The 144,179-nt window shown below is 46.0% G+C and overlaps 3 protein-coding genes and 2 pseudogenes across 3 annotated transcripts; 2 read left to right on the top strand and 3 right to left on the bottom strand.

The window, feature by feature from the left end:
- The first annotated feature begins 6,026 nt into the window (after positions 1 to 6,026).
- Positions 6,027 to 35,557, top strand: LOC148431036 (G2/M phase-specific E3 ubiquitin-protein ligase-like). The gene is made up of 7 exons (XM_088466386.1): positions 6,027 to 6,149; positions 20,853 to 20,977; positions 21,211 to 21,370; positions 21,640 to 21,746; positions 22,614 to 22,730; positions 23,777 to 23,913; positions 35,499 to 35,557. Exons 1-7 carry the CDS (start codon positions 6,027 to 6,029, stop codon positions 35,555 to 35,557), a joined length of 828 nt encoding a protein of 275 aa, XP_088322512.1.
- A 14,257-nt stretch (positions 35,558 to 49,814) lies between these two features.
- Positions 49,815 to 60,365, bottom strand: LOC148431035 (EF-hand calcium-binding domain-containing protein 12-like; annotated as a pseudogene).
- A 7,288-nt stretch (positions 60,366 to 67,653) lies between these two features.
- On the top strand, positions 67,654 to 85,163 carry LOC148431033 (E3 ubiquitin-protein ligase PHF7-like). The gene is made up of 11 exons (XM_088466385.1): positions 67,654 to 67,838; positions 78,718 to 78,779; positions 79,001 to 79,098; positions 80,272 to 80,373; positions 81,252 to 81,376; positions 81,611 to 81,770; positions 82,040 to 82,146; positions 83,228 to 83,344; positions 84,525 to 84,661; positions 84,931 to 85,005; positions 85,093 to 85,163. Exons 1-11 carry the CDS (start codon positions 67,654 to 67,656, stop codon positions 85,161 to 85,163), a joined length of 1,239 nt encoding a protein of 412 aa, XP_088322511.1.
- LOC148431034 (U2 spliceosomal RNA) lies at positions 74,401 to 74,473 on the bottom strand (annotated as a pseudogene).
- Positions 85,164 to 90,805: 5,642 nt separating the features above from the next.
- On the bottom strand, positions 90,806 to 103,009 carry LOC148431032 (EF-hand calcium-binding domain-containing protein 12-like). The gene is made up of 6 exons (XM_088466384.1): positions 102,945 to 103,009; positions 95,542 to 95,953; positions 92,679 to 92,894; positions 92,258 to 92,414; positions 91,546 to 91,799; positions 90,806 to 91,051 (listed from the first exon to the last, which is right to left on the bottom strand). The coding sequence occupies exons 1-6, from the start codon at positions 103,007 to 103,009 to the stop codon at positions 90,806 to 90,808; spliced, it is 1,350 nt and encodes a 449-aa protein (XP_088322510.1).
- Between the last annotated feature and the right edge of the window lie 41,170 nt (positions 103,010 to 144,179).

The following is a 144,179-nucleotide window of genomic DNA, read 5'->3' as shown; positions in this document are numbered from 1 at the left end:
ATAATGCGTTGTGTCCTTGACTTTGGAGGTCCAAACATCCTGCAGGCCACCTTGAAGAAACGAGTCTGGGACAGATCTCTCTGCTTGTACCCCGTCAAGTGATTATCCATTGGTGGATGAAAGTCCTGGAACGAGACTTCTGTAGCCATTGTCACATTCAGCATAGTTTTATCCCGGATAATGTCATTGGAGCAGCTCTCGTGCATTACATGCAATGCAGCATAAAGGCAGCGGTGCCACAAATTCTCCTATTTATTCTGCTATTTCCATGGGCGACAGATCTCTGGAGCTTACACTAGGACTGGTCCTGGAATGGAGAAATATGTAAGTGGCTGAACATGTCCAGGATCATTGTTTTAGCAGTTCTGCTTCACAAAACAATATTAGACTCTAATTTGATCACAAACGCAAATTAGGTTCACTAAAAAAAATCACAAATTGCGACACACATACAAAGCAACGCCGATGACTATTTTAAGTGTGGGTATTGGACAGGAGCCTATGCACCTGATTTATGCCAGACACATATCACAGACACGTCTCACCTGCACCCATGTTGGAATCCATTTTTATAAATGTATCAACCACATTCACTATTACGCATCAAATACATTTTAAATCCTGGCGGTGACCGTTGCTACGGCATAGCCGCACGTGCAAAATCGCCTACTGCGTCCAACATCGACATTGCGTGCAATTTTGGATTAAGCCCAAGGAACAGAGGAATTGTGTAGCTGGAAGGTTATGCTGGAACTTGCAGTGCCACTACCGGCTGAACCTGGACTAGATGGCAGACATAGGCCCTGATTCAGAGCCGGACGCTCTTACCAGAGCGCTCGCTCTGAATCAGGGCCCTCCTCCATTAAAATGGAGCGTCCTCCTGGACGCTCGTATGGCTGTGGGTCACCACCCACAGCATATACGAGTGTCCAAAAAGATGGTCGCGATGGTCTTGACCATCGTGACCATCGGACTTGCGACGGAAACCCTGCGGTAGGGTTTCCCAGCCACAAGCCCTGGAGTGATTTTGGCTCTATCAGAGCCAAAATCACTCCCACTGACATCACTAGTGATGTCAGTGGGGCCGGCTTCAGACGGTAGGCATTCCCATGGGAACGCCTCCATCTGGCAGGCACGCCCCCGGCACGCCCACCAAAGGGGGCGTGCTGTCAGTCACCATCAACAGCACGCCCCCTTTGGTGCGAGACCCCGAGCGACGGATTCCCCATCGCTCGCCGGGTCTCGCGCATGCGCACGACGGAGCTCACTCCGTCGTGCGCATGCGCAGTGGGGAACATCGACCCACTTGCGAGCCTACTGCCGCTTGCGAGTGGGTCTGAATGACCCCCATAGACCACTCCTGAAAATGACCAAATAATAATAGATAATGAGAATAGCCTCTGGCTGAACAGCATGGTACCTTGCAGTAAAAAAACAGGGACAAATATATAACATTGTACCCACTGTAAAAAATTCTGATATCAGGGTTGTCACACCCCATGCATTAGTGATTATATCAATCAAGCTTCTAGGCTATAATAAGTTAACACAGGGCTAGGCAACGTCATGCACTCCAGCTCATCTGGTAGTACAAGTCCCAGCGTGCCCTGCCACAGGGTTATAATGCTCTAACAGCAAAGCTGTGGCAGGGCATGCTTGGAGGTATAGTTCCACAGCAGCTGGAGTGTCACACTTTGCCTAACCCTGCTAAAAAAAAATCTAGTGTATAAAATAAAGTACCCCTGACATGAAGGAGCAGCTCCCCAGCTATGCTCTGTAGGTGCAGGAGCCTTCCAGTCCCTCTCACATCCAAGGCTTGTTGCTTTCAAGGTACCATGGCGATGGCCTGACCCCACTCTCTGATTGGCCTGGTTAAAACATGTCCCCAAATGTCTGACAGTGGGTCTGGCGTCATCTCCATTTTCTTGAAGACCGAAGCTGTTTGATGATAAGGATGTGGGCTCAAGGAAAATGTCTCCTGTACTGGAGACAAGTTGTTTAATTAATAAAAAATAAAATAATAATAAAACAAATGTCAGAAATCAGAATTCTGTTTTGCTGCCAGTGAGTGTTTGGCTCTCTGCTGCCGGTAATATGCCTCACAAGCTAACATCTGACTTCCTGTGGAAGCAGCAGAGCAAGTTTGTGTCAAAACCGTGGTGTGTACCCCAAATGGATGAGTACTGTAAGTTGTGTTTTGTCCACTTTCTGAGGCAAAAGATCTTCTAATTGACATGATGTTAGTCCTGGTGGGATGATACTACGTGAGTTTGCATGGAATGATTTTTTTGTTATTATTGTACTGTAGGTGTAGAGGGGTGTGTATAAAAAAAGTAGGATATAAGGAGATTTTGGGGTGCTTTGAGGGTACTTAAAATAAAAATTACAAATGTATTATTTTTCAATGAAAAAACTTCTGTTATTACATTTGGGGTGAATAAACTAACAAGTTGATTTTGGGGTAATTTGAGGCACATGGGGTTCTGCAGGTTGTTCCAACATTGTATCCTTAAAACAAAGATTTTCCCTACCATGGTCAGTATTCAATTAGTTTAACGTCCACGATAAAGTTTCGCCTGCCCGACTTTCCGTCTACATCACATGTTTTGGACACGGAAACTTATTGTGTGCGCCCCCGATATTCACCCTATTCAATTCCAAACCACGCAAAAATGGCAAGCCGCGAAGTCGGAACAGGCGGCAAGTGCTGTTAGAAATGGGAAAATCAGCCTGAACCCCCCAAAAAGATGCACTAACATTGGGGATCAGTGTAGATGTGCCTGAATAGCCCTTATAAATCTATTTGGGGTACTTAAGTTGTGTTAATTGCTTCTTATTAGCGTCTTTGCACAAGTGGTGAAGAATGGCATAAAGCAGTATTTTTGGGGAAAATAAATAGTCCTGTATAAATTTGGGGTACATGAAAATGGGTGCTAGCAGGGTTTAAAGTCTCTAAAGTGAAGTTTTAAATATCGTGAAAAGCGCACCTGCTGCATGCACCTGCAATCCTAAAAAGACCTGACCCATCCTTACAGACCCCCAAAAAGTCTATTTCGCTAGTTTTTATGCTTGTCCCCCTACTTTTTACTTCGCCCCCAAAATGAAAGTACTTTTTTAGGGTGTTCTTTTTTTTCTGAATTTTTTGACACAGTTGTCCTTTGGGGGCTGTCCCAAGGGTTCTGAGTGGTTTCCCCACCTTTGCACCCCAAAATAAAAAAATTGCACTTCTTTTCTCCTGCTATACAGAGGCGCATCTTTTTCGCCTATTACATTGCATTGACTTTCCATGTACGCGAAAAGCGGCTGGAATTGAATATGGAGATAAGTTTCCGCCACGCAATAAGCCGAGATCGGCGATACTTTTCCGGAGATCTCGGCTTTTTGCGTCTAATTGAATATGGCCCCATGTCTCACCCCCAGGGAGGTGCGGATGGAAAAATTTTGAGTTTACTCTGGTGGGTTCAGTGCGATTTGCTAATTGGATTGCAACATGAATTTGCTATGTGAATTTGCAGAGAAAACATCAACTCGCACCTCACAATTCACACCGAATTGAATTCGTTCCTGTCAGTAAGTAGTGTGTATTGCAGTGTCTGTGTCAGTAAGCAGTGTGAGGCATTGTCCTTGTCAGTAAGAGGTGTGTGGCTGTGTCAGTAAGCAGTGTGTATTGCAGTGTCTGTGTCAGTAAGCAGTGTGTATTGCAGTGTCTGTGTCAGTAAGCAGTGTGAGGCATTGTCCTTGTCAGTAAGAGGTGTGTGGCTGTGTCAGTAAGCAGTGTGTATTGCAGTGTCTGTGTCAGTAAGCAGTGTGAGGCATTGTCCTATTGCAGGCGGCACCTCCCCCAATGCTCACAGCGACGCTTTTTCCTCAGTGATTCAGCGGGCTGTTCCAGCGTTCCTCACCCGGGCCCGCCCACACTGTGCGGTCATCTTTTTTGAGCTACAATGCTGGTCTCACACTGCGGTGCCTGGTTCCCCCCTGCATACCTCTCCTCCAGTAGTAAGGTCAGAGTATGCAGCACTATTCCTATTAGACATTAGGTCTTGTAGTCGATTATAGTGCTATTAGGCAGGTTATTTTTTCTGCATAGTTGGTGACTTATGCTAGCGCTGTGTCTGATTTCTTCTGTCAGCCTTTTTTTGCTATCCCTTTATCTTTCCTCCCTTCAGTCCTCTCGTTACTGTACTGTCAGGGTGGGAATTGACTCACAATCAGAAGTTCTCACTGTGTGGTGGGTCACATTATTTATCCTGTCTGGGAGCGAAGATTCAATGCTAAATAGTGCTCATCACCAAGTTGCCTGCTCCAGATGTAAAGTAGGTAGAGGAGAAGGGGATGTATGTCTGGAGGGTTTATGTACAGCTATATTATGCCCTTTCCTGTACCCCTACTGTGCCTGAAATGTCACAGGAGCCTCCATGGGCTTGCCTACACATGCTCTAAATGTCTTAGTGGATCAGTTGACTGCCCCTCCTGCGTTTCCCCCACTGGCATAATGGTGGCATAATGTCCCCCTCCACAGGTGCTTCCCCCCCCGCAAAACCTGTCTGGGTTAACACTTTGTCCACTACGGTTCAGAACCTAACGGATGGGTTGCAGGAACCTCCGTTTAGGCCTGCTAAGAGACCGTTGTTACCCCGCCATCACTCAAGTATAATGATGACATGTAGTCTGATGAGGGTGAACTCCTGCATTTATCTGATTCTGAGCCCCCTCCCAAGGGAGTTGAGTCTGAATGGTAATGCTCATCATGGACAATGGCCTTCCCATGGCTATGCCTACGTACGCTTATTTTAAGGAAATGATTTAACCACTAAGGCGCCTGGCTTATGCATACCCCTTTGCAAACAACTATTTCACTAAATGGGAGTCTCCCTCTTAGGTGGATTCTCATGTGACACGCTTGAATTCAGCTGTGTACATTATTGAGGAAGCTTTGGATTCTTACTTCAAGGATTTCTGCGGCGGCAGTGTCAGCTCGCCGCTCCTTGTTCTATGTTCTTGGAGAGCAGATGCGGAATCCAAGAAGGGATTGGAATGCTTACCTTATAATGCTCAGGTTCTGTTTGGCCCTGATTTAGTCAAAATTGTGGATACACTGGTGACAGCTAATTTTGCATGCCTGCCTTGAGCTCCTACTCCATCCTGATCTGGGAGCTCGTCTTCTTGATTCTATCGTCCCCAGGGTAAGCCTAAGGTGCAGTGCTTTCCGAGACCCTCTGGGGCCAAGAAACAGACTTGGAGCGGTAGATGTCCGGCCGCCATACCGGATGACAAACCCTCAGCCTGGCGGGTCAGGCCTCCCCTTGGGGAGCCCCAAGGTGGGGACCGACTTCTACTATTTGCCCAGGGCTGGTGTCAAACCACCGTAGACGGACTGGGTCCTTCTCACTTGGGTAAAGGAAGTGGTCTCCCACGGATATGCCCTGTCCTCCCGAGAAGACCTCCCCATCAATTTTTCACCGCAGGCCTTCCTTCAGTTTAAGAAAGGGCCCTGAAAATCCAGTAGGTGGTGCATTCTATGCTCCTGGCAGGGGTCATAGTGCCTGTCCCGTCACCCCAAAGAGGGATGGGTTATTATTCCCACCTCTTTCTGGTACAGAAAAACGTGCGGTGCATACCATCCTAGCCTCAACCTCAAGTTCCTAAACAGATTACAAAAGGGTACCTCAGTTCAGGATGGAAACTCTGCATTCCATTGTATTAGCTATGGAAGTTGGAGACATTGTGGTGTCTCTGGGCAACTAGGATGCCTACCTGCATGTACCTATTGCAAAATCTCATCAATGTTTCCTCAGATTTGCTGCACTGGATTACCATTGCAAGTTTCAGGTCTACCCTTTGGTCTCTCTATGGCACCACGGGTATTTACTAAGGTAAGGGTGGTCATGGCGGCCCTCCTGAAGTTTCAAGGTGTTCGCCTGCTTCCCTATCTGGACGACCTCCTACTGTTAGCAGGATCTCCAGAATTACTTTGCAGCCATCTGCAACTGACAATATCGGTGTTGCAGACCCTCAGCTGGCGGATGGATTGGAAGGAGTCTTCACTTATTCCATCCCAGAGGAAGTTCCATCTTGGTGCACTGTTGGACTCTCAAGAGCAGATAATCTTCTTAACAGAGGTGAAGCTCTCGGCGTTGCAGACAAGGGTACGCATTTGTCTTCAAGGTCGCCGAGTATCCATTACTGGGGTCCATGGTGTCAACATTTGACATGGTAGATTATTCCCAGTTTCACTCCAGACCTCTGCAGAGGTTGACTCTCTCCAGGTGGGATGGATTGTCCCGTCGGATAAAGTCACAAATGATGCTGCTTTCTCCGGTGGGGCTTCTGTCTCTAACTTGGTGATTACAGACGTCTCATCTCATCAAGGGATCCCGGACTGGGTCCTTCTCACGACGGGTGCCAGTCTTCGAGGCTGGGGGGCTGTGACGGGTCCACATGTTTTTTTAGGGATGGTGGGCGTCAGCGGAATTGGCCCTTCTGATGAATATCTTGGAACTTTGGGCAGTGTTCAAAGCACTACAACATGCAAGACTTATTCTGCACAGACAACCAGTGCAAATTCAGTCAAATAACGCCATTATAGTGGCTTACTTAAACTGTCAAGGGAGGAACAGGAAGTCAGACAGCCCTTAAAGAGGTATCCTACATTCTGACTTGGACGGAAGGCAATCTCCGGGCAATCTCGGCTGTGTTCATCCCAGGAGTCCTCAACTGGGAATGGTCTCCTCCCCGGGAGGTATTTCAGCTCCTAGGGGACAAATGGGGCCTTTCAGATATAGACCACATGGCCTCCAGACACAGCCGCCAGCTGCTTGTGTACAGGTCCAGAAAAAGAGATGCAGAGTTTCTCCTGGTAGACACACCGTCGGTTCTGTGGACCTTCCAGTTTGTGTACCAGTTTCCTCCGTTATCCCTTCTTCCTTGTGTGCTTCAAAAGTTCAAGCAAGAAGGGGGTACGATCCTGCTGGTGGCTCCAGCATGGCCCAGCCATCACTGGTACTCTGCGGAGTCTCTCCATCGACACTTCGTTGCTGTTGCCTCAATGTTCGGACCTGTTGTCTCAGGGTCCTTGCTTTTACTCAGATCTGGGTCGTCTGTCTTCGATGGCGTGGCTTTTGAGACATCCCTCCTATGGGCTAAGGGGTTCTCCAACTATGTGGTTAACACCATGCGCAGAACTCGGATACTCGCTTCTGCCAGGATTTACCACAGGGTGTAGTTTACCTAGTTGATGGGTGTCACCCAAGGGGTACAATTCCCAGGTATTTTGGATATCCAGGGCTCTGGCTTTCCTACAGGTGAGTTTACAAGCTGCCTTGCATCCTTGAAGGTGCATGTTTCCGCACTGTCAGTGTGGTTTCAGCATAGGATTGCTCCACTTCCTGATATCTGCACTTTTATGCAGGGTGTCCTTCGCATTCAGCCTCCTTTTGTCCCTCCAGTGGCATCTTGGGATTTGGCTGTGGTCCTTAGGGCTCTCCAAGGACCTCCATTTGTACTCCTGGGCTCAGTAGACTTCAAATGGCTTACAGCTAAGACTGTATTTCTTCTAGCTATTACTTCAGCTAGAAGGGTGTCAGATTTGGGGGCTCTTTCTTGTCGCCCTGCCTTTATAATTGTTCACAGGAACAGGGCGGTTCTTAGGACTCGCCCTGGTTTTCTTCCTAAGGTGGTGTCTGGTTTCCACATAAATGAGGAAATTATAGTATCGGCCTTTAACTCACCAGACCTTTCAGCAGGTGAGGCCTCATTGGATGTGGTACGTGCTCTCCGTAATTTACGTGGCTCATACCAGTTCCATTCAGAAGTCAGATTCCTTGTTTGTCCTCTATGGTTTCCATAAGAAGGGATGGCCTGCCAACAAACAGTCGTTGGCAGGGTGGATTCGCGTGGCAATCTTTGAGGCTTACACTTATGAGGGCATTCCAATGCTGCCCTCTTACTGCTCATTCTACTCAGTCTGTGGGTCCCTCATGGGCAGTTCACCTTGGCACCTTGGCTGTTCAGCTTTGTAAGGCGGCCAGGTGGTTTTCTGTCCATACCTTTGTATGGTATTATGCTTTTGATACCTTTTGCCTCTCAGGATGCTTTTTATTAAACTTACCTGTCCGTGTCCCGCATTGGGTGTCAGCGCTGCTCAGAAGACCTTGAAAATGGCCACTGCGACCATTTACCAACGCTCTGCACATGCGCAGTAAACTCTGGGCACACTCTAGTGCCCGGAGTGTATTACGGCTCTGGTGGCTGGCCAGCCGTGTCAGTCAGCTGCCAGCCACCAGAAAGAGAGGAGGGGGCCCCGCACGGTGAGTGCACATGGGCCCCCTCCTCTCTTAAGACGCCCCTGCCTATACCCCAAGGTATCCTGTGGAACCCTATGGACTTGGTAGAAATAGAGATAACAAAGGTAAGTTCTTACCATAACTCTTATTTTCCAGTTGCACCAGACCCCATGTATGCCCTAATATTTAGTTAGAATAAACCCCACAGATATCATTCTCTCTCAACTCGGGAAAATGGGGGTGCTACCACGGACATATTGTTAAATCAAGTAGGGGAATAAAAAAAGGGGGGAAATATCCATAGTGGTGCACTAAACAATACATAAAACATAAGTTTGAATAATTTGTATACATAATAGCAAGGCACTAAAAATGAAAATACAGTATATTTAAAAAGAATTTGGTGTGTGTAATGTAAATGAGTGTATTTAAAAAGGGGGCGTACGCTCCTGATCCACTAAATGTCCTATTATAGATGTTGAGTATAGGTCGACGTATGTGTGTGTCTATCAGTATAGACAATTCCATTTCCATATTGATCTCACATACAGGTGATGCACTAAGTGCTTCGGTTAATATATGTATAGTATGTTATATACCATAGCATATCAGGGATGTTATTCAATGGAAAAGAGGGGATAACAATTCTCCAAAATATGGTCCTATAATTATTCTTTTTAAATATACTGTATTTTCACTTTTTAGTGCCGCGCTATTATGTATACAAATTAATAAAACTTATGTTTTATGTATTGTTTAGTGCACCACTATGGATAATTCCCCCATTTTTTTCTTCCCCTACTTGATGTGATAGATATGCTAGCGGGCAGCGGCTGGCATGTGAGAACCTCTGGTTTGCAGGTGGTAACATGTGAAGGCCATGTGTAGGGCATAGGGCTCGCTGGAAGGGCGAGGGTTACATTTGAGTGTTGTGTGTAGGGCACAGGGCACACTGGAAAGCTGTGGGTGTGGTGTGGGGCACTCTGAAGACCATGGGGCACACTGGAGTTCTGTTCATGGAGCAGATAGAAACAAACTTCAGCTTCCCATCAGAAGCACATTTCCCTTCTAGCCCTAATGGAGCAGCAGCAGCAGCACTGAGGAGAGGTCAGGGGGCGCGGCGTATATCAGCATAGCTAACCTGCGTCACCTAACTCTACAGTGCGGATTCTGTACTACTACAGAGCAAACAACGCATCTGCTCCAGGCCAAGGGTGCAGCCTTTTAGGGCGCACAAGAGATGCAGCCACGTCATTGCTGCACCTTGCCAATTTAATTAAAAAAAAGATTGGACCGCTGACCTGGCTCCAGTTTTCCCGTGGGACCCTTCCCCCTCTTACTAATTTCCTGCGACACCCCTCTCCCTGCTGAGCCAACCTGTCTGCCACCTCGGAAGTCAGCAAATTTGGTACACAGGCTTATTGCAGAGTATGATGTGAATGTGCATTAATAGAGTACATGGGGCTACACTAAGTGGTAATAACTTCAGAAAGAAAACTAAGTTCATGGACTTGCCCTGATTTATCTTTGCTTATTATTACAAGGAGCTCACTATTGCCCCAGAATGACTCTCTTTGGTGTGAGAGAACTAGTGATCCGGGCAGCAGGTACAGTTCATGTGCGCAGAGAAATATGGGGCCCAGTACAGAGGAATTAGGCTGTGTTTCTGGCCACAGCGGGCCCCCAGGCAGTCTGGCCCCCTTAGTGTTGTACCCCCCATAACTCTCTGATGGAGCCCCTGCATGTGCATGATGGAGACCCTGTGTCAGATATCTGACCTGCCATGGTTATGCAAATCAGTGATGTCACAGTGGCCAGTGATGTCATAACACAGGACAGCTAGTGAGGCTCACCCTCAGCAGAGACTTGCATTATAGTTACAGAATCCTAGCAAGGTGTATTGTTTTTATTATAAAGCACATTTTCTCTAATTCTACTACTGGAGAAGCATCTGAGAGGCTGTAACTCTAAATGTGAGGCTTCATGGCCTCGTCTAGGTAAGTGACTGTCTGTGTTGTGTTTTTAAAAATAGGGATTTCCTTGTTACAAATGTAATATTTATGATCAGATTTACAATTATGTGGAACACCAATTATAGCTAATTTATATCACTAAGTACATCAATACTGTCACTAATTACACAAACATTGATAGCATCCAAAATTGATTAACTTATAATTGTGCTTCAAATTCTTTGAAACAGAAGCTGAGATACTTTAATGTTTCACTGTTTGTTTTTGTGGGGATTGTTATTATTATTATTATTATTATTATTATTATTATTATTATTAGCTTTTTATTAGTTTTTTTTATTGAACCACCAAAGAAAATTACAGTTACAAAATTTGTTTAAAAAAAATAGAATATCACATCAATCCATTACATAATAGCATATAATAGTATTGTTTTTATTTTTATTTTCATATGAAACCACTTGAATTCTTTTAATAGTACTAAACAAGCGTTCTCATCCTCTACACTCGGCCTAGACAACCTGTGGCTCCCCAGCTGTTGTGAAACTACAAGTCCCAGCATACCCTGCCACAGTTTCGCTATTAGGGAATTCTAAAACTGTAGCAGGGCATGCTGGGACTTGTAGTTTCACAACAGCTGGAGAGCCGCAGGTTGGCTCTACACAAACTTCTTTAATGTAGTTGTCTCTAAGATAAGTCTGGAAACACAACCAGCCCTCATCCTCCTCATTATAAACCGTCCAATCCGCTTATAAAGCTAAATTCAAAATGATCCAAGGAAACAATTGTTATGTTTTGTTATTGTCATGTTGGAATATTAGGAACAATTTTATGTTGTATCAAAATTCTGTTCTCAGGGGCCAATGTAATAGTCTTCATTCTAGCACCTTGCACCTGTCACAGCCCGTGCCGTTCCTCTTTCCTGCCTGGGGTGTCACTCTCTGCTCTGGTGCTTCTAGCACCATCAGCTGATGCAACACACTGCTGATACACAGACCAGAGTGTGCTAGAATGAAGACTAATGTAATCTGAGCTGCAGAAGTATATATGCCTTATTACTGCAAACCCATTACCAATATCACTGTAATAATGTAAATAGATAATAACAGTAACATTACTGTATATATTAGCATAAACATGCTCAAGACACATTCAGCTGATTGGACTCTGCTGCCGCCCGTTATGGGGTGTATTTTTAAAGTGAAGGCGCTCATACTGTACTTTGGTCACATTACACCGCCCCCTTACCATAAGGGGAAGTAATCCTAAAATGTGTCTCTGCCAACACAGCTGTAGATACATAAGATATTTGGTGTGCATGCAAAGCTTACAATAGTGCCTGGATTGGGGGGAAAAGGCGAGACCATCTCTACATGAGCAGACTGCAGACGGCATGGGGTGACGGTGTGCACTGACTGCAGGCGGCATTGGGGTGATGCTGTGCACTGACTGCAGATGGCATGGGATGACGCTGTGCATTGACTGCAGGCAGCATTGGGGTGACGCTGTGCGCTGACTGCAGACGGCATGGGGTGACGGTGTGCACTGACTGCAGGCGGCATTGGGGTGACGCTGTGCACTGACTGCAGACGGCATCGGGTGATGCTGTGCAAAGACTGCAGGCGGCATTGGGGTGATGCTGTGCACTGACTGCAGATGGCATGGGGTGATGCTGTGCATTGACTGCAGGCGGCATTGGGGTGACGCTGTGCGCTGACTGCAGACGGCATGGGGTGACGCTGTGCATTGACTGCAGGCGGAATTGGGGTGATGCTGTGCACTGACTGCAGACGGCATGGGGTGACACTGTGCACTGACTGCAGGCGGCATTGGGGTGATGCTGTGCTCTGACTGCAGATGGCATTGGGGTGATGCTGTACACTGACTGCAGACGGAATGGGGTGACGCTGTGCACTGACTGCAGGCGGCATTTGGGTGATGCTGTGCGCTGACTGCAGATGGCATGGGGTGATGCTGTGCCCTGTCTGCAGGCGGCATGGGGTGATGCTGTGCGCTGACTGCAGACGGCATGGGGTAACGCTGTGCGCTGACTGCAGGCAGCATGGGGTGATGCTGTGCACTGACTGCTAACGGCATGGTGTGATGCTTGTCACTTAGTGACTCCTCTCAGAGGCAGAGTCATTCGGTTGGCATTGGGCTCAGCTGCAGGGCCGCGGGGAGGGGAGGGACTTGTTTCCCCTTCATATATAACTGACAAAACTCAATACCGCCGCATTCCAGCTCACTTTAACCCCTGCTTATCTGGTCCCATAAAACTAGCCACACTGTCCACAAAGGTAATTTTATACAGCAGCAGCACCTTGAGATCCACAGAATATATTATATATCACATATACATAAAGGAGGATTATTATTTGCACTTATAATTTACAATTTTGTTTTTGCATCTCTATCTTTAGTAAGAGAAAGCGGAAGACTAATAGAGATTCGGCATCAAGCTCATTGCTAGAAGCCGATCCAGGTAAGACAGGAGCCAGAAGTCTTTATTAACCTTCAGTAATATACCTGTAATTATGAAATAGAGTAAAGCTGGGTACACACCTGCTCGAGCATCGCTCTCTCTACCCTCTGTCTCACAACTACATTCCCTCACCTATCTTGCATGTACTTGTTCTGGTTTAATGTGTGATTTGTGTTTTGTATGAAGAACACACCATACATAACGTCTTGCCTTGCTTCCACAGCATGCATTTTCTGTGGTCGTGCAGAAAATGACGTGCCCAAGTATGGAGAGCTGCTGCATAACGCCAAGGAGAAGCTGACCGTCCACCACTACTGCCTGGTAAGTATGGAAAGTAATGATGGATGAGCATCAGTTATAGCAGCTGAAAGCAGCCTGTTACACAGTAAGGTGCACATTTATCACAATCTGCAATATTTATGCAAATGTGATAATCATTTTGTCCTATGGGCCTGATTCAGCTTGGAACGCAAGTCTGCGGATGCACACGCACCCTGCCGATGTTTGTGTTCTGCGCATGCATATGCATCACAGTGTGCGAACTGGCCGCTGCGATCGCGAGGGGCAGTGGTCGAAGGAACGCAGACATGCCAGTGCGTTTGAATGCCATTACAGCGGCGTGTATAATTAAGCCCCTGCGACGGCACATGCAGCCTGAGCTCTAGGTACTGACAGGAAGTTTAGCAATTTCTGAGTCAGGTCATCTCTACCACAACTGTGCGGCTGGGTCCGATGTTACTCTATGTTACCGATGCTTTCACAGACTACCAAAGGCAGGGCTGCCATCAGAAATGGTGGGGCCCGGTACTGACAAATTAAGCAGAACCCCCCTCACCCCGGGGTATGGGGCAGAAGTGGGTGGAGCTGTGGATGTGGGTGGAGCTACTTTGGGGAGTGAGAGAGAGGGAGGGCTGGACCTATTGGGGGCACAGATTAATCATTCGTAAGTGATGTTATATTACTTGCTGTGCTGACATTTTCATTTGCATGTTTTTAATTTAATATATCTAAGCACAAGATGTTTTGTGTGTGTATATATATATATATATATATATATAAATAAATCATACATACACAAACAAAAGCCTCTGGTGCTTAACTATATTAAATTAAAAGCATGCAAATGTAAGTGTTAGCACAGCAAGTAATATAGCAGCACTTACACACATGTATGTGTATGATTATTTATTTATATATATATATATATATATATATATATATATATATACACTGTATATATAATTATATATATATATATATACACTGTATATGTACTATATATATATATATATATATATATATATATACACTAGGGGTGTGCACCGGCCACTTTTCGTGTTTTGTGTTTTGGTTTTGGATCTGGATCTTTCTTCGTGTTTTGGATCTGGATTGGTTTTGCCAAAACCACCCTTCCGTGTTTTGGGTTCTGGGTTTTGTGTTTTGGATCTGTATTTTTTTGAAAAAAAGCATAAAAACAGCTAAAATCACAGAATTTGTAGGTTTTTCTGCTCCTATGCTATTATTAACCTCAATAACCTTAATTTCCACTCATTTCCAGTCTATTCTGAATACCTCACACCTCACAATAGTGTTTTTATGTCCAAAAGGTTGCACCGAGGTAGCTGGATGACTATGCTAAGCGACACGAGTGGGCGGCACAAACACGTGACCCATCTAGGCGTGAAACTGCAGTGGCAGACAGGATGGCATTGAAAAACTAGGCCCCAAACTGTACATAATGCAAAGAAAAAAAAGAGGTGCAAGATGGAATTGTCCTTGGGCCCTCCCACCCACCCTTATGTTGTATAAACAGGACATGCACACTTTAACAAACCAATCATTTCAGCGCCAGGGTCTGCCACACAACTGTGGCTGAAATGATTGGTTCGTTTGGGCCCCCACAAAACAAGCTGGCAATTAATCTGTCCCTGCACAAACTGGCTCTACGGAGGCAAGAAGTCGTCCTCATCCTCCTCATCCACAGATTCCTCACCCTCTTCAGTGTTATGTACATCCTCATCCTCACAGAGTATTAATTCATCCCTGCTGGAACCACAGGTCCCTCTGTACGTTCTGGAGGCTGGTCTCCCTGGAAGAGTTGATCATTCATTTTATGAACATCATCTTCTCCACATTTTGTGGAAGCAACCTCCTACGCCTTTCGCTAACAAGGTTCCCGGCTGCACTAAACACTCTTTCGGAGTACACACTGGAGGGGGGGCAACTCAGGTAAAATAGAGCCAGTTTGTACAGGGACCTCCAAATTGCTTCTTTTTCCTGCCAGTACAGGTACGGACTGTCTGACATGCCTACTTGGATGCTGTCACCGATGTAATCCTTTAACAGACAGACGCACGCTTGTCGCTGCTGCTTTGAGGATTCAAGTGCGGCTACAGCCCACACAATTCACAAAGACAGAAAAAAAAAAAGAATATTTTTATTGTTTGTGGAGCACACTTTGAGGGTTACACCACCCTCTAACAGACAGACGCACGCTTGTCGCTGCTGCTTTGAGGATGCAAGTGCGGCTACAGCCCACACAATTCACAAAGACAGAAAAAATTAGAATATTTTTATTCTTTGTGTAGCACACTTTGAGGGTGTCACCACCCTTTAACAGACAGACGCACGCTTGTCGCTGCTGCTTTAAGGATGCAGGTGCGGCTACAGCCCACACATTTCACAAAGACCGAAAAAAAAAGAACAATATTTTAATTGTTTGTGTAGCACACTTTGAGGGTGTCACCACCCTTTAACAGACAGACGCACGCTTGTCGCTGCTGCTTTAAGGATGCAGGTGCGGCTACAGCCCACACAATTCACAATGACAGAAAAAAGAAGAATATTTTTATTGTTTGTGTAGCACACTTTGAGGGTGTCACCACCCTTTAACAGACAGATGCACGCTTGTCGCTGCTGCTTTGAGGATGCAAGTGCGGCTACATCGCACACAAGTCACAAACACATAAAAAAAATAGTTTTTTATTTTTTGGAGCACTTTGAGAGTTACACCACCCTTTAACAGACAGACGCACGCTTGTCGCTGCTGCTTTAAGGATGCAGGTGCGGCTACAGCCCACACATTTCACAAAGACCGAAAAGAAAAAACAATATTTTAATTGTTTGTGTAGAACACTTTGAGGGTGTCACCACCCTTTAACAGACAGACGCACGCTTGTCGCTGCTGCTTTAAGGATGCAGGTGCGGCTACAGCCCACACAATTCACATAGACAGATAAAAGAAGAAGAATATTTTTATTCTTTGTGTAGCACACTTTGAGGGTGTCACCACCCTTTAACAGACAGACGCACGCTTGTCGCTGCTGCTTTAAGGATGCAGGTGCGGCTACAGCCCACACATTTCACAAAGACCGAAAAAAAAAGAACAATATTTTAATTGTTTGTGTAGCACACTTTGAGGGTGTCACCACCCTTTAACAGACAGACGCACGCTTGTCGCAGCTGCTTTAAGGATGCAGGTGCGGCTACAGCCCACACAATTCACAAAGACAGAAAAAAGAACAATATTTTAATTGTTTGTGTAGCACACTTTGAGGGTGTCACCACCCTTTAACAGACAGACGCACGCTTGTCGCTGCTGCTTTAAGGATGCAGGTGCGGCTACAGCCCACACAATTCACAGAGACAGAAAAAAGAAGAATATTTTTATTGTTTGTGTAGCACACTTTGAGGGTGTCACCACCCTTTAACAGACAGACGCACGCTTGTCGCTGCTGCTTTAAGGATGCAGGTGCGGCTACAGCCCACACAATTCACAAAGACAGAAAAAAGAAGAAGAATATTTTTATTGTTTGTGTAGCACACTTTGAGGGTGTCACCACCCTTTAACAGACAGACGCACGCTTGTCGCTGCTGCTTTGAGGATGCAAGTGTGGCTACATCGCACACAAGTCACAAACACATTAAAAAAAAATTTTTGATTTTTTGGAGCACTTTGAGAGTTACAACACCCTTTAACAGACAGACGCACGCTTGTCGCTGCTGCTTTGAGGATGCAAGTGCGGCTACAGCCCACACAATTCACAAAGACAGAAAAAAAAAGAACAATATTTTAATTGTTTGTGTAGCACACTTTGAGGGTGTCACCACCCTTTAACAGACAGATGCACGCTTGTCGCTGCTGCTTTAAGGATGCAGGTGCGGCTACAGCCCACACATTTCACAAAGACAGAAAAAAAAAGAACAATATTTTAATTGTTTGTGTAGCACACTTTGAGGGTGTCACCACCCTTTAACAGACAGACGCACGCTTGTCGCTGCTGCTTTGAGGATGCAGGTGGAATCTAGACGGGATTTGGAACCGAGGACACACTACCTCCATCAATTGTCTAAATCCCACTGCACTAATGTCGGATACCGGATGCACGTCTAACACCAACATAGCAGTCAAGGCCTCAGTTATACGTTTTGCTTCAGGATGACTGCTGTCGTACTTCATCCTCATCGCTAGGGACTGTTGGAGGGTCAATTGTTTAGTAAAAGTAGTGATGTTCCTACTTCCTCTCTGGGATGATGAACAACTCCCAGCAGCAGCAACAGCACTAGTAGGAAGTGGTTCTTGATCTTTCCCTATTTTATTTTTATCAGAGAAAGTTTGGTCCTCCATTTATGTTATATTGATATATATATAAACGTGCGGCTAAAGCGCACACAAACACAGAAAATATTTTTTTATTTTTGCTGGAGAGTAGTGCACTTTGTGGGTTACACCACCCTTTAAGAAATGAGCCAGCCGGCTCTTTACTTATGGGACACAGGCGCACGCTTGGCGCTGCTCCTTTGTTGATGCACGTGCAGCCACAGTGCACACAAGTCACAAACACAGAAAATATATATTTTTTTGGTTTGGAGTGTACTTTGGGGGTTACAGAACCCTTTAACGGTCAAGCCAGCCGGCCCTTTACTTATGACACAGGCGCACGCTTGGCACTACTTTGTTGATGCACGTGCGGCTACTGCGCACACAATTCACAAACACAGAAAATAATTTTTTTTTTGGTTTGGACTGGAGTGTACTTTCGGGGGTTACAGCACCCTTTAATGGTCAAGCCAGCCGGCCCTTTACTTATGACACAGGCGCACGCTTGGCACTACTTTGTTGATGCACGTGCGGCTACTGCGCACACAATTCACAAACACAGAAAATAAATTTTTTTTTGGTTTGGACTGGAGTGTACTTTGGGGGTTACAGCACCCTTTAACGGTCAAGCCAGCCGGCCCTTTACTTATGACACAGGCGCACGCTTGGCACTACTTTGTTGATGCACGTGCGGCTACTGCGCACACAATTCACAAACACAGAAAATAATTTTTTTTTGGTTTGGACTGGAGTGTACTTTCGGGGGTTACAGCACCCTTTAACGGTCAAGCCAGCCGGCCCTTTACTTATGACACAGGCGCACGCTTGGCACTACTTTGTTGATGCACGTGCGGCTACTGCACACACAATTCACAAACACAGAAAATATATTATTTTTTTAGCACTTGGGGGGAGCACCCCTGATGGACAGAGCACCCCCTGGACAACACTACAGCACCTCTTTAGGACTGGGACACTGCACAGGACTTTGGAGTGGACACAGCCCCTATGGAGAACTGACTGCACAACACAGTCCAGCCAGCCCCTATGGACTTTGAAGTAGTGGACACAGCCCCTATTAACAACAGCAGCACAGCACAACACAGCCAGCCCCTATGGACTTTGAAGTAGTGGACAACAGCAGCACTACACTACACTACACTACACAGCCCTAACTCCCACCCTCCCTCTTCACTGTCCACAGCCGAGTGAGAAAATGGCGCCGACGTGGGTACCTTATATAGGATCCAAAACCCGCGAGACTCGGAAGGCGGGATGATGACGTTTTGCCTCGATTTCAGATCCGAGTCAGGTGGGAAAAGTCGAGCCTGATTCGGATCGGACTCGGATCGGGGGGGCTCGGGGGGGTTCGGATTTCAGAAATCCGAACCCGCTCACCCCTAATATACACACACTATATATACTGTATATATACTATATATATATATATATATATGCATATTCACACTGTATATATACTATTTATATATATGTAATACATAAATTAGGCACTCCCACCCTACAACAGAGCCCAAACTTACCTGGACACTCGGCCATCTCCGTGACTCTGGGAGCTCCCACAGCGCAGAGTGATGTGAGGTACCACATGTCACTGGTGGAATGCACCGGCAGCTGCCAGAGAAGAGTCTCGGTGGCATTTAATACATGGAGCCGGTTGCAAGCCAATCACAGCTCATGGAACGGCAGCCAGCCAATCAGCAGCGGCCGCTACCCGGGCCCCCTCTCTCTCTGGGAGTCTCTCTTTGGAGTCCCGGCAGTCCCCCCCTGATGGCAGCCCTAACCAAAGGTATTGCGGAAGTGGGCAGCTTACTGAAGTGGTGGGTGTGTGAGTATACTGCTGCGATCGCAATGCATTCATAGCATATTTTCGCAGCGGCCTGGTGTGTGCGATTACAGACTTGCGATCCATCGTGAATCAGGCCCTATATTCACAAGGTAATAATGTAAATGTTTACTCAAATGTCTCAATCTCCTCTTCCCCGGAGGCCAATGCCGATAAGAGCCCAGTCACGGTAAGCCTTTGAAGCAGAGAGATGGCTTGTGAGTGTTTTGGGCAGGGATGTAAAGAGATGGGCCCAGGGAGAGGGGTGTGTCCTAATTGTGGGAGGCATGGCTATGCCCCCTTAGGTTAAAAATACCCCTTTTTGTGAGCCCCTCAGCCTAGCATAAAGCCACGGGGTTGGGGGGGCGCGATAAGTGTGATAGCTCCCCCCCACATAAAGGCAACAAATTATTCTACCAAATGAAACCATACATTTTCTGTTAATTAAAATGGTGGAAAAATGCAAAAAAACATATTTTGTTTCATTTTTAACTTTAGGCATTAAATATTATTGGAGCCCTCCCCTAAGGATATGTAGTTATCTGCACAGTTTCATTAACATGCTAAGTGCATAAAACATGATAAAACTATATTGGAGCATATGTTAGAGATATAAGTCTTCCTAATTGTTATAGATAATGCAGCAGTGGTGACAGCCATAAGTACATCTCCCCTCTCTCCTATCCAGTTACTATCCAGCGGTGTGCTGCAGAGGGGCAGTGACAGGCAAGGCTTCTATGGCTTCCTGTACCCAGATGTGCGGAAGGCAGCCAGCCGGGCGGCAGAGCAGGTGAGGAGCCGATCATGCTGATACTTTCTCATGTCATGTGAAGTCACCGGAGAACTGAATGACACATATTGGGCCTAATTGGGAGTTTATTCTATTCCCTGATAATCCACAAAGAATAAAATAAACAGCTTTGTGATGCCGCAGTGAGAACGGCTCCGCCTAGAGCCGCGGTGCAGAATGACTGTGGTACTGATGTGACCAGAAAGGTCAAAAGCCACTCAGCCAATCAGAAGTGTTTTCCCAAGGTGGTCAACAGATTCTGGGGAGTTGTATTTATATAAAATGTTTTGGTGTATGGACCTAACTCTGAGGTGAATGCATTGCAGGTGTTGGCGCAGTTGGCCACTGTGCTTTTTTTACTGTTCATGAGTCCTGATGGTTTACCGACTGTGGTTGTAGTGAGTATTTGGATGCAGAGCAGACAATGGGTGCTTGTGGAAAGAAACAGAGTGATGCCGCCTGTCAGCGGTAATGCAGATCTTTTTGCTTCCTCGAGCCAGTGTGCTGCTAAATGCACATGTGTGATCCAGCTTGCCGGTTCCTGCATGCACAGAGGACTGGAAGCTCAGACATATGCACTTGCACTTCACTAAAATAAAAAAAAGAAAGAAAAAAAGATTAACGTGCCATAGGTCTCTCTGTAGGACGGCCGATCAGCCGCAGCAGCTATGATTGGAAGCCTTAGAGGAGCTATTTTCTATCTCTCCCACTAAGGTGGTTAGCAGAGGACCTGGTTATACTTGAGTGTTATATACAGTGACTGTTCTATTATTAGGAAGTAAAGGAGTCTAGAACAAAGGTTATTTATAGTGGGGGACCTATTTACACTCATTGTTCGTGTTTTTCTCAGTATTGTCATTTGTTAATCATGTTTTGCAGCCCTGCACAGTGTGCAAGAGGATGGGCGCCTCCATACGCTGCAGCGGGAAGGCCTGCACTGAGACCGTGCACTTCCCCTGTGGCCAGGAAAAGGAATTTATATTCCAGTACTTCAAGGAGTTTCCGTGAGTAATCCATTTGCTTCTAGGTATATAGAACCCGATTCAGACCCGCTTGCTAGATGCGTTCGCACGCAGCTGGCGTATGCAAATCCGGCAAGGCAGGCGATCGTACGGCAAGGCATTAGCACGCCCACTATGTCTTGGCGTGTGATCGCGCTGTGTATGTATGTTCCGTTACAGTGGGGTTTTTGTTTGAACTTCTCACTATTTATTCTGTAATATTTGTTTCCCTGCAGATCATTTTGCCCAAGGCATCGGCCAGTTCAGAAGGCTGCGGCACAGGACGGAGTAAGTGCATGTACCATCTGCCTGGAGGAGCTGACCCCTGCCCCTGCATATGATGTGATTAAGAGCCCCTGCTGCAAAAACACTTGGTTCCACAGGACTTGCCTGCAGGTGAGCTATGGCTTTACTATTTACTCCTCACTATCGGAGTCACCGGGAGGAGGCCAACCAAGAGAGAGCTGAGGAATGACGGCCAATGGAGTGGAGGGTTTGAAGCTGATCCCGGTGCCCGCTCTCTGTATATGAAGGATTATGGCGAATGCAGCCTGACGTTAGGCTGGTCGGCTTGTCCTCGCTCGTCAGCTCTTGTGCAGGATGTTTGCTTTATGACTGTACATATATATATATTTGGTATTTCATCTGAACTTCTTACATTACAGATGCATGCATTAAACGCAGGGAAGTATTTCTTGAAGTGCCCCATATGCCAGAACATGGAGAGTTTCCAGCAGGAGATGCTGCAAATGGGAATTTACATTCCCCACAGGTATATGTAACAATTGTCTTTATCTAGAACATAGAATCCAGCTCCATCACAGAGGCATTTTAAGACTGGAGGGGGCCCATGTGAGGATTCCTGTGAGCCCCCTCCCCCTGAAAAAAAAATGACACTGGCGCATGCACAGAACATCACCAACAATCTGGAATTTACCCATAATCCCCTGTGCATATGCAGTAATCTGGTGTTATATCATACATATGATGCAGCTTATGAAATGCTATAAGCAAAATGTGTCCTATTATAATTTACAGAGATTTATCAGTTCTTTAGTAAGCAAATTGCCAAATCCAGCCATAAGACTATGGGCACTTGGCTATGGGTCTATGACCCTGATTCAGAGCCGGACACGCTGACAAAGCGCTCGCTCTGAATCAGGGCCGTCCTTCTGAATTTTTAGAGCGGCCTCCCGGCCGCTCGTATAGCTGTGGGTGACCACCCACAGCTATAGCGAGCGGCCAGGAAGATGGTCGCGATGCTCAAGACCATCGCGACCATCGGCCTTGTGACGAGACCCTTGTGGTAGGGTCTCGTTGCCGCAAGCCCTGGAGTGCTTTTAGCTCTATCAGAGCTGAAAGCACTCCCACTGACATCACTTGTGATGTCAGTGGGGCCGGCCCCAGATGGTAGGCGTTCCGATGGGAATACCTCCGTCTGGCCAGTCACGCCCCTGGCACGCCCACCAAACGGGGCGTGCTGTCACTCACCATCAACAGCACGCCCCCTTTGTAGCGAGACCCATAGTGACGGCTTGCCGGACTGGACTGCTGGACTAGATGAAACAGACAGAAGAAAGCGTTGTAATGTAACATTGATTAATTACATCAGCGATATTACCTCACATTAACCTTTCAGAGATGCATCCTGGGAACTGGAGAACAACGCCTTTGGAGAACTACTGCAGGTCCACCAACAGTGCGACGCGGATCCCTGCCGCTGCGACCATGGAAGAACTCACAGCGAGAGCGGCAGGTAAAACTTTTCGCATTTTATTTCTTAAAGGCTGCCAGTGTGCTATGGCCCAGCAGCAGCCCCTGGGAAGGTTCCCCTGCTCATTCCGCATGATTAATGCGGCCTAGACTCTGATAAATAGGACCCTACGTTTATTAGCTAAGGATCTACTGGGTGTATGCGTAATATATGTGACGGTGTATTTACTAAGAGGCTGATATCTTTCACATTTACTGTGTGCTTACTAAGAGGCCGACACCAAGAACCTGGCTACTATAATCGTTTTCTGTTATAATATATGTTATGGGATGGGTACAGGATGCGCCGGGATACTGAACGTATCCCATATCTTATATGTGTTGTGAATCTAATATGTATTCAATAAATTGTAATATTGGAATCTTTATCAGAGAGTTCCCAGTACCTTAGGTTTTCTTGATAGCGCTGCCCACTTTGTTATTGGTTTCACCCCACACTTACCTGCTCCTCCGTCTCTCTCTGCCCTATAATTCTGTTCTTCTCTTTATCATGCTTCACTGTGCTGGTTGGGCGGCTCGGAGGCTTCTCTTCCCGGCTGCTCTTCTATTCGGCACCAGAGACACATTATGATAGCCAATGCCCACAATATAAAAGAATGAGGGGAGCAGGGGGGCGTATAAACCATTGTGACGGGTGGCGTATGAACCATTGTGCCGGGTGGCGTATCAACCATTGTGTGGGTGACGTATCAGCTGTTACAGTGTCGTAGCCACTGGCACTGTAACATAGCATTTCGCATACAGATACACCCGCTGTCACACACAGAATATAGGCATGCCGCATATCATTTTAATCAGCAGAAGTTGCTTGTGCGTCCTACTCCCATCACTGTTTGATTAAGATGCATTTGAAGGTAAAAAATTTGCTGAAATGTATACATTCTTATAAGCTGCCAAATTGTTTAATCCTCTCTAGAATACAATAAAACATTTAGTATCTTAGGGCCTATTTCTTCCTGTAGCGAAATGCTCCATTGCTGAGATTTATAGCTCCAGCTGTAGATTTATCCTCTGTGTCTCCTCTTTCAGTGAATGGTGTATAATTCGGTGTCACTGCTGTGGGTCAGCAGGAACCCACCTCGCCTGCTCAGCCCTGAGATCTGCTGAGAGCACATGGACCTGTGCAGAGTGTGCCTCCATTCTGGAGAAGCCGGAGGATGTTGTTGGTAAGTACTTTCCCCTGTCATTTGTCACCTATTACTAGGTAGTACAGTATCTAACATCATAACTTATATTTCACTTACGTGGTAGAATGAGACATTAGTGAAAACTATCATTAAGTTACCAATCTTGGGTTAATGCCACTGTAGTGTAATCGATGTGTGGCCCTTTTCATGTTACAGTAGCCTTAGCCAACCTGCAACTTGTAGGACACAGAGTACGTCCATCCACATAAACATATCGCTAACAATGTTGGATCTCTTTCTGATTGCAGAGGCATCTGTGGTAATACCATCAACGAGCAGAGCAAATCCTCCGCCTGCTGTAACACCAGGAGAGACCTGCGCCCGGACGAGGGGGCATCTTTCAGTAACACCAGGAGAGACCTGCGCCCGGGTGAGGGGTTACAAAATAATAACATCCAGGAGGACCAGAAAATCACCATTGTAGGGTGCTAAACCCAGAACCTGGGGGCCCAGGTGGAGACAAGATGCCTCATGATCTGCTACCTACCTGTCGTACACATCCTGCAGGAACAGAGAACTGTGTGGATCCGTGCAGTGTCTCTCACTCTCGTCCCCATATTCACATCAGTGGAATTAGAGCAATTAAATATCTTTTGCTTTCCAAACCAAGTAAAGAGAAAATTCTTCTTTTATAAAATATTTTAGCAGGGGATTACAAATCAGTAATATTGATATTAGGCATGCCTAAGGCTTCAATCCAAAGGCTCCATTCATATGGCTTCAGTGCATAACGGTGTGTTTCGTTCTGATCGAAGTGAATGGTTATACCACATAACCAACTGAGTGAGTACAAATTAACACACTTTATTTATAAGTAACAAACATACAAAGTATACAGTATACTTTTGTCTATGTGTTCAGATGACACCAGTCATTCATTATCTTCAACATAAGATGTAGTTCATGTTAATCTGGGGAGCCCTCATTTCACAATGCCCAGGTCTTTCAATTCACATTGCAGACACTCTACTGCAGTCTCAGGTCCATGCACGAGCCAAAGAGCCTTTGTCTAGGTCTTGATTTATATACCATAGTCTGGGTGTTTGGCTTTCCAGATATTAAGCCTATATTAGTTACATACTGGGTATCAAGCACTGATTGGTACAACATAACATGGACCATTCTTATCTCTTGCACATGCTCAGTAAGCACTAAGATATACTCAGGACAAAGAAATACTGTTATGGCGTGTCCTAGAATGTCTGGAGTTACACTATCTCAAAGCCCCTCTTTGTCTAAAGAATATAGGGCCTCATTCAGACCCACTCGCGAGTGGCTGTCCGCTCGCAAGTGGGTCAATGGTGTGCACTGCACATGCGCACGACGGAGGGAGCTCCGTCGTGCACATGCGTGAGACGCGACGAGCGAAGGACTTTCCTTCGCTCGTTGTGTCTGATCAAAGGGGGCGTGCTGTCGATGTTGATTGGAGGCATTCAGATGGAGGCATTCCCAATGGAACACCTACCGTCAGAAGCCGGCCCCACTGACATCACTAGTGATGTCAGTGGGAGTGATTTTGGCTCTGATAGAGCCAAAATCACTCCTGGCCTTGCAGTTGAGAAACTCAACCGCAGGCTTCTGGTCGCACTGGCGATGGTCGCGATGGTCAAAACCATCGTGACCATCATCCTGCACGCTCGTATAGGCTGTGGGTGGTGACCCACAGCTATACGAGCGTCCAGGAGGACGCTCCATATTTATGGAGGTGGGCCCTGATTCAGAGCGAGCGCTCTGGTCAGAGCGTCCAGCTCTGAATCAGGGCCATGGACATCACTTTCAGTAACCCATAATGCTTAGCATCTCTATACATCTTACAATGGTTATTCTATTGCAATGTGGCTAACTTTCTACAACTAACACCATATAAGGTCTTAAAGGCTTATTATACATTTCTGTTAATGACAGGTACAAGTATAGGCCCCCCAATATATGTCTTGTCTGACCCCAAAGGTGAATCTGACCAGTCTAGGCATAGACTAGAACTACATGAATACAAACTCTTTTCAAACCTCAATGCGGCCTAGCACAGTTGTGTATTACAACTTATATACCTATGTAGAAATTATTTAACCCACTGGTTACACTTCAGTCCTGCTATTTATCCTGTGCTTTTGTGCCTATCAATTACATATTCAAATGAGTTCTAATTAAAGACTGTTGCTTTTAATCAGATATTATAAATATAAGTGGTTGGCACGGTTCCTGGCATCCTCCCATCAGTTATGGGTTGGTTGATGGATCCCTGCAGTGTTCTGGAAATCAATTCATCAGTGAATGTTATTAAAGGGGGATGGTGTTAATCTGTGCTGCTGCCACCTTTATGTGGACTTTCTCCAAGTTATCTGAGAGCACAATCACTGGTGACAGATGGACCTTAATATCTCTAGCCTGCGATCTTCATATAGCAAGGTGGACAGTATATTTTAGCATAGTCCTCTATGATCCGCCATCTCAGGAAGCATCTGTGAGCCTATAGATTACACTCGGCCCAAAATAAGAAACAACATGTTATATAACGCGACCTCTTGGCATTCTGACATCTTCGATAAGTTAGACACATATATATTCCTATAATCGTGCATTTTCTATATGCAAGCTTATATTAATTTTACACTTGTTACTTCTTATTTCTAGTTCAGATATATTTATAATATATATAATTATTGCTGATCAATATGTTATCACTTATAAACATTCCAAGGTTAATAGCTCAATTAACTTCACACTAATATCTTTATTCTTAATATAAGGGAAGATTATAGTCCTTCTGTAACACTCTGCTATTTTCATTGGAGTTTGACAGGGAGAGACATGCGGTGAGGTATTGATAGGTTATCCTCCCCTCTGACAATCAGAAACTGCCTAAAGCATAGGGGGGGCTGTTCCGCAGACAATAATACTGCACAGAAAAAAAACAGGGTCACCCCCTTCTCAGTGAGAGATGTGATAGCTCTGATGGACAACTCTGATGATCAGGCGACCTATCCAGAGGGTTCTGACAGCACACTGCCACTGCCATAATGCTCCTGTGCCATCTATAGCCAGCATCTACTTCACCTACCACTTGCTAATGAGAGTTGAGCTGCTATTTTCATTGGAGTATGACAGGGAGTGGTGAGGCAGCAACAAGGTCAGCCTCCCCTCTGACTATCAGAAACTGCCTGGAGCACAGGGCAGGCCGTACCACAGGCAAAAATACTGCACTGAAAAAGGTGGGTGGCAGCTCAGTTCTGCAGTAAACCGTTGGTGAGTCAGCAGAATTTGTAGAATCAAATGGAGACAGAACAAGGGCCTGATAGTATAACGGAAAAGCTAATTTCACATCAGAATGAGCATAATTCCAAATGATATTATATTGGTAATAACATGTATTTTTCCCTCTTCTACAGTTGTATGTAACAATCCTTTGTATAGCGTTATTCTAGAGTCTGTGTACTCTAATCAGCATGAGGTCTGGTGTGTGGAAAGGTGACAAAACCCCTCTTGACTAGTCCCCTGTGAAGCTGGGCAAGTGAGGATGTAAGAAGGTCTGTCTTCCTAAAACAATCATTACGAGCCCTGTGTTCTGTTTGGGGACAGTGATCAAAAGAATGGATGGACCAGGGAGACATTCGGTCTCCAGAGGTGTGTATCTCCTCACCTAGTCACTGGGTATGTTTATTGACCCAGGCCTGTTCCCCAAACTTGAAATATAGCTGAGTGTGTAATTAAAGAACCCCTGCTCAGGTGGCCAGGAAAACTTGAGCTTCAGCCAGCTAAACAATCCACTCTGAGCTGAAAAGGGTAAAATCATCCCCATGGAGGGGGTGAGGGGAGTGCCTGGAAAAAGCAGGCCTAAATATGTGAGTCAACCCTGACCCATTGGTTCATCCTACATGAGGCTATCGAAGGATACAGATGATCCCGAGTTCATCACTGGGAAGGCCTCGTCCCAGAACCATTTAATCCGCCTTCACTCAAATGGTTTGTTTCCCCATTTATTATTTTATTTTCTGGAAAGTGTGAGTAACTGTGTGATTTTTTTATTATATTCTTTGTAAACTTTTGTACATAAGCTTTGAAGACATTCTTCAATTAAACATTAATTCTAGTTCTGGATCTTTGTTTTTATGACCCAAGTCCTCATATGACTCGTTACCTATTTTTCTAAGTATTGATAAATGTGTGTGCAGGTAAGAGCATAAGCTTACTTTATGCTTTAACATTATATTCTTCTGCTGGTGGCAGTTACTAGGTTTAGTTAACCACACATGCTGAGGGTTACCTGTAAAAGTCACGGGCGGCGATTCTCAGATTGGTGTATCTGGAGGGTCGGCCCGCAGGACCGTGACAGATAATGTAATATTGTGGTTGAAAATCCTTTGATAATATGCTTACCAAATGTACACTTGTTCAAAAGCGTAACTGCAGGAGTTTAAATTTGCATGTTCGGTACTCCTCCCAGAAGAGAATACTTCACTTATGAGAAGCCTCATGTATCAATAAAAGATATCTCCACAGCATATATGTACATTTCAAAAGTGAGAACAATACATACAGCATACAAGCTATATCATACAGAATAAAATAGCTTATCTGTGAATGAAGATGTGAGGGCATGGATGCCATCCAATAGGTGATGTCTTTTTGAGAAGCAAAAGTTCAGAAGATGAGGCAAACAAGGGGGTAGATCCTAAAAACAAAGATATATTCAGCTTGTCATCCCACTATTTATCACAATCTGAAGTATCAATACTCAGTAAAGGATTGATGTTTGCCCTCACACAGAAACACAATACATTTAAAATGTTTATCGATTTGAACACATATGCCGGGAAACTAACACTTACAAGGCATTTTGCAAAGAAGTAAACAGCCATAATAACTAATTATAACAACGTCTCTAAATTAGGATACTCAGACACTGGCCTCGTCACTCCGAGAAAACGGGGCTGATGCCCTAACGTGCGAACCATGGCAATCGTGCAGCAGCTTAGGGGGCACTTGATCTGCACATGCATAGTTTGTAACATGGACGTGTGAAGATCTCGCTTCATAGGAGTTGTACATAAATCCAATGAATTGGGTCCATAGTATCCTATACAAGTTTGACAGAAATATAAAATTTTTCTAGCAGTTTCTTTTTTTACATAAAAAAAGACATTTATAGGATGTTTGTCTCCAGCTGTTCAGTTCTACATCACATTGTTCAGTATGGTAATAAATGTAATTCATTAAAGTAAGATGATCTTGCTCTACTCAGTTCTTCCCAAAAAAAAATATACATCCTTGCTCTACTTATTTCTTAAAAAAGAGCACTGTAATATGTTCTGTCCTGGCCTTGCTATCGATCTCCCAGATAACAAGGTCAGTAATAGATGTATTAGCATGCTTCCTGCTGGACATTTGCACAGTGGTCTGTGTTTACCTACTAAAGCATGGCAGTAATATAAAAATGTATAGAATACATGTGTATTTGTTTTTAAATATAAGGTGCGGCTTTGTGGAATTGCATTATCCAGAAAAAGGAGATTTATGTTCTTACCTGTTAAATCCTTTTCTTTGACTCCATAGGGGGTACAGGGATCACTCTAGCTATAGCCTGGAGAGAGGAGAGCCTGGGCACCAAATAGTTAACATTTATTTCCCAGCAGCCCTGGCTCCCTTTCCTTTGTACCCCGACCCCAACCACCGGCAGCCAGTTAAGTTAGCAAGCCATGGCAAGGAGCGAGGAGAAGGAAGACAGGCAGACACTCTGAATCACACACATAGGCAAGGTGAACAGAACCGATACTCAGGCAAGAAGATCCACGTATCACTCCTGCTGTGGCCACACTGGAGCCATAAGGATCACTGTGCCTCCCTCCAGCGTTAACCTGCGAAAGACCTGCGGGATCTTTGAGATTGGAGGAAAGATGTATATTAGCAGAAACATCCATGGTACCTATAGAGTGTCCACCAGGAGAGCTGCGGGCTTTCTGGTGTGGGAACTGCATCACTGCAACTGATGATTGTGTTGAGATGCCATCATATCTATGTCTGGTAGGTCCCAATGGTGGACTAGTAGAGTCTTGATGTAGAGCCTACTCGCAAGTGATAATCCTGGAGGTTTAGGGAGTCCGCATCCCCATTCTGGACTCCAGGGAGGAAGGCTGCTGATAGTGCAGATGGATACCACTCTGCTCAGTGGAGAATGCAGTTGACTCCATCATGGCTTTGCAACTGTGAGTGCCACCCTGGTAGTTTATATAGGTGACATCAGTTGACCGGATAACCCAGGAGGAGTGACTGTGCCTGGCAAAATGCGCTGTGTACTGCGTGGAGCTCCAGGACATTGATGGACAGTCTGCTTTCCTGAGTCGTCCATAGACCCTGGAAGGTCTGAAAACACATCATCATCCACCACCCCCCCCGAAGACCTGCGTCGGAGTTGAGTAGGACCCAGTCTGGGATCTGAAGAAGATGGTCCCTGTCCATGTGTGGGGCTGGTGGAGCCACCATAACTGTCCCAAGGGAGAATGAGCGTCTGCACCCTGAGGTGCAAAAGGGACTTGTTCCACCATGCTAGAATTTCCAACTGAGGAGGACAGGAGAGGAACTAGACTTACACCACTATGTTGAAGATGGAGACCATAGAACCCAAGATCTGCATGCAGCTGTGGAGCCAAACCTGATGGTTGCTCAGGAATTCACAAATCCTGGACTGCAGAGCTAAAATGTTATCTGCAGGATGGAAGACCTGTCGAACCCTGGAATTGAGTAAAGAGCCTAAGTGTAGCATCTACTGAGAAGGTGTCAGAATGGATTTCCTCTAATTGACTATCCACCCGAGTGACTGCAGTTCTTCCACTATTTACAAAGTCTCACTGTCCCAAAAATGACAGAGAAATTACACTCCTCAATTTTGAGTGGCAGCTCCAAAAGTCTCCAGAAAAGGACTATTGGTCCATAGGTCCAAATAGGTCCAAATAGAAAGACTGTTCAGCAATTGTGACACATCAGCGCTATCTAGTGTATAGAGTCCAAAAGACCTCCTGTGTTTTCTTCCAATTTTAAGTTTCTTTCATTTAAGGCTCCAGAATTGTTTTTTCCACATCCATAAAGGAAACAAAGAATTAAAGTGCATTAGTTATGTACCAAAAAAATCTCTCTTTTTACATACATTAACTGCCACCTCTGTAGGGGTAAATTTAATATTCTTTTGTATTAGAATTTTTTCTGCCCCTCATACACAATATAGATTATACCAATGCAAAAAAACACAGCAAAGTAAACAAAGTGCCAGTGTTATGTCACACACCCTACAAATATCTGAAAAACCACTATGCATGGTACGGTCAGATCCAGGGGAGTGGGAGCGATCAGTACGATTCCTTCCCCACACACCTTGCAGGCAGAGAGAGCCTCCAAAGCCCAGCACACAGCAGCTGGGCTGGGGAGAGAGGCTACTGCCAAAAACAGTTAAGCAGTGTTATGGGGGGAACCAGACCTCCAATAAGCCCAGGCCTGGGTAATTAATAACCCCCTCTCTCTGCACCCCTGGAAACATTCTCTTCTGACTAAACAGCTGCTGTAATGTCTATACACAGATTGCAGGTCTACATAGTGTAGCAGAATATTTTAGTCGGAAAGGGAAAACAGGAAAATGTGTCTCCCTTTCTACGTCTGAGCTATTTCTGCACATTTGCTCCAATTTATTTGGTTTAAAGTAGGGGTGTGCACCGGCACACAGCACTACACAGCACTACAGCCAGCCAGCCAGCCAGCCCCTATGGACAGGACAACAGCCAGCCCCTATATAGACAACAGTAGCCAGCAAGCCCCTATGTATATGGACAACAGTAGCCAGCCAGCCAGCATCAGTAACAGCTCCCAGCTTCCTCCTCTTCACAGTAGCCAGCCAGCCCAGTATTGTAATGTATATATAAGTACTACTAAGTTTATTTTTTATTATCACAACAGTACAGTAGCCAACAGCTCCCAGCTCCCTCCCTCTGCCAGCCCCTATGGACAGGACAACAGCCAGCCCCTATATGGACAAAAGTAGCCACCCAGCCCCTATGTATGGACAACAGTAGCCAGCCAGTGTCAGCAACAGCTCCCAGCTCCCCCCCTCCACACTAGCCAACAGTTCCCAACTGCCTCCCTCTGCACGCACGCTCCACAGCCAGAATGAAACATGGCAACGATCGTGGGACCTTTATAGAATCAAAACCTGCGAGAATTCGACAGCGGGATAATGACGTTTTGCCTTGATTTCAGTTCCGAGCCAGGCAGGAAAACCAGAGCCTGACTCGGTTCCCAGCTCAGATCAGGGGGGGGCTAGAGGTGGTTCGGATTTCAGAAATCCGAACCCAGTCATCCCTTGTATACACTAGTAGCAACCCACCCAGGTTTCGTACCAGAGCAATTTTGAATTTACATTTTTTAACCGAGGTCTTATAAGATTGCCTTGTAAGATGACATTAGTAATTTTTCCTTTATGACGTCAACACAAAAAGATTTCGTTTTGATGTGATACGCAAAAGAGCCACGTAAAGTTGTCCCTTAGAAAAACAGTCTCCACTAAGGTCAGCTCCAGCCACGTTACGTGTCTGTCCCTGAGCTTTATTTATTGTCATACCAAAGCAGACTCTTACCGGGAATTGGACTCGTTTGACATTAAAGAATCGTTTTTTACATAAATTAAACAGGAACGGTAAAAAAAAAAAAGGGAGAACTTAATTTTTGTATCAGTAAATATAAATTTTTCTGGAGAAACCGGATAATATGTATCAGTCTCCACATGGTATAAAATAAAGTCCATTGTTGTGCTATACTGTATCTTTAATGGTTTAGGCAGTGTAAGCCAAGAAAACGCACGGACGTAAGTATTTTCATTGACTTTCTTCACTAAAATCGTCACTGCCCGGCTCCCTTCTGTCACACATTAATATTTCCTACACCTAAACCTTCCTCTGCAAATGCTCCATAGAATGGTGCAAATTGCATCAAATTCCATTAAGTGGTTCTCGAGATTAGCCTGAACTAACAGAAAGACTTTATTTTATATATATATATATGATAATAAATCAGACTTATGATGCTTGTTCAATAAATTAGAGTATATCGTAGATATTAAGTGACTAGAACTAGCAGACTGCAATAAGGTTTTAATGGGAAACTCCTGTAACGACAGAGGAACTTTAGAGAACTGAGCATTAACAGCATGTCTAAGCTGAAGATACCTATAGAAGAAGTGGTTGGGGACGTCAAACTCTAGCCGCAGTTGATGGAAGGTCTTTAGAGTGTCTGCCTGAATTATCTGACCAATAGACACTACACCCCACTGACCCCAGGCTTCTCTGACCTGAAGAGCTTAGAGCTCCCTAAAGCAATTAGCATGAGCAAAAGGTGGATCTGGATCAATGCCCTCCGCTTGTAATAGAAGTGAGACAAGTCTCCAAATCGTGAGGGCCTGCCTAATTACGGGCATCCTAAATATAGGTATATTATCACTCAATATTAGTCGTAATGGTGACAAGCCTGTCTTAGAATAAGCCATGACCTGGGCATGCAAGGAATTATCAGTTTGATCATTAATCCATTCCCATATATGTGTTAATTGTGCAGCAAAATAATAAAATTAAAACAGGGGTAATGCCAAGCCTCCAACATCACGAGGTCTAGTTAAAGTATACAATTTGATCCTGACCCTTTTGCTGGCCCAGATCAGTGAAGATAAGAGGCCATCAATCTGTTTAACAAATTTCTGTGGGATATAGACCGGAGAATGATAGAAAGTATACAGGAGTTTAGGTTGGAGAACCATTTTAACAAGATTTACTCTTCCCGTTACCGTTAGTGGCAGTTTACTCCAAATTGGGACACGGGACTTAAGATATTCAATTTGTGGCAACATATTCAGTGGCAGATAATGTTGAGGGATATTGGAGATCCATATTCCTAAATATTTAAATGAGTTCACCCATTTTAGAGGAAGATTAATAATAGGAATAGTGGGACAAGTCCCCCTGAAGGGTAAAATACATGATCTATCCCAGTTAATCAATAAACCGGAGTATTTCCCAAATAAATCAATAACCTCAAGAGCCTTAGGCATAGAAGTAACATATTGCATGATAAATAATAGTATGTTATCCACATACAGCACAATCTTATCTACCCTTGATCCTAGCTGAAACCAATGAATGTTAGAATGAGCTCTAATCATGCAAGCTACGGGCTCGATGGCCATAGCAAAGAGAATGGGTGACAGGGGACATCTCTGCCTCGTTTCCCTATGGTGTGAAAATTATGTGGAAATAAATCCATTCACTGACACTCTCGCCACAGGGTCCGTATATAACAGCTTTACCCACTTAATATATCCCGGGCCACTACCAAATCGTTCCATGGTCTCCCAAAGAAATATCCACTCGATTGAATTGAACGCCTTAGTGGCATCTAATGACACAATAATAAAGATTTGTGGATCCCCACGTTGTATCTGTAAGTGTGTGAATAACCGCCGTAGATTTACTGCCATGGATTTACCGGGCATAAAGCCTGTCTAATCAGGATGAATCAGTTGGGTTATGACCCGGTTAATCCTGGAGGCCAATATTTTAGCCAGGACTTTTATATCTGTAGGGGGAAGTGATATAGGTCTATATGAGTCAGTCATAGTGGTATCTTTGCCTGATTTAGGTAAGACAATTATCAGTGCCTCAGACATAGAATTTGGCAGCGTATTGTTTATGTAAATTTGATTAAAGAGCTCTAGTAATTGAGGAGCAAATATGTTTTTTGTAAACCTCAAGGGGGATCCCATCTAAGCCAGGGGCTTTACCATTTGGAAATGAGTTTAGGGCCACCTCTATTTCCTCCATTGACAGTGGAGAGTCAAGTGAGTCCCTTGCCTCCGAGGAGAGTGTCGGGAGTGATACAGTAGACAAAAATTCACACACCTCCGGTTGGGTATAAACCAACCTAGATTAGTATAGGTCATGGTAATATTTAACGAATTGGCCCACAATATCTGGGTTATGCACATATACAACGCTGCCTGACCCAACTAATTTTACCACTGTATTGGATGACTTTTGCTCGATGCGAGCCAAGTTAGCAAGATAAGAACCAGGTCTATCACCTGATGCATATTGCAATATGAGTTAAACAGAATCTTGTATTATGCCTTGTCCATCAGAAATCATTCCATAATTTTTGGGCACCCCACCATGCTTTTTTATTTAAATCTGACTCGTTAGCGAAATATAGGCTAACTCAAAAGACTTACAAGAAGCCTCCAGATCCATTTCAGCTTTTCTATATGAAGATTTCAACCCAGCCACCCTACGAATTAAAGAACCTCTTAAAAATGACTTAAAGGCATCTCATATAAGTGCAACAGAAGCAGTACCACTGTTCAATTCAAAAAATTCTTTCCACTCCACTTCCAACTCTGCTCCTGAACCCATGTGTGATAACCAGAACTGGTTGAATTTCCAAAAGTATTGACCCCTCTCCCTCTAAATCTACACTAATTGACATTGGGGAGTGGTCAGAGATTCCCCTAGTCTCATATGTTATCTTGTGTATTCTAGGTATTAAATCCGGTATAGCTAAGGCCATATCTATCCTGGAAAAAGAGGAATGTGTGTAAGAGAAAAAGGAATATTGTCTCACAGAGGGATACCTCAACCTCCAGGCATCAACCAGGCCCATTACCCTAATCATACTCGAAAATCCAGTTTCCCTACCCTGTGTTACTGATGCAGTCATTCTATGTCTATCTAGTATAGGGTCTAATATGTTATTAAAATCCCCCATGCATAGAGTGGGTATACCCGGAAAAAGGGCCAAAAATTCAGCGACCTTCTTAAGAACATTGTGGGAGTACGGTGGTGGAATATAGACTGCCAATAGTAATAAGGACATAGAATTAATTTTACATTTTAAGAATACATATCTACCCCAAGCATCACACGGCACCCTTTCCAATGAGAACTGGACAGATTTACGCACTAAAATAGATACACCCCTTGATGCTGAGATATGTGAAGAGTGATATGTCCATCCTATCCATGGCTTCCTCAGCGACAATAATTTCCCACCAGTCAAGTGAGCCTCCATTAGACAAATTATATCTGAAGTAGGGATGTGCAGGCTCGGATAGGTTCGAGTTTGCACGTTGAGTTCGAATTTTTCCCTCCAAAAAAACGGAACTCAGAAAGAGGCAAAACGTCATCTTACATGGACGAACATCATCATTCCTGGACTTTTTTCTTTAGATATGTAACATTAGCAACAACACGCCCCTATTTGTATATACTGATGCATCTACACAAGAACAATACCGATCTAGCAGAGAACGAAACGCCATAACGGAAATACATTATACAGTATTCTTGCAACTACATATGATTGATATATCTCAAGCAAAAAGAAGAAAAAAAAAAAAACAGGATATCAATCATTAACCAGTGGTTCCCTTGCTGGTCTGCGGCAGTCCAGCCACAGTGCCGCTTCCATCGGAGTCGTGAAGAATTCGGTCTCCCCATCAGCAATAACACGAAGCTTGGATGGGTGTAACATGGCGTATGAAATATTTAGATCACGCAGACGTCTTTTAATCGGGAGAAATTGAGCCCTATCTTTTTGTTTTTCCATTGCGAAATACGGAAATACGGAGACAATAGTCCCGTTCCATTGTAATGGACCGTTCGTACAGGCCAGTCTGAGGATAGAGGGCCTGATTCACAACCGGGTCGATGCCGGCTCCGTCGTGCACATGATCGAAACCCCAGATAGCGATGGGCGCTCCATCGCTCTGGGTTTCGTACCAAAGGGGGCATGCTGTCGATGATGAGTGACAGCACGCCCCATTTGGTGGGCGAGCCGGGGGCATGGCTGCCCAGATGGAGGTGTTCCCATGGGAACGCTTACCATCTGGGGCCAGCCCCACTGACATCACAAGGGTCTCGTCGCAAGCTCGATGGTCGCGATGGTCTTGACCAACACGACCATCTTCCTGGCCACACTAAAAAACAAGAAGGCCGGCCCTGATTCAGAGCGAGCGCTCTGTCAGAGCGTCCGGCTCTGGATCAGGCCCAGAGTCCCGATCACAGAAATGTAAGAACTTCACTATGAGAGTACGTGGTGGTGCCCCAGGTGGTAGGGGTCTAGAAGGCACCCGATGAGCTCTCTCAATTGTAAAATAAGATGAGAAAGAGGTAGAATCGAACGTGTTGCACAACCATTTTTCCAGGAATTTTTCAGGATTGGTTCCCTCCTCCTTCTCTGGGAACCCCACGAATTGAACATTATTGCGCCTTAGGCGTCCCTCCATGTCAGACATTTTCCTCGTATGGAGATAATCTGGGAATCCATACAGTTAACACGGACACTTAAAGGAGTAATCTTATCCTCCAAAGTGGAAGTCCGCATCTTCACCTCACCAACTATCTCACGCACACACTGTAGGTCATGGTGTATAATTGAAAGATCGGACTGTACTTTCCCAATCTTCTCTGACAACCTAGCCTCACAAGTTGTCACTGCCTCAAGGACACATTGAAGCGCAGTGTCAGAGGACTGAGCCAAGGTTAGTGACTCCACAGGGGATGTAGGAGGGGAATCGCCCCCTGTGCCGCAGAAGTGGACTGGGCCAGAGGTATTCTGCAGAACTTCTCCAGTTTAGCTGTTGCAGCTGAATTCTTCCCCATCATGAGGGTGAAATGGGAGGTTCTGTCTGGTTATCGCTGACTATAGCAGAATATATAATTATATAGGAATAAATATAAGTGAAAGTGACACCTCTTTCTTCATGGTAGTATTGCACAAATGACACATAGAGAGGCACTTTAATAGTAAAAGCTGCTGCAGGTGATTACATGCAGAGGAGGCTGTAGCTGCAAATATAGCACCATGAGAGTCACAGCCCTGTAGTGCAGAATGGAGAATGGAGCCCACTCACATGCCCAGGGTGTACACTCTCGCCGTCAGCCACTCTGGAAGGCCACAGGGTATGCCTCAGCTCCGCTTCAGCCACCAGGGAGTATCACCTCCTGTCTCTCAGGAGCCGCTGCAGGACTCTGCCCAGTTAGGAAGATGGCACCAATGGCACACGTGATCTGGTCGCGTCTCTCTCAAACAGCCTGCTGCTGGGTGTCAGCCCTCGTTTTCACACCAACGCTGTACAGTGCAGTCACCGCACATTCCGCCAGACATACACCGGTTTTGGGTCCCGGGGGAGAGGTCAGGATGGGCAAGCAGGATAGTAGGGTCCGGAGAGCGCACCAATACGTGAGCTACAGCATGCTCTCCGTGGCCACGCCCCCTTATTGTTTGCTTTTTTATTTGAGCATGGGACTGCGGGTCTCGATTTCCCTTCCCTACCAAGCAGCGGCAGCCTGTGTCTCGTGCGGAGCTGACTGCAGCGCACAGCTGAGTGTCGTCTGTTTTTTATTTTACCCCTTTGCCTGTGTTTGCTGAGGTTTCAGTTTTACAGGTTGTAAAGAAATCCACTGTCGTGTTCCAACTCACAAACCCAGGTAGTGCAGTGGAGAACCCCCCCATCACCTGTCAAGACCGCCCCAGGGGACCCTGTGGATGGATGCGTCTGGCTTGCAGCGGGGCTATGGCATACATGCCTACCCTCCCGGTTTTCGCGGGAGGCTCCCGATTTTTCGGGTAACCCCCCGCACCCCCGGAAGGGTAGGCATTTTCCCCGCATTCTGCCCACTTCCTAGTGAAGTGGGCAGAATTAGGAGAATACCCGTGGCAATTGCGGGTCTCCGTGAAGGGGGCGGGGCTTAAGCTGTGATTCTGCATGAATCACAGCATTTGGCCCCGCCCCCTATGTAAATTGTGCCCAATCGCAGCAATTTTACCACGAGGGGGTGGGGCTTAATGACGCGAATCGTCAAGCCCTGCCCCCGTCGGCCCCCTGCTGCTTCTCTTACCCGGGCTTCTCCCGGGAAGAGAATATTAAAGGTAGGCAACCCTGGGCTATGGGCCTGAGGAAACCAAGAATCCAGGTAAGAACTGGCTGTCTGCGAACCCCAATTCCCATGCCTGTCCTTTCCCAAAGTCCAGTTCCATTGTCCAGCAACGTTTCTTTGCCGCAGCTGAGCGCATTGTTAGTCAAGGCCCCATCAGAGGGAAAGGAAAGAGGGACAGTAGTGCTTACCTTTCATCTATTTCTTGTTTGCTTTTTTTTTTCTGAATCCAATAATTTTTTATTGAGTTTTTAAAATATGCAATAAATTTACATTATACAATAATATAAACATTACAATAATAAAAACAAAAAATAGTACATAAAGCAAAAAATAAATAAAAAAATCTTGTGCGTGGTTTCACTTTTTATTATCCAAATAGCATGTGTACGGTATATCATTCATCACATGCATGTCAAACAACAAATAAGGTATTTGGGTACATATATACATGGTAAAGACAGTTTGCACAGCATTATACAAATATTATTATTATTGTTATTTAAATATAGAAGCTTGGGACAAGATAGTAAACAGGCTGGGTGCCATCAACCTTGAACGACTATATGGAGAATCGAGCCATCTTTCCCAAGTATCATAATACTTCCACACCGAGCCTCTAGCGGTATGAACATACTTTTCATGTGCAGCAACCACACTATCCAAAGATAACCAGGTTTCCATATTTGGCACAGTGATTGCCATCCAATCCCTTGCTATGCAGACTTTGGCCAGCGTACAGGGCTGGCCCTAGCCAAAATTTTTTGGTAAGCAAGTATATTTTTTGATGCCCCCTTATGCAGTGCCCCTTTTACAGTGCCCCCAGTAGTAAACCCCTTATATAGTGCCCCCAGTAGTAGCCCCCCATGCAGTACCCCCAATAGTGGTACCCCATATGCAGTGCCCCTTATATAGTGCCCCCAGTTGTAATCCCCCCATGCAGTGCCCCCAAAAGTGGTACCCCTTATGCAGTGCCCTTTAAACAGTGGCCCCAGTTGTATTTCCCCCCTATGCAGTACCCCAAGTATTACCCTTTAAATAGTGCCCCTAGTAGTAGTCCCCCATCTTGTAGTGCCCCTAGTAGTAATCCTTCCTTGTAGTAGTCACCCCATTGTTGTGCCCCCAGTGGAAGTTCCCCCCTTGTGCAGTGGCCACAGTAGTAGCCCCCCCTTGTAGTGCCCCCAGTAGTAATCCCCCCTTGTAGTAGTCCCCCCTTGTAGTGCCTCTAGTAGTAGTCCCCCCTTGTAGTGCCCCCAGTAGTAGCCCCCCTTTTAGTGCCCCCAGTAGTAGTCCCCCTTACAGTGCCCCAGGAGTAGCCCCCCTTGTAGTGCCCCTAGTAGTAGCCCCCCCTTGTAGTTCCCCCAGTAGTAGACCCCCTTTGAAGTGCCCCCAGTAGTAGCCCCCCTTGTAGTGCTCCCAGTAGTAGCCCCCCTTGTAGTGCCCCCAGTAGTAGTCCCCCCTTGTAGCCCCCTTGTAGTGCCCCCAGTAGTAGTCCCGCCTTTTAGTGCCCCCAGTAGTAGCCCCCCTTTTAGTGCCCCCAGCTCCTCCATCCATCCTCCCGGGCTGGGCCGCTTTGCATCATGGGAGAGACGTCATGACGTCTCTTCCATTACCCACTGCAGAAGATAGCTCTGGCAGTGGGTGCACAGGATGCTAATCACAACAAACACACAGCTGCCGGTGCCGGCGGCTGTGTGTTTGACACTGTGTAGAGCTCCGTCCGGTCAGCGCTCCGTCCGATCAGCGCTACACACGAAGTGCAGCTGTGTCACAAAGACACAGTTGGCCTGCATGGTACGCAGCTGAGGCTCCCTCCACTATGTGGCACCCTACTCAGCTGCGTACCATGCGTAATGGTAGAACTGGCCCTGCCTCTCACATCAATGCCAATGTGTGTCCTGTGCACAGACTGATATGTAGCCTATCCTATTCACCCACCACTCACACCAATGTCACTGTGTGCCCTGTGCACAGACTGCTATGTAGCCTCTCCTATTCACCCACCACTCACACCTATGTCTCTGTGTGTCCTGTGCACAGACTGATATGTAGCCCATCCGAAAAACCCACCACTCACACCTATGTCTCTGTGTACCCTGTGCACAGACTGCTATGTAACCTCTCCTATTCACCAACCACTCACACCTATGTCACTGTGTGCCCTGTGCACAGACTGCTAATGTAGCCTATCCTATTCACCCACCACTCACACCAATGTCACGGTATGCCTTGTGCAGACTGCTATGTAGCCTATCCTATTCACCCACCACTCACACCTATGTCACTGTGTGCCCTGTGCACAGACTGCTATGTAGCCTATCCTATTCACCCACCACTCACACCAATGTCACTGTGTGCCTTGTGCACAGACTGCTATGTAGCCTATCCTATTCACCCACCACTCACACCAATGTCACTGTGTGCCCTATGCTCAGACTGCTATGTAGCCTATCATATTCACCCACCACTCACACCAATGTCACTGTGTACCGTGTGCACAGACTGCTATGTAGCCTCTCCTATTCACCCACCACTCACACCAATGTCTCTGTGGGACCTGTTCACAGACTGCTATGTAGCCTATCCTATTCACCCACCTATTCACACCAATGTCACTGTGTGCCCTGATATGTAGCCTATCCTATTCACCCACCACTCACACCAATGTCACTGTGTGCCTTGTGCACAAACTGCTATATAGCCTATCCTATTCACCCACCACTCACACCAATGTCACTGTGTGCCCTGTGCACAGACTGCTATGTAGCCTATCCTATTCACCCACCACTCACACCTATGTCACTGTGTGCCCGATGCACAGACTGCTATGTAGCCTCTCCTATTCACCCACCACTCACACCAATGTCTCTGTGAACCCTGTGCACAGACTGCTGTGTAACCTATCCTATTCACCCACCACTCACAACTATGTCACTGTGTGCCCTGTGCACAGATTGCTATGTTACCTCTCCTATTCACCCACCACTCACAACAATGTCATTGTGTGCCCTGTGCACAGACTGCTATGTAACCTCTCCTATTCACCCACCACTCACACCAATGTCACTGTGGGCCCTGTGCACAGACTGCATGTAACCTCTCCTACTCACCCACCACTCACACCAATGTCACTGTGTGCTCTGTACACAGACTGCTATGTAACCTCTCCTATTCATCCACCACTCACACCAATGTCACTCTGTGCCCTGTGCACAGACTGCTATGTAACCTCTCCTACTCACCCCCCGCTCACACCAATGTCACTGTGTGCTCTGTACACAGACTGCTATGTAACCTCTCCTATTCATCCGCCACTCACACCAATGTCACTCTGTGCCCTGTGCACAGACTGCTATGTTGCCTATCCTATTCACCCACCACTCACACCAATGTATCTGTGCCCTGTGCACAGACTGCTATGTAACCTATCCTATTTACCCACCTCTCACACCTATGTCACTGTGTGCCCTATGCACAGACTGCTATGTAACCTATCCTATTCACCCACCACTCACACCAATATCACTGTGTGCCCTGTGCACAGACTGCTATGTAGCCTATCCTATTCACCCACCACTCACACTTATGTCACTGTGTGCCCTGTGCACAGACTGCTATGTAACCTATCCTATTCACCCACCTCTCACACCTATGTCACTGTGTGTCCTGTGCACAGACTGATATGTAACCTATCCTATTCACCCACCTCTCACACCTATGTCACTGTGTGCCCTGTGCACAGACTGCTATGTAACCTATCCTATTCACCCACCACTCATACTAATGTCACTGTGTGCCCTGTGCACAGACTGATATGTAACCTATCCTATTCACCCACCACTCACACCAATGTCGCTGTGTACCCTGTGCACAGACTGCTATGTAGCCTATCCTATTCACCCACCACTCACACCAATGTCACTATGTGCCCTGTGCACAGACTGCTATGTAACCTATCCTATCACCCACCACTCACACCAATGTCACTGTGTGCCCTGTGCACAGACTGCTGTGTAACCTCTCCTATTCACCCACCACTCACAACTATGTCACTGTGCCCTGTGCACAGACTGCTATGTAACCTCTCCTATTCACCCACCACTCACACCAATGTCACTGTGGGCCCTGTGCACAGACTGCTTTGTAGCCTCTCCTATTCACCCACCACTCACACCAATGTCACTGTGCCCTGTGCACAGACTGCATGTAACCTCTCCTACTCACCCACCGCTCACATCAATGTCACTGTGTGCTCTGTACACAGACTGCTATGTAACCTATCCTATCACCCACCACTCACACCAATGTCACTGTGTGCCCTGTGCACAGACTGCTGTGTAACCTCTCCTATTCACCCACCACTCACAACTATGTCACTGTGCCCTGTGCACAGACTGCTATGTAACCTCTCCTATTCACCCACCACTCACACCAATGTCACTGTGGGCCCTGTGCACAGACTGCTTTGTAGCCTCTCCTATTCACCCACCACTCACACCAATGTCACTGTGCCCTGTGCACAGACTGCATGTAACCTCTCCTATTCACCCACCACTCACACCAATGTCACTGTGTGCCCTGTGCACAGACTGCTATGTAACCTATCCTATTCACCCACCACTCACACCAATGTCACTGTGTGCCCTGTGCACAGACTGCTATGTAGCCTATCCTATTCAAGTGACCGCAGGCATAAAGCAGCTCTCCCCCCACCCCTTACCAGCCGCACGCTTGGTAACACACTTCTTTCTTACATTGAATATGTCAAATAATTTTGTTTATGTTATTGCTCAACTTTAACTTGACGGATGAAGATGAAACAAAGTGCAGGTTATTTCTAGGAATTTCCACTAACAATTCATGCAGTTCATGAAAATCTGTTCAGTAGTTTTTGCGCCAACTTGGAACATATAGACAGACACAACATTCTTATATTAGTAAAGATACAATTTCTCCAAGTGACAGTAATCACCCAAAATGAATTGCCATCAGCTTGTGGCTGTAGATGGACCCAATCGAGAAAGTACAATTAAGTCACAGAAAAGTATCAACATAATCAATACCAGGCTGAACAGCTGTAAAGGAAACCTGACTGCTGGGAAACATATTTGCAAAGAAGATTATTAGTGCCAATTGAACTATTTTGGCCTATAAAGGGTTACTCCTTTTATCTACCTATTAATGTCAATGGGTGCCCTGTTTTGGTGGGGAAACAGATGTTTTGGTGGGAAAATGGTGTCGGGTGTCGCCATGGGTCTGAGGCATCTAAAGGTTGGAAATCACCTCCCTGGAGCATAGGGTGCAGGGCAAAAATGTATTAAGAATCCTAGTACTCTGCCCACCAAACAGGCCAGCACTAGTGCAGAGCCCTAGTGGGTAAATACTCATGGGTGCTTCACAGCCCTTCACGGGCATGTACAACATTTTGGCTTGGGACTTTTGCCCAATATGTGGATGCATTGAAGGGGGAGTTAGGCCTAGAGCAAGAGCCGTCCACTGGCCAGGACTTCAGGACTTCTTCAGCTTCACCCACAGTCTCCTGGCCTCTTCCAGTCAATGGTGTTGTCTTTGATTGTTGCTTTGGATGGCTCCTCTTTGCTTGATCTTGACAGCTCTTCTCTCTTCTTCCTGACATCTTCTCCCTTGCCGTCTGCCTCTACTCCTTTTCAGAACTTCTTCTTTTCTTCAAGAACACTCTCCAGGAGGTATTTGTATATGTGTCAAAGTCAACAATCAAGAGAAGACTTCACAAGAGTGAATATAGAGGGTTCACCACAAGATGTAAACCATTGGTGAGCTTCAAAAACAGGAAGACCAGATTAGAGTTTGCCAAACAACATCTAAAAAAGCCATTACAGTTCTGGAACAACATCCTATGGACAGATGAGACAAAGATCAACTTGTACCAGAGTGATGGGAAGAGAAGAGTATGGAGATGGAAAGGAATTGCTCATGATCCAAAACATACCACCTCATCAGTGAAGCATGGTGGTGGTAGTGTCATGGCGTGGGCATGTATGGCTGCCAATGGAACTGGTTCCCTTGTATTTATTGATGATGTGACTGTTGACAAAGGCAGCAGAATGAATTCTGAAGTGTTTCGGGCAATATTATATGCTCATATTCAGTCAAATGCTTCAGAACTCATTGGACGGCGCTTCACAGTGCAGATGGACAGTGACCCGAAGCATACTGCAAAAGCAACCAAAGAGTTTTTTAAGGCTAAAAAGTGGAATGTTATGCAATGGCCAAGTCAATCCCCTGACCTGAATCCGATTGAGCATGCATTTCACTTGATGAAGACAAAACTGAAGGAAAAATGTCCCAAGAACAAGCAGGAACTGAAGACATTTGCAGTAGAGGCCTGGCAGAGCATCACCAGGGATGAAACCCAGCATCTGGTGATGTCTATGCATTCCAGACTTCAGGCTGTAATTGCCTGCAAAGAATTTGCAACAATGTATTAAAAAGTGAAAGTTAGATTTAGGATTGTTTAGTTTGTCCCATTACTTTTGGCCCCTTAAAAAGTGGGAGGCACATATAGAAACCGTTGTAATTCCTACACCGTTCACCTGATTTGGATGTAATTACTCTCAAATTAAATCTGAAGTCTGCAGTTAAAGCACATCTTGTTTGTTTAATTTCAAAGCCATTGTGGTGGTGAATAGAGGACAAAATATGAAAACTCTGTCAATGTCCCAATATTTATGCACCTGACTCTATATTATAAATTGGGCAAATGACTGCATACTTGGTGTGAAAAATGCACACATGCAAACAAAAAAAATAAGTGAATGCTAATGTCCTTATGTAGATTTGATATTTGCACCTCCTTACGCTTGGAGAGATGGATTGTTGAAGGGAATGGAAGTGCAAAAAGTCCAATTAAACACAATCATCCGATGTATTCAAAAATATTAAATTAGAATCTGCTCCCTGAAATTGCAAATATCTAATAGATAATACAAATAGATAGCAACAGCCACAACATTAAATTAAGAGTATCAGTGTAAGGGATCATGGAAGACACACTTAGCCAATCGGAAGTGTCTGCTGATTGTCATCATTATCATCAAGGCAATATATATATATATATATATATATATATTTTATATACAGTATATTAGAGATGTGTGCATGCTCCCGCATTTTGGTTTTCGATCCGGATTCATCTTTGTGTTTTGGTTTTGATTTTGGATGTGTATTTTAAGGAAAAAATAATTAAAAACACAGCTAATTTTCCCCTATTAGCATGCACTCCAAAACCCAAGTTTGGTTTTAAAATCCGAGCTACAAAATGTGGGAAGATCCGAACCGGGACTCAGTACCCCTAAATTCGGTTGTTGTCGGTTCTCTGGGAAGTGGACCTGCACATCTCTAATACATATATATATATTGCACGCCTCCTCCCTCCTCCTTTGCACCTCTGAAAGCATAAGGACGCGTCAGTGCAAAATCCAACCGAATCGACATATGCCCAGTACAAAAAACATGCAACGTGTTCAAAAAATAAAACACACTTACGTCAGTATCGTGGTCATTTGCTTCATTTTCTAATAAAATAATTAAGTTAATTAATATATTTATGTTTATTAGATAGATAAAAGTAAACCTTAAAGGAATTGTGTATGTAACAAATAATATATATATATCTGTGTGTGTGTGTAACCTAGGACCCCACACAGGTCACGTTATGCAGGTCACCCAGCATGTACACAGGTGTAGTCATTACTTATTGTCGCATTTTAAAAGATCCACAGGTGGAGATAATTATTTCACTATTGATTTTGAGGAGACCTGGAAAACATGCACTGTTTGGGGTCCTGAGGACCGAGTTTGAGAAAGTGAGCAATAGACAATTGGTGGGTAAATATGGTCTTAAAATAACTCCAAACACTTTTGTCAGGCGCGTTTATCAGTAATTAAAACATGACTGAAGAAATCATGATCATCCTCAGAATAACAAAATACTTGATAACAATTCCATATTTGATTGCCTTTGTTATAGGAATAAACTGCCCCATTACAGTCCAGGTTTTAAGCATATACATGCTTGCGCATAGGCGACTTAATTAGTACCTCAGTCAATTTGGACTCGTCATTTGGACTTGTAGATATCCTTAAAGCCTGGACTGTAATGGCGGGGTTTGGGAAACTCTGATATATGGTTTATTAAATGTTATCTTCTTTATAGCTGTAACCCCCTCAGCTTTCCTTAGACCAGGGGTAGGCGACATGTGCTGTGGAACTACACATCCCAGCATGCCCTGCCACAGTTTTGCTGTTAGGCCAAAGGCATGCTAAAACTTTGGCAAGGCATGCTGGGATGGCTGGTTCCACTGCAGCTGGAGTGCCACACGTCGCCTACCCCTGCAAACACATTCCACCATCGTTTCATAGGTACTGAGGCTGATTGGCGCATAATCTCCAACCTTATATACATTGTGTAGGTCAGAAGTTCCCAAACTCCACCATTACATTGCAGGTTTTAGGGATATCCATGCTTGAGCCCAGATAGTTAAATCAAATTGACTGAGGTACTAATTAAGTTACCTGTGCTCAAGCATGGTTATCCTTAACACATACTTGCCTACCCTCCTGATTTGGTCGGGAGCCTCCCAAAAATTGCCTCCCGGCCTCCCAGGAAGGCAGGCAAGCCTCCCGCAAGCTGCTGACCCCTCCTGCCACCCCCCCTGCGATTACATGAAAATCCCTGGTGGGGGCCTGTGATGCGATTCATGCCGAATCACGTCATTTTGGCCCCGCCCCGCCCCCTGCTTTACAGTGTCAGGATTATCGGCATTGTGTAGCGGGGGCAAAATGACGTGAGCACATGGCCACGCCCCCGCTCCGCCCACAGCAGCCGACGACTCCCCCCGATTTTGCTGATCTGGCTGCCCCCTCCCGGAAGGGGCAGCCAGAATGTCTGCATCTCTGCCTTAAAACCTGGACTGTAATGGCGGATTTTGGGAACCTTTAGTGTAAAGGTGCGTACAGACAGGGCGATTAAAGTGGACGACTGAACGATAATGTATCGTTCAGTCATCCACTTTATCGTCCATTTTTAACACCAAAATGATGAACGATAATGATGATGCGCGTTCCTGCGGGTCGTTCGTCATTATCGTTCATCGAGTAAACATGCAGGCCAACCTGACGATGTCGTCAGGTTGCTGTATGTTGGGGAATGGGGGAGAGAGCCCGGCGCTGAATGATATTGTTAAAGATATCGTTCAGCGGGTGTGCTCAATGTCATGAACGACATAGAGCACACTCTGCCGGGGATACACTACACATCGCTCAGGGAGCATATCGTCTAGTGTGTACGCTCCATAAAAGTGTTGATCCAGAAAAAAGAAGGGATTTCCAGTGTGGCAGCTACTTATTTCCCATCAAAGGGGAAAGACTCTCCTCCCTGACCGCACACAGCAATACGATGCTTTCCCTGGGTCACACTGTGCCATGTTCTCATTAGCACTATAGATACCTTTTCCCGAATAAGCCAAGTCACTTGTGAGAACCTATTCCCATCTGTCCTGTATGTTTTCCATTTATAATAACTGGGACTGCATTTAATTCAGGCCAGGTTAGTGCATTTGTAAAAATATTGTCTAATGCTGAGATGGTCAATGTTGTCTTCCAATTTTTATACAGTTCATAGTTACCCAGGAAACCTAATTACAAATGTTTTATGGGCATTTATAAGCTAGAGACTGAGGTCCTCATTCAGAGGCGGTCGGAGGATGCAAGCGGTCGCTCAGAAAATGGGCGGCTGCTTGCATCCTGACCGCCCACCTCTGTTTCGGTCGTTAGCCTGTGGGTTTACACCCACAGCTCTAATGACCACTAGGGTGATGGTCACGATGGTCATAGACCATCGCGACCATCAGGGCTTACGACGAGACCCTAGGGTAGGATCTCACTTGTCGTAAGCCCCGGAGAGCTTCTGGCTCTGTCAGAGCTGGAAGCTCTGGGGCCTCCCCCAAATGGTAGGCGTTCCCATGGGAATGCCTCCATTTGGGCTGCCACCCCCCCGGCCCGCCTTCCAAATGTGGTGAGCTGTCAATCAACATCGACAGCTCGTCCTCTTTGGAAAGAGACCCGCTACGACCGGCGCTGTCGGTCGTAGCGGGTCTCACGCATGCGCACGAAGGAGCCGGCTCCCTCGTGTGAATGCGCACTAGACAAACATCGAGGCAGCCGTGCGGTCGTACACATAAAGCTGAGGTAGTGCCACATATAATAGCTTCATAATCATAACCGGTACATGTGATTGGATATTCCTTGCGGCAGTTGCTATTACACATACTGAGGGGCGTTTATGAAATCTGACGCATAGATAATTGGGTAGAAAATGTGCTATAACCTATAGCAACCAATCAAAGCCAGAGGGCGCCCTGGGTTATGTGCCGTCTCCGTCATTCAATTAACTCATTACATTCCTTAATTAATAACTAATACCCAACATCGCCTTAGATTTCGTAGGCCCTCCACCTCCCGCACCATAAACAGTGACGAAAATAACAAATGTAACTTCTGATTTTATTACATTTAGACAACACAGACGTTTCAGAGAGGTCTTATAGGGGGGATCCACTAAGCGATTTAAGCAAGCAATTGCACGATAATGATGTCGTTATCGTGCAATCGCTTGTAAATCGCGCATGCATCGGGGATGTTTTGGACGGAAGTGACCCGCGATGCGCGTGCCCGCGGGTCGCTTCCAACATCCGACATCGCCCGTACATGCAGGTCAACCTGACGATCACGTCAGGTTCTGCATGTGTGGGGATGAGGAATGTGCCAGGACTGAACGAGTGAACGTTCAGTCTAGGCACATCACTAGCTATACAAACGACAGCACGATTGCAATGTCGCAATCGTGCTGTCATTTGTATGTTGCTAAGTGGATACCCCCCATTAGCCTCTGTGATTGATTTGGTTCCTAGTCAGTGATGGGTTTGAGCCTCTCTCAGCAGCTTTCAGCAGATAGATGTCCTGTCAAGGTGTCCTGGCCAAAACGCATTGTCATCCGATGTAAGAACCGCCGCTTCAGGTTTCTAAACATAATAAAGAATAAAGGGGGATAATAGTATTATATATTCCACATATTGAGATGTTTTGAGAACGTTTTTTAGTAAAGATACCGCCAAGGTCATGTTGGAGATGGGCGGGGCCTCTTTCTTCCGCACATACATAGCTCGGGGTTATAGGGAAGGATTGCATTTAGTAGAACATAACTAGAAGCTGTCGGTGATGTAACCAATAGGCTCACTTCATGCTATTTATAGTCGATAAATTATTTTCAAATTTGTATTCAGTTTCTTATTCTAATCCAATCAAAACTGAACAATCTGAAAAAAATATATATATTTTTTTAATATGTTATAGAAGATGGTGAACTGCACCATCACCCCCATGCGTGGGGTCTATATGAAAAGTAAAAAAGTACTGTCACGATTTGAGGGGAAAGTCCCTATGTCAGGCTTGCCTACCCTCACGATTCGGCCAGAAGCTTCCTGAAAATCCAGTGCCGCGTCCGGCCCCCCAGAAAGGCAGGAAAGTCTCCCGGCGGCCGCCTACCCCTCCCCCCGTGGGCCCTGATGATGCGATTTGAGCTGAATCGTGTCATTGTGGCCCCACCGCCGTCAATTTCAGCACTGTGAAGAGGGGGCGGGCGCCAGGTTGACGCGATTGCGGTCACGTCCCTATGCTCCACCCCCAATAGAGTATCATCCACGCATCACGCCCTCTTTCAGATGGGATACCCCTCCCCGCTGTGGAAGCCTGACAACTCCCTCCCGGAAGGAGGGAGCTGAAAGTAGGCAAGTACGCCCTCTGCGGGCAGTTGGGAGGTATAACACCACCATGGTACCTCTGTTACCAGCAGCAACTGAAGGGACGCCGAGGGGTGTTTGGTTCCCTTTTTGAATGTGCTTGGGAATCGTGCGCTAGATTTGTCTTGGTAAAAGTGTCGCTATATATGGAGGGCAGGTGTATTCTGGCCAGTGGCCGTGCTGAATGACATGTACGGATCAGTCTTTGTACCAGGACTCTGAACCCCTTTGTCCTCCCACAACTCACCCAATCATTTCCTGAAACTGCTCATACGTCATCCAACATCTCAGAGTTTCTAACCTCACTCTTTTCTTGCCCCTCACTTTAGTCCTGACCCATTTGACGTAGGTTTTCCGAGGATACGGGCCATCGCTAGGAAATACAAAACAGAATGGAGGAAGTATTGAATAAGAAGAATACAAGTAACATAAAACCCTGAAACAAAACTTCCATTCAAGAAATGACAAACAATCTCCCCCAATCTTATTTGGGTCAAGTCAATTTGATAAAGATGATTGTGTTCTCTAACTTATAACAGCCACTCCAGGTCTCGCCAATTTTATTACATCTGGGGCTATGGGTTTGCTCACCCGGGAATTCCCATGTTTTATTTGGCAAAACTAACAGTAACGCATAGCCCTGTTGAAGCTTAAGCAAAGTATGTCTGAGAGTGGTATAACTTTCTTAAACGTAAAGCTACAACTAATATCCCTCTCACACCGAGGCAAGGACCCGGGGAAAAAAAACAGGTCATGTGTCAGTGTGAATAGTTCAACCTGGGTTATGTGACCCAGGTCCGTGGCCGTGGTCATGACCAGGGATTTTCCCGGGTCTAAGCCAGGTACGCTGTGGTCAGAAAGGGTTTTCCTGGGTTACCCTACTAAGCTCATTGGCGGATCGGAAGAGGTCAGTGATGATATTGTCTACAAGCTGCAGAAGAACAGCAATGGTGACTTGGCAGGTGAAAGAGCTTCTGTCTATTCCAGGGGAAGAAGAGATAAAAAGTTTGTTATACCCATTTCAGACATAAGCCCGGGCTCCAACATGGCTCCAACCCGTGATTTTGAACACGGCTTCAACCTGTGCCCCAGCTAGGGTTCCCTTTCCACAATAATGACTTGGATCAAGTATTGGTTCATCCCTTATGGGACAACAGAGCTATCTCCACTAACTGTAGACTTCTTAGGTGGTTTTCTGATTTCTGGAAAGTCAGGGTGGGACTCTCGCATTGGCTGGACATGTTCCCCAAATGTCATACTGTTGTTGAAACTTTAATTGAAACATTGCCATACTCCTGTGCTATGTTTAAGGCATGTACATATACAGAATGTTTCTGAATATATTTCACCGAGGGTATTTGTCTCCATATAATAGCAGGGGGTGAAGGTGCTTTGTGGCCAACATATGGATGGGGGTCACCTGGTCATGTTAAATTTTAGCATGACGTATATTTGTGGGGGGCATTTCACCCTTCCCTAGTGGGAAGAGGTATAGATTGTTTGCGCCATTTATACATTATGTCTATGTGTCCCCTTTGCCAAAGAGCATAGTGCCAGCATCCTGAGTATCACATGACCTGACACAGTACGGCAACTCACCTGCTCCCAGGAGATCTAACCGTGTGCACCTTCTCTGTCCCCTGGGGATCATTCGCTGATACTCTGCTCTTTCTCATGGACCTATCCTTGGGCCTCATTGCTGTTCCTGGCTGTCAATGTGGCACTGTCCCGCTCTCCTGGGCATCACTCCCTGATGCTCCGCTCTTTCCCTTGAATTTATCCTTGGACATGGTTACTGTTCCGGGCTGGCGAAGCGGCAGCTGGTGCCCTGGTCCGCAGGTGATCAGTTTGTCCCCGGGATATAATAATGCTGTTTATAGAGGCACAGACAATATGGAGAGATTTATAGGCTGTGTTACAGTATTACCTACATCTTACCATGCAGACACAATTGTATGTCCCACGCTAACCTCCAGTAAGGTCTGATTAGTATGATTCCACACTCACCTCCAGTGAGGTCTGATTAGTATGGTTCCACGCTCACCTCCAGTGAGGTCTGGTTAGTATGGTTCCACGCTCACCTCCAGTGAGGTCTGATTAGTATGGTTCCACTCTCACCATTAATGAGGTCTGATTAGTATGGTTCCACGCTCACCACCAGTGAGGTCTGATTAGAATGGTTCCACGCTCACCTCCAATGAGGTCTGATTAGTTTGGTTCCATGGTCACCTCCAGTGAGGTCTGATTAGTATGATTCCACACTCACCTCCAATGAGGTCTGATTAGTTTGGTTCCATGGTCACCTCCAGTAAGGACTGATTAATATGGTTCCATGCTCACCTCCAGTGAGGTCTGATTAGTATGGTTCCACGTTCACCTCCAGTGAGGTCTGATTAGAATGGTTCCACGCTCACCACCAGTGAGATCTGATTAGTAGATACAGAAGAGTTTCTAATTTTGAATTTTGAAAATTTGATCTAGAAACATTCCTATGTCCACTGAGTGGTTTGTACTTGTGTTCCAGTGACTGCAATGATGGGGTAATGAAATAACCAGCCCAGAGCCTGCGCAGCATACAGGGGCCCCTAGGGCTGCTGGGACCTATTGCAGTTTGTAAAAGTAATTTATTTGCTCATGATAGCACACGCTGTTATGTAATGGGTGGTGCCTGGATTACCGTGTTACCCTATAACACAGGGGTTCCCTACCACGGTCCTCAAGGCACACTAACAGTCCAGGTTTTAAGGATAACCATACTTGAGCACAAAGAACTTAGGGCTTGATTCAGAGCCGGATGCTATTTGCGAACGGTCATTCAGAAAAAGGGGTGGGCTATTTAAATTGAGCGCTCGCTCTTTGCGGTCTGTTGACGCCTCAATGTCTGAGCGGGTGAACGAAACATGTGCTCGTTATTTTGTAAAGACGCCCCCTGGCCGTTTGCATCATACGTCATCTCCGCTATTTATTAGATTAATCGAGTACATCGAAAGGCGTCTGAACTGCTCGCAGTGCTTGTGGTAGGTTTTACTTCCCGCAATCACTGCAAGCAGTTCAGGCTAAAAGACAACCAAGTGATGTGGTCGATGACGCTGCTTTGTTAATTATGCACACCCATTAAACGCCCATTTTGACATTTTGGCACGCCTGCGTTCGGATCTCCACTCCCCGTTTTCAAGCACCTTCCCCTTTTACCACCCACAAACGCCTCATTCTGTCACTCAAATTAGCAGGCCTTCGCTGTTTTGAGAGCGCATGATTTCCAACCGCAATGACAGGGTGGCGCATGCGCATTACGACCCATATGCATGCGCAGATGTGCGAACATTGCTCGGAGCGAACGTGCGGCCGCTTACGAGCGGCTCTGAATCAGGCCCTTAATTAGTACCTTATTTTGATTAAACCATTTGTGCTTTAGCATAGATATCACCAAAACCAGGACTGTTAGTGTGCCTTGAGGACCAAGGTTGGGAATCACTGCTATATCATACAGATGACCATGTATACTGGTGCACTTTCAAATTAATTTGCAAATATGAAAAGTCTGTCTTTAATTCATAGTTAAATGGACTGTTAAAGTTATTTTTGTCTCAATTTAATTATTTCAGTACATTGAGTGATAGATATGTTTGCATGGATACTATAATATTTTAGTATTTGATTGACTGAAATAAAAAAAGTGATTCCCCTATTTACGTAGTACATTATATAGCTTTCCCAGTTATGTTACAGAATATAGTGTCCCTACTATATACATTTCATCCTCCCCTCAGCTACAATCAGATGCTGCTTCCCCTATTTAGGCACCTCTCAGCCTTCCCTGTCTAAAGCTGAATCGGACCCTGGCACCAGGAATATCCCCAATTCAAGATGAAAGTCTCTAGAGCACACATTATAAAATTGGTTCCTCACCTCGTTCCAGCAGCTTCTCAGTGAGAGGAACCTCATAGGCCTGGCACAGTCTCAGGATCTTGTAATACTGCTGCAGCCCCTGTCTCCGGAACTGTTCCACCAGCTCTACTGTTTCCCCTTCCCGTGTAGAAGGCAGGGAATGAGCATCCACGGCAGCATTGCCAGTGCACACCAAATGGCACTGCTCTAACTGTGCTGTCGCAAGGTTCCCTAAGCCTGACACTAAGGGCCTGATCCTGAACCATGCACAGGTTCGTAGGCGGCCGCATCTAGTGATTTTTTGCAGACCGCGCAGGCGTTGCGGGTTGCACATGCATCTATGCGAATATACGCACTATTCATAGTGGTACGCCATTTTGAGTACGGATACTAAATGGATGGCAACAATATGGATGCGCATTTTGTGGATGTTTCATGGGTTTGCTGTGTTGCGTTCTATTATGAGTTGTGTGAATGCACAGTAGATGCCAATTTCAGACGCATCCCCTGCACCCAATATAGGGTAAGGGTAAGTGCCGCTGACAGTGATGACTGCTATTCCTGTACGAAGTATAACTCTCTGGCAAAGGATGCTGAGACTTGTAGTTCAGTAACAACGGGAGTGGTGGCAATGCCTTCGTCTCTCCATCTTTGGTATCCTCACCTTTACTCTGCGCTTCCTCTCTCTGTAGTTCTTCCCAATGTCCTCCATGTCCTCATAGCTGAGGAGTCTTCTTTCCTCCAAACTCACCGGGGGCACCTGCAGAAACTGTGACCCGCTCCCCCCGCTTTGCACACTGTGGACAGGCCAAGATTCTGTTCTTGTGCTTCCTAGGCCATCCAGCATCCCAGAGAGGGTCACCACAGGCTGAGAATTGCCTCCCTCAGTGTTGTGGTCGCTGGGAGGCTGGAAATACATCACTGCATCTGCAAGGACAGAGGAAACTTATGTTTAACATGATCGTGGCCAACGGAGACACAAAATACGCAGCATCGCAGCTCACGTTACACCCAAACAAAAACAGTACTTATGCTTTTTTGTAGTGAAGGAGCAATCTGTTCTCTGTACCCACAAAGGATGACGTTACCACAGGCATAATGGTCCATGCCATGGGCAGTGTAAGTATGGTCACACCATGTTTTCTACCATGTTATCACTATCCACTCATTTCATTGAAAATTTCCCATTAACACCACCTAAAAACTAACAGCCGTGATGTATAGATGTATGACGTAGCCACCACACTTATCATGCTCTCAGCTTTGTCTCTCATTCATTAGATAGAAAACCAAGCTTACAATCTATAGGGAAATAGGCATTGATACACAAGAATAGGTGCTATATATTGCATTTTGGTCCAGCCAGAAGGCACAGTTGCATGACCCATTTACACCGGAATGTCGGCCAAATGTCATGAGGATGTGAGAGAAAGACGATGTGTGAGGTTGTGTGTGGACTGTGAATGGGGATGTAATTACATATGGAGGCTATGAAGGTTATGTGGGTGGTTCTGGGTTCTGATAAGCTTGCCTGAAGAGGTGAGTTTTAAGGGATCGCTTGCAGGATTGGAGACTAGAGGAAAGTCGTATTGTGTGAGTTAAGGCATTCCATAGAGTGGGTGCAGCCCGAAGAAAGTCCTGTAACCGTGAATGGGAGCAAGTAATGCATGGGGATGAGAGATGCAGATCTTGTACTGAGCGGAGAGGTCGGGTAGGGAGATATTTAGAAATGAGTGAAGAGATGTATGTTGGTGTGGTTTGGTTAATAGCCTTATGTGTAAGTAAGAGTATTTTGTATTGAATACGGTAGAAAACCGGCAACCAGTGGAGGGACTGACAGAGTGGGGTAGCAGACGATGAACGTTTGGCAAGGAAGATAAGCCTTGCAGTTGCATTCATAATTGATTGTAATGGAGATAGCCTGTTTTTGGGAAGACCAGTAAGGAGGCTATTGCAATAGTCAATACGGGAAATAATAAGTGCATGGATTAGAGTTTTTGCAGTGTCTTGTGTGAGATATGGTCGAATTTTGGATATGTTTTTTAGATGTATGTAACATGGTTTTGAGACAGATTGAATGTGGGGAACAAAGGACAGTTCAGAGTCAAGGATGACACCCAAGGCAGCGAGCTTGTGGGGCAGGGTGGATTGTCGAGTTGTCAACAGTGATAGAGAGATCAGTTTGGTAACCATTATTGGCTGGTGGAAATATAATTAATTCTGTTTTAGAAATATTAAGTTTCAGGTGGCGAAATGACATCCAAGATGAAATTGCAGAAAGACATTCAGTGACACGGACCAGTACAGATGGTGATAAATCTGGGGAAGATACATAGATTTGAGTATCATATGCATACAGATGGTGCTGAAATCCAAAAGAGCTGATTAGTTTGCCAAGAGAGGAGGTATAGATTGAGAATAACAGAGGCCCTAATACAGAGCCTTGCGGTACTCCAACTGATAGAGTTAGTGAAGAGGAGGCAGAGTCAGAAAAACGAACAGTAAAAGAGCGATCAGATAGGTGGGAAGAGAACCAAGAAGGAGCTGTGTCCTTAAGACCTAGGGATTGTAGTGTGTATATGAGAAGAGAGTGGTCAACAGTGTCAAAAGCAGCAGAGAGATCTAGAAGAATTAGGAGTGAGTAATGGCCTTTAGCCTTGGCAGTGACCAGATCATTTACTACCTTAGTCAGTGCTGTCTCTGTGGAGTGTTGGGAACGGAAGCCGGACTGAAGTGGGTCCAATAAGTTATGTGAGTTAAGAAAGTGTGTGAGGCGGGTGTAGACAAATCTCTCAATTAGCTTGGAGGGGCATGGGAACTGGGAGATAGGACGGTAATTTGAGAGAGTGTTGGGGTCAGAGTTTTGTTTTTTCAGAATAGGAGTAATCACTGCATGCTTGAACAGTGATGGAAAGTTGCCAGTAGAGAGAGAGATTACAGATTTTAGTTAGGGTTGGGATAAGCACAGGAGACAGAGCTTTACTGATTTGTGAGGGTAAAGGATCTAGAGTAGAGGTAATACAGTAGGAGGAAGAGAAGAGGGAAGATACTTCATCTTCGTTTGTGAGATCAAATGAAGAGAATGTGCCAGAGGATTCAGGTAGGCAATCTAACTTCCATGTTCTTCTTCCTCTAGGAATAATGTCCCACTGACAGCTCCTTGTAGTTGATTTGATTTTTGCTGCTTATTGTTGAGTGAGATCACCAGGTCATCAAACTGCAAGTCACTGATGGGAAAATTAGCCTAGGAAAGAGCAGGGCTTGCGTTACAGTCCAGCGATCAGTTCAATAAACCTCTCAACTATCCAAGGTTGAATGCAGGAACTGAGGAGCCTATTACATGAGGGCCAGCACCACTGGATACACTTTTTCTATACGATAGCTATATTAGAAAGGTTTTTTAAATATAGTATGTATTTATATATACAAGTAATAAATAAGAGAAAATAAGAACTTAGGAGAGAGTTATCCTTTGACCAAACAACCCAACCACCATTCTTAAATCTTCACCTCTTTTCTCACAGTCTTCAGGTCATGGCTGGAGATTTGCTTCCTCTTGCTCTTGTCTGTCTGGTTATAGAGGTCCACCAAGCGCAGCCGGCACTGATTCAGGTAACCTTCCAGGATAGCCAGGGCTTCTGGGTTAGCCTGCTGGATGGGGGGTGTGGTCACACTGGACTGCGAGCTCCTCATCATGCGGCGACCGCCTGCCTCAGTTTTATATGGCTGGAAGCAAAATACTATAGTTATCTGGTAACAGGGATCATCTAGTTGAGGTATATCAGATATCACAAGTATCTGGGAAAAGTGAAAAGATGTTTCAAACCAGAGCAGATGCATTCTCAGTGCAGCCAATGCAAGTTCCCTGAAAACCCATAATTATTTAATCAAAGATTTAATCAGTAAACTGAAATGCTGCCTCTACTTGGGGTGTATGTTAGTATGAGGGGGTGCCAAAATAATTTCAGGAGGGAATGCTGATCCTTGTATTGTCATACTGGAGGATCCTGGGGTGCCACCAGGTGAGTTAGCGTTCAATATATGACCCAAAGTGGTGCTAATATTATGTAGTGAAGGAGCTGATTGGTCGGTACTTTATCTCCATCCATTTTCTCTCTCTCCAAGGCTTAGTACTTAGGGCTCAATTCAGACTCGCTCGCTAGATGCGTTCGCACGCACACAGCCTATGCAAATTCGGCACACAACCAGCAAGGCAGACGATTGCACGGCAAGGCATAAGCACGCCCACTATGTCTTGGCATGCAATCGTTTTGTGTATGCAGACGCCCACCAGCCTGTCTTAAGACACCCAGTAGCGCACGACATCTCCAGGAAGCGTATGCAACCATCGGTACATCGGGTACCATCGGAAGGGAAAGCAACACTTGAGGTTGACTATACCCTACTGCAAGCGCTGCGAGCACTTCAGTGTAAAAAACAACCAGGTGACGAGTACAATGACACTGCCTGTTAATTATGCACGCCTCTGATACGGCGTTAAGACACTCGGGCATGACTGCATTCGCACCTCCACTCCCTCATTTCTAGTGGCCAGCCCCTGTTACCACCCACAAACAGCTGCTCCTGTCACTCACGCTGCTGGGCTGTCTGCGAGTGTATGCTTCCCGATCGATCGGACTAGTTTGCGCACTGTGATGCATACGCATGCGCACATTGCGAACCATCGCCATCAACGAGCGAATGCTTCTTAGAGAGCGGGTCTGAATCAGCTCCTTAGACCCCAATTTAACTGCAATGATGCCAGGAGAAGATGAAGCAGTGTAGGTGGAACTCCAGTGCACAGAAATGGATATAGTGCTAAAGCGTGTGTGGTTAAATTATAGTGTATTGCTTACTGCCCTTTACCATATTTAAAGTATACCCCACATTTTTAATGACTGATTTGGGTCAATAAATAAACATTATGTTTTACCATCCTCTACCTGTTTACACCTCCTATTAATAAATAAGAATATTGTCCTTCTGTAATAATAACATGGTCTTAGCTCTCAGTATGTAAAACACGCTTAGCAAAACCAACATGGCAGCTCCCACTGAGTGGTGGAGAAGATTCATATGTCAGTTTAAAATACCCATGTAACACTATAAAGATTTGAATGGGCAGTTACATAGAGTATAAGGATAAGTGTTTCACATTTCTGGTTAAGTCCCACCTTAAGCTGCACCGGTGATGAAGGATAAGTTTGCCTTTTGGCTGTCGATTGGACTAAAGTTGCTGAAAACTGTGATTTCTAAGTGCTGAACCCACCGTTTCTTCAGTGGTTTCTAGGGACATTCGGCTTTTGAGACTTCTCTCATCCATCCTATCCTGTACCCTGGTTTCTAGGTCTGTCAGGTCCAGTTTTCCAGGCAGCCATTTGTCTATGCCCCCCATACTGTCCAACTGGGTCCTGAACTTCTGTCTTTCCAGTAACCAGTCAGAAATGTTCTGACCGATGTTACTAGTCTCTCCAATCTCAGCCATCCTTTCAGATTCTGACTTAATGATGCTGCCAGAAGCCACAAGCGATGGTTCCGTAACCTTTACTGACCCAGATTGCAGTTTTTCCATGGGGGGAGCAATGATGTGTCGTGTCCTTGACTTTGGAGGTCCAAACGTCCTGCAGGCCACCTTGAAGAAATGAGTCTGGGACAGATCTCTCTGCTTATACCCCGTCAAGTGATTATCCATTGGTGGATGAAAGTCCTGGAATGAGACTTCTGTAGCCATTGTCACATTCAGCATAGTTTCATCCCGGATAATGTCATTGGAGCAGCTAACATGCGTTACGTGCGCTGCAGCATAAAGGCAGCGGTGCCACAAATTCTCCTACTTATTCTGCTATTTCCATGGGTGACTGATCTCTGGAGCTTACACTAGGGCTGGTCCTGGAATGGAGAAATATGTAAGCGGCTGAACATGTCCAGGATCATTGTTTTAGCGGTTCTGCTTCACAAAACAACATTAGACTCTAATTTGATCACAAACGCAAATTAGGTTCACTAAAAAAAATCACAAATTGCAACACACATACAAAGCAACACCGATGACTATTTTAAGTGTGGGTATTGGACAGGAGCCTATGCGCCTGATTTATGCCAGACACATATCACAGACACGTCTCACCTGCACCCATGTTGGAAACCATTTTTATAAATGTAACAACCACATTCACTATTACGCATCAATTACATTTTGAATCCTGGCGGTGACCATCGCTACGGCATAGCCGCACGTGCAAAATCGCCTACTGCATCCAACATCGACATTGCGTGCAATTTTGGATTAAGCCCAAGGAACAGAGGAATTGTGTAGCTGGAAGGTTATGCTGGAACTTGCAGTGCCACTACCGGCTGAACCTGGACTTGATGGCAGACATAAACCACTCCTGAAAATGACCAAATAATAATAGATAATGAGAATAGCCTCCGGCTGGACAGCATGGTACCTTGCAGTAAAAAAACAGGGACAAATATATAACATTGTACCCACTGTAGAAAAATCTGATATCAGGGTTGTCACACGCATTAGTGATTATATCAATCAGGCTTCTAGGCTATAATAAGTTAACACAGGGCTAGGCAACGTCACGCACTCCAGCTCATCTGGTACTACAAGTCCCAGCGTGCCCTGCCACAGGGTTATAATGCTCTAACAGCAAAGCTGTGGCAGGGCATGCTGGGAGGTATAGTTCCACAGCAGCTGGAGTGTCACACTTTGCCTAACCCTGCTAAAAAAAAAAACTAGTGTATAAAATATAGTACCCCTGACATGAAGGAGCAGCTCCCCAGCTATGCTCTGTAGGTGCAGGAACCTTCAAGTCCCTCTTACATCCAAGGCTTATTGCTTTCAAGGTACCATGGTGATGGCCCGACCCCACTCTCTGATTGACCTGGTTAAAACATGTCCCCAAATGTCTGACAATGGGTCTGGCGTCGTCTCCATTTTCTTGAAGACCGAAGCTGGTTGATGATAAGGATGTGGGCTCAAGGAAAATGTCTCCAGTACTGGAGACAAGTTGTTTAATTAATAAAAACTAAAATAATAATAAAACAAATGTCAGAAATCAGAATTCTGTTTTGCTGCCAGTGAGTGTTTGGCTCTCTGCTGCCGGTAATATGCCTCACAAGCTAACATCTGATTTCCTGTGGAAGCAGCAGAGCAAGTTTGTGTCAGAACCGTGGTGTGTACCCCAAATGGACGAGTAAGTTGTGTTTTGTCCACTTTCTGAGGCAAAAGATCTTCTAATTGACATGATGTTAGTCCTGGTGGGATGATACTACGTGAGTTTGCATGGAATGATTTTTTTGTTATTATTGTACTGTAGGTGTAGAGGGGTGTGTATAAAAAAAAGTAGGATATAAGGAGATTTTGGGGTGCTTTGAGGGTACTTAAAAAAAATTACAAATGTATTATTTTTCAATGAGAAAACTACTGTAATTACATTTGGGGTGATTAAACTAACAAGTTGATTTTGTGGTAATTTGAGGCACATGGGGTTCTGCAGGTTGTTCCAACATTGTATCCTTAAAACAAAGATTTTCCCTACCATGGTCGGTATTCAATTAGTTTAACGTCCGAGATAAAGTTCGCCTGCCCGACTTTCCGTCTACATCACGTGTTTTGGACATGGAAACTTATTGTGTGCGCCCCCGATATTCACCCTATTCAATTCCAAACCACGCAAAAACGGCAAGCTGCGAATTTGGAACAGGCGGAAAGTGCTGTCAGAAATGGGAAAGATCAGCCTGAACCCCCCAAAAGGATGCACTAACATTGGGGATCAGTGTAGATGTGCCTGAATAGCCCTTATAAATCTATTTGGGGTACTTAAGTTGTGTTAATTGCTTCTTATTAGCGTCTTTGCACAAGTGGTGAAGAATGGCATAAAGCAGTATTTTTGGGGAATATAAATAGTCCTGTATAAATTTGGGGTACATGAAAATGGGTGCTAGCAGGGTTTAAAGTCTCTAAAGTGAAGTTTTAAATATCATGAAAAACGCACCTGCTGCATGCACCTGCAATCTTAAAAATACCTGACCCATCCTTACAGACCCCCAAAAAGTCTATTTCACTAGTTTTTATGCTTGTCCCCCTACTTTTTACTTCGCCCCCCCAAAATGAAAGTACTTTTTTGGGGTGTTCTTTTTTTCTGAATTTTTTGACACAGTTGTGTCAAAAGGGTTCTGAGTGGTTTCCCCACCTTTGCACCCCAAAATAAAAAAATTGCACTTCTTTTCTCCTGCTATACAGAGGCGCATCTTTTTTGCCTATTACATTGCATTGACTTTCCATGTACGCAAAAAGCGGCTGGAATTGAATATGGAGATAAGTTTCCGCCACGCAATAAGCCAAGATCGGCGATACTTTTCCGCGGATCTCGGCTTTTTGCGTCTAATTGAATATGGCCCCATGTCTCACCCCCAGGGAGGTGCGGATGGAAAAATTTTGTGTTTACTCTGGAGGGTTCAGTGCATACTTGCCTACTTTTGAAAAAGCATTTCAGGGAGATTGTGAAAGCAGCACCTATGAGCGCGGCAGTAAAGTGGGCGTGTACTGCTACATCTGAGAGGCGTGTCATAAAATTGATTTATAGCCACATGTAAATGAGCCCCAAAGCAGCTAGTAACATCTACTTGTTGATGAAAACACACTGATACTTCTCAGAAAATACATGTAACCATAGGGATCATTGTGCTTTATAATCAATGCAGGTAAATTATACTAACGATCCCATTATAATGTATATATCTCTTTTTTTTCTTTTATATAACAGTGTCATAATGGGGGTAAGATGAAATGAGGGAGATTGGTAGACTCTTCAGGGAGACAGGGAGATCGCTGCTATTTCAGGAAGTCTCCTGCACAATGAGGGAGGGTTGGCAAGTATGGTTCAGTGCGATTTCCTATTGGATTGCAACATGAATTTGCTATGTGAATTTGCAGAGAAAACATCAACTCGCACCTCACAATTCGCACCGAATTGGATTCGTTCCTGTCAGTAAGCAGTGTGTATTGCAGTGTCTGTGTCAGTAAGCAGTGTGTATTGCAATGTCTGTGTCAGTAAGCAGTGTGAGGCATTGTCCTTGTCAGTAAGAGGTGTGTGGCTGTGTCAGTAAGCAATGTATTGCAGTGTCTGTGTCAGTAAGCAGTGTGAGGCATTGTCCATGCCAGTAAGAGGTGTGTGGCTGTGTCAGTAAGCAGTGTGTATTGCAGTGTGAATCATTGTCCGTGTCAGTAAGCTGTGTGTGGCTGTGTCAGTAAGCAGTGTGTATTGCAGTATCTGTGTCAGTAAGCAGTGTGAGTCATTGTCCTTGTCAATAAGTGGTGTGTGGCTGTGTCAGTAAGCAGTGTGTATTGCAGTGTCTGTGTCAGTAAGCTGTGTGTGGCTGTGTCAGTAAGCAGTGTGTATTGCAGTATCTGTGTCAGTAAGCAGTGTGAGTCATTGTCCTTGTCAATAAGTGGTGTGTGGCTGTGTCAGTAAGCAGTGTGTATGGCAGTGTCTGTGTCAGTAAGCAGTGAGTCATTGTCCTTGTCAGTAAGCAGTGTGTGGCTGTGTCAGTAAGCAGTGTGTATTGCAGTGTCCGTGTCAGTAAGCAGTATGAGTCATTGTCCATGTCAGTAAGTGGTGTGTGGCTGTGTCCATGTCAATAAGAAGTGACAGCATCAGTAAGGAGGGACGCAGGAGGGGTGTGGGCATTTAATAGGTTAGACAAGAATATATATGAAGTCACTGCTTTTGCTTTAGATAACTTGTTTTGTTTTCTTACATTACAGCCTCCAGCCTCAGAGAGTCCGTCTGGACCACAGCCGTATAGCGGTGAGGTTACACAGCAGATGTAGCAGCAGCATCCTGACCACCTGCTAATCCATCTTCTTTGGACGAGTAAGTCAGAACCAGAAACTGCTCTGGTCACACAGGTGGCATGTGATAGAAATGCAATAGAATTTCAAAGCAAGTTTCTACTGCAGGGTCCATAGGGTATCCACAGGATACCTTGGGGTATAGGTGATGGCTCTGCCGTTGGGCACCACACAGTTAATCTTTTAGTCCCTGGATGCACTGGGTCCTCCTCTCCTATACCCTGCCCCCAGGCCAAGGCACCTTCAGTTTCGTAGGTGCCCGGCCGGAGTCGGGTCACTGCACAGAAGGGATGCTGATACAGCCCCTGAAGATCTTGAAGAATGGTCAGCATGGACAGTCCAGTGGACATCCATGCTGCCACTCCGACACCCCGCCGGCGCCGACCACCGGTACTGATCCGGGGAACTCGGCGGGCTCCTAGGGGTTCCAGCTAGTGGGAACCCCTGGGGGTCTTGGACTGTGGCCAGATCTTCATGGGGGACATTGAGGTAAGCAGCGGACGTCTGCAGTAGGCCCCCGCTGAAGCACAGTCCACCTTTTTGTCCCCAGGGCTAGGGGCTCCCTGGGGACGGCTGCTTGTGGAGCCAGGTAAGAGCATGTGCTACCACTGAACCGCTGAGATATGGGGCTGGAGCACCACAGAGTTGCGCTCCAGCATCCTGGGAGTTAAAGGCATGCCAGGGGAGCGCGCTTCCCTGTATAGAACAGGCGGCGCCTCCCCCGATGCACACAGCGACGCTTTTTCCTCAGTGATTCAGCGGGCTGTTCCAGCGTTCCTCACCCGGGCCCGCCCACACTGTGCTCTCCGGCGGCCATCTTTTTTGAGCTACAACGCTGGTCTCACACAGCGGTGCCTGGTTCCCCCCTGCATACCTCTCCTCCAGTAGTAAGGTCAGAGTATGCAGCACTATTCCTACTAGACATTAGGTCTTGTAGTCGATTATAGTGCTATTGTGCAGGTTATTTTTTTCTGCATAGTTGGTGACTTATGCTAGCGCTGTGTCTGATTTCTTCTGTCAGCCTTATTTTGCTATCCCTTTATCTTTCCTCCCTTCAGCCCTCTCGTTACAGTACTGTCAGGGTGGGAATTGACTCACAGTCAGAAGTTCTCACTGTGTGGTGGGTCACATTATTTATCCTGTCTGGGAGCGAAGATTCAATGCTAAATAGTGCTCCTCGCCAACTTGCCTGCTCCAGATGTAAAGTAGGTAGAGGAGAAGGGGATGTATGTCAGGAGGGTTTATGTACAGCTATATTATGCCCTTTCCTGTACCCCTACTGTGCCTAAAATGTCACAGGAGCCTCCATGGTCTTGCCTACACATGCTCTAAATGCCTTAGTGGATCAGTTGTCTGCCCCTCCTGCGTTCCCCCCACTGGCATAATGGTGGCATAATGTCCCCCTCCACAGGCGCTTCCCCCCCGCAGAACCTATCTGGGTTAACACTTTGGCCCTCATTCAGAGCCACTCGCTAGCGGCAGTACGCTCGTTCCGAGCGATGTTCGCACATCTGCGCATGCGTACGGATCGTTATACGCATGCGCGAACCAGTCAGTGCGGCCGAAATTCATGTGCTCGCAATATAGCGAATGCCTGCTATTTTGAGTGACAGAATGAGGCGTATGTGGGTGGTAACAGGGGAAGGTGCTTGAAAATGGGGAGTGGAGATCCGAACGCAGGCGTGCTTAAAGGTCAAAACGGGCGTTTTATGGGTGTGCATAATTAATACAGCAGCGTCATTGACCACGTCACTGGGTTATTTTATAGCCAGAACTGCTCGCAAGATTGTGGTAGCAAAAACCAACCACAAGAATAGCGAGCAGTTCATACGCTGGTCGATGTACTCGATTAATCTAATAAATAGCGGACATGACGTATGGTGCGAGCGGCCAGGGGGCGTTTTTAACAAATAACCGAGCGTATGTTTTGCTCGCTCGTTCAGTCTTAGAGGTGTGAACAGACTGCAATTTGCGAACGGATCATTTGAATAGCCACCCCTTGTTTTTGAACGAACGACCGCAAATAGCGAACGGCTCTGAATCAGGCCCTTTGTCCACTACAGTTCAGAACCTGACGGGTGGGTTACAGGAACCTCCGTTTAGGCCTTCTAAGAGACCTTTGTTACCCCCCCATCACTCAAGTATAATGATGACATGTAGTCTGATGAGGGTGAACTCCTGGATTTATCTGATTCTGAGCCCCCTCCCAAGGGAGTTGAGTCTGAATGGTAATGCTCATCATGGACAATGGCCTTCCCATGGCTATGCCTACGTACGCTTATTTTAAGGAAATGATTTAACCGCTAAGGTACCTGGCTTATGCATACCCCTTTGCAGACAACTATTTCACTAAATGGGAGTCTCCCTCTTAGGTGGATTCTCATGTGACACGCTTGAATTCAGCTGTGTACATTAATGAGGCAACTTTGGATTCTTACTTCAAGGATTTCTGCAGCGGCGGTGTCCGCTCGCCGCTCCTTGTGGTATGTTCTTGGAGAGCAAATGCGGAATCCAAGAAGGGATTGGAATGCTTACCTTATAATGCTCAGGTTCTGTTTGGCCCTGATTTAGTCAAAATTGTGGATACACTGGCAACAGCTAATTTTGCATGCCTGCCTTGAGCTCCTACTCCATCCAGATATGGGAGCTCGTCTTTTTGATTCTATCATCCCCAGGGCAAGCCTAAGGTGCAGTGCTTTCCGAGACCCTCTGGGGCCAAGAAACAGACTTGGAGCGGTAGATGTCCGGCCGCCATACCGGACAACAAACCCTCAGCGTGGCGGGTCAGGCCTCCCCTTGGGGAGCCCCAAGGTGGGGACTGACTTCTACTATTTGCCCAGGGCTGGTGTCAAACCACCGCAGATGGACTGGGTCCTTCTCACTTAGGTAAAGGAAGTGGTCTCCCACGGATATGCCCTATCCTCCCGAGAAGACCTCCCCATCAATTTTTCACCGCAGGCCTTCCTTCAGTTTAAGAAAGTGCCCTGGAAATCCAGTAGGTGGTGCGTTCTATGCTCCTGGCAGGGGTCATAGTGCCTGTCCCGTCACCCCACAGAGGGATGGGTTATTATTCCCACCTCTTTCTGGTACAGAAAAACGTGCGGTGCATACCATCCTAGCCTCAACCTCAAGCTCCTAAACAGATTACAAAAGGGTACCTCTGTTCAGGATGGAACCTCTGCATTCCATTGTATTAGCTATGGAACTTGGAGACATCGTGGTGTCTCTGGGCAACCAGGTTGCCTACCTGCATGTCCCTATTGCAACATCTCATCAATGTTTCCTCAGATTTGCTGCACTGGATCACCATTATCAGTTTCAGGTCTACCCTTTGGTCTCTCTACGGCACCATGGGTATTTACTAAGGAAAGGGTGGTCATGGCGGCCCTCCTGAAGTTTCAGGGGGTTCGCCTGCTTCCCTATCTGGATGACCTCCTACTGTTAGCAGGATCTCCAGAATTACTATGCAGCCATCTGCAACTGACTATATCGGTGTTGTAGACCCTCGGCTGGCGGATGGATTGGAAGGAGTCTTCACTTATTTCATCCCAGAGGAAGTTCCATCTGGGTGCACTGTTGGACTCAGCAGAGAATCGTCTTAACAGAGGTGAAGCTCTCGGCATTGCACACAAGGGTACGCATTTGTCTTCAAGGTCGCCGAGTATCCATTACTGGGGTCCATGGTGTCAACATTTGACATGGTGATTTATGCCCAGTTTCACTCCAGACCTCTGCAGAGGTTGACTCTCTCCAGGTGGGATGGATTGTCCCATCGGATAAAGTCACAAACGATGGTGCTTTCTCTGGTGGGGCGCCTGTCTCTAACTTGGTGATTACAGACGTCTCATCTCATCAAGGTATCCTGGGCTGGGTCCTTCTCACGACGGGTGCCAGTCTTCGGGGCTGGGGGACTGTGAGGGGTCCACATGTTTTTTTAGGGACGGTGGGCGTCAGCGGAATTGGCCCTTCTGATGAATATCTTGGAACTTCGGGCAGTGTTCAAAGCACTACAACATGTAAGACTTATTCTGCACAGACAACCAGTGCAAATTCAGTCATATAACGCCACTATAGTGGCTTACTTAAACTGTCAAGGGAGGAACAGGAAGTCAGACGGCCCTTAAAGAGGTATCCTACATTCTAACTTGGATGGACAGCAATCTCCCGGCCATCTCGGCTGTGTTCAGGAGTCCTCAACTGGGAATGGTCTCCTCACCGGGAGGTATTTCAGCTCCTAGGGGACAAATGGGGCCTTTCAGATATAGACCACATGGCCTCCAGACACAGCCGCCAGCTGCTTGTGTACGGGTCCAGAAAAAGAGACGCAGAGTTTCTCCTGGTAGACACACTGTCGGTTCTGTGGATCTTCCAGTTTGTTTCCAGTTTGTGTACCAGTTTCCTCCATTATCCCTTCTTCCTTGTGTGCTTCGAAAGTTCAAGCAAGAAGGGGGTACGATCCTGCTGGTGGCTCCAGCATGGCCCAGCCATCACTGGTACTCTGCAGAGTCTCTCCATCGACACTTCGTGGCTGTTGCCTCAACGTTCGGACCTGTTGTCTCAGGGTACTTGCTTTTACTCGGATCTGGGTCGTCTGTCTTCGATGGCGTGGCTTTTGAGACATCCCTCCTATGGGCTAAGGGATTCTCCAACTATGTGGTTAACACCATGCGCAGAACTCGGATACTCGCTTCTGCCAGGATTTACAACAGGGTGTAGTTTACCTAGTTGATGGGTGTTGCCCAGGGGGTACAATCCCCAGGTATTTCGGATATCCAGGGCTCTGGCTTTCCTACAGGCGGGTTTACAAGTCGCCTTGCATCCTTGAAGGTGCATGTTTCCGCACTGTCAGTGTGGTTTCAGCATAGGATTGCTCCACTTCCTGATATCTGCACTTTTATGCAAGGTGTCCTTCGCATTCAGGGCCTGATTCAGAGCCGCTCGTAAGCGGCCGCTCATTCGCTCTGAGCGATGTTCACAGAACTGTGCATGCGTATGGGTCATAATGCGCATGCGCCAACCAGTCAGTGCGATCGGAAATCAAGTGCTCGCCAAATAGCGAGTGCCTGCTAATTTGAGTGACAGGATGAGGCGTTTGTGGGTGGTAACAGGGGAAGGTGCTTGAAAACGAGGAGTGGAGATCCGAACGCAGGCGTGCCAAACGGTCAAAACGGGCATTTTAAGGGTGTGCATAATTAACAAAGCAATGTCATCGGCCATGTCACTTGGTTGTCTCTTAACCTGAACTGTTCGCATGATTGCGGTAGGATAAACCTACCACAAGCACTGCGAGCAGTTCAGATGCCTTTCGATGTACTTGATTAATCTAATAAATAGCGGAGATGACGTAGGATGTGAGCAGCCAGGGGGCGTCTTTACAAAATAGCGAGCGCATGTTTCGTTTGCTTGCTCAGACATTGAGGCGCCACCAGACCGCAAAGAGCGAGCGCTCAATTTAAATAGCCGGCCCCTTTTTCTGACCGAGCGAGCGCAAATAGCGTCCGACTCTGAATCAGGCCCTCAGCCTCCCTTTGTCCCTCCAGTGGCTTCTTGGGATTTGGCTGTGGTCCTTAGGGCTCTCCAAGGACCTCCATTGTACTCCTGGGCTCAGTAGACTTCAAATGGCTTACAGCTAAGACTGTATTTCTTCTAGCTATTACTTCAGCTAGAAGGGTGTCAGATTTGAAGGCTCTTTCTTGTTGCCCTGCCTTTATAATTGTTCACAGGAACAGGGCAGTTCTTAGGACTCGCCCTGGTTTTCTTCCTAAGGTGGTGTCTGGTTTCCACATTAATGAGGAAATTATAGTATCGGCCTTTAACTCACCAGACCTTTCAGCAGGTGAGGCCTCATTGGATGTGGTACGTGCTCTCCGTATTTACGTGGCTCATACCAGTTCCATTCGGAAGTTGGATTCCTTGTTTGTCCTCTACGGTTTCCATAAGAAGGGATGGCCTGCCAACAAACAGTCATTGGCAGGGTGGATTCACGTGGCGATCTTTGAGGCTTACACTTATGAGGGCATTTCAATGCCACCCTCTTACTGCTCATTCTACTCAGTCTGTGGGTCTCTCATGGGCAGTTCGCCTTGGCACCTTGGCTGTTCAGCTTTGTAAGGTGGCCAGGTGGTTTTCTGTCCATACCTTTGTATGGTATTATGCTTTTGATACCTTTTGCCTCTCAGGATGCTTCCATTGGGCGACAGATTCTCCTTTCTGCAAGAGCATCCCCACCCTTGAAGGTACTGCTTTGGGACATCCCAAAGGTATCCTGTGGATACCCTATGGACCCTGCAGTAGAAAATTAGAGCTATGGTAAGAACATTCCTTTGTTATCTCTATTTCTACGAAGTCCATAGGGTTCCACAGGACTACCACCCTTTCGCATCTGTGCTTCAGATGGACTTGGATCTGGTCACTAGTTTTCTGTCTCCTTCTCTGTGAGAGTGTGAATCTTGCATGTTCCAGTCTTCCTTCTCTCTGTTTTCTCCTCCTCCGGCCTATGGCTTGGTATGTAACTGAAGGTGCCTTGGCCTGGGGGCGGGGTATAGGAGAGGAGGCCCCAGTGCATCCTGGGACCAGTGGCGTAACTAGGGCAGTGCGAGCGGGGTGCATGCCCTAGGTGCCGTTGGACCGGCGGCGCGGGGGGGTGCCACCGGCCACGGCACCGGCCCGCCCGCCCTAGTTAGCCAGTGTAGCGCCGAACGCAATGAGTGTGGTCAGCGCTACGCATTTACACAGCACCGGCACTAGGCTTCCAGCGCTGGTCCCGTGCTTCACACCTGAGCCCGTTCCCTCCCACTGAGCACTTGCCCAATAGCGCTAGGAGGTGGGCTCAGGCTGTGCATAACACACGCATCGCCGTCAGCGCTGGCAGTGATGCGTGTGTTAAACAGCAGCCAATGAGAGTCAGATAGACTCTCGTTGACTGCTGCAGCACCCACTGCAAGAGCTGAACTTCTGTCCCGCTCCTGCAGTGAGTAATGGGACTGACGTCATGACATCATGACGTCTGTCCCAAAATGCTGAGCGCGCCAGCCCGGGCGGGAGCGGCATCGCGAGCAGGACCAGGAGCAGGAGCAGAGATTCAGGTAAGTATATTTTTATATATATATATATTTTTTTTTTTAACCTATCTGCACAACGGGGAAGGGGGGTGGCTACTACTGGGGGGACCTCTACTGGGGGAGGGGTGGCTACTACTGGGGGCGCCATTGGGAGGACCTCTACTGGGGGGGCTACTCTACTGGGAACTACTACTTGGGGGGGAACTACCACTGGGGACATTATAAAAGGGGCCTACTACTAGAGGCACTGCACTCGGGGGACCACTACTGGGGGCAATAATAGGAAGGGCCACTATAGGGGGCACTGGATAGGGGGGATCACTACAGGGTGCCTACATAAGGGGACCACTACTGGGAAAACTGCATGGGGGGACTACTGCTGGGGGCACTATATAAAGGGCACTGCATAGGGGGGGACTACTACTGGGGGCACCTTATAAAGGGCACTGCATAAGGGAATACCGCTACTGGGCGCACTGCATTGTGGGGACTGCTACTGGGGGCACTGCATAAGGGGGAACACTACGTGGGGCACTACATTTGGGGGGCCACTACTGGGGGTACTGAGTAAAGGGAACTAATTGGGGGCTGTATAAGGGGGACCACTACTGGGGATACTATATAAGGGGCACTACTATGGGCCTGCATAAGAGGGACCACAACTGCATACTGGGGATACTGTATAAGGGGTACTACTGGGGTTAAGGTGCATATGGATAGGAATGTTCAGTTTGAAAATAAAGGGGTGTGTCATGTTGACACGCCCCATTTTTAAGTGGCCACGCCCATTTTTTTGCCATGCGCGCATTTGGCGCGCGCACATCAGGGGGGGGCTTCCTTTTCAAATTTGTCCTGGGCTCCAAATACCCTAGTTACACCACTGCCTGGGACTAAAAGATTAACTGTGTGGTGCCCGACAGAAGAGCCATCGCCTATACCTAGTGGCGTATCTACAATGGGTGCAGTGTGTGCGGGGCACTCGGACCCCCGGGGGGCCCCGCACCGCACTCCCTGCACCCATTTTTTCATTAAACTTACCTGTGCGTGTCCCGCATCGGGTGTCAGTGCTGCTCAGAACACCTTGAAAATGGCCACTGCGACCATTTTCCAGCGCTCTGCACATGCGCAGTAAACTCCGGGCACACTCTAGTGCCCGGAGTGTATTAAGGCTCTGGTGGCTGACCAGCCGTGTCAGTCGGCTGCCAGCCACCAGAAAGAGAGGAGGGGGCCCCGCATGGTGAGTGCACACGGGCCCCCTCCTCTCTTAAGAAGCCCCTGCCTATACCCCAAGGTATCCTGTGGAACCCTATGGACTTGGTAGAAATAGAGATAACAAAGGTAAGTTCTTACCATAACTCTTATTTTCCAGTTGCACCAGACACCATGTATGCCCTAATATTTAGTTAGAATAAACCCCACAGATATCATTCTCTCTCAACTCGGGAAAATGGGGGTGCTACCACGGACATATTGTTAAATCAAGTAGGGGAATAAGAAAAGGGGGGAAATATCCATAGTGGTGCACTAAACAATACATAAAACATAAGTTTGAATAATTTGTATACATAATAGCAAGGCACTAAAAAGTGAAAATACAGTATATTTAAAAAGAATTTGGTGTGTGTAATGTAAATGAGTGTATTTAAAAAGGGGGCGTACACTCCTGATCCACTAAATGTTCTACTATAGATGTTGAGTATAGATCAGCATATGTGTGTGTCTATCAGTATAGACAATTCTATTTCCATATTGATCTCACATACAGGTGATGCACTAAGTGCTTCGGTTAATATATGTATAGTATGTTATATACCATAGCATATCAGGGATGTTATTCAATAGAGAAGAGGAAATAACAATTCTCCAAAATATGGTCCTATAATTATTGGTTATCGCCTCACATTTTTTTTTTTTTCCAAACACCCAGTGGAAAACAGTGCAAAACTGTGCTGGGGGCATAGGACCTTGGACCCTCTCCAAAAGGAGAAGGGCCCCGCTACTCCCCAACTCCTCAGAGCCAAAAGGTCAACTGAGGAGAAAAGGGTCTTCGGATCTCACCTCGCCGAAGCTTGAGGAGACCCCTTGAGTCCCCGACCCCCGGAGCCAAAAGGCCCCTTAGGGGGCAAGGGTCTTCAGACTTCCCTCCGCCTCACGGCTCGGGGTCGTCCCTTTCTCCCCAGGGTTGGCCGAAGCTTCCCCCTGGTGAACGAACAAAAACCTTCAGCCCTCCCCAGAAGGAGAGGGCCATGGCTACAAGGGGAGAGGGTGGCCCATAAGGGTCTCACCTAAACCCCATCAAAACACGTGACACAACACACAAATAATATAAAAATGTGTGGTGAAGGTGCAAAAAAAGTGCAAACACTCGTGTAAAATAAATAAATAAATAAGACCCCAGCCTTACAGGCTGCGGGAAAAATAAAAATTATCCTTGCCCTAGCCAGAAGGCCGGGGCAAAGGAAAGGTGCAGACAGAAGTAGGTGAAGTACAAGTGCAAAGTGCCGTACTAGTGCAGTGGGTGTGACCAATACCCGTGCATTTTCAGGCACCCCTGGCTCTGCCATAACAGGGGCACGGGGACCTCGGGCTTCAGGCTGCTCCCGGCCCTGGCAAGACCAAGTGTTTCTCCGTTCCCTGCCAGGGTACTGGACCAACCCCCTTAAGAGAGCAGGTACTACGCCCCGGCCATTCTCCACTCCAACGCAGGGGCCTCCTTCACCCCCATTTAGGACAGCAGATACTAGCGCCGAGTGTTTCCCCACTCTCTACCAGGAGTCAGTCCTCCCCCAGCACAGTACTCCACAGGGTTTTTCCCCATTCTCCCCCAGAAGCGACATCCAAACCTCTGGAGGCAGAACAGGTACTCCACCCCATGTTTCCCAAGAACAGATACTACACTTGATCTTAGCCAAAAGGCCGAGAAGCGATGTAAATGTAAATAAAAATAAAATCTGTTGCTATGAGTGTAGCAGCAATAGAGAAGAATTACACTGCACATATGCTGTAACATTTTTTGGTCAAAAATAGAAGTAATAAATCTATTTATACCAAGAGGTACAAGATGTGAGGTGATAACAAATAATTATAGGACCATATTTTGGAGAATTGTTATCCCCTCTTTTCTATTGAATAACATTCCTGATATGCTGTGGTATATGACATACTATACATATATTAACCGAAGTACTTAGTGCATCACCTGTATGTGAGATCAATATGGAAATAGAATTGTCTATACTGATAGACACACACATATGCTGACCTATACTCAACATCTATAATAGGGCATTTAGTGGATCAGGAGCGTACGCCGCCTTTTTAAATACACTCATTTACATTACACACACCGAATTCTTTTTAAACATACTGTATTTTCACTTTTTAGTGCCCCTACTTGATGTGATAGATATGCTAGCGGCCAGCGGCTGGCATGTGAGAACCTCTGGTTTGCAGGTGGTGACATGTGAAGGCCATGTGTAGGGCATGGGGCTCGCTGGAAGGGCAATGGCTACATTGGAGTGTTGTGTGTAGGGCACAGGGCACACTGGAAAGCTGTGGGTGTGGTGTGGGGCACTCTGAAGACCATGGGGCACACTGGCGTTCTGTTCATGGAGCAGATAGAAACAAACTTCAGCTTCCCATCAGAAGCACATTTCCCTTCTAGCCCTAATGGAGCAGCAGCAGCAGCACTGAGGAGAGGTCAGGGGGCGCGGCGTATATCAGCATAGCTAACCTGTGTCACCTAACTCTACAGTGCGGATTCTGTACTACTACAGAGCAAACAAGCATCTGCTCCAGGCCCAGGGTGCAGCCTTTTAGGGCGCAGAAGAGATGCAGCCACGTCATTGCTGCACCTTGCCAATTTAATAAAAAAAAGATTGGACCACTGATCTGGCTCCAGTTTTCCCGTGGGACCCTCCCCCCTCTTACTAATTTCCTGCGACACCCCTCTCCCTGCTGAGCCAACCTGTCTTCCACCTCGGAAGTCAGCAAATTTGGTACACAGGCTTATTGCAGAGTATGATGTGAATGTGCATTAATAGAGTACATGGGGCTACACTAACAGGGGTATTCAATATGGGTGCGATAACATCGTTTTTGCATTAATATCGCAATTATGACATCATTATTGCAGATTTTACTTTTACACTGTATTCAATATCAAAGCCTTATCGCAGTTTTGAGAAGTCTTTGATAAAAAACGGTGATAACGTTTCACCATTGAATAGGTGTCGAAAAAAAGAGCAAAATTAGAGTTTAGGGGTGCAGGCTTAAAAAAAATAGCCTGCACCCCTGAGATTGACATTTAAATAAGAACTGTGTCAAAAAAAGTGAAAAAAAAAAAAAAAAAATAGGGACACCCCAAAAAATTAATTTCAAAATTGGGGTGCAAAAAAAAAATAAGGGAAAAAATAGTTAAACAATAGGGAAATAGGTTCAGGGCTATTCTGCAAGTATGCGGCAGGTGTTTTGAAGAATAGATTTATAGCAGCAGGTGCACAAATGCAGAATTTTTAAAAACTTACTTTAGGGACATCAAAATATGCTAGTACCCATTTTCATGTACCCCAAATTTGAAATAACCTAAGTGCTCTTCTGCATCACTTCTTCAATGTTGGGAAAAAACACCTGCTGCAGCTATTTAAATCCCTGACTTTCAATTAAAGGCTAAAACGGGGGTACCCATAGTGTTCCCCCATGTTTTTACAACTTTAGGGAGGTCTTACAATTATTTTACGGAAAAATTTGTAACTTTACGCAAATTCAACTTCGGAGTTTCCCGTTTTCGTTAATTTTATATTGAATACGGGGATAAGCGGGAGCGCGCACCAGACTTAACGCAGAAAAAAACTCCGATATGAAACGTTAACTGCGGCAGTGAAGTTAACATTTCATATTGAATACCCCTCTAGGTGGTAATAACTTCAGAAAACTAAGTTCATGGACTTGCCCTGATTTATCTTTGCTTATTATTACAAGGAGCTCACTATTGCCCCAGAATGACTCTCTTTGGTGTGAGAGAACTAGTGATCCGGGCAGCAGGTACAGTACATGTGCGCAGAGAAATATGGGGCCCAGTACAGAGGAATTAGGCTGTGTTTCTGGCCACAGCGGGCCCCCAGGCAGTCTGGCCCCCTTAGTGTTGTACCCCCCATAACTCTCTGATGGAGCCCCTGCATGTGCATGATGGAGACCCTGTGTCAGATATCTGACCTGCCATGGTTATGCAAATCAGTGATGTCACAGTGGCCAGTGATGTCATAACACAGGACAGCCAGTGAGGCTCACCCTCAGCAGAGACTTGCATTATAGTTACAGAATCCTAGCAAGGTGTATTGTTTTTATTATAAAGCACATTTTCTCTAATTCTACTACTGGAGAAGCATCTGAGAGGCTGTAACTCTAAATGTGAGGCTTCATGGCCTCGTCTAGGTAAGTGACTGTCTGTGTTGTGTTTTTAAAAATAGGGATTTCCTTGTTACAAATGTAATATTTATGATCAGATTTATAATTATGTGGAACACCAATTATAGCTAATTTATTTCACTAAGTACATCAATACTGTCACTAATTACACAAACATTGATAGCATCCAAAATTGATTAACTTATAATCGTGCTTCAAATTCTTTGAAACAGAAGCTGAGATACTTTAATGTTTCACTGTTTGTTTGTTTTTGTGGGGATTGTTATTATTATTATTATTATTATTATTATTATTATTTTTATTATTATTATTATTATTTTTATTTTATTTTTTATTTTATTTTTTTATTGAACCACCATAGAAAATGACAATTACAAAATTTGTTTAAAAAAAATAGAATATCACATCAATCCATTACATAATAGCATATAATAGAATTGTTTTTATTTTTATTTTCATATGAAACCACTTGAATTCTTTTATTAGTACTAAACAAGCGTTCTCATCCTCTACACCAGGCCTGGACAACCTGTGGCTCCCCAGCTGTTGTGAAACTACAAGTCCCAGCATGCCCTGCCACAGTTTTGCTATTAGGGAATTCTAAAACTGTAGCAGGGCATGCTGGGACTTGTAGTTTCACAACTGCTGGAGAGCTGCAGGTTGGCTCTACACAAACTTCTTTAATGTAGTTGTCTCTAAGATAAGTCTGGAAACACAACCAGCCCTCATCCTCCTCATTATAAACCGTCCAATCCGCTAATAAAGCTAAATTCAAAATGATCCAAGAAAACAATTGTTATGTTTTGTTATTGTCATGTTGGAATATTAGGAACAGTTTTATGCTGTATCAAAATTCTGTTCTCAGGGGCCAATGTAATAGTCTTCATTCTAGCACCCTGCACCTGTCACAGCCCGTGCCGTTCCTCTTTTCTGCCTGGGGTGTCGCTCTCTGCTCTGATGCTTCTAGCACACTCAGCTGATGTAACACACTGCGGAGATACAGACCAGAGTGTGCTAGAATGAAGACTAATGTAATCTGAGCTGCAGAACTATATATGCCTTATTACTACAAACCCATTACCAATATCACTGTAATAATGTAAATAGATAATAACAGTAACATTACTGTATATATTAGCATAAACATGCTCAAGACGCATTCAGCTGATCGGACTCTGCTGCCGCCCGTTATGGGGCATATTTTTAAAGTGAAGGCGCTCATGCTGTACTTTGGTCGCATGACACCGCCCCCCTTACCATAAGGGAAAGTAATCCTAAAATGTGTCTCTGACAACACGGCTGTGTGCTGACTGCAGACGGAATGGGGTGATGCTGTGCGCTGACTGCAGGCGGCATGGGGTGACGCTGTGCGCTGACTGCAGGTGGCATGGGGTGACGCCGTGCCCTTACTGCAGGTGGCATGGGGTGATGCTTGTCACTTAGTGACTCCTCTCAGAGGCAGAGTCACTCGGTTGGCATTGGGCACAGCTGCAGGGCTGCGGGCAGGGGAGGGACTTGTTTCCCCTTCATATATAACTGACTGAACTCAGTACCGCCGCATTCCAGCTCACTTTAACCCCTGCTTATCTGGTCCCATAAAAATAGCTACACTATCCACAAAGGTAAGTTTATACAGCAGCAGCACCTTGAGATCCACAGAACATATTATATATGACATATACATAAAGGAGGATTATTATTTGCACTTATAATTTACAATTTTGTTTTTGCATCTCTATCTTTAGTAAGAGAAAGCGGAAGACTAATAGAGATTCGGCATCAAGCTCATCGCTAGAAGCCGATCCAGGTAAGACAGGAGCCAGAAGTCTTTATTAACCTTCAGTAATATATCTGTAATTTTGACAGAGTAAAGCTGGGTACACACCTGGTCGAGCATCGCTCTCTCTACCCTCTGTCTCACAACTACATTCCCTCACCTATCTTGCATGTACTTGTTCTGGTTTAATGTGTGATTTGTGTTTTGTATGAAGAACACACCATACATAACGTCTTGCCTTGCTTCCACAGCATGCATTTACTGTGGTCGTGCAGAAAATGATGTGCCCAAGTATGGAGAGCTGCTGCATAACGCCAAGGAGAAGCTGACTGTCCACCACTACTGCCTGGTAAGTATGGAAAGTAATGATGGATGAGCATCAGTTATAGCAGCTGAAAGCAGCCTGTTACACAGTAAGGTGCACATTTATCACAATCTGCAATATTTATGCAAATGTGATAATCATTTTGTCCTATGGGCCTGATTCAGCTTGGAACGCAAGTCTGTGGATGCACACGCACCCTGCCGATGTTCGCGTTCTGCGCATGCGTATGCATCACAGTGTGCGAAGCGGCCGCTGCGATCGCGAGGGGCAGTGGTCAAAGGAACGCAGATATGCCAGTGCGTTTGAATGCCATTACAGCGGCGTGCATAATTAAGCCCCTGCGACGGCACACGCAGCCTGAGCTCTAGGTACTGACAGGAAGTTTAGCAATTTCTGAGTCAGGTCAGCTCTACCACAACTGTGCGTCTGGGTCCGATGTTACTCTATGTTACCGATGCTTTCGCAGACTACCAAGGTATTGCGGAAGTGGGCAGCTTACTGAAGTGGTGGGTGTGTGAGTATACTGCTGCGATCGCAATGCATTCATAGCATATTTTCGCAGCGGCCGGGTGCGTGCGATTACAGACTTGCAATCCATCCTGAATCAGGCCCTATATTCACAAGGTGATAATGTAAATGTTTACTCAAATGTCTCAATCTCCTCTACCCGGGAGGCCAATGCTGATAAGAGCCAAGTCACGGTAAGCCTTTGAAGCAGAGAGATGGCTTGTGGGTGTTTTGGGCAGGGATGTAAAGAGATGGGCCCAGGGAGAGGGGTGTGTCCTAATTGTGGGAGGCATGGCTATGCACCCTTAGGTTAAAAATACCCCTTTTTGTGAGCCCCTCAGCCTAGCATAAAGCCATGGGGTTGGGGGGGTGCGATAAGTGTGATAGCTCCCTCCACATAAAGGCAACAAATTATTCTACCAAATGAAACCATACATTTTCTGTTAATTAAAATGGTGGAAAAATTTAAAAAACATATTTTGTTTCATTTTTAACTTTAGGCATTAAATATTATTGGAGCCCTCCCCTAAGGATATGTAGTTATCTGCACAGTTTCATTAACATGCTAAGTGCATAAAACATGATAAAACTATATTGGAGCATATGTTAGAGATATAAGTCTTCCTAATTGTTATAGATAATGCAGCAGTGGTGACAGCCATAAGTACATCTCCCCTCTCTCCTATCCAGTTACTATCCAGCGGTGTGCTGCAGAGGGGCAGTGACAGGCAAGGCTTCTATGGCTTCCTGTACCCAGATGTGCGGAAGGCAGCCAGCCGGGCAGCAGAGCAGGTGAGGAGCCGATCGTGCTGTTACTTTCTCATGTCATGTGAAGTCACCGGAGAACTGAATGACACATATTGGGCCTAATTGGGAGTTTATTCTATTCCCTGATAATCCACAAAGAATAAAATAAACAGCTTTGTGATGCCGCAGTGAGAACGGCTCCGCCTGGAGCCGCGGTGCAGAATGACTGTGGTACTGACGTGACCAGAAAGGTCAAAAGCCACTCAGCCAATCAGAAGTGTTTTCCCAAGGTGGCCGACAGATTCTGTCGAGTCGTATTTATATAAAATGTTTTGGTGTATGGACCTAATTCAGAGGTGAATGCATTGCAGGTGTTGGCGCAGTTGGCCACTGTGCTTTTTTTACTGTTCATGTGTCCTGATGGTTTACCGACTGTGGTTGTAGTGAGTATTTGGATGCAGAGCAGACAATGGGTGCTTGTGGAAAGAAACAGAGTGATGCCGCCTGTCAGCGGTAATGCAGATCTCTTTGCTTCCTCGAGCCAGTGTGCTGCTAAATGCACATGTGTGATCCAGCTTGCCAGTTCCTGCATGCACAGAGGACTGGAAGCTCAGACATATGCACTTGCACTTCACCAAAATAAAAAAAAGAAAGAAAAAAGATTAACGTGCCATAGGTCTCTCTAAAGGACGGCCGATCAGCCGCAGCAGCTATGATTGGAAGCCTTAGAGGAGCTATTTTCTATCTCTCCCACTAAGGTGGTTAGCAGAGGACCTGGCTATACTTGAGTGTTATATACAGTGACTGTTCTATTATTAGGAAGTAAAGGAATCTAGAACAAAGGTTATTTATAGTGGGGGACCTATTTACACTCATTGTTCGTGTTTTTCTCAGTATTGTCATTTGTTAATCATGTTTTGCAGCCCTGCACAGTGTGCAAGAGGATGGGCGCCTCCATACGCTGCAGCAGGAAGGGCTGCACTGAGACAGTGCACTTCCCCTGTGGCCAGGAAAAGGAATTTATATTCCAGTACTTCAAGGAGTTTCCGTGAGTAATCCATTTGCTTCTAGGTATATAGGGCCCGATTCAGACCCGCTTGCTAGATGCGTTCGCACGCAGCTGGCATATGCAAATCCGGGAAGGCAGGCGATCGTACGGCAAGGCATTAGCACACCCACTATGTCTTGGCGTGCGATCGCGCTGTGTATGTATGTTCCGTTACAGTGGGGGTTTTTGTTTGAACTTCTCACTATTTATTCTGTAATATTTGTTTCCCTGTAGATCATTCTGCCCAAGGCATCGGCCAGTTCAGAAGGCTGCGGCACAGGACGGAGTAAGTGCATGTACCATCTGCCTGGAGGAGCTGACCCCTGCCCCTGCATATGATGTGATTAAGAGCCCCTGCTGCAAAAACACTTGGTTCCACAGGACTTGTCTGCAGGTGAGCTATGGCTTTACTATTTACTCCTCACTATCGGAGTCACCGGGAGGAGGCCAACCAGGAGAGAGCCGAGGAATGACGGCCAATGGAGTGGAGGGTTTGAAGCTGATTCCGGTGTCCGCTCTCTGTATATGAAGGATTATGGTGAATGCGGCCTGACGTTAGGCTGGTCGGCTTGTCCTTGCTCGTCAGCTCTTGTGCAGGATGTTTGCTTCATGACTGTACATATATATATATTTGGTATTTCATCTGAACTTCTTACATTACAGATGCAGGCATTAAATGCAGGGAAGTATTTCTTGAAGTGCCCCATATGCCAGAACATGGCGAGTTTCCAGCAGGAGATGCTGCAAATGGGAATTTACATTCCCCACAGGTATATGTAACAATTGTCTTTATCTAGAACATAGAATCCAGCTCCATCACAGAGGCATTTTAAGACTGGAGGGGGCCCATGTGAGGATTTCTGTGAGCCCCCTCCCCCTAAAAAAAAAATGGCACTGGCGCATGCACAGAACATCACCAACAATCTGGAATTTACCCAGAATCCCCTGTGCATACGCAGTAATCTGGCGTTATATCGTACATATGATGCAGCTGCCATGTTTCTGGGGATCACTTCTGGAACATGGTGCTGGCTGCATTTTTTGAAAGCTATCAACGGAATAATGATGTGAATGGCATCAGTGGCGGTGTGCACCCCCCCACACCAATTACAGAGACGAAACTGGAGCCGACATTAACTGTGCATTTGTGTAGCTTAAACAAGGAAACAAAAGCTTGCATCCCGTTATTTTACCTTGTGTTTCGTACTTATGAAATGCTATAAGCAAAATGTGTCCTATTATAATTTACAGAGATTTATCAGTTCTTTAGTAAGCAAATTGCCAAATCCAGCCATAAGACTATGGGCACTTGACTATGGGTCTATGGCCCTGATTCAGAGCCGGACGCTCTGATAAAGCGCTCGCTCTGAATCAGGGCCATCCTTCTGAATTTTTAGAGTGGCCTCCCGGATGCTCGTATAGCTGTGGTTGACCACCCACAGCTATAGCGAGCGGCCAGGAAGATGGTCACGATGGTCAAGACCATCGCGACCATCGGCCTTGCGACGAGACCCTTCTGGTAGGGTCTCGTTGCCGCAAGCCCTGGAGTGCTTTTGGCTCTATCAGAGCCGAAAGCTCTCCCACTGACATCACTTGTGATGTCAGAGGGGCCGGCCCCAGATGGTAGGCGTTCCCATGGGAATGCCTCGGTCTGGCCAGTCACGCCCCCAGCACACCCACCAAAGGGGGCGTGCTGTCACTCACCATCGACAGCACGCCCCCTTTGTAGCGAGACCCATAGCGACGGCTTCCCAGACTGGACTACTGGACTAGATGAACAGACAGAAGAAAGCGTTGTAATGTCACATTGATTAATTACATCAGCGATATTACCTCACATTAACCTTTCAGAGATGCATCCTGGGAACTGGAGAACAACGCCTTTGGAGAACTACTGCAGGTCCACCAACAGTGCGACGCGGATCCCTGCCGCTGCGACCATGGAAGAACTCACAGCGAGAGCGGCAGGTAAAACTTTTCGCATTTTATTTATTAAAGGCTGCCAGTGTGCTATGGCCCAGCAGCAGCCCCTGGGAAGGTTCCCCTGCTCATTCCACATGATTAATGCGGCCTAGAGTCTTGATAAATAGGACCCTACGTTTATTAGCTAAGGATCTACTGGGTGTATGCGTAATATATGTGACGGTGTATTTACTAAGAGGTTGATATCTTTCACATTTACTGTGTGCTTACTAAGAGGCCGACACCAAGAACCTGGCTACTATAATCATTTTCTGTTATTATATATGTTATGGGATGGGTACAGGATGCGCCGGGATACTGAATGTATCCCATATTTTATATGTGTTGTGAATCTAATATGTATTCAATAAATTGTATTATTGGAATCTTTATCAGAGTTCCAGTACCTTAGGTTTTCTTGACAGCGCTGCCCACTTTGTTATTGGTTTCACCTGCTCCTCCGTCTCTATCTTCTTCCTCTGCCCTATAATTCAGTTCTTCTCTTTATCGTGCTTCACTGTGCTGGTTGGGCGGCTCAGAGGCTTCTCTTCCCGGCTGCTCTTCTATTCGGCACCAGAGATACATTATGATATTCCATGCCCACAAAATAAAAGAATGAGGGGAGCAGGGTGGCGTTTTATCCATTGTGCCAGGTGGCATATGAACCATTGTGCCGGGTGGCGTATCAACCATTGTGTGGGTGGCGTATCAGCTGTTACAGTGTAGTAGCCACTGGCACTGTAACGTAGCATTTTGCATACAGATACACCCGCTGTCACACACAGAATATAGGCATGCCACATATGATTTTAATCAGCAGAAGTTGCTTGTGCGTCCTACTTTCATCACTGTTTGATTAAATTGCATTTGAAGGTAAAAAAATTTATAAAAATACTCTCAGCACTACAGAGTCATGCCATGGCATGGCGCGACTAGAGGGGCACGCAAAGAGGCTAGATGTATTTGGACACAACTGTATACTATAACTCCCCTACAAATTGGGAAATGTTTGCTGTAGAATTGCTAAAATGTATACATTCTTATAAGCTGCCAAATTGTTTAATCCTCTCTAGAATACAATAAAACATTTAGTATCTTAGGGGCTATTTCTTCCTGTAGCGAAATGCACCATCACTGAGATTTATAGCTCCAGCTGTAGATTTATCCTCTGTGTCTCCTCTTTCAGTGAATGGTGTATAATTCGGTGTCACTGCTGTGGGTCAGTGGGAACCCACCTCGCCTGCTCAGCCCTGAGATCTGCTGAGAGCACATGGACCTGTGCAGAGTGTACCTCCATTCTGGAGAAGCCGGAGGATGTTGCTGGCAAGTACTTTCCCCTGTCATTTGTCACCTATTACTAGGTAGTACAGAATCTAACATCATAACTTATATTTCACTTACGTGGTAGAATGAGACATTAGTGAAAACTATCATTAAGTTACCAGTCTTGGGTTAATGCCACTGTAGTATAATCGATGTGTGGCCCTTTTCATGTTACAGTAGCCTTAGCCAACTTGCGACTTGTAGGACACAGAGTACGTCCATCCACATAAACATATCGATAACAATGTTGGATCTCTTTCTGATTGCAGAGCCATTGGCAGAGGCATCTGTGGTAATACCATCAACAAGCAGAGAAAATCCTTTGCCTGCAGTAACACCAGGAGAGACCTGCACCCGGACAAGGGGGCATCCTTCATTAACACCAGGAGAGACCTGCGCCCGGACGAGGGGGCATCTTTCAGTAACACCAAGAGAGACTTGCGCCCGGGTGAGGGGTTATAAAATAATAACATCCAGGAGGACCAGAAAATCACCATTGTAGGGTGCTAAACCCAGAACCTGGGGGCCCAGGTGGAGACAAGATGCCTCATGATCTGCTACCTACCTGTCGTACACATCCTGCAGGAACAGAGAACTGTGTGGATCCATGCAGTGTCTCTAACTCTTGTCCCCATATTCACATCAGTGGAATTAGAGCAATTAAATATCTTTTGCTTTCCAAACCAAGTAAAGAGAAAATTCTTCTTTTATATCATATTATAGCAGGGGATTACAAATCAGTAATATTGATATTAGGCATGCCTAAGGCTTCAATCCAAAGGCTCCATTCACATGGCTTCAGTGCATAACGGCGTGTTTCGTTCTGATCGAAGTGAATGGTTATACCACATAACCAACTGAGTGAGTACAAATTAACACACTTTATTTATAAGTAACAAACATACAAAGTATACAGTATACTTTTGTCTATGTGTTCAGATAACACCGGTGATTCATTATCTTCAACATAAGATGTAGTTCATGTTAATCTGGGGAGCCCTTGTTTCACAAAGCCCAGGTCTTTCAATTTACATTGCAGACACTCTACTGCAGTCTCAGGTCCATGCACGAGCCAAAGAGCCTTTGTCTAGGTCTTGATTTATATACCATAGTCTGGGTGTTTGGCTTTCCAGATATTAAGCCCATATTAGTTACATACTGGCTATCAAGCACTGATTGGTCCAACATAGCATGGACCATTCTTATCTCTTGCACATGCTCAGTAAGCACTAAGATATATTCAGGACAAAGAAATACAGTTATGGCGTGTCCTAGAATGTCTGGAGTTACACTATCTCAAAGCCCCTCTTTGTCTAAAGAATATGGACATCACTTTCAGTAACCCATAATGCTTAGCATCTCTGCACATCTTACAATGGTTATTCTATTGCAATGTGGCTAACTTTCTACAACTAACACCATATAAGGTCTTAAGGGCTTATTATACATTTCTGATAATGACAGGTACAAGTATAGGCCCCCCAATATATGTCTTGTCTGACCCCAAAGGTGAATCTGACCAGTCTAGGCATAGACTAGAACTACATGAATACAAACTCTTTTCAAACCTCAATGGGGCCTAGCACAGTTGTGTATTACAACTTATATACCTATGTAGAAATTAATTATTTAACCCACTGGTTACACTTCAGTGCTGCTATTTATCCTGTACTTTTGTGCCTATCAATTACATATTCAAATGAGTTCTAATTAAAGACTGTTGCTTTTAATCAGACATTTTAAATATAAATGGTTGGCACGGTTCCAGGCATCCTCCCATCAGTTATGGGTTGGTTGATGGATCCCTGCAGTGTTCTGGAAATCAATTCATCAGTGAACGTTATTAAAGGGGGATGGTGTTAATCTGTGCTGCTGCCACCTTTATGTGGACTTTCTCCAAGTTATCAGAGAGCGCATTCACTGGTGACAGATGGACCTTAATATCTCTAGCCCGCGATCTTCATATAGCAAGGTGGACAGTATATTTTAGCATAGTCCTCTATGATCCGCCATCTCAGGAAGCATCTGTGAGCCTATAGATTACACTCGGCACAAAATAAGAAACAACATGTTATATAATGCGACCTCTTGGCATTCTGACATCTTCGATAAGTTAGACACATATATATTCCTATAATCGTGCATTTTCTATATGCAAGCTTTTATTTATTTTACACTTGTTACTTATTATTTCTAGTTCAGATATATTTATAATATATATAATTATTGCCGATCAATATGTTATCACTTATAAACATTGCAAGGTTAATAGCTCAATTAACTTCACACTAATATCTTTATTCTTAATATAAGGGAAGATTATAGTCCTTCTGTAACAGTGGAAAACTCTGCTATTTTCATTGGAGTATGACAGGGAGAGACATGCGGTGAGGTATTGATAGGTTATCCTCCCCTCTGACAATCAGAAACTGCCTGAAGCATGGGGGGGGGCTGTGCCGCAGACAATAATACTGCACTGAAAAAAAACAGGGTCACGCCCTTCTCAGTGAGAGATGTGATAGCTCTGATGGACAACTCTGATGATCAGGCGACCTATCCAGATGGTTCTGACAGCGCACTGCCAGTGCCATAATGCTCCTGTGTCATTTATACCCAGCATCTTCTTCACCTACCACTTGCTAATGAGAGTTGAGCTGCTATTTTCATTGGAGTATGACAGGGAGAGGTGAGAGGTGAGGCAGCAACAAGGTCAGCCTCCCCTCTGACTATCAGAAACTGCCTGGAGCACAGGGCAAGCCGTACCACAGGCAAAAATACTGCACTGAAAAAGGTGGGTGGCAGCTCAGTTCTGCAGTAAACCGTTGGTGAGTCAGCAGAATTTGTAGAATCAAATGGAGACAGAACAAGGGCCTGATAGTGTAGCAGAAAAGCTAATTTCATTTCAGAATGGGCATAATTCCAAATTAATTTGTATTGGTAATAACATGTATATTTCCCTCTTGTACAGTTGTATGTAACAATCCTTTGTATAGTGTTATTCTAGAGTCTGTGTACTCTAATCAGCATGAGGTCTGGTGTGTGGAAAGGTGACAAAACCCCTCTTGACTAGTCCCCTTTGAAGCTGGACAAGCGAGGATGTAAGAAGGTCTGTCTTCCTAAAACAGTCATTAAGAGCCCTGTGTTCTGTTTGGGGACAGTGATCAAAAGAATGGATGGACCAGGGAGACATTCGGTCTCCAGGGGTGTGAATCTCCTCACCTAGTCACTGGGCATGTTTATTGACTGAGGCCTGTTCCTCAAACTTCAAATATAGCTGAGTGTGTAATTAAAGAACCCCTGCTCAGGTGGCCAGGAAACCGTGAGCTTCAGCCAGCTAAACAATCCACTCTGAGCTGAAAAGGGTAAAATCATCCCCACGGAGGGGGTGAGGGGGGTGCCTGGAAAAAGCAGGCCTAAATATGTCAGCCAACCCTGACCCATTGGTTCATCCTGCATGAGGCTATCGAAGGATACAGATGATCCCGAGTTCGTCACTGGGAAGGCCTCGTCCCAGAACCATTTAATCCGCCATGTCCCGAATGGTTTGTTTCCCCATTTATTATTTTATTTTCTGGAGAGTGTGAGTAACTGTGATTTTTTTTAACATTATTATATTCTTTGTAAACTTTTGTACATAAGCTTTGAAGACATTCTTCAATTAAACATTAATTCTAGTTCTGGATCTTTGTTTTTATGACCCAAGTCTTCATATGACTCATGTTACCTACTTTTCTAAGTATTGATAAATGTGTGTGCAGGTAAGAGTATAAGCTTACTTTATGCTTTAACATTATGTTCTTCTGCTGGTGGCATTTACCAGGTTTAGTTAACCACACATGCTGAGGGTAACCTGTAAAAGTCATGGGCGGCGATTCTCAGATTGGTGTATCTGGAGGGTCGGCCTTCAGGATCGTGACAGATAGTGTAATATTATGGTTGGAAATAATTTGATAATATGCATACCAAATGTACACTTGTTCAAAAGCGTAACTGCAGGAGTTTAAATTTGCAGGTTTGGTACTCCTCCCAGAAGAGAATACTTCACTTATGAGATGCCTCATATATCAATAAAAGATGTCTCCATAGCATATATGTACGTTTCAAAAGTGAGAACAATACATACAGCATACAAGCTATATCATACAGAATAAAATAGCTTATCTGTGAATGAAGATGTGAGGGCATGGATGCCATCCAATAGGATATCTCTTTTTGAGAAGCAAAAGTTCAGAAGATGAGGCAAACAAGGGGGTAGATCCTAAAAACAAAGATATATTCAGCTTGTCATCCCACTACTTATCACAATCTGAAGTATCAATACTCAGTAAAGGATTGATGTTTGCCCTCACACAGAAACACAATACATTTAAAATGTTTATCGATTTGAACACACTTGCCGGGAAATGAACACTTACAAGGCATTTTGCAAAGACGGAAATGGCCATAATAACTAATTATAACAACTTCTCTAAATTAGGATACTCAGGCACTGGCCTCGTCACTCCGAGAAAACGGGGCTGATGCCCTAACGTGCGAACCATGGCAATCGTGCAGCAGCTTAGGGGGCACTTGCTCTGCACATGCATAGTTTGTAGCATGGACGTGTGAAGATCTCGCTCTATAGGAGTTGTACATAAACCCAATTAATTGGGTCCATATTACAAGTCTGACAGAAATCTTTAATTTTTCTAGCAGTTTCTTTTGTTTACATAAAAAAAGACATTTATAGGATGTTTGTCTCCAGCTGTTCAGTTCTACATCACATTGTTCAGTATGGTAATAAATATAAATCATTAAAGTAAGATAATCTTGCTCTATTCAGTTCTTCCAAAAAAAAACCATACATCCTTGCTCTACTTATTTCTTAAAAAAGAGCACTGTAATATGTTCTGTCCTGGCCTTGCTATCGATCTCCCAGATAACAAGGTCAGTGACAGATGTATTAGCATGCTTCCTGTTGGATATTTGCACAGTGGTCTGTGTTTACATACTAAAGCATGGCAGTAATATAAAAATGTATAGAATACATGGTCTGATTAGTATGATTCCACGCTCACCTCCAGTGAGATCTGATTAGTATGGTTTCACACTCACCTCCAGTGAGGTTTGATTAGAATGGTTCCACGCTCACCTCCTGTGAGGTCTGATTAGTATGGTTCCACGCTCACCTCCTGTGAGGTCTGATTAGTATGGTTCCACGCTCACCTCCAGTGAGGTCTGATTAGTATGGTTTCACGCTCACCTCCAGTGAGGTCTGATTAGAATGGTTCCACGTTCACCACCAGTGAGGTCTGATTAGTAGATACAGAACAGTTTCTACTTCTGAACTTTGAAATCTGATCTAGAAACATTCCTATGTCCACTAAGTGGTTCGTACTTGTGTTCCAGTGACTGCAATGAGGGGGTAATTAAATAACCAGCCCAGAGCCTGCGCAGCATACAGGGGCGCCTAGAGCTGCTGGGATCTATTGCAGTTTGTAAAAGTAATTTATTTGCTCATGATAACACACGCTGTTATATAATGGGTGGTGACTGGATTACCGTGTTACCCTATAACACAGGGGTTCCCAACCACGGTCCTCAAGGCACACTAACCATCCAGGTTTTAAGGATAGCCATACTTGAGCACAAGCTACTTAATTAGTACCTTATTTTGATTAAACCATCTGTGCTTTAGCATGGATATCACCAAAACCAGGACTGTTAGTGTTCCTTGAGGACCGAGGTTGGGAATCACTGCTATATCATACAGATGACCATGTATACTGGTGCACTTTCAAATTAATTTGCAAATATGAAAAGTCTGTCTTTAATTCATAGTTAAATGGACTGTTAAAGTTATTTTTGTCTCAATTTAATTATTTCTGTACATTGAGTGATAGATATGTTTGCATGGATACTATAATATTTTAGTATTTGATTGACAAAAATAAAAAAAGTGATTCCCCTATTTACGTAGTACATTATATAGCTTTCCCAGTTATGTTACAGAATATAGTGTCCCTACTATATACATTACATCCTCCCCTCAGCTACAATCAGATGCTGCATCCCATCCCCTATTTAGGCACCTCTCAGCCTTCCCTGTCTAAAGCTGAATTGGACCCTGGCACCAGGAATATCCCCAATTCAAGATGAATGTCTCTAGAGCACAGATAATAAAATTGGTTCCTCACCTCGTTCCAGCAGCTTCTCAGTGAGAGGAACCTCATAGGCCTGGCACAGTCTCAGGATCTTGTAATACTGCTGCAGCCCCTGTCTCCGGAACTGTTCCACCAGCTCTGCTGTCTCCCCTCCCAGTGTAGAAGGCAGGGAATGGGCATCCACGGCAGCATTGCCAGTGCACACCAAACGGCACTGCTCTAACCAGTCCAGAAGCCGAGTGTTACTCTGGGGGGGATGGAAGCCAGTGTGAATACCGAATGCTTATACCGTGCTGTCACCAGGTTCCCTAAGCCTGACGCTAAGGGCCTGGTCCTGAATCACGCACAGGTTCGTAGGCGGCCGCATCTAGTGATTTTTTGCAGACCGCACATGCGTTGTGGGTTGCACATGCATCTATGTGAATATACGCACTATTCATAGTGGTATGCCATTTTGAGTATGGATACTAAATGGACAGCAACAATATGGATGCACATTTTGTGGGCGTGTCATGGGTTTGCTGCGTTACATTCTATTATGAGTTGTGTGAATGCACAGTAGATGCCAATTTCAGACGCATCTCCTGCACCCAGTAGAGGGTAAGGGCAAGTGCCACTGACAGTGATGACTGCTACTCCAGTATGAAGTATAACTCTCTGGCAAAGGATACTGAGACTTCTAGTTCAGTAACAGCGGGAGTGGTGGCCATGCCTTCATCTCTCCATCTTTGGTGTCCTCACCTTTACTCTGCGCTTCCTCTCTCTGTAGTTCTTCCCAATGTCCTCATAGCTGAGGGGTCTTCCTTCCTCCAAACTGACCGGGGGCACCTGCAGAATCTGTGACCCGCTCTCCCCGCTTTGCACACTGTGAACTGGCCAAGATTCTGTTCTTATGCTTCCTAGGCCATCCAGCATCCCAGAGAGGGTCACCACAGGCTGAGAATCGCCTCCCCCAGTGTTGTGGTCGCTGGGAGGCTGGAAATACCTCACTGCAGCTGCAAGGACAGAGGAAACTTATGTTTAACATGATCATGGCCAACGGAGACACAAAACACGCAGCATCGCAACTCACGTTATACCCAAACAAAAACAGTACTTATGCTTTTCTGTAGTGAAGGAGCAATCTGTTCTCTGTACCCACAAAGGATGATGTTACCACCAGGCATAATGGTCCATGCCATGGACAGTGTAAGTATGGTCACCCCGTGTCTTCTGCCATGTTATCACTATCCACTCATTTCATTGAAAATTTCCCATTAACACCACCTAAAAACTAACAGCCGTGATGTATAGATGTATGACGTAGCTACCACACTTATCATGCTCTCAGCTTTGTCTCTCATTCATTAGATAGAAAACCAATATTTGGTCAGTAATAAGACCATGGGCAACTATTCTGCAAAGGAAGGATCCCCGAGGTGAGGGTGTGTAGGAGATGACCATGTTAGTCTACCTGGGCTGACGGTTACACCATTCTTACAGTCTTCCATGTTCTTCCTCCAGGAATAATGTCCCACTGACAGCTCCTTGTAGTTGATTTGATTTGGCTGCTTATTGCTGAGTGAGATCACCAGGTCATCAAACTGCAAGTCACTGATGGGACTATTAGCCTAGGAAAGAGCAGGACTTGCGTTACAGTCCAGCAGTTAGTTCAATAAACATCTCAACTATCCAAGGTTGAATGCAGGAACTGAGGAGCCTATTACATGAGGGCCAGCACCACTGGATACACTTTTTCTATAAGATAGCTATATTAGAAAGATTTTTTAAGTATAGTATGTATTTATCTACAAGTAATAAATAAGAGAAAATAAGAACTTAGGAGAGAGTTATCCTTTGACCAAACAACCCAACCACCATTCTTAAATCTTCACCTCTTTTCTCACAGTCTTCTGGTCATGGCTGGAGATTTGCTTCCTCTTGCTCTTGTCTGTCTGGTTATAGAGGTCCACCAGGCACAGCCGGCGCTGATTCAGGTAACCTTCCAGGATAGCCAGGGCTTCTGGTTTAGACTGCTGGATGGTGGGTGTGATCACATGGGACTGCGAGCTCCTCATCATGCAGAAACCGCCTGCCTCAGTTTTATATGGCTGGAAGCACAATACTATAGTTATCTGGTAACAGGGATCATCTGGTTGAGGTATATCAGATATCACAAGTATCTGGGAATAGTGAAAAGATGTTTCAAACCAGAGCAGATGCATTCTTAGTCCAGCCAATGCAAGTTCCCTGAAAACCCTTCATTATTTAAGCAGAGATTTAATCAGTAAACTGAAATGCTGCCTCTACTAGGGGTGTGTATCAGTATGAAGGGGGTGCCAAATATAATTTCTGGAGGGAATGCTGATCCTTGTATTGTCATACTGGAGGATCCTGGGGTGCCACCAGGTGAGTTAGCATTTAATATATGACCCAAAGTCAACGGCGGAACTACTGGTGGTGCAGCCGGTGCCTTGCACCGGGGCCCGCAGTGGTGCAGGGTCCCATAGCCACCATTACCCGCCTCCAGTGTCTCCCGGCAGGGTCACCATCAGACACTAGTCCCGGGCCCTGATAGAGGGGAGCCCAGCAGCAGATCAAGGACCGGCAACCAGACAGAGACAGCAGGCTGATTTTCAGATTTAATGCCGGCCGCGGGCCAAACACAGCTCGAGGACCGGCGGCCACTCCTGATTGGCTGCCGGTCTGCAAACTATGATTGGCTCACGGTGCAAGCTGTCAGAGGGAGGTGAAGCCTAGTGACTGGGAGGCCTGGATCAAAAAAGTTTACTTTGATGCTGGTGCGCAACGTCACACTGCTGGTTGCAGGGAGGACTGGAGCCAGGACCAAGCTGCCGAGGAAGAGGAACAGCACAGGAGACAGCAGGTAAGTGTTGGCTGGGGGGGAGCCACGGTATGGGAGGGGGCAAAGCTGGAGACGAAGATGATGGGGGAGGGACTGGAAATTAAGACGCTGTTGCTGTGAGGCCCAAGGGCTGGGAGATATGAGCTGTAAGGCCCAGGGGCTGAGAGCTGGGAGGCCCAGGAGTTGGGGCCTGTGAGGCACAGAGGCTGGGGTTTGTGAGACACAGGGGCTGAGGGATGTGAAAAACCGGGGCAGGGTTTGGAGATGAGAGTCGCAGGGGCTGGGTCTGGAGCTGAGAGATGCAGTAGATGGGTTTGGGGCTGAGAGACCCAGGGACTGAGGTTGTAGCTGAGAGATGCAGGGGCTGGGTTTGGGATTGAGAGATACAGGGGCTGGGTTTGGGGCTGAGAGATGCAGGGGTTGGGTTTGGGATTTAGAGACGCAGTGGGTGGGTTTGGGGCTGAGAGACGCAGGTGAAGTCTTACCCATCTGAACTACACAATGGGTAATGGTGGAACTTTGGGCCTGATTCAGAGCTGAACACTCTGACCAGAGCGCTAGCTCTGAATCAGGGCCGTCCTATTTAAATGTGGAGCGGCCTTTTGGACGCTCGCATAGCTGTGGGTTACCACCCACAGCTTATGCGAGCGTCCATGATGATGGTCGCGATGGTCTTTGACCATCGCGACCATCGGGTTTGCGACGAGACCCTGCGGTAGGGTCTCGCTGCCGCAAGCCCAGGAGTGATTTTGGCTCTATCAGAGCCAAAGTCACTCTCACTGACATCATTACTGATGTCAGTGGGGCCGGACTCAGACGGTAGGCGTTCCCATGGGAACGCCTCCGTCTGGCAGCCACGCCCCCGACACACCCACCAAACGGGCGTGCTGTCAGTCACCATCGACAGCAGGCCCCCTTTGGTGCAAGACCCCGAATGACGTATATCTCTTCGCTCGCCGGGTCTCGCACATGCGCATGATGGAGCTCCCTCCGTAGTGCACATGCGCATTCGCACAACATCGACCCGCTTGCGAGCGACCGTTGCTCGTGAGCGGGTCTGAATGACCCCCTTTATGCGGAAGTGGCTATATCAATGTATTTTATGTAAATGATACTTTTTTTAATGTATTTAATTTACATCCGGTTTTTCCAACGTATTTAATGTGGACATAAAATAATTATGTACATATAGGTGTCATTCCAGAGATGTCTCACTCTGCTGGGCTGTCTATGCTCGGCGAGTGTACGCTTCCAAATCAATCAGACTAGTTTGCGCACATTGCGAACCATCACCAGCAACGAGCGAATGCTTCTTAGCGAGCGGGTCTGAATCAGCTCCTTAGACCCCAATTTAACTGCAATGATGCCAGGAGAAGATGAAGCAGTGTAGGTAGAACTCCAATGCACAGAAATGGATATAGTGCTAAAGCGTGTGTGGTTGAATTGTAGCGTATGCTATTCAGAAGTTGCTTACTGCCCTTTACCATATTGAAAGTATGCCCCACATTTTTAATGACTGATTTGGGTCAATAAATAAATTAACATATGTTTTACCATCCTCTACCTGTTTACACCTCCTATTAATAAATAAGAATATTGTCCTTCTGTAACAATAACATGGTCTTAGCTCTCAGTATGTAAAACACACTTAGCAAAACCAACATGGCAGCTCCCACTGAGTGGTGGAGAAGATTCATATAAGTCAGTATAAAATACCCATGTAACACTATAAAGATTTGAATGGGCAGTTGCTGAGAGTTTAAGGATAAGTGTTTCACATTTCTGGTAAAGTCCCACCTTAAGCTGCACCGGTGCTGAAGGATAAGTTTGCCCTTTGGCTGTCGATAGGACTAAAGTTGCTGAAAATTGTGATTTCTAAGTGCTGAACCCACCGTTTCTTCAGTGGTTTCTAGGGGCATTCGGCTTTTGAGACTTCTCTCATCCATCCTGTCCTGTACCCGGGTTTCTAGGTCTGTCAGGTCCAGTTTTCCACGCAGCCATTTGTCTATGTCCCCCATACTGTCCAATTGGGTCCTGAACTTCTGTCTTTCCAGTAACCAGTCAGAAATGCTCTTACCGATGTTACTAGTCTCTCTGATCTCAGCCATCCTTTCAGATTCCGACTTAATAATGCTGCCAGAAGCCACAACCGATGGTTCCGTAACCTCTACTGACCCAGATTGCAGTTTTTCCATGGGGGGAGCAATGATGCGTTGTGTCCTTGACTTTGGAGGTCCAAACGTCCTGCAGGCCACCTTGAAGAAACGAGTCTGGGACAGATCTCTCTGCTTGTACCCCGTCAAGCAGGGCCGGACTGGGACTAAAAATAGGCCCTGGCATTTTAAAGCACACAGGCCCACCTCAGTGTCAGCAATCTGGCTCCTGGCATAGACTCCTCCCCTTACTAATCCTGACTCCTCCCACATCTTAGTCTATGCGCTTACGCATATAATTAATATTAGAACATAAAAGTGTACATCATTCTCTGTAAAAAAAAATACACACAAAAGAGCACATCCTGCAGGGGATTCATACATGTGCAGTGGCGTAACTAGGGTATTTGGAGCCCAGGGCAAATTTGAAAAAGGAGCCCCCCCCCCCATGTGCGCGCGCCAAAGGCGCACGCATCAAAAAAATGGGCGTGGTCACTTAAAAATGGGGCGTGGCAACATGACACCCCTTTATTTTCAAACTGAACATTCCTATCCATATGCACCTTAACCCCAGTAGTACCCCCAGTATGCAGTTGTGGTCCCTCTCATGCAGGCCCATAGTAGTGCCCCTTATACAGTATCCCCAGTAGTGGTCCCTCTTATACAGCCCCCAAATAGTTCCCCTTACTCAGTACCCCCAGTAGTGGCCCCCCCAAATGCAGTGCCCCATGTAGTGTTCCCCCTTTTGCAGTGCCCCCAGTAGCAGTCCCCACAATGCAGTGCGCCCAGTAGCAGTATCCCCTTATGCAGTGCCCTTTTATATAGTGCCCCCAGCAGTAGTCCCCCCCATGCAGTTTTCCCAGTAGTGGTCCCCTTATGCAGGCACCCTGTAGTGATCCCCCTATCTAGTGCCCCCTGTAGTGGTCCCCGCAGTGCTCCTAGCAGTAAGCCCCTTATATAGTGCCCCCCCCTCCCATGCAGTGCCCCCAGTAGTGGTCCCCCTGATGCAGGCTCCCAGTAGTGACCCCCCCCCTATCCAGTGGTCCCTGTAGTGGCCCTTCCTATTATTGCCCCCATTAGTGGTCCCCCGAGTGCAGTGCCTCTAGTAATACTAGGCCCCTTTTAGAATGCCCCCAGTGGTAGTCCTCCCCCCAAGTAGTAGTCCCCAGTAGAGTAGCCCCCCCCAGTTGAGGTCCTCCCAATGGCACCCCCAGTAGATGTCCCCCCAGAAGATGTCCCCCCCAGTAGTAGCCAACCCCTCCCCCGTTGTGCATATAGGTTTAAAAATAAATAAATATATATAAAAATATACTTACCTGATTCCACGCTGCTCCTGTCCGCGATGCCGCTCCCGCCCTCCAGTCCGCCCGGGCTGGCGCGCTCAGCACTATGGGACTGACGTCATGACGTCAGTCCCATTACCCACTGCAGGAGCCGGACGGAATTCCGGCTCTTGCAGTGGGTGCTGCAGCAGTCAATGAGAGTCTATCTGACTCTCATTGGCTGCTGTTTAACACACGCATCGCCGCCAGCGCTGGCGGCGATGCGTGTGTTATGCACAGCCTGAGCCCGCCTCCTGGTGCTATTGGGCAAGCGCTCAGGGGGAGGGAACGGGCTCAGTCGTGCAGCACAGGACCGGCGCTGGAAGCCTAGCGCCGGTCCTGTGCAAATGTGTAGCGCTGACCGCACTCATTGCGGTCGGTGCTACACTGGCTAACTAGGGCGGGCGGGCCGGTACCGTGGCCGGCGGTGCCCCCCCGCGCCGCCGGACCCAACGGCGCCCAGGGCACGAACCCCGCTCGCCCTGCCCTAGTTACGCCACTGTACATGTGCCATATTTAAACATTTGGTATTTGGTTTGTTCTGTTAGGTAAAGCTGGTGCTACATTGGTATATGTCACACACAAAGTAAAGGGAAGGCATTTTCCCAACTGACCAAGGCCTAGCCTAGTAGTTGTAGAGGATTAGATAGTGTTCACTGTAGGAATTTTTTAGGGCAGGGGTACTGAGCAGAGGAGGACACATCTGTGTTCACCAAGCAGAGCTGTTACTACACATTTTGATGCCCTGTAGACATAAAGAGCATTGGTGTCCCCCATCACAAAAGAATCTGGTAGTATGCGCGCCGTAGGCGCTCGTCGAAAAAAACAGTGTGTTCGCTGGGAAGGGGCGTGAGCACACAATAGTACCCCCAATTCAAATTATTCCATACCATAGTACCCCTTTGTCACATTACACTGCAGAGTAGTGCCCCTCATTCAAGTTACACACAGTAATGCCACTTACACCCAGTGATCGCGCTAAATGAAAAAAGTGTGGGTCCCAGGGACACCTCACTTTAAAAAAATTGGGGGCCTACTCCATAGTGTCTGGGTCCTATGACAATTTATGCCTCACTACGTGTAGCGCATAAAAAAGCACAGAACAGCAGAAGGGGTACAGACATGAGGAGAACAGGGAGCACAGGTGGGAGGGGAAGTACACAGGAGAGCAGAATGGGTACAGACATGAGGAGAGAGGACTAGGGGGCACATGTGGAAGGGCAGAGTACACAGGAGAGCAGAAGGGGTACAGACATGAGGAGAGAGGACTAGGGGGCACAGGTGGAAGGGCAGAGTACACGGGAGAGCAGAAGGGGTACAGACATGGGGAGAGGGGAACAGGAGACACAGAGGTGGGAGGGCAAAGTACACAGGAGAGCAGAACATGCACAGACATGGGGAGAGGGGAACAGGGGGCACAGGAAGTACACAGGAGAGCAGAAGGGGTCCAGACATGGGGAGAGAGGACTAGGGGGCACAGGTGGAAGGGCAGAGTACACGGGAGAGCAGAAGGGGTGCAGACATGGGGATAGGGGGACAGGAGACACAGAGGTGGGAGGGCAAAGTACACGGAGAGCAGAACATGCACAGACATGGGGAGAGGGGAACAGGGGGCACAGGTGGGAGGGGAGAGGGGAACAGGGGGCATAATGGAGCTGGAGAGCAAGCATATTATTGCGCATGCCCAAACAAATTAAGGGGCCATGGTCTCATGGAAAAAGCCATAATCATTACGCATACCCCTTTCTTGTCACTCTGGGAACAGTCCTTTCCATTCCATATGCACCTTAATGCAGTCCCCCCAGTAGTGCCCATTATACAGTACCCCCAGTATGCAATGCCCCCAGTAGTTGTCACTCTTATGCAGGCCCCCAGTAGTGATCCCCCTTATACTGTGCCCCCAGTAGATGCCCCCCCCCTGTGCAGTGCAGTGCCCCAGGAGTGGTCCCCATTATACAGTCTCCCAGTAGTGCCCCTTATATAGTGCCCCCAGTATAGTGTTCACTCTAGCTCCGGCGGCAGGCAGGGCGCCGCAGCTAGAAAGGACACTGCCGTGCACGCGCCCGATAAGAGGGTGTGGCTATTGAAAAGGGGGCATGTCTATAAGACACATCCCATTTTCATCACTCTTGGGGGCGTGCCCGGCACTTACGGACATGTCCAGCAGCTCGAAAGCGCTGCCGACAGGGAGAATAGATGCCGGGCATATTTTCCCACCTGCAGGACACTGTGACCCGTGGGTGAAGACGGCACCCGCAGGCTGTGAGGGCAGGGCACTCTTTGCCCTCCTTCTGGAGGGCAGGGCACCGCGTCCCGCTAAAACAGCCTAGCGGGAAAGCTACAGTAGTAGTCCCTCCCTATGCAGTGCCCCCCAGTAGTGGTCCCCCTGTCGAAACTGGATAATTGGGTAAGACAGAATCTGTTTGCAATCAGGAAAACCTGCACGACGCCATCTTGTGAATGGCAGCAAGACTACACAAGCGCCATTTTGTCAAAAATACATAGTACACAAACCACAGTGCAAAGTTGCTAAAAGTAGCACGAACAACTTTTTAACAATCTTCCCCAAACACATACCGACAGTGTTCAGAATACATAAAATAACTTTCCAACACATTAAAATCACCACAGACTTATATTTGAGCAACAGCAAAGCAGTGGTGTTTTCCCCGCATACATACATTTAAAAGCAATGGTCCCGTAACGCAAAAAGGATAATTATTACTTGGTTTAAATGCAATGTCAGTATATAAAGAAATGAATGTTTTCTGTAACTATGGCTTAGTAAATGACAATTGGACTGTGTTTGGAAAAGTACTGATCTACTCTGTTTCCACAGCGTTCAGGTGACATCAATATGAAGATCAGAACATGCGGCTATGAAAGATGAATGTTAGAGAGAATAACTATTTGAAATGTTGTAAGCCATAAGTAGCTTAGATTTGCATGTGGGGGATGCAAAGGGAGGTTGGAGACCTTTTGTATCCATTTGAAATTGTCCAATAAATGCCCTGTAACAGATTTCTAACCCTTACCAAAAGACAATGACATTGTGTAGGCTTGTTTACATTTTTGTCCAAAGGACTGGTTATTCCAGTCTAATCAATAGAGATAGCTAACTGGGACTAGAACCTAATTAGCAGTAGTTTCCGGAAACCAAAAGGATACTCCCTTTCTGATGACCTCACAGGTGAAAGGGGGTGGGAACATAGCATGCACATTCTGAGAACACACAAGCCAGCACACACACTTGCAGATTTTGGAAGAGAGAGAGGTTCCCTCTCTCACAAGACAACGGAAAATGGGTCTCAGTTCCCCTGGGTTATAGCTAAGTATAAATTGTGCAATATTTAGCCTATTTGGGTGTCTGTAGCTATTTTTGGTGTTAACCTGTTATTAGCTTAGCATGGTTTGTGGTTTATAGTTTTCTAAGGATATTCATGAGTCTGTGTTAGCATACAGTGGATGATATGTTATCTAATCTGTACTTTCATCTACACTGTAGGGTACAATAGTCTGTTATCAGCATGCAGGAAAGGGATTGATTATGGAGTTTTTGTAATATTTGTAAATGATTGATGCTGGTTGATTGAGATCCTCTGGTGAGCTGTGTTAGAGCCTTGCCATGTGCTCTGTGTTAGGGCCTTCCCATGTGCTCTGTGTTAGAACCTTCCCATGTGCTTGAACAATATCTCTGCTTGGGAGAGATAGGCTTGGTATGTGTTGTATACTCATGAATGTAATCATAGGGTGGTATCAGTGATATATATTATGGAAGTTGAATTAATAACAGCTTTGAATGGTCATAAGTAATTGCCGTATGGGTCAGATAGGTATATTGTCTGCAGTTTATTAGAGATGGCTACTTCCATGTGGGATGATCAAATGAAATTATAATTCTACCCAGTTATGGTGTTGTATGGGTCAGATAGGTATATTGTCTTTATTATAATTATGATCATTAATGGATATATGATTTACAGAAGTTACAACATTATGCAAGTTTTCTTACTTTCAAAATGGAGTGCATTATGGGAGTTTTCAATGTGAGTTTTCAAATTGGAGTTTGCCAAGGGATCATGAGGCTTGCAAACAAAGGAAGAGCATGTGCTTCAGCCCTTCCCCCTCCCCACAGTCTAGTGGGTACTGGATGATGTCTGTTGTAGGATGGTATTGTTGTATATTGGAATCAGCTTGTGTTGTAGATGTTGGAATATTAAATGGTGCAGTGTTTGCCTGATGTGTTGGCATATGATATTCAACTTGCATATTTAATTAACTATGGCATTATGGGAGATTTCAATGAGGTAGCTTCATAATGGAGTTTGTTTGTAGACCATGCGGTTTGGACAATAGGGCAGGTAGCTTCATAATGGAGTTTGTCTGTAGACCATGCGGTTTGGACAATAGGGCAGGAAGCATTCCCAACCCCCCCCCCCCACACACACACACACACCATCACCAGCCATCTTGAACATGTGCTCTCAGCAGACATTGATATCTCTCTCATTATATTTTAATGTGTCTCTCTTTCTCTCTCTCTCTCTGTTCTCTGTTCTCTGTCTCCCTGTCTCATATTGCTCCTTGTATTTTGATCTTTATTAACCATTTCATGTATATTAACTGTACCTTATGACCTATTGTTTGTACAATTTATTTGCGCTCATTATTAGATCATAGCGTTGTAACATCTGTACTTTTACCTGAATAATAATCTTTAGCCCGTTGGACCACTATTCAACTGTCTCAGTATTTCATTAATGGTATAACCAAACACAGCGCTAATTAGCGACATCTTGTGGTCTTAGAGGTTCTAGGCAGGTGAATCTTAGAGGTTTATAGGCAGAAATGTATTAAAAGGTTTATTTACAAATTCAACACCCCCTATGCAGTACCCCTTATACAGCACCCCCTGTAGTGGTCCTCCCAATTCAGTGCCCCCAGTAGTGGTCCCCCCTATGCAGTGCCCCTTGTGCCCCAGGAGAGGTCCCCCTTATGCAGCCCTCCCAGTAGTGATCCCCCCTATGCAGTGCCCCTTATACAGTGCCCCCAGTAGTGGTCTCCCCTGTGCAGTGCCCCATGTGCCCCCAGTTGCAAGCCCCTTATATAGTACCCCCCATGCAGTGACCCCAGTAGTGGTACCCCTTATGCAGTGCCCTTTAAATAGTGGCCCCAGTTGTAGTCCCCCCCTACACAGTACCCCCAGTATTGCCCTTTATATAGAGCCCCCAGTAGTGGTCCCCCAATGCAGTCCCCCCCAGTATTGCCCTTTATATAGAGCCCCCAGTAGTGGTACAGTGATCCCAATGGTAGTGACCCCAGTGGTAGTCTCCCCCCTATGCAGTGCCCCTAGTAGTAGTCTCCTCCCCTTAAAGTGCCCCATGTAGTAGTCCCCCCCCTTGTAGTGCCCCTAGTAGTTGTCCCCCCCCTTTGTAATAGTAGTAGTAGTCCCCCTAGTAGTAATCCCCCCACAGTAGTGCCTCCCTCAGTAGACACACACGTAATGAAAAAATAACAAAACACTTACCTGAATGGTAGGGGAGGCAGCATGCAGGTCTTCCCCAGGCTTTTGCCGAACTAGCTGCTCCCTGTTACTAGAGGTACAGCTGGTCCTCTAGCGTCCGGCAGCAGAACATGGCAAATGAAGACATCTTAAATTTCAATGTGCTACGATTGTCTCCTATGAGGCGGCGGCCATTTTGGGAGAGACAATTTCAATAGTACTGTATCCAAGTAGACGGACAGACCGGCCCACGCAGCCATCGGCCCTTCTGGCATTTGCCAGAAGTGCCCAATGGTCAGTCCGGCCCTGCCGTCAAGTGATTATCCATTGGTGGATGAAAGTCCTGGAACGAGACTTCTGTAGCCAATGTCACATTCAGCATAGTTTCATCCCGGATAATGTCATTGGAGCAGATTCCATACGTTACATGCACTGCAGCTGTGCCACAAGTTTTCCTACTTATTCTGCTATTTCCATGGGTGACAGATCTCTGGAGCTTACACTAGGGCTGGTCCTGGAATGGAAAAATATGAACATGTCCAGGATCATTGTTTTAGCGGTTCTGCTTCACAAAACAACATTAGACTATAATTTGATTGCAAACGCAAATTAGGTTCACTAAAAAAAATCACAAATTGCAACACATACAAAGCGACGCCGATGACTATTTTAAGTGTGGGTCTTGGACAGGAGCCTATGCGCCTGATTTACGCCAGGCACACATCACAGACACTTACGGCTCACTTGTACCCATGTTGTAAACCAATTTTTTAAAATGTAACAACCAAATTAGCTATTACGCATCAATTAAATTTTAAATCCTGTCGGTGACGGTCGCTACGGCATAGCCGCACATGCAAAATCGCCTACTGCGTCCAACATCGACATTGCGTGTAATTTTGGATTAAGCCCAAGGAACAGAGAAATTGTGTAGCTGGAAGGTTATGCTGGAACTTGCAGTGCCACTATTGGCTGAGCGTGGACTAGATGGCAGACATAGACCACTCCTGAAAATGACCAAATAATAATAGATAATGAGAATAGCCAGGGCCGGCCCGAGCCTAATTTTTTTGGTAAGCGGATATAGATTTCGGCGCCCCCTGTTGAAATAATCCCAATTTTCTGATACGAGAAAAAGGATATGTAATTGAACAGCATTTCCCCGCGCATCGGGGATTTTTGACGATAATATGTCACGGGGGAAATCCTGTGGCTAATTGAATACCCATAAAGAAAAAAAAAAAAACACATTAGCCCCCACGTGAAAATAATTATGCTTTTATGCTCGCAAAAAAAACAGGCCCCACATGAAAATAATTAAACACACACATAGGCTCCCACATGAATATGTATGAAGTCCTTATACAGCAGGACCACCCTGGGTGCTAAGATACATTTATACCCAAAGATACATATTCAGGGAGAAGGTAACAGCACTGGGTGACGGGGAGAGGATGACAGCACTGGGTGACGACAGGGAAGGGTGACAGCAATAGGTGACAGGGAGAGGGTGACAGCAGGGAGAGAGTGACATCAGTGGGTGACGGGGAGGGAGTGACATCAGTGGGTGACAGGGAGAGGGTAACAGCAGTGGATGACGGCAGTCGGCGTCAGGGAGAGGGTGACGGCAGTCGGCGTCAGGGAGACGGCAGTCGGCATCAGGGAGAGGGTGACGGCAGTCGGCATCAGGGAGAGGGTGACGGCAGTCGGCGTCAGGGAGAGGGTGGGCACAGCGCTCACATGACACATGTATGTCATTACACATGCAACACAGTACCAGGCAGCAGCACAAGGCGGGCTCTCAGCGTGGCTCTGGCTCTGACACTGGCATCTAATGCCCGACATACAAAAAATAGGTTCCCTGTTCTTCCACAGACAGCCCTGCACTTAGTCAGGTGGTGCATGGGCTGTCTGTGGGGGGCGGGGCTGGGACAACATGATAAAAAATTTTTTTAAAGAGTTACCGGCCAACAGACGTGACGGCCCCAAGAGCATATCGGCCCACAGGGAATCTTCCCGATGGCTTAAACAGTCAATCACCCCCTGCCTGGGGGTAATGATGGGAGGGGACTGCCTCCTCCTCCCCCTTTGTTATTGCCTGTGACTCCACAGGGCCCCATGAAAATACCGCAAAGGGGCTCCATAAATAATGTATATTTAAATACATACAGCATAAAAATTCTCACATAGCGCTCCCCCCTCACACACACAATGCTCCCCTCTCACTCGGTACTCCCTCCCCCCAGCTTTCCCCCTCAGCTAGGCCCGGCGACAGGGGGGGACAAAGGGGACACATGTACCAGGCTCCGAGATTACGAAGGGCCCCGGCTCCACAGGATTCTCAGGAGCCCAGTTCATGTGTCCCCCTAGCTCTGCTGTATTCAGCAGGGCACAGAGACAAAGGAGAGGGAGGCCATCTGCCGGCTGACTGGAAAAATAAAGTTTTGTTTTGACCCGGAGCAGCGAGCATGACGTTACGCTGCTGGGTCACTCAGAGAAGAACCGGGTCCGAGCCGACAGGTAACAGGAGCAGGTTGCAGGTGAGTGGTGCTCGGACGGTGGTTGTAGGGGCTAGGGAGACACGGTTCAGGTGGTGGTTGGGGAAGCGGGAGATGAATTGGCAAACGGGATGGAGATGAAAGCATAGGGCTGGAGAGGCGCTGGGGCTGTGAGACACGGACTGGACTTGTGAGACACTGACACTGGGGCTGTGAGACAGGTGCTGGGGATGGATCTGTGAGACACAGGGCCTGGGTGGCCAACCTGCATGTACTGTACATACTGGAAGGTGATGAGGGGGGCCTAAAAACATGAGTGTGCCGGGCCCTGAGATTTCTGTTGCTGGCCCTGCCCTCAGCTCATCTGCCCTTAAAACTGCTCTCCCCTCTTACACATACACAGATCTCACTCTGACCCACCCACAGCTCTCCCCTTCCCCACTCAGCCACCCCCTCACACACAGCTTTCCTCACTAGCCACCCCCATCCCCCTTTCCTCATTCAGCTACCCCCTCACACACAGCTTTCCTCACTCAGCCACCCCCACACACAGCTTTCCTCACTCAGCCACCCCCTCACACACAGCTTTCCTCTCTCAGCCACCCCCACACACAGCTTTCCTCACTCAGCCACCCCTTCACACACAGCTTTCCTCACTCAGCCACCCCCTCACACACACACAGCTTTCCTCACTCAGCCACCCCCTCACACACACAGCTTTCCTCACTCACTGAAATTTCCCCCAACACAGCTTTCTCCCCCCTTACTCAGATCCCCCACTTCACACACACACGCATCTCCCCTCCTTATACATACCCAACCCCACACACACAGCTCCTCACCTAAACAGAGCTCCCCTCCCTTCACACACACAGATCACCCCCCCTAAACAGAGCTCCCCTCCCTTCACACACACAGATCACCTCCCCTTACTCAGATCCCCACCCCCCTCACCTCACCTCACCTCACTATAGCAGGGTGCAGAAGATCAGCAGTGCTGCTGAGCTGAGAAAAGATCACAGTGCCTCCATACTGGGGGCGTGTTGTGGGTGGAGCCACAAGCACCACTCCGCCCACACCTTCAGGCTTAGCTCAGAATACGCTCTGCTGCCCTAGTTGGATGACTGTTTTCCAGCACCCGGACGCTGACTGCTCTGCATGAAAGCTGTATGTTGGGACTGGAGGAGGCAGGAGCTCGTAGCTCAGTGCTCCTCTACGGATGGCCGCTGACCGGCAGGCTGCTTCTCTCATGAGGATGACATGCTACTGGGGGCTGGGTCACGTGCATCAGACGGCCGCTCTGCCTGACCCTGCCTCTGCCAAACATTTAATTTGACAGGTCAGGTGGTGCAACACAGTGGGGAGGGGGGAGGAAGCGGGGACCCGGCCAGGGGGAACGGAACGGTCGGCAAGACACAGTAGCACTGTGTGATGAAGAGCTTCCCTGCAGTATGCGGCTGCCTGTCATACAGCCGACAGCAGCAACAATTGTCTCAGCAGTAACAGCGGGGAGAGCGCCTCTCCAGCCTGCGCCTCCCTGCAGTGCTGAGAAGTTTGCGCACAGGTCCTGACGGCGCCCTTACAGCTTGGCGCCGTACGCAGCTGCGTACTTCGCGTAATGGGCCGGCCGGCCCTGAGAATAGCCTCTGGCTGGACAGCATGGTACCTTGCAGTAAAAAAACAGGGACAAATCCATAAAATTGTACCCACTGTAAAAAATCTGATATCAGGGCTGTCACACCCCATGCATTAGTGATGATATCAATCAGGCTTCCAGGCTATAATAAGTTAACACAGGGCTAGGCAATGTCACGCACTCAAGCTCATGTGGTACTACAAGTTCCAGCGTGCCCTGCCACAGGGTTACACCTCCCAGCATACCCTGTGGCAGGGCATGCTGGGAGGTGTAGTTCCACAGCAGCTGAAGTGTCACACATTGCCTAACCCTGCTAAAAAAAAATCTAGTGTATAAAATAAAGTACCCCTGACATGAAGGAGCAGCTCCCCAGCTAGGCTCTGTAGGTGCAGGAGCCTTCCAGTCCCTCACATCCCAGGCTTGTTGCTTTCAAGGTACCAGGGCGACGGCCCGACCCCACTCTCTGATTGGCCTGGTTAAAACATGTCCCCAAGTGTCTGACAGTGGGTCTGGCATCATTTCCATTTTATTGAAGACCGAAGCTTGTTGACGATAAGGATGTGGGCTCAAGGAAAATGTCTCCTGTACTGGAGACAAATTGTTTAATTAATAACAATGAAATAATAATAAAACAAATGTCAGAAATCAGAATTCTGTTTTGCTGCCAGTGAGTGTTTGGCTCTCTGCTGCCGGTAATATGCCTCACAAGCTAACATCTGATTTCCTGTGGAAGCAGCAGAGCAAGTTTGTGTCAGTACCGTGGTGTGTACCCCAAATGGACGAGTAAGTTGTGTTTTGTCCACTTTCTGAGGCAAAAATGCAAGATATTTTTATTGACATGATGTTAGTCCTGGTGGGATGATACTACGTGCTCTCTCTCTCCTAAAACAAGAATTCTGAGTTTGCATGGAATTATTTTTTAGTTATTACTGTACTGTAGGCGTAGGGGTGTGTATTGTGTATATATAAAAAAGTAGGCTATAAGGAGATTTTTGGGTGCTTTGAGGTACTTAAAATTTTTTTTATAAAAATGTATTATTTTTCAAGAAAATACTGTTATTAAATTTGGGGTGATGAAACTGACAAGTTGATTTTGGGATAATTTGAGGGCATTTTTTAAACCCAAAAAATTACATGTAATTAGTGGACTAATTAAGCTAATTAAAAACTTTCAATTTCCTAATTAGTCATTGGGGGAGGGTTGAGGCGTGGCCCCCTTGGCAGGTTGTCCCAACATTGTATCCTTAAAATAAAGACTTTCCCTACCATGGGCGGTATTCATTTAGTTTCATGTCCGCGATAAAGTTTCGCCTGCCCGACTTTCCGCCTACATCACATGTTTTGGACACGGAAACTTATCGTGTGCGCCCCCGCTATTCACCCTATTCAATTCCAAACCACGCAAAAACGGCAGGCCGCGAAGTCGGAATAGGTGGCAAGTGCTATCAGAAATGGGAAAGATCAGCCTGAACCCCCCAAAAAGATGCACTAACATTGGGGATCAGTGTAGATGTGCCTGAATAGCCCTTATAAATCTATTTGGGGTACTTAAGTTGTGTTAATTGCTTCTTATTAGCGTCTTTGCACAAGTGGTAAAGAATGGCATAAAGCAGTATTTTTGGTGAATATAAATAGTCCTGTATAAATTTGAGGTACATGAAAATGGGTGCTAGCAGGGTTTAAAGTCTCTCAAGTGAGGTTTTAAAAATCATGAAAAACGCACTTGTTGCATGCACCTGCAATCCTAAAAACACCTGACCCATCCTTACAGACCCCCAAAAAGTCTATTTCGCTAGTTTTTATGCTTGTCCCCCCACTTTTTACTTTTATCGCACCCAAAATGAAAGTACTTTTTTGGGGTGTTCTTTTTTTTTCTGAATTTTTTGACACAGTTGTCCTTTGGGGGCTGCCCCATGGGTTCTGAGTGGTTTCCCCACCTTTGCACCCCAAAATAAAAAAATTGCACTTCTTTTCTCCTATTATACAGAGGCGCATCTTTTTCGCCTATTACATTACATTGACTTGCCGTATACGCGAAAAGCGGCTGGAATTGAATATGGAGATAAGTTTCCGCCACGCAATAAGCCGAGTTCGGCGATACTTTTCTGCGGATCTGGGCTTTTCGCGTCTAATTGAATACGGCTCCATGTCTCACCCTCAGGGAGGTGCGGATGGAAAAATTTTGAGTTTACTCTGACTGGCTCAGTGCGAGTTGCTAATTGGATTGCTACATGAATTTGCTATGTGAATTTGCAGCGAAAACGTCAACTCGCACCTCTCAATTCGCACCTAATTGTTTTCGTCCATGTCAGTAAGCAGTGTGTATTGCAGTGTCTGTGTCAGTAAGCAGTGTGAGGCATTGTCCATGTCAGTAAGCGGTGTGTGGCTGTGTCCATGCCAATAAGAAGTGACAGCGTCAGTAAGGAGGGACGCAGGAGGGGCGTGGGCATATAATAGGTTAGACAAGAATATATATGAAGTAATAGGTTAGACAAGAATATATATGAAGTCACTACTTTTGCTTTAGATAACTTGTTTTGTTTTCTTACATTACAGCCTCCAGCCTCAGAGAGTCCATCTGGACCACAGCCGTATAGCGGTGAGGTTACACAGCAGATGTAGCAGCTGTATCCTGCCTGCAGCACCACCTGAGATCCAACTTCTTTGGACAAGTAAGTCAGAACCAGAGACTGCTCTGGTCACACAGGGGGCATGTGATAGAAATGCAATAGAATTTCAAAGCATTTTTATACTGCAGGGTCCATAGGGTATCCACAGGATACCTTGGGGTATAGGCGATGGCTCTGCCGTCGGGCACCACACAGTTAATCTTTTAGTCCCAGGATGCACTGGGGCCTCCTCTCCTATACCTCACCCTCAGGCACCACACAGTCGGGTACCACACAGTTAATCTTTTAGTCCCAGGATGCACTGGGGCCTCCTCTCCTATACCCCACCTTCAGTTTCGTAGGTGCCCGGCCGGAGTCGGGTCACTGCACAGAGGAGCTGCTGATACAGCCCCTGAAGATCTTCAAGAGTGGTCAGCACGGACAGTCCAGTGGACGTCCATGCTGCCACTCCGACACCCCGCCGGCGCTGACCGCCCCAGCTAGCGGGAACCCCTGGGGGTCTTGGACTGTGGCCGAATCTTCACGGGGGACATTGAGGTAAGCAGCGGGCATCTGTGGTAGGCGCCCCCTGAAGCACAGTCCACCTTTTGTCCCCAGGGCTGGGGGCTCCCTGGGGACAGCTGCTTGTGGAGCCAGGCAAGAGCCTGCGCTACCACTGAACCACCGGGATATGGGGCTGGAGCACCGCAGAGTTGTGCTCCAGCATCCTGGGGGTTAAAGGCATGCCAGGGGAGCGCTCTTCCCTGTATAGCGCAGGCGGCGCCTCCTCCGCTGCACACAGCGCCACTTTTTCTTCAGTGATTCAGCAGGCTGTTCCAGCGTTCCTCACCCGGGCCCGCCCACTCTGTGCTCTCCGGTAGCCATCTTTTTTGAGCTACAACGCTGGTCTCACACTGCGGTGCCTGGTTCCCCCCTGCATATCTCTCCTCCAGTAGTAAGGTCAGAGTATGCAGCACTATTCCTACTAGACATTAGGTCTTGTAGTCGATTATAGTGCTATTGTGCAGGTTGTTTTTTCTGCTAGCGCTGTGTCTGATTTCTTCTGTCAGCCTTTTTTTGCTATCGCTTTATCTTTCCTCCCCTCAGCCCTCTCGTTACTGTACTGTCAGGGTGGGAATTGCCTCACAATCAGAAGTTCTCACTGTGTGGTGGGTCACATTATTTATCCTGTCTGGGAGCGAAGATTCAATGCTAAATAGTGCTCCTCGCCAACTTGCCTGCTCCAGATGTAAAATAGGTAGAGGAGAAGGGGATGTATGTCAGGAGGGCTTATGTACAGCTGTTATGCCTTTTCCTATACCCCTACTGTGCCTGAAATGTCACAGGAGCCTCCATGGGCTTGCCAACACATGCTCTAAATGCCTTAGTGGATCAGTTGTCTGCCCCTGCTGCGTTCCCCCCACTGGGGTTCCCGCAGCAGGCAGTAGTCCTGTCCCCTGTACTAGGGGTCCAGGGAAAGATGATGGTGGCATACTGTCCCCCTCCACAGGCGCTTCCCCCCGTGGAACCTGTCTGGGTTAACACTTTGTCCACTACGGTTCAAAACCTGACGGATGGGTTACAGGAACCTCCGTTTAGGCCGGCTAAGAGACTGTTGTTACCCCCCATCACTCAAGTATAATGATGACATGTAGTCTGATGAGGGTGATCTCCTAGATTTATTTGATTCTGAGCCCCCTCCCAAAGGAGTTGAGTCTAAAATATTTGTACCTCATACGGGCCGTCTGAATGGGCATGCTCATCACTGACAATGGCCTTCCCACGGCTATGCCCACATTCGCTTATTTTAAGGAAATGATTTAACCACTAAGGCGCCTTGCTTATGCATACCCCTTTGCAGACAGCTATTTCACTAAATGGGAGTCTCCCTCTTAGGTGGATTCTCATGTGACACGCTTGAATTCAGCTGTGTACATTAAAGAGGCAGCTTTGGATTCTTACTTCAAGGATTTCTGCGCCGGCGGTGTCCGCTCGCGCTCCTTGTGGTACGCTCTTGGCAGTGGCAAACGCAGGATTTCTAGAGGGGGGTTTCCAAATGCTTGATTTTAGAGTGAGTGTGGCCAGTCCATGAAGAGGGCATAATTAGCACTTATCCAGCTTTATTATGTTACATACAAAGTATATTGTGTGTCATAATTCCAGCATATACAGGACCAGCAATCACAGTGAGCCATTAGATGCGGCAGTAGGTCCATCCTGTCTGAGCTGAATGTTTTATTTCAGATGTGAGCACCATTCCAGAGTATTGGAGCAAATCTGGGACTCTGGGGGGCAGCAGAAGAACCTAGCACTGTCCTGGACATATATATGTACATATTGGTCTCCTTATGTACTGGATAGTGTATTATTATACAGTATGAATAATTAACCCTATTGATGGTCTATACAGCAGTGCACCCCTAACAGTGCATGTTTTCCACATCTCCTAGTTGGTGCACAGGTGTATTTATTACTAGCTGATGCATTTTAAAAGATCCACAGGTGGTGCTAATCATTTCATTTGTGATACTGAGCAGAATATGCAGCGCTAGTAACATTCTATTATATTACTATTTCTATTGTGGTCATGGTGTGTGCTGGGGAGGGGGGTTTCCAGGCAGATGGAAACCCCCCCTGCGTTTGCCTATGCTTGGAGAGCAGATGTGGAATCCAAGAAGGGATTGGAATGCTTACCTTATAATGCTCAGGTTCTGTTTGGCCCTGATTTAAAAAAATTGTGGATACGCTGGCGACAGCTAATTTTGCATGCCTGTCTTCAGCTCCGATTCCATCCTGATCTGGGACCTCGTATTTTTGATTCTATCATCCCCAGGGTAAGCCTAAGGTGCAGTCATTTCCGAGACCCTCCGGGGCCAAGAATGCTGCGTAGTCCAAGAAACAGACTTGGAGCGGTAGATGTCCGGTCACCATACCAGACGACAAACCCTCAGCCTGGCGGGTCAGGCCTCCCCTTGGGGAGGCCCACGGTGTGGGCCGACTTCTACTATTTGCCCAGGGCTGCTGTCAATTCACCGCAGACGGACTGGGTCCTTCTCACTTGTGTAAAGGAAGTGGTCTCCCACGGATATGCCCTGTCCTACCGAGAAGGCCTCCCCATCAATTTTTCACCGCAGGCCTTCCTTCAGTTTAAGAAAAGGCCATGGAAATCCAGTAGGTGGTGCGTTCTATGCTCCTGGCAGGGGTCATAGTGCCTGTCCAATCACCCCAAAGAGGGATGGGTTATTATTCCCACTTCTTTCTGGTACAGAAAAACGTGCGGTGCATACCGTCCTAGCCTCAACCTCAAGTCCCTAAACAGATTACAAAAGGGTACCTCAGTTCAGGATGGAAACTCTGTGTTCCATTGTATTAGCTATGGAACTTGGAGACATTGTGGTGACTCTGGGCATCCAGGATGCCTACCTGCATGTCCCTATTGCAACATCTCATCAATGTTTCCTCAGATTTGCTGAACTGGATCAACATTACCGGTTTCAGGTCTACCCTTTGGTCTCTCTATGGCACCACGGGTATTTACTAAGGTAAGGGTGGTCATGGCGGCCCTCCTAAAGTTTCAGGGGGTTCGCCTGCTTCCCTATATGGATGACCTCTTACTGTTAGCAGGATCTCCAGAATTACTTTGCAGCCATCTGCAACTGACAATATCGGTGTTGCAGACCCTCAGCTGGTGGATAGATTGGAAGGAGTCTTCACTTATTCCATCCCAGAGGAAGTTCCATCTGGGTGCACTGTTGGACTCTCAACAGCAGAGCATCTTCTTAATAGAGGCAAAGCTCTCAGTGTTGCAGACAAGGGTACACATTTGTCTTCAAGGTCGCCGAGTGTCCATTCACTCAGCGATGCGATTACTGGGATCCATTGTGTCAACATTTGACATGGTGGATTATGCCCAGTTTCACTCCGGACCTCTGCAGAGGTTGACTCTCTCCAGGTGGGATGGATTGCCCCGTCGGATAAAGTCAGAAATGATGGTGCTTTCTCCGGAGGGGTGCCTGTCTCTAACAACATTAAGGGATCCCGGACTGGGTCCTTCTCACGACGGGTGCCAGTCTTCGGGGCTGGGGTGCTGTGACGGGTCCACCCATTTTTTTAGGGACGGTGGGCATCAGCGGAATCGGCCCTTCCGATCAATATCTTGGAACTTCGGGCAGTGTTCAAAGCACTACAACATGCAAGACTTACTCTGCACAGACAACCAGTGCAAATTCAGTCAGATAACTCCACTATAGTGGCTTACTTAAACTGTCAAAGGAGGAACAGGAAGTCAGACGGCCCTTAAAGAGGTATCCTACATTCTGATTAGGACGGATGGCAATCTCCCGGCCATCTCGGCTGTGTTCATCCCAGAAGTCCTCAACTGGGAAGCGGACTTCCTCAGCCAGTATGATGTGCATCCAGGGGAATGGTCTCTTCACCGGGAAGTATTTCAGCTCCTAGGGGACAAATGGGGCCTTTCAGATATAAACCTCAAGGCCTCCAGACACAGCCGCCAGCTGCTTGTGAACGGGTCCAGAACAAGAGAAGCAGAGTTTCTCCTGGTAGACACATTATCGGTTCTGTGGACCTTCCAGTTTGTGTACCAGTTTCCTCCGTTATCCCTTCTTCATTGTGTGCTTCGAAAGTTCAAGCAAGAAGGGGGTACGATCCTGCTGGTGGCTCCAGCATGGCCCAGCCATCACTGGTACTCTGCGGAGTCTCTCCATCGACACTTTGTTGCTGTTACCTCAACATTCGGACCTGTTGTCTCAGGGTCCTTGCTTTTACCCGGATCTGGGTCATCTGTCTTCGATGGCGTGGCTTTTGAGACATTCCTCCTATGGGCTAAGGAGTTCTCCAACTATGTGGTTAACACCATGCGCAGAGCTCGGATACTTGCTTCTGCCAGGATTTACCACAGGTTGTGGTTTACCTAGTTGATGGGTGTCACCCAAGGGGTACAATCCCCAGGTATTTCAGATATCCAGGGCTCTGGCTTTCCTACAGGTGGGCTTACAAGTTGCCTTGCATCCTTGAAGGTGCATGTTTCTGCACTGTCAGTGTGGTTTCAGCATAGGATTGCTCCGCTTCCTGATATCCGCACTTTTATGCAGGGTGTCCTTCGCATTCAGCCTCCCTTTGTCCCTCAAGTGGCTTCTTGGGATTTGGCTGTGGTCCTTAGGGCTCTCCAAGGACCTCCATTTGTACTCCTGGGCTCAGTAGACTTCAAATGGCTTACAGCTAAGACTGTATTTCTTCTAGGTATTACTTCAGCTAGAAGGGTGTCAGATTTGGGGGCTCTTTCTTGTCGCCCTCCCTTTATGATTTTTCACAGGAACAGGGCAGTTCTTAGGACTCGCCCTGGTTTTCTTCCTAAGGCGGTGTCTGGTTTCCACATTAGTGAGGAAATTATAGTACCGGCCTTTAACTCACCAGACCTTTCAGCAGGTGAGGTCTCATTGGATGTGGTATGTGCTCTACGTATTTACGTGGCTCATACCAGTTCCCTTCGGAAGTCGGATTCCTTGGTTGTCCTCTACGGTTTCCAAAAGAAGGGATGGCCTGCCAACAAACAGTCGTTGGCAGGGTGGATTCGTGTGGCTATCTTTGAGGCTTACACTTATGAGGGCATTCCAATGCCGCCCTCTTACTGCTCATTCTACTCGGTCTGTGGGTCCCTCATGGGCAGCTTGCCTTGGCGCCTTGGCTGTTCAGCTTTGTAAGGCGGCCAGGTGGTTTTCTGTCCATACCTTTGTATGATAGTATGCTTTTGATACCTTTTGCCTCTCAGGATGCTTCCTTCGGGTGGCGGATTCTCCTTTCTGCACAGGAGCATCCCCACCCTTGAAGGTACTGCTTTGGGACATCCCCAAGGTATCCTGTGGTTACCCTATGGACCCTGCCGTAGAAAATAAGAGATATGGTAAGAACTTACCTTTGTTATCTATATTTCTACGAAGTCCATAAGGTTCCACAGGACTCCCACCCTGTTGCACCTGTGCTTCAGATGGGCTTGGTTATGGTCACTAGTTTTCCGTCTCCTTCTCTGTGAGAGTGTGAATCTTAAGGAAATGAAAAAAGAAATACTGCGCTGGTGTGTCTCTGTCAGAAACACCAATCAATTGTGTCAGTTTGAAAATCACACTTAAATTTATTAAAAATGGATACAAATACATACATGAAACACTAGACAATAACAATAAATGGACTTCAAAGTGCCTAACCTGTATATGGCTGATGCATTAACATTGATAAAATGTATACCATAAGGATATCCAATTAAGGTATTGAAATAGCAATGTCACATGTGTATACAATTGCTAAACACGGATTAATAACCGTGATATTGAAGGAAATCCAGCACTTGATGAAATAGGTAAATCATAAATTGAAATAGTCCTGGCCCGCAAATGTATGGGGAAAAAAAAAGGAGAATCGGAATAACACCTGTTCAGATGGTGGTGTCCCACTTAGAATTTAATGAATGGAGCCCCAGACAGGGGATTTACTCACGGAGCATCTCTGGCTCAATACTCCACATGTAGCAGGTGAAGTGGCAGGCTAAGCCTCCTTCGAGTGCCTGCAGCGGTCTCACTCTCTCACTCTCTCCGCCGGCGGAGGGGAAACAAGCGGCCTCCATTCTATGCCAGACTATGCAAGTCGGAAGTCTCCACGTGATCCGCCACGCCAGCAGCTGTGATGGTAATCAAGTTAATGTGGAAGACAGCGTCCGGTCTCAGTAGTAGCTGGGAGGAATTATATTGTAAAAAATCCAAATGATCTCCAATAATTTTGCAATAGCAGGTATCAAGGTGCTGGATACAGTAGATCAATGAGGTAAGCAGCAACGCGTTTCGGCAATGGCCTTTATCAAGCTGGATAATTCCTCATCATATGGATCCGATTTAAATAGAAGAGTCATCTCTTTCATTGGTTAATCAGAATTAACTCTTTCAGCCTATAACCATTTAATGCATCCCACTAATTTCATTTGTTCTTTTATAACCACATTAGTTTATTGCAACCTATAATTGATTCTAATCACAATTGGTATATTTATAAATGAAATAAACATTCTAAATCACAAAATTAATTAATATAAAAATACAAATAGTTGATATTCTGACAAAAAATATGACGGAGAATAAAAATGTTAATAATAATGATAAAAATAAAAATAATCTAAAAGCTAAAAAATATTAATTCATAAGTATAAATTTATATCAATAAAACATTACTCCATGAATATTCATTGAACAATCATCCCTATGTCCCAAAAAATATATATATATGCACACTTCTGCATACATATATATACATTTACTACCAATATGTATAGCTATGGAGGAAATTGAATTAGCATATAATTTTGTTGAAATCAATTAACATTAAATCATTATAATCAATATCATAAATATATATCCATCGACACCATAAATGACAACCGACAAGATCAAAATAGATTAGCACTAATTAATGTACCTTGATATAAGAAAGTACATGAGCTACAAATTGGGGCAAAATCCCACAAAAACCAAAAGTATCAGAGGAGAATCAATAGAGTGGGGACTACAGAGTGCAAGGTATAGTATGTACCCCATTGACCACTCAGTACATAGGGGCACAAATGACCTGCACCCATGTCATCACTCTATGAATTCCAAAGCTTCATTAAGTCCATCTGGTGCTAGTGTCTGTAGCCTAAAGATCCACCTCGATTCAGCGTGGCATAAATTTCTAAATCTATCGCCCCCCCTAGGGGTTTTACATATAATTTCCACTCCCAAAAGTTTAAGACCACTAGGGTCTTTTGAGTGAACCTCAAAACAATGTTGAGAACCTCTATGTGTATATAATCCTTTCAAAATATTTAGTCTATATTCCCTAAATCTTTCTTTAAGGGATCTCGTGGTCCATCCTACATATTGTTTTTGACATGGACAACACAAAACATAGACCACATATGTTGATTCACAATTAATAAATTGTTTGATTTCATATTGGGTCCCCAAGTTTGTGGATATAATAGTTTTCTTTCTGTTCTCAATAAACCCACATGTCAAGCATCTTGTATGGTTACATCTAAAACAACCAACTAGGCATTCTGGCAACCAAGTACTTCTAGTTGTATCTATTTGTTTGGTACTTCTTAACATGCTGGGTGCAAGGAAACTTTTTAGGTTCCTATCCTTTTTAAAAAACCACCTGGGGTTTTTGATCAGTTATTTGAGAGAGGATGGGATCATTATGTAATAACTTATAATTCCTATTAATAATAGACTTAACTTTATTAGCACCATTATTGAACTGAGTCACAAATAATAAAGCATGATCTTTTTTGTGAATTCCAACCCTCTCTCTCTTTATTTCTAAATCCGATATTGCCAAGTTCCTATGACTGATGGCAACATCTGATTTAGTATCCTCTGCATGCTTCTTGGCCTTCTCTACCAATTCCTCAGGATACCCCCTTTCTAAAAAGCTGGCCTTTAACCTATCTGCATGAAAACAAAAATCTTTATCTTCAGTGCAGTTTCGACGGACCCTGCCCATCTGACTCTTGGGTATATTATTCACCCATGGGCGATAATGTCCGCTTCTATAATCCAGATATGTATTTCAGTCTACTGTTTTTGAAAAAAGTGTTGATTTAATCTTATTGTCTGACACAAATAAAGTGACATCCAAATAATCAACTGAAACTAAACTATATTGTGATGTAAAGTGTAAATTTATAGTGTTCTGATTAAGAAATTTTGTGAAATCTGCGGCTGAACTCTGATCCCCATCCCAAATCATAATCAAATCATCAATATAGCGGCCATAGAACACCAGATGCGCTCCAGCCGGACCATTCCATATATATTGATCTTCGAATTGGCCCATATAGATATTCGCATAGCTCGGAGCGAATCTGGTGCCCATGGCTGTGCCGTGAATTTATAAATAATGGGTGGAGTCAAATATAAAAGTATTATGTGTCAAAATAAATCAAATAGACTCAGTGATAAAAGCACGCTGTTTCTCAGAAGTATACAGAAAATCCTTCACAAGAGTATTTTGTATGGCTAAAATGCCAGTTTCATGAGGAATATTCGTATATAATGCCTGCACATCCAGGGTAAAAAAACTATACCCCGGACGCCAGGTGATATGTTTTAAGTTCTCCAATAAATGTATGGTGTCCCGGATGTGGACGTGCTTCTGCAAAAAGTGATCTACATAAAATGATAAATTACAAGTGAGTGACCCTATTCCCGAAATAATAGGTAGCCCTGGTGGAGAAATCAAAGATTTGTGAATCTTTGGTAAATAATAAAAAGCCGGAATAACTGGGTGATTCGTGAATAAAAAAACAAATTCTTCTTCAGTAATAACCCCATCACCAAGTGCTTTCTCCAACAGTAGCCTCAATTCATTCTGAAAATTTTAAGTGGGGTCCTGATTGATCACACAATAAAAGGCCTGATCCTGAAGCTGTCTTAGGGATTCACTGATATAATCCGCCCTATCCAGAATGACCACCCCACCACCCTTGTCTGCTGATTTAATTATGATGGAGTCGTCATCCTGGAGCAACCTCAACGCAGCTCTTTCACCATGGGATAGGTTCAATTTACCCAGATCTGCATTGGGATGTTTACAACCTAAATTTTGAAATTCTCTCAAGGTATTTTTATAGAATAATTGTATAGATGCACTTTTTTTAGATAAAGGGTAAAAATTGGATTTCTTTTTAAACTTAGTCCTATCTAATGATGACAGCTGTGGCCTAATGTCAAAAATCAAATCTTTCTGTACATTTCCTCCACTTTCTTCTTGTAATAATTCTAAAGTGGCCAAACAAGCTTGATCATCAACGTCCAGTATGATGGGACTTATATCTTCACCTAATTTAGCTAGTTGTTTATTAAAGAAATATCTCTGTCTACACAATGATCGAACATACCTATTGAGTTCTGAAAAAAGATTATACATATTTTTCTCTTCTACTAGTCCTATCATGGACCCAATTAAACTCCGTCATATTCAATTTTCCAGAAACACACTATTCCAGAAGCGGCAATAGAAAAACACAATAAAATTATACAAAATACTGGACCTTTGAAGTCCATTTATTGTTATTGTCTAGTGTTTCATGTATGTATTTGTATCAATTTTTAATAAATTTATGTGTGATTTTCAAACTGACACAATTGATTGGTGTTTCTGACAGAGACACAGCAGCGCAGTATTTCTTTTTTCATTTCCTTGTGTTCAGAGGTTTGGCATACCTCTTTTACTGCTGCAGGGTGTCTCCAATTTAACAGATCCACACAGGTCCAGTATTTTGTATAATTTTAGAATGTGAATCTTGCATGTTCCAGTCTTCCTTCTCTCTGTTTTCTCCTTCTCCGGCCTATGGCTTGGTACGTAACTGAAGGTGCCTTGGCATGGGGGCGGGGTATAGGGGAGGAGGCTCCAGTGCCTTCTGGGACTAAAAGATTAACTGTGTGGTGCCCAACGTCAGAGCCATCGCCTATACCCAGTGGCGTATCTACAATGGGTGCAGTGTGTGCGGGGCACACGGGCCCCCGAGGGGCCCTGCACCGCATACCCTGCACCCATTTTCTTTTAAAACTTACCTGTCTGTGGTCCCGCATCGGGAGTCAGCGCTGCTCAGAACACCGGAAAATAGCTGCCGCTGCCATTTTCCCGGTGTTCTGCGCATGCGCATTAGACTCCGGGCACTAGAGTGTGCCCGGAGTCTACTGCGCATGCACAGAACACCAGAAAATGGACGACACGGCCATTTTCCGTCATTCTGCGCATGCACAGTAGACTCCGTGCACACTCTAGTGCCTGGAGTCTACGAAGGCTCTGGTGGCTGGCCAGCCATGTCAGTCGGCTGCCAGCCACCAGAAAGAGAGGAGGGGGCCCCACACGGTGAGTGCACACGGGCCCCCTCCTCTCTTAAGACGCCCCTGCCTATACCCCAAGGTATCCTGTGGAACCCTATGGACTTGGTAGAAATAGAGATAACAAAGGTAAGTTCTTACCATAACTCTTATTTTCCAGTTGCACCAGACCCCATGTATGCCCTAATATTTAGTTAGAATAAACCCCACAGATATCATTCTCTCTCAACTCTGGAAAATGGGGGTGCTACCACGGACATATTGTTACATCAAGTAGGGGAAGAAAAAAAGGGGGGAAATATCCATAGTGGTGCACTAAACAATACTTAAAACATAGGTTTGAATAATTTGTATACATAATAGCAAGGCACTAAAAAGCGAAAATATGTTTAAAAAGAATTAGGGGACGTACGCTCCTGATTCACTACATGTCCTATTATAGATGTTGAGTATAGGTCGGCGTATGTGTGTGTTTATCAGTATAGACAATTCCATTTCCATATTGATTTCACATACAGGTGATGCACTAAATGCTTCAGTTAATATATGTATAGTATGTAATATACCATGGCGTATCAGAGATATTAGTCAATGGAAAAACAATTCTCCAAAAGATGGTCCTATAATTATTGGTTATTACATCACATATTGTACCTGTTGGTATAAATATTGAGGTTTATTACTACTATTTTTGACTAAGCAATGTTACAGCATATGTGCAGTGTAATTCTTCTCTATTGCTACTGCACTCACAGCAACAGATTTTATTTTTATTTACATTTATTTATATTCTTTTCCCCTATTCCATTGAGGTGATTTTATACAATTTCCAATCTCTTTATAAGGCTGTAACCTATATGTGTGTGTTATAGTTCATGTGACTTCTCATAGTTGTCACTACAGGTATTGCTGGGAAATGAATTATGCAAATGACACATATCTCTATTCCCACTTGTTTGGCTTCATTCACAGGTTTTTATATGCTCAAGTGCATGTCTGAGGGAATTTCCTTCATAAAACAGCACTGCACCTCGTGATTTCATTAGCAACAGTCAGTGTGATTAGTAATGTCACCACACATTGTATATAATCATTAGGGATGTGCGCCGGACCATTTTTGCCGGATTTAGATTTGGATTTGGTTCTAATTCGTCGTCCGGCTTTGGAGTTGGATTTGGATTTGCCAAACTGCGGTGACTGGCTTTGGATTTGGATTTGGATTTGGATTTTTTGCCAAAATTGGCAAAAAAAGCTAAAATTACATAAATTGGGATTTTTTTTCTTCCTAGAGTGTTATTTACCTCAATAACATTAATTTCCAGTCATTTACAGTCAATTTAGACCACCTCACAGCTTAAATTATTGTTTTCACCATTATTGGCCAAAGGTTGCAGTGAGCTGACTGGTGACCAAGCGTCAGAGCAGCGGCGCAGTGGCACAGACACCACAGTTTAAAGCACATCTATGAAACTATGCCACACAGCAGTGGCAGAAATGAAAAGTAGTGCTAGATGGAATTGTCCTTGGGCCCTCCCACCCACCCTTTATGTTGGATCTTAAAAAGGACATGCACACTTTAACAAACGAAGCATTTCAGCAACAGGTACTGCCACTTTGTGGCTGAAGTGCTTGGTTTGTTTGGGCCCCCACAAAAAAATCTTCCAATCTACTAAAGGCAACAGGTCTACAGTGGCATGATGTCACCATCATTGCCATCCTCACCCTCATCAGTGTGTACATCATCCGACTCCTCACACAATATCAGTTCATCCCCGCTGGAATCTACCATTACAGAAGTATCTGTACTGTGACGTGATTGGTGGGAAAGGTTTTCCTCGTGAAATTTCCAGTTCATTTTAATGAACATCATTTTTTCTACATTTTGTGGAAGTAGCCTCCTTCGTCGTTCACTCACAAGGTTCCCGGCTGTACTGAAAACTCTCTCCGAGTACACACTGGAGGGTGGGCAGCTTAAATAATGCAAAGCCAGTTTATACAAGGGTCTCCAAATTGCCTTTTTTTTCTTCCAATATTCGAAGGGACTCTGTGACATGTCTATGTGTACGGTGTCCTGAAAATAATCCTCCACCATTCTTTGGATGGTAATCGTATTAGATGGAGTTGCGGTAGAGGTGTCACTGGTGTTGGGAAAATCTTTTAGACCCGACCAGATGTCAAAATGTTGACTTGACTTATCTGCATCACCACTGGGTCTTTTGGAAAAGGTGCATTTTTTTCTGGCTGCTGCTGGAGAAACAGAAGGAGGAGACGTCATCGTAGTGCCATGTGTCACTTCAGCTGCCAACTTGCTCACCAGGAGCGCTTTGGTTCTTTTAAGATCTGGGTTAGTTGTAAAGAAAGACACAGCATATGACTTGAACCTAGGATCAAGAATGGTTGCTAAAATATAATGATCAGATTTCAAGATCTTGGCCACCCGTGGATCCTGGCGAAGCGAACAAAGGACTTGATCTATCAGTCCAGCATACTTTGCGGAATCACTTTGTTTAATATCATCCTTCAATTTCTCCAGCTGCTTTTCCAAAAGCGAAATCAGGGGAATCACCTTACTCAAGCTAGCAGTGTCAGCACTCACTTCACAAGTGGCAACTTCAAATGGTTTGAGCACCTTGCACAAGACAGAAAGTACTCTCCACTGTGCTGGGGTAAGGTACATTCCCCCTCCTCTCCCAATGTCATGGCTTGTCGTATAGCTATGGATGGCTTTTTGCTGCTCCTCCATCCGCTGAAGCATATACAGGGTTGAGTTCCACCTCGTTACCACTTCTTGCTTCAGTTGATGGCAGGGCAAATTAAACTGCTCTTGCTCTTGCAGGTGCTGCAATCTCCTGCACGCTGTTGCTGAATGCCGAAAATGTCCCGAAATTTTTCGGGCCACAGACAGCATCTCCTGCACGCCCCTGTCGTTTTTAAAAAACCCTGCACCACTTTATTGTGTGAGCAAAACAGGGAATGTGTTGGAATTCACCCAGCTGTAATGCTTTCACTATATTTGTAGCATTGTCAGAAATCACAAATCCTGAGGAGAGTCCAAGTGGGGTAAGCCATGTTTCTATGACATCTCTTAGTTTTTCTAAGAGGTTGTCAGCGGTATGCCTCTTATTGAATCTGGTGATGCACAGAGTTGCCTGCCTCTGAATGAGCTGGTGTTGTTTGTTAGATACTGCTGCTGCTGAAGGCGATTCACCCACCCAGTGGGCCGTCACAGTCATGTAATCTTTAGTTTGTCCACTACCGCTTGTCCACATATCTGTGGTTAAGTGGACAGTGGGTACAATAGCATTTTGCAGACCAATAATTAGGTTCTGTTTAATGTCCTGGTACAGCCGAGGAATGGCTTTTCGGGTAAAATGAAACCGAGATGGAATTTGGTACCGGGGACACATGACCTCAATTAGCTGTGTAAATCCCACTGCATTAATTGAGGATATTGGACGCAGATCTAATATTAGCATAGCTGTCATGGCGTCAGTGATCCGCTGTGCGACAGGGTGAGAGCTGTCATACTTGCTTCCCCTTGCAAGAGATTCTTTAACAGTCAATTGTTTTTTTGGTATACTACTAGTAGTCTTCTTGGTACACTTCTGGGATGAAGATCCACCAGCAGCAGCAGCAGCAGGCCTAGCGCTCAAAGATTCAGTGTCTTCTGAGGTGTCCTGGAAATTGGAGGATTCACCGTGACTTAGCACTAACAAATTGGATGTTGTACTGCCACTGATCATTCCTGAGGATATTGAGGAGGAAGGTGTTGTTGGCGGAGATTGCAGGTGCTGGGATTTAGTAGAGAGAAGGCATCTAGCTAATGCTGGACTGCTTGTTGTTATTTTTTTTGCAGTAGATTCTGTTATCAAACACCTGTCATGAGCTCGCTGCAGATGACGTAATAGCGTAGAGGTTCCTAGATGTTTAACGTCCCTACCTCTACTAACTGTGGTCTCACAGAGGCTACAAATGGCTTGACAAACGTTGTCAGGGTTTGGGTAAAAGTAATTCCACAAAAAAGATGTGGATTTGTTGGTTCTATGCCCAGGCATGGCAATGGCCTTCTTATCTTGGCCAAGAGCTGCTTCCACTGGTGCCTGACTTATACAAATAATATCCTCATCCTCAACATCCTGATTAGTGCCAGCGTCAGCTGCACATATATTCCTCTCATCCTCTTGCAATTCCACGGTGGCATCCTCAATTTCTATGTCCTCGGCAATACTGCTCATCCCCACAACTACAGATGGAAAAGAAACTGTGGAGGGCGGCTTCTCTGAAAGGTCAGGCTTACACATAGAAATGCCACTCGTGGACCCACTTAGACTCTCCTCAGGGATTTCTGACATTTGTGTTTCAAAAAACACAGTTTGTTCGATTGCCTTATTGGTTTTAAATTTTTTCACACTTCTATAGTCTGATTGAAAAGGTCTTTTATCATCACGAGAGGCACAAGATGCCTCACTGACAGCTGCAGAACCACCACTCAGAAATAAAGGGCAAAGCCTGAGTCTTTCCTTGCCACTACGTGTGGTGAATGGTATGTTGCCAATTTTCTGTTTCTCTGCAATAGTAGTAGTCTTTAGAGGTTTTTTTTTTGTCTTTACCCCTGTAAAATCTAAATTTTTTGATTTCAGGTTCCTTAAGGTTTTAAAGCCTCTACACCCTTGAGCATCAGCTTTAGATAAAAGTGATGGACTTCCAGCCGCTGCAATGCTAGCATTTACATGTTGTTTCTGCTCTCCTCTCAGTTCATTCTCGTGATCCATATTACTTTATCACTATGAACTGGAGTCACAGAGCTTGTATACACACAGTGGGCTATGCCCTTTCACGGAGCTTGTATAATAGACACAGTGGGCTATGCCCTGTCACGGAGCTTGAATAATACACTCAGTGGGCTATTCCCTGTCACGGAGCTTGTATAATAGACACAGTGGGCTATGCCCTGTCACGGAGATTGTATAATACTCAGTGGGCTTATGCCCTGTCACGGAGCTTGTATAATAGACACAGTGGGCTATGCCCTGTCATGGAGCTTGTATAATACACTCAGTGGGCTATGCCCTGTCACGGAGCTTGTATAATAGACACAGTGGGCTTATGCCCTGTCACGGAGCTTGTATAATACTCAGTGGGCTTATGCCCTGTCACGGAGCTTGTATAATACACTCAGTGGGCTATGCCCTGTCACGGAGCTTGAATAATAGACACAGTAGGCTATGCCCTGTCACGGAGCTTGTATAATACTCAGTGGGCTTATGCCCTGTCACGGAGCTTGTATAATACTCAGTGGGCTTATGCCCTGTCACGGAGCTTGTATAATACTCAGTGGGCTTATGCCCTGTCACGGAGCTTGTATAATAGACACAGTGGGCTATGCCCTGTCACGGAGCTTGTATAATACACTCAGTGGGCTATGCCCTGTCACGGAGCTTGTATAATAGACACAGTGGGCTATGCCCTGTCACGGAGCTTGTATAATACACTCAGTGGGCTATGCCCTGTCACGGAGCTTGTATAATAGACACAGTGGCCTATGCCCTGTCACGGAGCTTGTATAATACTCAGTGGGCTTCTGCCCTGTCACGGAGCTTGTATAATAGACACAGCGGGCTATGCCCTGTCACAGAGCTTGTATAATAGACACAGTGGGCTATGCCCTGTCACGGAGCTTGTATAATACACTCAGTGGGCTATGCCCTGTCACGAAGCTTGTATAATACTCAGTGGGCTTATGCCCTGTCACGGAGCTTGTATAATAGACACAGTGGGCTATGCCCTGTCACGGAGCTTGTATAATACACTCAGTGGGCTATGCCCTGTCACGGAGCTTGTATAATAGACACAGTGGGCTATGCCCTGTCACGGAGCTTGTATAATACACTCAGTGGGCTATGCCCTGTCACGGAGCTTGTATAATAGACACAGTGGGCTATGCCCTGTCACAGAGCTTGTATAATACTCAGTGGGCTTATGCCCTGTCACGGAGCTTGTATAATAGACACAGTGGGCTATGCCCTGTCACGGAGCTTGTATAATACTCAGTGGGCTTATGCCCTGTCACGGAGCTTGTATAATAGACACAGTGGGCTATGCCCTGTCACGGAGCTTGTATAATACACTCAGTGGGCTATGCCCTGTCACGGAGCTTGTATAATAGACACAGTGGGCTTATGCCCTGTCACGGAGCTTGTATAATACTCAGTGGGCTTATGCCCTGTCACGGAGCTTGTATAATACACTCAGTGGGCTATGCCCTGTCATGGAGCTTGTATAATAGACACAGTAGGCTATGCCCTGTCACGGAGCTTGTATAATACTCAGTGGGCTTATGCCCTGTCACGGAGCTTGTATTATACACTCAGTGGGCTATGCCCTGTCACGGAGCTTGTATAATAGACACAGTAGGCTATGCCCTGTCACGGAGCTTGTATAATACTCAGTGGGCTTATGCCCTGTCACGGAGCTTGTATAATAGACACAGTGGGCTATGCCCTGTCACGGAGCTTGTATAATACACTCAGTGGGCTATGCCCTGTCACGGAGCTTGTATAATAGACACAGTGGGCTATGCCCTGTCACGGAGCTTGTATAATACACTCAGTGGGCTATGCCCTGTCACGGAGCTTGTATAATAGACACAGTGGGCTATGCCCTGTCACGGAGCTTGTATAATACTCAGTGGGCTTATACCATGTCACGGAGCTTGTATTATAGACACAGTGGGCTATGCCCTGTCACAGAGCTTGTATAATACACTCAGTGGGCTATGCCCTGTCACGGAGCTTGTATAATAGACACAGTGGGCTATGCCCTGTCACGGAGCTTGTATAATACTCAGTGGGCTTATGCCCTGTCACGGAGCTTGTGTAATAGACACAGTGGGCTATTCCCTGTCACGGAGCTTGTATAATACTCAGTGGGCTTATGCCCTGTCACGGAGCTTGTATAATAGACTCAGTGGGCTATGCCCTGTCACGGAGCTTGTATAATAGACTCAGTGGGCTATGCCCTGTCACGGAGCTTGTATAATAGACACAGTGGGCTTATGCCCTGTCACAGAGCTTGTATAATAGACACAGTGGGCTTATGCCCTGTCACGGAGCTTGTATAATACTCAGTGGGCTTATGCCCTGTCACGGAGCTTGTATAATACACTCAGTGGGCTATGCCCTGTCACGGAGCTTGTATAATAGACACAGTAGGCTATGCCCTGTCACGGAGCTTGTATAATACTCAGTGGGCTTATGCCCTGTCACGGAGTTTGTATAATACTCAGTGGGCTTATGCCCTGTCACGGAGCTTGTATAATAGACACAGTGGGCTTTGCCCTGTCACGGAGCTTGTATAATACACTCAGTGGGCTATGCCCTGTCACGGAGCTTGTATAATAGACACAGTTGGCTATGCCCTGTCACGGAGCTTGTATAATACTCAGTGGGCTTATGCCCTGTCACGGAGCTTGTATAATACACTCAGTGGGCTTATGCCCTGTCACGGAGCTTGTATAATAGACACAGTGGGCTATGCCCTGTCACGGAGCTTGTATAATAGACACAGTGGGCTATGCCCTGTCACAGAGCTTGTATAATACTCAGTGGGCTTATGCCCTGTCACGGAGCTTGTACAAAACACTCAGTGGGCTATGCCCTGTCACGGAGCTTGTATACACTCAGTGGGCTAAGCCCAGTCACGGAGCTTGTATAATACACTCAGTGGGCTATGCCCTGTCAGTTGTCACGGAGCTTGTATAATACAGTGAGTAGTAGAGTACACATACACACAGTGGGCTTATTATGCCCAGTCACGGAGCACACACAAAGGGCTTATGCCCAGTAAAGTCACAGAGCAGCAAGAACACTGCCTACTCTAATCTATCTAACACTAGAACAGACAGCGCACTAGCTAACTACCTAACTACGCGTCACGCAAGAAATGGCGCCGACTGCCGGGCGCCGTGCCTTTTTATAGAGGGCGAACTTCACTCGGCTCTCGCGAGAATCCGGCGCCGGACGGGTGACGTTCGGCCTCGAGGTGGAATCCGAGTCAGGCGGGAACACCCGAACTTGCGTTCGGGTGGACTCGGATTCCACCTGTTCGGAGCGGTTCGGATTCCTCAGAATCCGAACCGCTCATCACTAATAATCATCTCAATGGAATAGGGGAAAATAATATAAATAAATGTAAATAAAAATAAAATCTGTTGCAGTGAGTGTAGCAGCAATAGAGAAGAATTACACTGCACATATGCTGTAACATTTATTGGGACAAAAATAGAAGTAATAAACCTCCTATTTATACCAACAGGTACAATATGTGAGGCGATAACTAATAATTATAGGACCATATTCTGGAGAATTGTTATTCCCTCTTTTCTATTGAATAATATCCCTGATACGCCATGGTATATGACATTCTATACATATATTAACCGAAGTACTTAGTGCATCACCTGTATGTGAGATCAATATGGAAATGGAATTGTCTATACTGATAGACACACACATATGCTGACCTATACTCAACATCTATAATAGGGCATTTAGTGGATCAGGAGCGTACGCCGCCTTTTTAAATACACTCATTTACATTACACACACCGAATTCTTTTTAAACATACTGTATTTTCACTTTTTAGTGCCTTGCTATTATGTATACAAATTAATAAAACTTATGTTTTATGTATTGTTTAGTGCACCACTATGGATATTTACCCCCTTTTTTTCTTCCCCTACTTGATGTGATAGACATGCTAGCGGGCAGCGGCTGGCATGTGAGAACCTCTGGTTTGCAGGTGGTGACATGTGAAGGCCATGTGTAGGGCATGGGGCTCGCTGGAAGGGCGAGGGTTACATTGGAGTGTTGTGTGTAGGGTGCAGGGCACATTGGAAAGCTGTGAGTGTGGTGTGGGGCACTCTGAAGACCATGGGGCACACTGGAGTTCTGTTCATGGAGCAGATAGAAACAAACTTCAGCTTCCCATCAGAAGCACATTTCCCTTCTAGCCCTAATGGAGCAGCAGCAGCAGCACTGAGGAGAGGTCAGGGGGCGCGGCGTATATCAGCATAGCTAACCTGCGTCACCTAACTCTACGGTGCGGATTCTGTACTACTACAGAGCAAACAAGCATCTGCTCCAGGCCCAGGGTGCAGCCTTTTAAGGCGCACAAGAGATGCAGCCACGTCATTGCTGCACCTTGCCAATTTAATAAAAAAAGATTGGACCACTGATCTGGCTCCAGTTTTCCCGTGGAACCCTCCCTCCTCTTACTAATTTCCTGCGACACCCCTCTCCCTGCTGAGCCAACCTGTCTGCCACCTCGGAAGTCAGCAAATTTGGTACACAGGCTTATTGCAGAGTATGATGTGAATGTGTATTAATAGAGTACATGGGGCTACACTAACAGGGGTATTCAATATGGGTGCGATAACATCGTTTTTGCGTTAATATCGCAATTATGACGTCATTATCGCAGGTTTTACTTTTACACTGTATTCAATATCAAAGCCTTATCGCAGTTTTGAGAAGTCTTTGATAAAAAACGGTGATAACGTTTCACCATTGAACAGGTGTCGAAAAAAAGTGCAGAATTGGGGTTTAGGGGTGCAGGCTTAAAAAAAATAGCCTGCACCCCTGAGATTGACATTTAAATAAGAACTGTGTCAAAAAAAGTAAAAAAAAAAAAAAATAGGGACACCCCAAAAAATTAATTTCCAAATTGGGGTGCAAAAAAAAAAAAAGGGAAAAAATAGTTAAACAATAGGGAAATAGGTTCAGGGCTATTCTGCAAGTATGCGGCAGGTGTTTTGAAGAATAGATTTATAGCGGCAGGTGCACAAATGCAGAATTTTTAAAAACTTACTTTAGGGACATCAAAATATGCTAGTACCCATTTTCATGTACCCCAAATTTGAAATAACCTAAGTGCTCTTCTGTATCACTTCTTCAATGTCGGGAAAAAAACACCTGCTGCGGCTATTTAAATCCCTGACTTTCAATTAAAGGCTAAAACGGGGGTACCCATAGTGTTCCCCCATGTTTTTACAACTTTAGGGGGGGTCTTACAATTATTTTAAGGAAAAATTTGTAACTTTACGCAAATTCAACTTCGGAGTTTCCCGTTTTCGTTAATTTTATATTGAATACGGGGATAAGCGGGAGCGCGCACCAGACTTAACGCAGAAAAAAACTCCGATATGAAACGTTAACTGCGGCAGTGAAGTTAACGTTTCATATTGAATACCCCTCTAGGTGGTAATAACTTCAGAAAACTAAGTTCATGGACTTGCCCTGATTTATCTTTGCTTATTATTACAAGGAGCTCACTATTGCCCCAGAATGACTCTCTTTGGTGTGAGAGAACTAGTGATCCGGGCAGCAGGTACAGTACATGTGCACAGAGAAATATGGGGCCCAGTACAGAGGAATTAGGCTGTGTTTCTGGCCACAGCGGGCCCCCAGGCAGTCTGGCCCCCTTAGTGTTGTACCCCCCATAACTCTCTGATGGAGCCCCTGCATGTGCATGATGGAGACCCTGTGTCAGATATCTGACCTGCCATGGTTATGCAAATCAGTGATGTCACAGTGGCCAGTGATGTCATAACACAGGACAGCCAGTGAGGCTCACCCTCAGCAGAGACTTGCATTATAGTTACAGAATCCTAGCAAGGTGTATTGTTTTTATTATAAAGCACATTTTCTCTAATTCTACTACTGGAGAAGCATCTGAGAGGCTGTAACTCTAAATGTGAGGCTTCATGGCCTCGTCTAGGTAAGTGACTGTCTGTGTTGTGTTTTTAAAAATAGGGATTTCCTTGTTACAAATGTAATATTTATGATCAGATTTACAATTATGTGGAACACCAATTATAGCTAATTTATTTCACTAAGTACATCAATACTGTCACTAATTACACAAACATTGATAGCATCCAAAATTGATTAACTTATAATTGTGCTTCAAATTCTTTGAAACAGAAGCTGAGATACTTTAATGTTTCACTGTTTGTTTTTGTGGGGATTGTTATTATTATTATTATTATTATTTTATTTTTTATTATTTTTTTTTATTGAACCACCATAGAAAATGACAATTACAAAATTTGTTTAAAAAAAATAGAATATCACATCAATCCATTACATAATAGCATATAATAGTATTGTTTTTATATTTATTTTCATATGAAACCACTTGAATTCTTTTAATAGTACTAAACAAGCGTTCTCATCCTCTACACCCGGTCTAGACAACCTGTGGCTCCCCAGCTGTTGTGAAACTACAAGTCCCAGCATGCCCTGCCACAGTTTTGCTATTAGGGAATTCTAAAACTGTAGCAGGGCATGCTGGGACTTGTAGTTTCACAACAGCTGGAGAGCCGCAGGTTGGCTCTACACAAACTTCTTTAATGTAGTTGTCTCTAAGATAAGTCTGGAAACACAACCAGCCCTCATCCTCCTCATTATAAACCGTCCAATCCGCTTATAAAGCTAAATTTAAAATGATCCAAGGAAACAATTGTTATGTTTTGTTATTGTCATGTTGGAATATTAGGAACAATTTTATGCTGTATCAAAATTCTGTTCTCAGGGGCCAATGTAATAGTCTTCATTCTAGCACCCTGCAACTGTCACAGCCCGTGCCGTTCCTCTTTTCTGCCTGGGGTGTCATTCTCTGCTCTGATGCTTCTAGCACACTCAGCTGATGTAACACACTGCCGAGATACAGACCAGAATGTGCTAGAATGAAGACTAATGTAATCTGAGCTGCAGAAGTATATATGCCTTATTACTGCAAACCCATTACCAATATCACTGTAATAATGTAAATAGATAATAACAGTAACATTACTGTATATATTAGCATAAACATGCTCAAGACGCATTCAGCTGATTGGACTCTGCTGCCGCCCGTTATGGGGTGTATTTTTAAAGTGAAGGCGCTCATATGTGCTTTGGTCACATTACACCGCCCCCTTACCATAAGGGGAAGTAATCCTAAAATGTGTCTCTGCCAACACGGCTATAGATACATAAGATATTTGGTGTGCATGCACAGCTTACAATAGTGCCTGGATTGGGGGGAAAAGGCAAGACCATCTCTACATGAGCAGACTGCAGACGGCATGGGGTGACGGTGTGCACTGACTGCAAGCGGCATTGGGGTGACGCTGTGCACTGACTGCAGATGGCATGGGGTGACGCTGTGCACTGCAGTCACTGCTGTGACTGCGGCATTGGGGTGACGCTGTGCACTGACTGCAGATGGCATGGGGTGACGCTGTGCACTGACTGCAGGCGGCATTGGGGTGACGCTGTGCACTGACTGCAGACGGCATGGGGTGACGCTGTGCACTGACTGCAGATGGCATGGGGTGATGCTGTGCGCTGACTGCAGACAGCATGGGGTGATGCTGTGCGCTGACTGCAGATGGCATGGGGTGATGCTGTGCACTGACTGCTAATGGCATGGGGTGATGCTGTGCCCTGTCTGCAGATGGCATCGGGTGATGCTGTGCGCTGACTGCAGATGACATGGGGTGATGCTGTGTGCTGACTGCAGGTGGCTTGGGGTGACGCTGTGCTCCAACTGCAGGCAGCATGGGGTGACGCTGTGCGCTGACTGCAGGCGGCATGGGGTGATGCTGTGCACCATCTGCAGGCGGCATGGGGTGATGCTGTGCGCTGACTGCAGACGGCATGGGGTGACGCTGTGCACTGACTGCAGGCGGCATGGGGTGATGCTGTGCACTGACTGCTAATGGCATGCGGTGATGCTGTGCACTGACTGCAGACGGCATGGGGTAATGCTGTGCGCTGACTGCAGACGGCATGGGGTGACACTGTGCGCTGACTGCTAACGGCATGGTGTGATGCTTGTCACTTAGTGACTCCTCTCAGAGGCAGAGTCACTCAGTTGGCATTGGGCTCAGCTGCAGGGCCACGGGCAGGGGAGGGACTTGTTTCCCCTTCATATATAACTGACTGAACTCAATACCGCCGCGTTCCAGCTCACTTTAACCCCTGCTTATCTGGTCCCATAAAACTAGCTACACTGTCCACAAAGGTAAGTTTATACAGCAGCAGCACCTTGAGATCCACAGAACATTTTATATATGACATATACATAAAGAAGGATTATTATTTGCACTTATAATTTACAATTTTGTTTTTGCATCTCTATCTTTAGTAAGAGAAAGCGGAAGACTAATAGAGATTCGGCATCAAGCTCATCGCTAGAAGCCGATCCAGGTAAGACAGGAGCCAGAAGTCTTTATTGACCCTCAGTAATATATCTGTAATTTTGACATAGAGTAAAGCTGGGTACACACCTGGTCGAGCATCGCTCTCTCTACCCTCTGTCTCACAACTACATTCCCTCACCTATCTTGCATGTACTTGTTCTGGTTTAATGTGTGATTTGTGTTTTGTATGAAGAACACACCATACATAACGTCTTGCCTTGCTTCCACAGCATGCATTTTCTGTGGTCGTGCAGAAAATGACGTGCCCAAGTATGGAGAGCTGCTGCATAACGCCAAGGAGAAGCTGACTGTCCACCACTACTGCCTGGTAAGTATGGAAAGTAATGATGGATGAGCATCAGTTATAGCAGCTGAAAGCAGCCTGTTACACAGTAAGGTGCACATTTATCACAATCTGCTATATTTATGCAAATGTGATAATCATTTTGTCCTATGGGCCTGATTCAGCTTGGAACGCAAGTCTGCGGATGCACACGCACCCTGCCGATGTTTGTGTTCTGCGCATGCGTATGCATCACAGTGTGCCAACCGGCCGCTGCGATCGCGAGTGGCAGTGGTCGAAGGAACGCAGGTATGCCAGTGCGTTTGAATGCCATTACAGCGGCGTGCATAATTAAGCCCCTGTGACGGCACACGCAGCCTGAGCTCTAGGTACTGACAGGAAGTTTAGCAATTTCTGAGTCAGGTCATCTCTACCACAACTGTGCATCTGGGTCCGATGTTACTCTATGTTACCGATGCTTTCACTGACTACCAAAGGCAGGGCTGCCATCAGAAATGGTGGGGCCCGGTACTGACAAATTAAGCAGGGCCCCCCTCACCCCGGGGTATAGGGCAGAAGTGGGTGGAGCTGTGGATGTGGGTGGAGCTACTTTGGGGGGTGAGAGACAGGGAGGGCTGGACCTATTGGGGGCACAGATTAATCGTTCGTATGTGATGTTATATTACTTGCTGTGCTGACATTTTCATTTGCATGTTTTTAATTTAATATATCTAAGCATAAGATGTTTTGTGTGTATATAATTATATATATATATATATATATATATATATATATAAAACATACATACACAAACAAAAGCCTCTGGTGCTTAACTATATTAAATTAAAAGCATGCAAATGTAAGTGTCAGCTCAGCAAGTAATATAACATCACTTACCCACATGTATGTGTATGATTATTAGGGGTGTGCACCGGCCACTTTTCGTGTTTTGTGTTTTGGTTTTGGATCTGGATCTTTCTTCGTATTTTGGATCTGGATTGGTTTTGCCAAAACCACCCTTCCGTGTTTTGGGTTCTGGGTTTTGTGTTTTGGATCTGTATTTTTTTGAAAAAAAGCATAAAAACAGCTAAAATCACAGAATTTGTAGGTTTTTCTGCTCCTATGCTATTATTAACCTCAATAACCTTAATTTCCACTCATTTCCAGTCTATTCTGAACACCTCACACCTCACAATAGTGTTTTTATGTCCAAAAGGTTGCACCGAGGTAGCTGGATGACTATGCTAAGCGACACGAGTGGGCGGCACAAACACGTGACCCATCTAGGAGTGACACTGCAGTGGCAGACAGGATGGCAGTTAGAAAAACTAGGCCCCAAACTGTACATAATGCAAAGAAAAAAAGAGGTGCAAGATGGAATTGTCCTTGGGCCCTCCCACCCACCCTTATGTTGTATAAACAGGACATGCACACTTTAACAAATCAATCATTTCAGCGCCAGGGTCTGCCACACAACTGTGGCTGAAATGATTGGTTCGTTTGGGCCCCCACAAAACAAGCTGGCAATTAATGTGTCCCTGCACAAACTGGCTCTACGGAGGCAAGATGTCATCATCATCCTCCTCATCCACCGATTCCTCACCCTCTTCAGTGTGTACATCCTCATCCTCACAAAGTATTAACTCGTCCCCACTTGAATCCACCACCACAGGTCCCTCTGTACGTTCTGGAGGCTGGTCTCCCTGGAAGAGCTGATAATTCATTTTGATGAACATCATCTTCTCCACATTCTGTGGAAGCAACCTCCTACGCCTTTCGCTGACAAGGTTCCCGGCTGCACTAAACACTCTTTCGGAGTACACACTGGAGGGGGGGCAACTCAGGTAAAATAGAGCCAGTTTGTACAGGGGCCTCCAAATTGCCTCTTTTTCCTGCCAGTACAGGTATGGACTGTCTGACATGCCTACTTGGATGCTGTCACCGATGTAATCCTCCACCATTCTGTCAATGGTGACAGTATCATATGCAGTGACAGTAGACATGTCAGAAATTGTTGCCAGGTCCTTCAGTCCGGACCAGATGTCCAAACTTGGTCCTGCCTGCCCTGCATCACCGCCAGCGGGTTGCTTAGGATACCTAAGTTTTTTCCTGGCAGCCCCAGTTGCGGGAGAAAATGAAGAAGGAGCCGTTGACGTGTCACGTTCCGCTTCAGCTGACAGTGTGTTCACCAGCAGGTCTTTGCACCTCTGCAGGCTTGTGTCGGCCGGAAAGAGAGACACCACATAGGCTTTAAACCTAGGATCGAGCACGGTGGCCAAAATGTAGTGGTCTGATTTCAACAGATTGACCACCCTGGAATCCTGGCAAAGCGAATGAAGGGCTTCATCCACAAGTCCCACATGCCGAGCGGAATCGCTCCGTCTTAGCTCCTCCTTCACTTTCTCCAGCTGCTTCTGCAAAAGCCTGATGAGGGGAATGACCTGACTCAAGCTGGCAGTGTCTGAACTGACTTCACGTGTGGCAAGTTCGAAGGGCTGAAGAACCTTGCACAACACGGAAATCATTCTCCACTGCGCTTGAGTCAGGTGCATACCCCCTCCTTTGCCTATGTCATAGGTGGATGTATAGGCTTGTATGGCCTTTTGCTGCTCCTCCATCCTCTGAAGCATATAGAGGGTTGAGTTCCACCGCGTCACAACCTCTTGCTTCAGGTGATGGCGGGGCAGGTTCAAGAGTGTTTGCTGGCGCTCCAGTCTTCGGCACGCAGTCGCTGAATGGCGAAAGTGGCCAGAAATTTTTCGGGCCACCCAAAGCGTCTCCTGCACGCCCCTGTCGCTTTTCAGAAAATTCTGCACCACCAAGTTTATTGTGTGAGCAAAACATGGGACGTGCTGGAATTTGCCCAGATGTAATGCCCGCACAATATTGGTGGCGTTGTCAGATATCACAAATCCCCAGGAGAGTCTAAGTGGGGTAAGCCACTGGGCGATGATTTCCCTCAGTTTCTCTAAGAGGTTGTCGGCGGTGTGCCTCTTACTGAAACCGGTGATACACAGCGTAGCCTGCCTTGTAACGAGCTGGCGTTTCTGAGATGCTGCTACTGGTGACGCTGCTGCTGTTGCTGCGTAAGGTGATACATCTACCCAGTGGGCTGTCACAGTCATATAGTCCTTAGTCTGCCCTGTTCCACTTGTCCACATGTCCGTGGTTAAGTGGACATTGTGTACAACGGCATTTTTCAGGACACTGAGGACACTTTTTCTGACGTTTCTGTACAGTCTCGGTATCGCCTGCCTAGTGAAGTGGAATCTAGACGGGATTTGGAACCGGGGACACACTACCTCCATCAATTGTCTAAATCCCACTGCACTAATGGCGGATACCGGACGCACGTCTAACACCAACATAGCAGTCAAGGCCTCAGTTATACGTTTTGCTTCAGGATGACTGCTGTCGTACTTCATCCTCCTCGCTAAGGACTGTTGGAGGGTCAATTGTTTAGTAAAAGTAGTGGTGTTCCTACTTCCTCTCTGGGATGATGAACGACTCCCAGCAGCAGCAGCAACAGCAGCAGCGGCAGCAGTAGGCGTAGCAATGCAGGATCCTCCGGAGGAATCCCGGATAGGAGAGTCAGTCATGCCAGTGATATGGCCTGCAGGACTACTTCCGATCCTGACTAAGGAGGAAATTGACGAGGAGGGAGTTGACGGTGTGGTTTGCAGGCGCTTGGATACAACAGGACAACGGGATTTAGGTGTCCCTGGACTGCTTACGGTCTGAGCCAAAGTTTCTGAACTTGACAGTAACTTTTTATGAACGCGCTGCAGGTGCCGTATAAGGGAGGATGTTCCTAGGTGGTTGACGTCCCTACCCCTACTTATTTCACCTTTACATATGGTACATATGGCAAGACAGTTGTTGTCCGGATTTGGATAGAAATATTGCCAGACCAAAGAGGTGGAATGTTTGGTCTTCTGCCCAGGCATGACCGTGATGGGCTTTTTCATCCCACGGACAACAACTGTCTCCCCCGGAGCCTGATTTAAACAAACCACATCACCATCAGAATCCTCCTCGCCAACTTCCTCCTCAGCGCCAGCTACACCAGTATCCTCATCCTGTTGTACTTCAACAGTGACATCTTCAATTTGCATATCAGCAAGTGGACTGTGGGTGCTCCTTTCAGCACTTGCAGGGGGCGTGCAAATGGTGGAAAGAGCCACCTCTTCCCGTCCAGTGCTGGGAAGGTCAGGCATCGCAACCACCACCACACTTGGACTCTCCTTGGGGATTTGTGATATCTTCTTAGAAAGCACAGTTCTTCGCTGTGCTTTTGCCAGCTTAACTCTTTTGATTTTTTTAGTGGGAGGAGTGCTTCCATCGTCATGTGAAGCTGAACCACTAGTCATGAACATACTAGGGATCGACCTTAGCCGTTCCTTGCCACTCCGTGTCGTAAATGGCATATTGGCAAGTTTACGTTTCTCTTCAGCTGATTTAAATGTCTTTTTCAAGGTCATTTTCCTGAACTTTGCCATTTGGGATTGTATGTGCCCTCTACTATGACATTGGGCATCGGCCTTGGCAGACGACGTTGATGGCATGTTATCGTCTATGTCATGACTAGTGGCAGCAGCTTCAGCACTAGGAGGAAGTGGTTCTTGATCTTTCTCTATTTTATTTTTATCGGAGAAAGTTTGGTCCTCCATTTATGTTATATCGATTTGATATATACGTGCGGCTAAACACAGAAAATAATTTTTTTTTTGGTTTGGACTGGAGTGTACTTTGTGGGTTACAGCACCCTTTAACGGTCAAGCCAGCCGGCCCTTTACTTATGACACAGGCGCACTCTTGGCACTACTTTGTTGATGCACGTGCGGCTACTGCGCACACAATTCACAAACACAGAAAATAATTTTTTTTTGGTTTGGACTGGAGTGTACTTTGGGGGTTACAGCACCCTTTAACGGTCAAGCCAGCCGGCCCTTTACTTATGACACAGGCGCACGCTTGGCACTACTTTGTTGATGCACGTGCGGCTACTGCGCACACAATTCACAAACACAGAAAATAATTTTTTTTTGGTTTGGACTGGAGTGTACTTTGGGGGTTACAGCACCCTTTAACGGTCAAGCCAGCCGGCCCTTTACTTATGACACAGGCGCACGCTTGGCACTACTTTGTTGATGCACGTGCGGCTACTGCGCACACAATTCACAAACACAGAAAATAATTTTTTTTTGGTTTGGACTGGAGTGTACTTTCGGGGGTTACAGCACCCTTTAACGGTCAAGCCAGCCGGCCCTTTACTTATGACACAGGCGCACTCTTGGCACTACTTTGTTGATGCACGTGCGGCTACTGCGCACACAATTCACAAACACAGAAAATAATTTTTTTTTAGGTTTGGACTGGAGTGTACTTTCGGGGGTTACAGCACCCTTAACGGTCAAGCCAGCCGGCCCTTTACTTATGACACAGGCGCACGCTTGGCACTACTTTGTTGATGCACGTGCGGCTACTGCGCACACAATTCACAAACACAGAAAATAATTTTTTTTTGGTTTGGACTGGAGTGTACTTTCGGAGGTTACAGCACCCTTTAACGGTCAAGCCAGCCGGCCCTTTACTTATGACACAGGCGCACGCTTGGCACTACTTTGTTGATGCACGTGCGGCTACTGCGCACACAATTCACAAACACAGAAAATAATTTTTTTTTAGGTTTGGACTGGAGTGTACTTTCGGGGGTTACAGCACCCTTAACGGTCAAGCCAGCCGGCCCTTTACTTATGACACAGGCGCACGCTTGGCACTACTTTGTTGATGCACGTGCGGCTACTGCGCACACAATTCACAAACACAGAAAATAATTTTTTTTTTGGTTTGGACTGGAGTGTACTTTCGGGGGTTACAGCACCCTTAACGGTCAAGCCAGCCGGCCCTTTACTTATGACACAGGCGCACGCTTGGCACTACTTTGTTGATGCACGTGCGGCTACTGCGCACACAATTCACAAACACAGAAAATAATTTTTTTTTTGGTTTGGACTGGAGTGTACTTTCGGGGGTTACAGCACCCTTAACGGTCAAGCCAGCCGGCCCTTTACTTATGACACAGGCGCACGTTTGGCACTACTTTGTTGATGCACGTGCGGCTACTGCGCACACAATTCACAAACACAGAAAATAATTTTTTTTTTGGTTTGGACTGGAGTGTACTTTCGGGGGTTACAGCACCCTTAACGGTCAAGCCAGCCGGCCCTTTACTTATGACACAGGCGCACGTTTGGCACTACTTTGTTGATGCACGTGCGTCTACTGCGCACACAATTCACAAACACAGAAAATAATTTTTTTTTTGGTTTGGACTGGAGTGTACTTTCGGGGGTTACAGCACCCTTAACGGTCAAGCCAGCCGGCCCTTTACTTATGACACAGGCGCACGCTTGGCACTACTTTGTTGATGCACGTGCGGCTACTGCGCACACAATTCACAAACACAGAAAATAATTTTTTTTTTGGTTTGGACTGGAGTGTACTTTCGGGGGTTACAGCACCCTTAACGGTCAAGCCAGCCGGCCCTTTACTTATGACACAGGCGCACGCTTGGCACTACTTTGTTGATGCACGTGCGGCTACTGCGCACACAATTCACAAACACAGAAAATAATTTTTTTTTTGGTTTGGACTGGAGTGTACTTTCGGGGGTTACAGCACCCTTAACGGTCAAGCCAGCCGGCCCTTTACTTATGACACAGGCGCACGCTTGGCACTACTTTGTTGATGCACGTGCGGCTACTGCGCACACAATTCACAAACACAGAAAATAATTTTTTTTTTGGTTTGGACTGGAGTGTACTTTCGGGGGTTACAGCACCCTTAACGGTCAAGCCAGCCGGCCCTTTACTTATGACACAGGCGCACGCTTGGCACTACTTTGTTGATGCACGTGCGGCTACTGCGCACACAATTCACAAACACAGAAAATAATTTTTTTTTGGTTTGGACTGGAGTGTACTTTCGGGGGTTACAGCACCCTTTAACGGTCAAGCCAGCCGGCCCTTTACTTATGACACAGGCACACGCTTGGCACTACTTTGTTGATGCACGTGCGGCTACTGCGCACACAATTCACAAACACAGAAAATATATTATTTTTTTAGCACTTGGGGGGAGCACCCCTGATGGACAGAGCACCCCCTGGACAACACTACAGCACCCCTTTAGGACTGGGACACTGCACAGGACTTTGGAGTGGACACAGCCCCTATGGAGAACTGACTGCACAACACAGTCCAGCCAGCCCCTATGGACTTTGAAGTAGTGGACACAGCCCCTATTAACAACAGCAGCACAGCACAACACAGCCAGCCCCTATGGACTTTGAAGTAGTGGACAACAGCAGCACTACACTACACTACACTACACAGCACTAACTCCCACCCTCCCTCTTCACTGTCCACAGCCGAGTGAGAAAATGGCGCCGACGCGGGTACCTTATATAGGATCCAAAACCCGCGAGACTCGGAAGGCGGGATGATGACGTTTTGCCTCGATGTCAGATCCGAGTCAGGCGGGAAAAGTCGAGCCTGACTCGGATCGGACTCGGATCGGGGGGGCTCGGGGGGGTTCGGATTTCAGAAATCCGAACCCGCTCACCCCTAATGATTATCTATATATATCTATATCTATATATATATATATACACTGTATATATTCTATGTATATATATATATATATATCCACACACTGTATATAACCTGTATATATACTAAATATATATATATATATATATTCACACTGTATATATACTAAATACTATATATATATATATATATATATATGCACACTGTATATATATATATATACTGTATATAATACATAAATTAGGCACTCCCACCCTACAACAGAGCCCAAACTTACCTGGACACTCGGCCATCTCCGTGACTCTGGGAGCTCCTACAGCGCAGAGTGATGCGAGGTACCGCGTGTCACTGGTGGAATGCACTGGCAGCTGCCAGAGAAGAGTCTCGGTGGCATTTAATACATGGAGCCGGTTGCAAGCCAATCGCAGCTCATGGAACGGCAGCCAGCCAATCAGCAGCGGCCGTTACCCGGGCCCCCTCTCTCTCTGGGCCCGGGATTGGAGTCCCCGCAGTCCCCCCCTGATGGCAGCCCTGACCACTTGTGGAAGTGGGCAGCTTATTGAAGTGGTGGGTGTGTGAGTATACTGCTGCGATCGCAATGCATTCATAGCATATTTTCCCAGCGGCCGGGTGCGTGCGATTACAGACTTGCGATCCGTCCTGAATCAGGCCCTATATTCACAAGGTGATAATGTAAATGTTTACTCAAATGTCTCAATCTCCTCTACACGGGAGGCCAATGCCGATAAGAGCCCAGTCACGGTAAGCCTTTGAAGCAGAGAGATGGCTTGTGAGTGTTTTGGGCAGGGATGTAAAGAGATGGGCCCCGGGAGAGGGGTGTGTCCTAATTGTGGGAGGCATGGCTATGCCCCCTTAGGTTAAAAATACCCCTTTTTGTGAGCCCCTCAGCCTAGCATTAAGCCACGGGGTTGGGGGGCGCGATAAGTGTGATAGCTCCCCCCACATAAAGGCAACAAATTATTCTACCAAATGAAACCATACATTTTCTGTTAATTAAAATGGTGTAAAAATTTAAAAAAACATATTTTGTTTCATTTTTAACTTTAGGCATTAAATATTATTGGAGCCCTCCCCTAAGGATATGTAGTTATCAGCACAGTTTCATTAACATGCTAAGTGCATAAAACATGATAAAACTATATTGGAGCATATGTTAGAGATATAAGTCTTCCTAATTGTTATAGATAATGCAGCAGTGGTGACAGCCATAAGTACATCTCCCCTCTCTCCTATCCAGTTACTATCCAGCGGTGTGCTGCAGAGGGGCAGTGACAGGCAAACCTTCTATGGCTTCCTGTACCCAGATGTGCGGAAGGCAGCCAGCCGGGCGGCAGAGCAGGTGAGGAGCCGATCATGCTGATACTTTCTCATGTCATGTGAAGTCACCGGAGAACTGAATGACACATATTGGGCCTAATTGGGAGTTTATTCTATTCCCTGATAATCCACAAAGAATAAAATAAACAGCTTTGTGATGCCGCAGTGAGAACGGCTCCACCTGGAGCCGCGGTGCAGAATGACTGTGGAACTGACGTGACCAGAAAGGTCAAAAGCCACTCAGCCAATCAGAAGTGTTTTCCCAAGGTGGCCGACAGATTCTGGGGAGTCGAATTTATATAAAATGTTTTGGTGTATGGACCTAACTCAGAGGTGAATGCATTGCAGGTGTTGGCGCAGTTGGCCACTGTGCTTTTTTTACTGTTCATGTGTCCTGATGGTTTACCGACTGTGGTTGTAGTGAGTATTTGGATGCAGAGCATGCAATGGGTGCTTGTGGAAAGAAACAGAGTGATGCCGCCTGTCAGCGGTAATGCAGATCTTTTTGCTTCCTCGAGCCAGTGTGCTGCTAAATGCACATGTGTGATCCAGCTTGCCGGTTCCTGCATGCACAGAGGACTGGAAGCTCAGACATATGCACTTGCACTTCACTAAAATAAAAAAAAGAAAGAAAAAAAGATTAACGTGCCATAGGTCTCTCTGTTGGACGGCCGATCAGCCGCAGCAGCTATGATTGGAAGCCTTAGAGGAGCTATTTTCTATCTCTCCCAGAAAAGTGGTTAGCAGAGGACCTGGCTATACTTGAGTGTTATATACAGTGACTGTTCTATTATTAGGAAGTAAAGGAGTCTAGAACAAAGGTTATTTATAGTGGGGGACCTATTTACACTCATTGTTCGTGTTTTTCTCAGTATTGTCATTTGTTAATCATGTTTTGCAGCCCTGCACAGTGTGCAAGAGGACGGGCGCCTCCATACGCTGCAGCGGGAAGGGCTGCACTGAGACAGTGCACTTCCCCTGTGGCCAGGAAAAGGAATTTATATTCCAGTACTTCAAGGAGTTTCCGTGAGTAATCCATTTGCTTCTAGGTATATAGAACCCGATTCAGACCCGCTTGCTAGATGCGTTTGCACGCAGCTGGCATATGCAAATCCGGGAAGGCAGGCGATCGTACGGCAAGGCATTAGCACACCCACTATGTCTTGGCGTGCGATCGCGCTGTGTATGTATGTTCCGTTACAGTGGGGGTTTTTGTTTGAACTTCTCACTATTTATTCTGTAATATTTATTTCCCTGCAGATCATTTTGCCCAAGGCATCGGCCAGTTCAGAAGGCTGCGGCACAGGACGGAGTAAGTGCATGTACCATCTGCCTGGAGGAGCTGACCCCTGCCCCTGCATATGATGTGATTAAGAGCCCCTGCTGCAAAAACACCTGGTTCCACAGGACTTGTCTACAGGTGAGCTATGGCT

This window comes from Taudactylus pleione, unplaced genomic scaffold, assembly GCF_031769625.1.
Source record: "Taudactylus pleione unplaced genomic scaffold, aTauple2 ptg003001l, whole genome shotgun sequence".
In the NCBI taxonomy this organism is placed as follows: Eukaryota; Metazoa; Chordata; class Amphibia; order Anura; family Myobatrachidae; genus Taudactylus; species Taudactylus pleione.
This window is presented reverse-complemented; position numbering and strand designations above follow the sequence as displayed.

Excerpts from the sequence above, each read along its gene's own strand:
- LOC148431036 (XM_088466386.1), top strand. The coding sequence starts at position 6,027 with ATGGATTGGAAGGAGTCTTCACTTATTCCATCCCAGAGGAAGTTCCAT. Across the intron at positions 6,150-20,852 it reads TCTCGGCGTTGCAGACAAGG|CCCTGCACAGTGTGCAAGAG; the intron begins GTACGCATTTGT and ends CATGTTTTGCAG. Across the intron at positions 20,978-21,210 it reads CAGTACTTCAAGGAGTTTCC|ATCATTTTGCCCAAGGCATC; the intron begins GTGAGTAATCCA and ends GTTTCCCTGCAG.
- LOC148431032 (XM_088466384.1), bottom strand. The coding sequence starts at position 103,009 with ATGCTGAATGTGACATTGGCTACAGAAGTCTCGTTCCAGGACTTTCAT. Across the intron at positions 95,954-102,944 it reads CATCCACCAATGGATAATCA|CTTGACGGGGTACAAGCAGA; the intron begins CTTGACGGCAGG and ends AGTCCGGCCCTG. Across the intron at positions 91,052-91,545 it reads AGAGGAAGCGCAGAGTAAAG|AGTAACACTCGGCTTCTGGA; the intron begins GTGAGGACACCA and ends CATCCCCCCCAG.
- LOC148431033 (XM_088466385.1), top strand. The coding sequence starts at position 67,654 with ATGGAACCTCTGCATTCCATTGTATTAGCTATGGAACTTGGAGACATC. Across the intron at positions 67,839-78,717 it reads GTCTCTCTACGGCACCATGG|TAAGAGAAAGCGGAAGACTA; the intron begins GTATTTACTAAG and ends CTCTATCTTTAG. Across the intron at positions 85,006-85,092 it reads GCCTGCAGTAACACCAGGAG|GAGAGACTTGCGCCCGGGTG; the intron begins AGACCTGCACCC and ends CAGTAACACCAA.